The sequence below is a fragment of the Erithacus rubecula genome (genome assembly GCF_903797595.1).
Source record: "Erithacus rubecula genome assembly, chromosome: 2".
NCBI classification, from domain to species: domain Eukaryota; kingdom Metazoa; phylum Chordata; class Aves; order Passeriformes; family Muscicapidae; genus Erithacus; species Erithacus rubecula.
In genome coordinates, this window is record NC_136685.1 from 18,928,385 (window position 1) to 19,072,563 (window position 144,179).

Sequence of the window (144,179 nt, forward strand, 5' to 3'; positions counted from 1 at the left end):
CTTCAGCCTTTATCTGAGCCAAAATGCGATCTTGGACAAAGGGGTAAATAATGACCATGCAGATTTGTCAGTAACAAATGCTGTCAAGCCAAGAGGCTTTAACTCTGTGACAAGATAGACATCTTGTAGAAGGAATCAGTGAGAAAAGTAATAACTATTAAGCATTTTATTTTATTTTAAGCATTGACAGTTTTGCACTTCAGTCTCACAAGGAAGCTTGGGACATGGGATCAAGTAAATGTAAAAATGACTGGGAAAAGATACATAAGTAAAACTGGAAAAATGTACTGACCTGTGTCACACAGCTTCATTGGGGTTTGATATTGGTCATTATTTTCATTAATAACTTGGGTGATAGAACACTTAAGTATTATAGGACAAGCCGCCATGATACAGTGCAACCTGGAAATTAAAAATAATCTTGGAAAATAAGCCAAATAGCCCTAAACCAGGATAACAGATAACAAACAGAATTATGAAGTCCTGTAGGATTATTCAACTGCAGAAATACATGGAATTTGATGACTAGTTAGATAGTGCTGTTGAAAATACAGGTTTTGTTGTGGACTGCAAACTAAGCAAGTCAGCAGTGTTACACTTGGAGAAAGTCAAACAATACTGGAATTTATAAATAGAATCATTGTTTCTGAAACTCCTGACATAATTACTGTTAATGGAATCTTGTAATTAATGACACCACACTTGAGGACATAGGCATTCTTCTTGTAAGAGTCCAAAGAAGAGCAATGTGGATGACTAAAGGTCTACAATTCTCAGTATACAAGAATAGTTACAGGAATTAGGATTATTTAATTTAAAGAAAACACGACTGCAGGAAAACCTGATGGAGCTATTCAAGTAATTCTCTCTATCCAGTCTGGATAAATGAGACATCATTTGTTTAATTTTGCAAATAGGTGAATAATGTTATTACCTTACCTGTTAGTAATACCAATAAGCAGATACATCAGTGTGTGAAATTATTTTCTCCCTTTTTTTAGAAAATTGTATCTTAACAACCTGTTATGTAAACATGAACTTGTAATGCAAAGGAATAGCAACTAAAGTTATTAATATCTCAAGCTGAGAGTCTATTCATGAATGCCCATCTCTCAACCAGCCTTTGCTCAACATGTTTCAATGTCAGTAACAACTGTCCACTTCTTTATTCACACAATCAGTGGTGGTAGACTCTTCAAGCAGCTCAGTTAGAAGACTATCCTCTACCACATACATCTGGAGATGCACTGGTCTGTAAGATTAAGCCTCTTTTCTCCTCAGGGCTTTTCCACTGCATCAGTTCAATTCATGTGAAACAAATTAGGTTTCCTATTTTGTTCAGCATCTGATTTTTTGGTTTCATTGCAGGTTTATAAGTGGGCTGAGCTATAGATGGACTATTACTTTGGCAAACTGGTAGTTTTGTTGGACTTTACAGATCTGTGGACGTCTATCCATGTTTAGAGATCAATTTGGAGAGAAGAAAAAATATAATTTATTTTTATTTGTACTTAAAGTGCATTTTGGACTAGTACAGCTTCAAAGCACACAAGACATTGACACTCAGAGCTAAGATCAAGCAAGAAAATAATACATGACAACAGGAGTTAGACATGTTACTGTCACAACACATACCTAAGTGGGCATGTGTGTTTATGGTACAACATGTCTTATGGATCCTTTACTTTTTCTCATGTATCCTATATATATAACTGATCTCCATCTCCTTCTTTTTTTTTTTTTCTTTCTTTTTTTTCCTTTTTTTTAGAGTGTATGTTGCCTTTCTGCCTGTTGTACAGACATGAGCAATGCAGGGACCCAGTAACAGCCCTGCAACTTGTTGAGATTGCATGAGTGAAGCCAGAGCAGCATATTTGCATTATCAGATCTCTCAGTAGTCTTTTCCCAGTCAGCCATCCAGGCTGTACTCCTGGCTGCCATCAGCACCACCTCTAATTAATTTTATTCTGTAATCCTTTCTCATGGTCACACAGCTATGCTAGAGTCCTGTCTTTAGTGCTGGGTTGGTTTTTTTTTTTTTCATTCTGTTCTTCAGCCTCTCTTCTGCCAGCTTCCTAAGAGTTCCCATATTCCATGCTTGCTTTGCTTCACTCCATGCAGATATATGCCATAACTGTTAAGTTGCCCATATCTGCCGTAAGAGATGCCAGGAACACGATTCCTGAAGTCTTCACCTAAATAAAGGTCACAATTCAGATCATGAGCAGTTCTGTGACAGACAGTGATGAATCTGAAAATGCCTTTGATAGCATTTGTCACAGCCACTTTGGCTACAGCCATACAGATTTTACTGCTTCTGTTTGAAAACTGCAGGTGCTACTGTAGGTGCCCTCCCTTTTCCATAACCTGTTCTTCACGTGTTAGCTGAAGACTAACTGATCTGATAGCTTATGTTGAAAACTCCTTGCACTGTGAGGAGTAGCTCAGGGACTAAAGACTGCATTATCACATATTATTACATACTTCCATTTTGAAGATTCTGTACTGACAAATATTAATGGGGTTTTAAAAACTTGTAAAGCATCTAAAGTTATTTAAAATGAAGTAAAACTAATACACTAATAAATAGACACACAAATAAATACAAGACTGGTGCAAGCAGTTGGAGTCTTGGATTATGCAGAGAAAATGAGGTTTATATATTATAAAAAGTGTATTAAAGAAATCTACCAGTTGCTTGTTTCCTTAAGATGCAGATAATTAATATTTGTACATACAGGTCAAATATTATTTGAAAAATTCCTAACAAGCTTAAAACTGAAATTTCTTTTGGAACTCAAAAAAACCTGTGTAAATGCCTCGAGATGTATTGACCATAATAGTAATGCATGTGACAGATGTTGAAAATGCAAGATAAAGTTGGAAACTTAAAATATATGAAGAAAAAACTGAAATACTCCAGCAAATATCCCATTCCTATACACCGTATTACGTATCCACTTTTTCATACTATTCTTAAACCATATTTGGGCACTTGAATTTTGCTTCAAGTATTTTGTAACAATGGAAACAGCAGTCCTTAATTGCATTCTCCTGTAGACTGCTGCTTTCTCCGAGTAACATTGAGTGCATTGAAGAAGTGTCAGACACTTGAATTCCATTAAAAGTGGAGTTGAAATTAAGATGAGGGGTTAGTGTATTAATCAGTGACGACCTGTTTTCTAGAAAGTATAGCTTGATCTGTTTTATACAGCTGCTCAGGGCATGTTCAATCTCCTCTTCTTAGTGCCAGGAAGTGATTTCCAAGTTAACTAATTTAAGACTTTTATCAGAACTACTGCTTTGAGTTAAAAAGCCAGTGTGCATGGATACTAGTGTGGCACTGTCCAGTTTATTAAAAGGCAACTCATAGTTTTCCTTGTTGAGGGGTATCTGTGGCTGGCACCAGATTGAACATTAAGAGCTTCATGATCTTCAGTGCATGGATCTCTGTGATCATACTACAGCAGAATTCCACCTGGATGTGGAATTTCTTGGGAAAAGAATTTATGTAAGCATGGGGAGTTCTACTACAAAATTCTACTGGCACAGTATTTTAAAGTTTATTTTGATATTTAAACCACAAAATTCTTCTCATATAGATTAGCTTTTTCTTACAGAGCTTATCATCATGCAGGTAATAACCAGAATCAAATTCAGAAAGCTGTAATATGCCTTTACAGTAGCTTTCATTTGTGCTTTTAGAAGTTAGCAGAGTTGGCTGAGGAGTTGTATAGTTACCCATGTTCTCAGCAGAGGCTGTAGTCAGATTGCATTCACAATCTCCATTAAGACTATCCACCATCCTTCAGCAAAGTTCCAGCCTACTATTCCTAGACTGATGCATATAACAGACTATATGAAATAAAAGAAAGTAAAAAATAAAACAGATATATAAATGCTAAAAATCTGGGATCTTCTCAAAGGTTTCTGAAAACGCCAGGGGTTTAGAAAACTGAGTTAGCTGATACAAAACTGATAAGTTACCCATACAAAAGCAGGTGTTGATGAGATGACAAATGAGCATCCTAACTGCTGTTTTTCACCCCCAGTGAGCTGCATATTCCCATTAGTAATGGGAAAAGTTTTTATTACATTACATAAATGTTTAACTTGTAGGTTGTACCACATATTGATCAAACCAAAAGCGTGTTAATTTCTTATAAATGTCACTTTTTAACATCATATCTTAAATAGGCTACAGTGGGAGCATACATACAGAAAATAAGCTAGATGAAAATGCAAGACAAGGAAAATTTACATCAGTTTCCTCCTCTAAGGAAGGGTATTTATATAAAAGTAATTGTCCTATCTGCAAAGCCAGAAAAAAACCCCTAGATTACATTAAGGTTTTCTGTAACATTATTACATTTCCTAATAGCTTTCAAAAATTGCAAAACTTAATGTTTAAATACTACTAACAAGTATTTCTGTATTCACCAATAGCTTGATATTCAATGGATTATGTCAAGTCCAACTGACTTCGCATACAAATTATTCCATCACAAATTATACTTAAGCAGTAGAAAATGTAGAGAAGCTCAGAGTATCAGAGAATTCGCACTGATCATGGGCAAGACAGTTACCTATGTTCAGACAGATGGTAAGAAAGTTTTAACTGTGAAAAAATACCATCAGCAGAATTCCAGTATAAGATTACCACTGTTTTTTATCCCCCCCCCCCCATGAATTTTTGATGGCTCTAAGACACCAAAGCTTCATCTGGGTCTGTTTGCATGTAAGAGTCTTTCAGCTGTATAGTTCCTGCTGACTGAAAAGACACTACATTTTTTACTTCTAAATAAGAACAGGCATATAAACACATGGGTGGACAGACTTTCAGCATTCAGTGCTCACCTGTCTAGAAGAGGATAGACTTCTTAGATATGTGTATGTGCACTACATTTTACACTACATTTTCTTACAAGCTTTAAAGGTGTGGGGGAATAGGATTGTGAAAACCTTCACTGCTTAACCTTTGAAACAACATTTCTAGAGTAGAGACAAAATACATACATAAGCAGTGTAGAAACCTGTAATTTTGTATTGGTGATTTTGATATTGTTGTCATAGGTGGTGATTTTATTCCAAGTAACTCTCCTGAACAGGAGAACAGGCAGCAAATTGAACCACTGCAGCTCCTGCTTAGTTTGTGGTAGCTCAGTGTTGGCATGTTCCAGGGGCTATAGTTATACAGCCAACCCTGAAAAAGTTACTTCTGTTTGTTTCTTGTTTATGTGAATCCGTTTCTTCTCAAGTAGACCCAATGAAACATCAAATCCTTCCTAGATCCTTCAAACTGGACATGCCATCAACAGCTCCTGACACCAAGGCATTTAGACAGCAGCTTGCAATCTGTTAATGCTATTGCTGAGGTTTATTTACTTCTTGACTTCAGATGCAGTCATTGGAACAGATTAACTATGAGCACATTTTTAATAGGTAGAAGTCGATTTCCCTAGTGTGTGTACCAAAGATGAACCATCAAAAAAAGTGATGCTTTCCAGAATTTTAGCCTTGATTAATAAAGAAAGCATTAATTTAACAGTCAGGTTGATATGAACTGAGCTAAATCTGAAAATCACTGTTGCTCTTTCCAAAGTTATTACTAAATTGTTCAGTTTTATTTATTCTTTTCACTATGATAAACACATTCTCAAATACATGTATGTGAGTATAAAAATGATGAAAGGCAATTTTCTGTTTTCTTTTAATTTACTAGATATTACCATGACAAGAAACACCAAGAACCAAGAGAAGTGCCTTGGAAACCAACAGGGAAATATAACTTACTACCTTTTAGTGAATTCCATTGTGAACAAGAGATTTATTTTTGCAGATTGACAGACTACTTCCCATAATTCTTTTAACATGCATTTTGTATGTCATCGACAGTTTGCAGATTGACATTCTCTACAGTACCATAACTGCCAGTAGTACTTAATGCTCCATACTTAAAAAACACACTACAATTGATGTGTAATGCTGCCAAAAATTATGTAAACACGAATATTTCACCAAGAAAATTCATGTTCTATTGCTTAATTCTACAGTTTTAAGGAATGTTTGTTTGTATATCTAGAACTACTAAAGATCTGCTCCACAGTAGTTGTGGTCACTTGATATTCTTCATGCTTATACAATTTTTTAAAAGTTTGGTTAAAACAGACTTCCATTAGGGTCACATTGTACCCTGGAGTACAAATTGCATGACAAACAGGAACGTAATTCCAAGTAGACATACTTTTTGGGACAGTGGAGCATGGATTTTGTATACAAACACAAGCTGCCATTAATTTACTTTATATAATAAATGTATAAAACATTCCAGCGAACGTGCAATATGTAAATACTGTAAATAAGCATAAGTAATAAAGTGTTTGGTATTAAGTTGTTCTCAGTTTGTTTTCTGTTCATTGAATACAAGTAAACAACCTCTCTTCTGGTATCTATTATCATTTATCCACACTTAAAACTTCTTTCCACAAGGAGTTCACTAGTATAAGAATGTGTACTCACTTCAGAGTTTCATAACTTGGACATGCTGGATTTGTGAGGATGGATAGATCTGTTTCAAACCTACAGAATGCCCAGACTACAAGGCTGCTCACATTCTCTACAGCATTATAAAATGGAATATTTTTGTAGACTAACAGATGTTCTGAGGTTTTTGTTTGGGGTTTGGGTTTTATTTGGGGAGGGGCTTTTTGGTGTTTTTTCAATAATGTGCAGTCTGCTCATGATATTGCAAGGCAATGTAATCAGAAAATACCTAGTAAATCATTTTAGTATGTGGGATTTTTGAGGAGTTAGTGTTACTCCAAAAACCTTGACATGTTTCCTTTTCTTCCTCAAATCAGCTATTAATTCCAGTTGTCACAGTAAAATGACTCAAACAGGAAAAAAATTTTCATGTACAATCTATAAATCCATGTTTTGGGTTTGCATGGCCAGACTTTGGTAGTGGAGGGGTTACAGGGGTGGCTTCTGTGAGCAGCTGCCAGAAACTTCCTCCATGTCCAGCAGAGCCAATGCCAGACAGCTCCAGGATGGACGTGCCCCTGGCCAAGGCTGGGCCAATTAGAAATGTTAACACCTGTGGGGATAATACAGTTGAGAAGGGAAAAGTTACTGCACAGTTGAAATTGCAGCCAGAGAAGAGCTGGGTGAGAAGGTGAGGGACAATTCTGCAGACACCAAGGTCAGTGCAGAAGGAGGGGCAGGGGGTGCTCCAGGCACCAGAGCTGAGATTCCCCTGCAGCCCCTGGTGCAGCCCATGAACCACAGGGATGCAGAGAAACACCCACAGCCCATGGAGAACCACAGGGATGCAGAGAAACACCCACAGCCCCTGGAGGAGCCCATGCTGGAGCAGTGTGTGGCTGAGAGGAGGCTGTGACCCATGGGAGACCCGTGCTGGAGCTGGGTCCTGGCAGGGAGCTGCAGAGAGAGGAGCCCAGGCTGGAGCAGGTTTGCTGGTGGCACTTGTGACCCTGTGGGGGACCCAGGCTGGAGCAGGCTGTGCCTGAGGGATGCACCCTGTGCAAGTGACCCAGGCTGCAGCAGGCTGGGGAGGATGGATGCCTGTGGGAAGGGCTCAGATTGGGGGAGTTCATCAAAAGCTATTTCTGTAGGAGGGACCCCATGCTGGAGCAGGGGAAGGACTCCTTCCCTGAGCAGGAACAGAAACAACCTGTGAATTGACCATAACTCCCATTCCAATCTCCCTGCACTGCTGAGGGAGGAGGTAGAGCTGGGAAAGAAGAGTGTTTTTAAGGTCTTATTTTATTTATCATCCTGCTCTGAATTTGATAGCAATAATTTCAGTTAAAATCCCCAGCTTGAGTCTCTTTTGCCCATGACATTATTTGGTGAATGGCCTCTCCCAGTTACTATCTCAACACATGAACCCTTTGTTTTATTTTCTCCGCTGTCCAGTTGCAGAGGGGAACAAGAGAGAGGCTCTGGTGAATACCTGGCATCTGGCTGTAGGGCCAACCTACTACAATGAACCACAGGCACTGGCATTTATAGTTCCCATTCTATCAGTTTGAACCACAAAATGTATAACCAAAACCAAACACAACCCTCCTCACCCTGAGAACTACAGGAGCTGACATTCTGCCAACTGACACTTCAGAGCCTTCAGCACCCAAACCTTTAGAAGAAAAACTGACAGAAGAAAAAAATGACATCCTGGAATATAGCTGTATTTAGCAGGTGAGAAGTGCATATTTTTATTTGCTTTCAGTGATGACTGAAAGCTAAGTTCCATGTCTCAATGGATGGAATATATGCCTGCAGAAAACCTGTTAAAGGGATCAACTTCTACAGGATTCACTAAAGCTGTACATCTACAGTAAACGTGGGTGGAACTCTGTGCTTCACTGTGGTTCCACAGGCCTGACCACAGGTTAATACTTAACACAGGAGTTTAAAATATTGTGAACTTGATTTCTCTAGAAGGATACACAAAATGTGGCTAAACAAAAACGTTCTAGAAAATCTCCTTGTAAAAGGGCAATAGCAACTTATTTAATGATTTAATGAATTAATAGAAATAAATTAATCCCCTGGAAGTTTTCTCTAGATTTAGCAGAAGCCACCAAGCTCTGACAGAAAACACATCTATACTATAGGAAACTTCTTTTAGTCTTTAACTTTACCACTTAAAATATAACAAGCTGGGGGGCCAGGGAGGGAAAACCAGCAGTCAGTTCTGTATTTTTTATTCAAAATTACATTTTTCATGAGTGATATTTTAAATGTGTGAGCACTTAGTCATCTGTATGATACATGATTCGTGTCTTAATGCTGTGTTCACTGTTTCTCTTTGAACCCAAATAATGGTTCTGTGCAACTGTCCTTCCCAAAGGCAATCCCTGTTCTGTATTCTGGGCTTCTACAAATTTGTATAAAATACGACAGTGCTCCCTCCCCGCTTCCATAAAAAAATACTGACTATAAAAATAATTCAACCAGCTTATTCCTCCTATTAGAGGTGGCTAATTATTAAATCACTAGATTGCTGAAAACCTGTCTCAAGGCTGAAGCTTTTAAAATGTGAACTGAATTTAACATGAGTTTTGACTTAGTATCACTTTACAGGAAGATTCCTGAGCCTAGTGAAGGTAAACAACCATATCCTCTTATCTCCTTTGTTACCCCAGCAGCTCACAGATAAAGATTTAAGACCTTTCAATCTTAGCATTAATAAGTAGAAAACTATAGGCTGAATTCCTACATAGCAATGAATAAGAAAGCACTAACCATCATGTTCTCAATCTTATGAGTTATTTTACTTTCACTGGAATATTTGAAATGGTCATTCCAACAGGAAATAACATTATATTATGCTTAAATACTTCCATCTTTGAGGTCAGTGCATCAAAAAACCACGTCTAGGATGTTTTGTCCCTAACTGCCCATAACTTCTCCCCATTTACTTTGTCAAAACATTAATAAAAGGAATCGAAAATAATTTTTCCAGAGTCAGTACTTAATTGGATTTGAAATAGTGTATTACTCTTCCCTGAAAAGTGAAATAGCTATTAGCTTGCAATTCATTTTTTAGAAGTCAAAACTGATGGTAATGCAGTAATGCACAAAGATTCTGAATTTCTGTATTTAAGTATTCCTTCCACCATCTGCGTTTTCTAAGCAGGTTCTGAAGTTTTATGTCTAGTTGAAATTTTAGCACAAAACACAAACCTCATTAACACAAACATATCTATTCTACAGCAGAAGTCCCAAGAAACTTAATTCCCATTGTGAAGTCTGCAAAACACAGAGTGACACCAGGATTCCAACTTCCCTAAGAATAACAGGATCTTCTGTTGAAATCCATCTCTCTCCCAGAACGTTGAGCAGGTTACAAGTACAAAGACTAGAAGTTTGGAAGGCAGCAAGAGACAAAAAACAAGGCTAAATAAGAAAACAAATTTTATAGATCCAGTTTTACAGATAATGTGGTAATGCTAGTTCATACCAGTGCTGAGAATATTCAAAACACAAATTTCATCATGGTATCACTTATATTACTGATCTCAGTACATTTCCATGTCTAAGGCAGACAGGAAGAGTGATGCTTAGAAAAGCAGGCATAGACTTTTACAAAGCATTCAAATTTTGTCCAAAAGCAGAACTGTCTTACTGGCCTTTTATTAATTTAGTATTGTATTATAGATGGACTGTCTTTACACTCAACTATACTCTCAAAGAATACTTTTGACAGGCTGTACGTTCTCCTGAGTAAATCTGGAAATAGTCTGACCCTCATGTAGGAACTGGGATTACAGCAAATTTCTCATCCATTGTATTGCATGGACTTGAGTATTTTACTACTGTGAGATACAAAATGTAATTTCACATGTCAGCTTTTAAGACGGTATGTTTTCTCATTTAACTAAATGCTGTGTTACATGTGCTTGTGTCAGTGTGCTAGGAACTGACCAGAAGAGCAGAGGAAGACTTAGCCAGTTCTTTAGGCAGCAGATCCTGTAGTCTAGCAGGCTCCATGTGAAACGGCTTCCATCCTAAGGCTGCCTAATGATACTGGGATGACACAGCTAAGCTACACATCAGTTATTATCTCACACACTACCACTGAAAGTTGACTGACCTCATATTACATATAAAGAAGCAAAGTGTTACTTTTGCAGTGCTTGTGAGAAAGCATTGGAAGAGTTTAGAGAAAAATTTATCCTGAATTATATACTTCATAACTACATTGATGTGTGACAAAATGGTTGATCACGTAATCCAACTGAAACCCTTCTGTATTTTTTCATTAGATGACAAAACAGCTAAAATACAAAATTAAACTGAGGAAATATTGAATGTAGAGGCATAATTTTACAATTTAAATACATCAATCAAGTAAATTTTACACATTTCAGGAGAAGCTAAGTATTTTTTTTTTAAATTATATGATGAAGCATTAATGATACTTCTCCAAAAATGCTTTACAGCATCTAAGACACTGCTCGTAAACAGTCTCAAAGTCCTTTTCACTCCCCTAGAAAAGAAGAGAAGAAAAAGATTGTAAGAATAACAATACTGGCTAAGGAGCAAATACAAATTGCAGACTGGTTTCGCCACTGTCAGTAATGGCAAAAACAACAGACATTAGGAAAAATAAAAACAGTGCGAAGACTTGGTGACAGCGTTGGCGTACTCCTCTCTAATTTGAGCTCAGGAATTTCCACAAACTGTGACTTTGTAGGCAACGATCCTGCATGACTTTCCTTCATGTATGTCTTACACTCATTTTTGAGCTTTTTAAGTATTTTCTTCTTTTATGTTCACACTAACCTGTTATGTTGAGTTTCACAGTTTAATGAAGTACTGTGTGGAAAAAAACCCCAAAACAAACGCCTTTTGGTTTGAACCCGCTTCCCACTAACACCATTTGATACTCTCTACTTTCTGGGTAATGAATAACAATTCCTTATTCAGCTTTCCCCATGATATCAGGATTTTATAGAACCTTACTGCATCTTCATCTACTTCTGTTTCCAAAACCTGAAGAATATTAAGACTCATTTTTTGCTCCTGGCTGCTGTTATCCAATTTTTCTCCACCTGTGTCAATGGCTTTGTCTCTAACTTTCCTGATCACATCCTCTTTGCAAGGAGGCTGATCAAACAGGGTTTCATCCAATATTAAAAACATAGGTGCACTGCGTTATTCAACTCTCAATAACTGTTATAAGCACAATAACATTTTCCTTTCCTATCTCAGTAATTTATAGTTTTCTTAAGTCCTTAAAAAAAAAACAGTTTCCACTTCACTGTGTAACATCAGATTATGTATATCACATGCCAACTGTGGGATCTGGGAAGAGGATATACTACACACACACAATTTTTAATCAAGCCACCCAAAGAATTTCTTACACATACATAGTACGGATCTTCAATGATAAGCTGTTTCTGTGGATCGTAAGTTCCAAGTAGCTCAATTTTGGCCTTGCAGTCTTTAATTTGGTTGCTTTTCCTGTTCAAATCTCTGTAAAAAAGAAAATAAAATTTTCCCCTGAATTTTCCTTCAGAATTTTGGTGTCAGTATGAGATGTACATGATCATTTCTAGACAACACAGGCAAATAATGTGTCTGGACTCTGTCAATCCTGTGGACTTTATGCTGCTCCTTGTTTTTGTTTTTCTTGTTATGTGAGGTCTTTTTTAATTGAGAATGGAGGACAAACTGAGTTCAGAACATAAACAAGCAGTCAGGCATTTGACCCACGGCCTAAAAAAGCTTGTTAAAAAATCAAGTTGTTCCTCAAGTCAATCATTAGTACTTTCAACACTCACCCTCAGCTTGTATTGAACAAAAAACAATGGAAATAATCCAGGTATTTTTCCAGGACTACAAGTAAGATTCTCCTATCTGCTGAAAGCCACTGTTTTAGATTGGTATGCTCTAGCTCATGTGAAATCCTACCACATTCAGTTAACAGAAAATGGTAAATCAGTTTTTCTTTTGATGTACTTTAGCATTTCACTAGTTGTCACATCCTCTTCCTCCTACATGCCTCTCATTGATAAAACATTCTAGTTTTGAGATGGCATTTCCCTATTTGCTTAAAAATGGTCATCTCTTATCCCAAAGGCACTTAAAATGCACCTGTCATCATCTTCAGATTAAAGGCAGCTCAGTACTATCACCTTCACAATGAACTCCCAGAACATATTAAATTATTTTAATATTACACATCTCCATACCAAATCATTTTACTTACTCACCATTAAAAAAGTCAAAGAAACCCCTTGTGAATACTTAGTCATAACCAGATCAGTTTTAAGAAATTAAATTCCAATTATTAATTCTGATTAAAAATTAATTTCAGATACTTTAGAAATAGCAATGAGACCACAGTACCAGCTTTGCTTGAAGAAAAATCAAGAGATCCTCTATCAAGCTATTGCTTGAATTTACAGATTTTTCAATAAATTCTCTAGCGTTTTAGTATTAAAAAATGTCAGACCATCTTCTTAAAGGCTTTCTGGCATACCACTTAATGAACAGGAGAGGGTCAGATGGATGTGGTACTACAGAAAAGACATGTCCCAAATCTTCCTTTTCTGATATGACAGGCATTCCATCAACACCTGGAATCAGCTTGCCCTCCTATGACATCTTGGGTTTTAGCTTCCGTATTTTTCAGATTCTCTGCTGGTTGGTATGAAACTGTGAAACTTCATATTAGGTGTTAGTAAATTCTGTAATTCTCTAACAGAGTAGTTAGTTAGACAAAACAATCCTGTCCTAGCTAGAGAATCAAGGACACCTGTTATCCAAAAAGCATAAACAACAGCAAAGGGAATGAGGCAAGCCAGGGGGCTGAGACCTCATAGCCTGGGGCTGTGGTTGGATAACTGACCCTAAGATGTGGATGAACCAAAACTTATACAAGTGTAAAGACTCCTGACCAGGATCCATCTTGGATTCAACATGTAGCCCCAGCCAGGCTTTTGCACTGTCCAAGGGGTATCCTTTCATTAAATACCTATTTTACTCCTTTTGCTCTGCCTAGTCTCTGTTCCACGTCAGCCTTTCCAGGCATCGCCTACAGCTACAAATAAGCATTCCTAGGCAAAATGGTTGAACTCACTGCAAACTAAAGGCAAAACTTTAGCACAGCAGCAGCAATATCCCTGTTACAGTTCTGATGTTTCTTCTGCTCTAGAGGTCATGTAATATAAATAGTTAATTCAAATTTCTGTTTAAGTGAAAATAGAAGGAAGCCCTGTCACATCATTGCCTGAGACATTGCAATCAAGTCAAGTGTTATACACCCTTCATTCATGAAGACTGTAGAAGAGAGAGCTTATTCAAGACATTTCAACAAAATCATACTTATTTCAGTTAAGTAGTGCTGCTTCTAGAAGATTTTATGTTCTACTAATAGGGTCTTTACTTAGGTTTTGTTGTTGGTTTGGGCCTTTTTGAACTTGACAATAGCCCTTACAAGCACTTTGACACTTGTAGTTTATTAAATTCAGTTCTTTAATCCTCAATATGTATGTAATTGAGTAGAAATTTTGCTAGTGATATCCAGATTTTTACACTAGGCAGCTATTTAACCAGATCTTTCTAAAGTATGCTTAACTGGAGCAGAGCTAACAATAAAGCAAAATTTCAACAAGCTAACAACCTTGCTTATTTCAGAATTCCCTCTCTTTCTATTAAAAAAGTAAAAAAACCCGCACCATATTTAATTCCTTCCAAGTTGCCAGTTTGTCTTTTAACTGCCATGCAATTAGAAAAACTGATCACTTCAATCAAGACAGTAAGTACATCCTCATTCTTAATTATACAGGCATCAGCTGTATATAGCACAAAGTAACTAAATTTCCATGTCCTTAATCCTTGAGTGGCATGTATCACACAAATAAACCATTGAGTTCTGGCTCATTGAACTTATTAGAAGTGAAGAATCCATCCATTAGCACATCATTCACATACACGTAAAAAAAAAACAAAAAACCAAAGAAACCCCAACACAAGCTAAGCAGTAAAATGTGACATCTGTCTTCAAAGTGACTTATGAGACATCACTACAAGTAACCCATGTGAATTTGTTCCATTTCTTCATACAATACCTTAAATTGCTCTCATCCATACAAAGTATGTGATCAAAGGTCTGGAAATCCTCTTTGGTAATCTAGAAGTAAAAACAGGTGCTTTAGCCTACAAACTTCATTCGATTACTAAAATGGAGAAAAAAAAGTGTTCTCGAATTCTGTAGCTCTGATTTATTAAAAAAGACACAGGTGGAAAGAATAGAACTGCAACTTCATCAAATTTTACAATAATTGATAACCTTTTAAATATACTCTACTGTGATTATTTATCTATTCCTGCAAGTATTCCACCAAAAAAAACCCAAAACTAAGTCAGCTATTTAACCAACCTTTTCTATTTTTTTTTCTTTTACATTTAATGCATCAACTTAGAACACCAGTAAAAGCTACATTTCTAGTACTTTTCAACTACTAAAACTAAAGCAATTTCTAATAATGGGAACCATGCAATAAAATAGTTATAAATAAAGTAGAAAAATTACTTTCTTGATAGAACAACAAATTCCAGGTAACCTGGAATCAATTGAAATATTCCAATCTAGTAATCTGCCCCTGCACAAGAAAAGATACCAAGTAAAACTTACAGCTTAAGTATGATAGCATGAATTATATCTTAAAAAACAAATGCATCCACAGTATTTTAGACCATGTAAATTCACAAAACTTGTAGCATGGTTTGAAAAAATCTGGATCTATTGTACATCTTCTTACCATCATATCATCTGTTTTCTTTCTTGTAATTTATTGACTCCCAAACGCAAATAGCAATTAAATTCAGAAATCTGAGTTCACAGTCATGTGATAAACCACTGACTTAAATAAAAATATCATCTTGTTATAAGGTTGGCTAGAGATGTTTGCCAGTTGCCATTTTATTTCAGTTTACATTTAAGACTTAGTTTAGGGTAAAATCTTCCCAGACCATGCCCATAGTGCTGGTATAAGATATCTGAACCAGGTGTCTATAATGAGGATGAAGAAATGGAATAAAATCTTTAATATCAGAGTTCACTTCAAGACTGCCTTTCATGCATAGTCCTTTGTGAAGCATCATAACCAAGAAACTTGGGATGGTTGTTCAGAACAGTTTTTCTGGCAGGCATCCCTACCAAGGATGGGCTAGAGAAGTGAATAAGCAAGTAAACAGCCAAAAGGCAAAACACTTTATCCTGTAAGTCAGTTTTAACTTGTAAAAAATATTTATGCATTAAAAAAAAAGGTTTCGATGGCCAAACAGCCACAATTTTTTTTTTCAACAGCAAATAGATGCTGATTAAGCTCCCATAACTGGGAGTAAGACAGGCAGAAATTATCATCAGAATAAAGCCATAAATGAAACATTACACACAAAGAGAACTGAAGAGGTGACATGTCAGGAGTGCACGCGAAAAAAAAGGGTTAATGATGAAAACTAATGCATACTTGTTTATTTTCACTGTAAAAATATTTGCTGTATTCATGCAGTGCCTCTGACCTATGAAAATATTTTTGCAGTGGAAATAGCTCTGTTTTCCTGGCAAATCTAATCAGGACTTCTACAAGCTGCTTCTGATTGCTCTACACAGCTGAACACTTGCCCCTGTGAAAATATGAGGGCAGAGATTTCTTTGTTGTACAGACAAATGGAAGAATAAACTAGGAACACTTGACAGTGTGACAGTTATTACCCTATGACCAGCACTAACACAGTTGCAAATGCAGCCCTAAAACAAAGTTTACCATTTGGCTTGTGCTTTTAAGCCCTAACACAGTGTCAGATTAAAACAAAAAACAAAACATAAGAGCTTTAATTGAGCAAACTCCAGTAAACTGAAGGTACTACTCAAAAACTACAAAAACTAGTACTTTGGGGGATGAAATTGAGAACGTCAAAATTTAGATACATTTTGAGAAGTGTAGTGGAGAGTTCAAGTAGTCAACCTTGGATGAAACTACACATATAAAAATAATTTTACATTTAAAAATGCATATAAAAATTATTAAATTATTAGTGAAATATTTTCCTTTATTTACAAAAGGGAAATCTTATTTTCTCTGTCTGAAACCCACAGAGAGGTAGTAATCCTCAAATTTATCCAGTTGTGAAACAGTATTTAATACAACCTTCTTCTAATCTCAATTTCATATTTAAGGCAAATGCATGGTATGAGTCATACCAAAATCAATTTCTGCCTCAGCATGAATAAAAGTGAAAATGATTAAAACCTCTCTGGTTTGTGCATGAAGAATAAGAGCTTAGATAATTTCATACAGCAACCTACCATTAACTAAAATGATAACTTTATTTTATGTACCAATATATACATTTACTTTTATACTTCACTTTAACTTATAATATCACTGTATATGATGGCAGGTCATGACCAATCTATTATTCTCTTTTACATAAACCATTCTTGTAGTACTGAATTTAAAAAAAAAAAAAAAAAAATCTAAAGTCCTTGATTCTCATAATTACACACAAAATTACATGAGAGAAGGTGCCTTTCACTGGGAAAAGTTTTCCAAAGGACTGAAGAGGATAATTGTACAAGATACTTATGACAGTCCTTCGAAGGCAATAGAAGATAAATCCCTACTCTCTATTTCTGCAGCTTCTGCATTAAATCTTCCTTAATCTGTTCTGAAACAAGTGTCACAAAAAACCTTTGTCTCTAAAAGTGAAACAAATACACTTCCACTTGCTCTAACCTGACCACTCCAAAAAGTCCTATACTACACTATCAAGTACCTCTCTTTTCAGAAGTACCCAATATCACATCAGGTCTGCAGTTCAGAGAATCAGCCGAGACCATCTGACAGAAGTTAAGGAAAAATAAAAAGTTTGGAGTTACACTGTTGACATCAGCGCAAAATAAAGTGTTACCTGTAGTTCAGGGATTTTAAGATTTTCTTTAGAAAAGAAACTGTGTGCACTGGAATGACTTAGACAAATTTTCATCCTGCTAGTCTTTCATTTTACTGCCTTATTTTTAAATTTTCTCACCCTGTACATGTAACATTTTATGTTCTTCTGATTGAAAATATCTTCATTTGACAGAATGTATAATCAAATATCTTCATTAAAGTATCTTCATTCCTTTTCTGCCAAAGGAAGATACAAAGATTTGCTTCAAGACAGAGGATCAACTTGTTTGGGGCCCTTTGCTTAAATTTAACTGCTCATAAGCCACTCTAGTAATACCTAGAAGAATAGTTTTCAAGTTTCCAAGGCGTATCTTCTAAGAATACAAACATGTCACACTACTGTGATGACTGAATAGTTTCAATACAATTTAGCTTGTATATTGACAAATAATGATGTTTGTACACACTGATGAACAGTAAATCCAGACGTCATAACAGGAAAATATCACAGCAGATTTTTTTAGTAACAAAATTCTAATACTAAATTATTGAAAAATCTGAAATGGTGCTGTGCTTAATTCTGTTTCATATAAACAGAGATTAGCATCAGGAGAGGTCAGCAGAGGGCAATTGACTAATTGAGAGAATTTATTTTTGAAAGTCAAAAACTAAACATGTAGTCTTTGAAAAGTGAAGAAAGTAAATATGACCTCAGTGAGGTCTAGAAAAATTCTGAAGGGAACAGAAATGTAAGATAATAATAAGACTACTTGATCTTTTTGTCAATACAAAAACTAGTGGCATAAACTCAAACTAAGTGAAGGTCAAGCCCTAAAGGAATATCTTATATCCAGAGAATAGTTAGCTGAAGTAAATTATGTGCATTTATATGAGTATCTGAATGATTTAAATAGATGCAGACACATTTACTTCCAATCTCCCTGGAATGCAGTATGGAAATACATGTTCTTTTCTTAATGAAAACAGATACGAGTTTAGGTAAAACTTAGAGGATTTCACTAAGTGGTAAACCTGCCTTTGACTTAAGAGGGTTTCAAGGGTATGTTTTCCTCTGAAGATCCCACCAACTGTGCCACTAATCTTGAGTTTGAGTGCTTTCACTCTAATTTAGCATTCCAGATATTTTTAAAAGATCTGCATGAAAGCACAAAGCTTTTTGTGATGGATGAAAAGGCATTCTACTTCTTTTTGGAACTACTAAATAAATATACGATTCCTTGCTGATGGATACATCACAGATTACTAGAGTAAGTCCATTTTTAAGAAGTATTTCAAAAATGCTCAAAATATTAAACATTTGGAGGCAACAGTTTTCTATAATGCAAAAACTGGTTCAATGCTTTCCAGTTATACTTCCAATGAACCTTAACAACTAAAAACTCTTTAAGCTCGACTACAAGAGCTAAGCCACTTTGGAGTCTTTTAGAGTATTTACTACTTGATGCTTAACCATGCATTGGTCAAATTACTTGTGTGACTGCAATGGCTAGGGTATGGGTATGAATAAGGAAGAAAATACACTCTCTTCTACCTGTCGTGCTTTATGTGCAGTCTCAATGCCATGATTTCTTAGACAACTTAAAGCCCTTGAATCTGGGAAGCGCCCCACGTTCCAGTCTGAAACAGCGGCACTGTCTGTCCTCCACTGTAACAACAGAACAAATACATATACAGATTTTAAGAAAATTGAGGTACAGTACCTGCCTGGCAATATGACTCATGGTAATGCCATGCTTCTTCATGCAATTCTGTCCTCGATAGTCAGGAGGGCTTCCTATTTCATAGGCAGATGTCGCTGCACTGTCTATCCTCCACTACAGAAAAACAAATTCACATTTTTATGTTTCTTTCCTCACTGCTTATATTTCTGACTGGCTATGAGAACAGTTATTTCTTGGAACAGAACTCAATAGCTTACCTTATGGTCAAGCTTTTCATCACTTACAAGTTTTCTGAAAACTGCTTCAGCTATTGGAGAACGACAGATGTTTCCTATGAAAAGAAGAGATTCAAGTGAATTTTAGACAACTGAAAACAAAAAAACAGTAACTGTGTGGATTTCCCAGCCCAGATCACATTAAAGATTTTTATTTACTCAGACAGAATGCAAACTGTGGATGTGAGAACCCACATCCAGGGCTGGGGCAACCTCTAATATCAGTACAGACTGTGGCATGAAAGCATTGAAGGAGCCTGGGAGGACTGGGGACATGGCGGGTGGGAAGCTGGATATGAGCAGCAGAGTGCACCTGCAGCCCAGAAAGCCAATCACATCCTTGGCTGTATCACAAGCAGCATGGGCAGCAGGGTGAGAGAGGGGATTCTGCCCATCCTCAGCTCTCATGAGACCCTACCTGGACTAGTACATCCAGCTCTGGGGCACCCAGCACAAGAAAGACACAGAGCTATTGGAGTGGGCCCAAAGGAGGGCCACAAAGAATCAGAGGGCTGAGCAGCTCAGAGGGAGAACTGAGGTTGTGCAATCTGAAGAAGAAAATGATTGGAGAGTTCAGATCTTACCACAATCTTTCTATATATAAAGGGGGCTGTAGTGATAGGACAAGGGACAACAGCTTAAAACAGAAATGGAGAAGACTTGTATTGGACATAAACAAGAATTTTTTTACTTTTTTTTTACAGTCAGGGATGATGAGATATTGGAACAGATTGTCCAGACAAATTGTGGTGTTCCATCCCTGCAGATGTTCAAAGACCAGGCTGGATGGGGATTTGAGCAACCTGGTCTAGCAGAAAGTGTCCCTGCTTCTAGCAGGAGGTTGCAGCTAGATGAGATGATCTAGCTGATGGTCACCTCCCATCCACATCATTCTAGAATTCTATACTATCTACTGGTCTCTTGAATAAGACCAAAACACAGACACCATTAAAACACAGCCACCACTGTTGGGAAAATGTAGCAAAATGGCTGAACAACCTGTAGTAAAAATGTTCTTGGTCACTGAAGTCAAGTCACTACAGGTGAATCTGAGCCCTCATCAAGAGCAGCATCCAGTAACCCATTCTAACCCTCAAAAATTGAATTCAGACACACAAGCTCTAAAAATATGACAGGAAAAAAAATTTCCAAACTTTTGTTGCCCAAAATACAGAGGACTAGGAACAAAACCTAACACATGGCAAAGCTTAAGTGCTGTCAATCAGCCAACAGTTAAGATACTTATTCAAATACATAAACAATCTTCCCTTTCAATGGCCTCCAAGTGCCCTAGCCACTTGATCTGACTTTATTTTCAAAAAGAACCTATTTCGACAATGCATTACAGCCTTGTCAGAAACTAAAAATAATGGATCTATGGCATATTTGTTCTGAAACTGTAACTGCAACTGTAATAATCTATGGCAGAACTCTTAAAAATGCATGCAGAAATTCATATTTAAAAAGAATGAAATGTTTCAAAAAGAAAAGTCTATTTAACTATTACTTTAGCTTTCTACCTTTCCATCCTTCAGAAATAAATTTTCAGTAACTAGATGGATATTCATATTTGATGTCACACAGATGGCAGTAACTCATACACACAAATCTTCAGTTCCCATCAAGCATAATGTGTAACTTTGCTCATCTCTGATTTTTGAGCAGATAAGTATAAAATACCAAAAATGGCAAAACTCATCTCTGCACCCTTATATAAATCACTCTCCTACTACTGATTTAATTCTTTCCAAATCTCAAACTGTAAAAAGAAAAAAAATGCAATGAACAAAGCTAAATTTCCACCAGCAAAAAGAAATTTTCATGTGAGGCACTTAATCTCATTTTCAAACAAAACACCAAGGTAGATACTTCACTGCTAAAGACAGAAGCTGCTATGATCTGGGCATTTAATAACTTGCTGTCACATGTGAACTATAAAAAAAATCACAAAGAGGGAAGTGAAGGTATGAAACAACACAAATTGACTGTCAAAAAATTAGAGAACATCAAATCAACTAAAAGGCAAAAGGAATAGGCTAACCATTGAACAACTGATCAAAACATTGAGTTCTGATGTCAATAGAACTTCTTAGAGGAGAAAACATACTAATTCCATTGTTTGAATTAGTTTATTTAATACACAGAAATGAAATGAGTCTTGGAAGAAAAATAAAGCAGGACAATTTTGGGGCTCCCTATGTGGTTAAGTAACAAAACAAGTTAGTACTATTAATTATGAAATTGCTTAAAATATGGTAATAAAGTAGAAAAATAATCTCAGTTTTTGAGTTAAGCATTAAACAATACAGTTTCAAAACATGATAACATACAGCACAAGGCAGAAAATACCCTTCATATCAATGAACTCAATTATTTGATACTGCAAGCCTATATACAGCACTGCTCCTCTTAAAAACACATCAAGCTCCATTTAAAAAGCATCATCTATCTTAAAAAGGATATTCCAGATACTCATTTCCTGTGGTAGCATAAGACCTTCCATCAAGTTAGTATTTATTCCTGGAAGTCTCTGCTCATCTGATCACCAGTCTCTGTCTTTCCTTCAACAGGCACAGAACCCTTGCCAAGCATAGCTGTGCTTAACTAAACAAACCAATCTCTTCATGAAATTAACTGACTTTATCTAATCATTCTGGTTAAGTCAGATCTGCTCTTCTTCTAATTTGAATTTATTTTTCTTGTAGTGACAAACAAAATGACAGATTACACTACAGGAGAAGTTTTATTTTTTTATTTAAAAAACAAATTGAAGCCTGCAATAGGTACTTAGTATTTTGAAAATAACCTGAGAACTTCTACAGTCACCTTTGACTCACTCACAAGTATCAAATTTATGATTATAACCCCCTACTCGAAATTTGTCCATTCCCTCTCTTTCTCTATTATTTCAAATAGGTCATCTTTAAATCTTTTTTTCTAAACTATTACATTGTTTCCATTACACTAGCTGTTGAAGCCAGCCATTTCTTTCTGAACAAAATTTTTTCTCTATCTTAATGATCCCATGCAACTTGCATGAACAGCAACCTTCATTACTACACTCACCATTTCAGTAAAAAACAATGATTAGTATTCTTGGACCTAGTAATTCATTAACTAGCTCCCAGAATTTCAAAACAGTGGTTTTGAAATAAATCCCTCACAGTTTTTCCATTTGTTTAGCCTTCTGCTTCACATGGATTGAACTTGTTCCAAATTTTTACTATTCTAGAGCTTTCTCACTTCTTAAAATAAATGCCATAAATATAATCTTTAATGGTATTATATAAAATACAGTAATGAACAGCACCATGATCACCCTTGATTAAACATATTAACTACCACTTCTAGCAGTAACTAGAAACTTCATTTTTGAAACCAACACTTAATCCAGATTGTGACTTAAAAATAAATGTCTTCCCTGATGACACCTTCCAGATATTAGCAGGGATATTAATACTGTTAGGGAACTTCAATCAGCATTCAAATCTATTCTTGGCATCTATGAACAGAATCACAGAACTGACTTAACAGAACTCTGTTCCCCACATACTCTGCAATATTCATCCTAAATAAGTTTTAGCCATGCTACTCCTTGCAACTGCTATCATTCATCTCAGATTGACGTAAAGCCCTATCTTATCCCACTAACATATGCAAACTTAATCCTTGTTTTCCAGTCACTTTTCTCACTAATTTCTATCTATTTCAAATACAGTTTTACATCCCACATTAGTCTTTCCAGGCTTTCCTGAGGCTCCTCACAGATAAACATTATTTCCTAAATTATGGATTGACAGACATATTTGGAGAGTACATGGGGTAGCAGTATTCAAGTTCTCAAAATCTCCATCTTCTCCCTTCATTTTTTCTGCATATCATGTTCTTTAAGTTGTAGTGACATTTTCTATCATAGGAAACTAGTGTCCAAGATACCTACTGAAATTCACCAACTGAAATTGATCCTACAAACATCTCTAAATACAATGATTCAAGGACAAGAGTTCAATCATAGAATCAGAACTGGAACCATTTGTCAATCACTTGTGAGAAGTCATGCTTTGTCATTCATTTTCTATGCAGAAGGCCTCCAGTGACAGTGACCTAAGCCAACACCTAATTTTTTGAGTCCTTACTCTGGTCTCTGCACTAATCTTTGACCCACTCCCAGACAGAAATGGAAGCTGTTTCTACTGGCAGGAGAGACAACTTGGATACATTTCATGCTCAGTTCCATTGCCCATCTCTGATCCAATCATTTATTCTCTCAATCGGTTTTGTATCTTAATTGTTCCTTATTCAGCTCCCCACTTCTTTCAGAGCTTCCCCAAATGCAAACAAATGCTCTTCTCTTTTTCCTTTCTTTTTCTGTCTGCTGTTGGTAACAAAAGTTTTACTAGTCTTCATCCTCTCACATCTGAGTTACTGGAATATGCTACCCAGCATCATTTGCATCATTCATCAGGTCCCCTTCACAAGTGTTTAAAACTGACTGGTCACTTTATTCTATTCTGTACTCAAATTCCTGCCAGAACTTTATCACAAGCCCTAGTTCCTTCCATCTTGTCACATTCAGTATTCAATTACTTTTGTGAGGAACTATTCAAGGCACAGATTTTTGTTCAGATTGCCTGGTCTTTGCACTTGTGTGTGTGCATGTGACAGTGTCTCAAAAAACTTTCCTGGCAGCAAGAACAATTATCCTAAATTATTCAACTGCTGATATCTCATACTTTTCTAATAAACCTAAAGGTCTCTCAGAAAAACACAAGTTTTCAACACATAAGCACCTAGTTACAAGAATCACACACTTAACACACTTTAAGCATAGATCTTGTTTTTCAATTCCAAGATTACTTTTACAACCACGCTTTCAACTCTCTAGTACTTCTGCATAACTTTGAAGCATACATTAAATAAGACACTGTATTCTTACAGCTATATTACCAATACTCCATAGAAGAAAGGTAATTTTCCTTACATTTACCTAACATTCTCTTCTTTATAAAAAAAGACATTTTTGTCAACTTGTAAAAAATCGCCATTCCGGCAACTGTTTTTCATTACTTCAGTGTCTTACTCATCCTTTTGCTTCTCCATTCTGCAGCTGTAAATAGCATTTTGTCCCAGGTAACATAGTATTTGGCTATATATAAATGCATACAATGAATTTTGACAACTGAACCAGGAAACTCAAATCTCTGTAACTGTCATCTAACATCCTCATACCCAGTGAGTTAGCTGCCATTTCAGAAACAATTTTATGCAGTCTAGATCCCTAGGGACAACACTTGCACTCAGTGATTCACAACACACATTAATCTTTTGAAGACCTAGTCAAACTCACTTTGCTCAACAGTACACCCATCTTACAACTGGTCCTCCATCTCTGGAGGAGATCAGAAGGCCTGGTCTAAGATAGCCAGTCAGCTTGTTGTGCTATAGTGGAGAAGTCATCAGAGAGAAAGAGGCAGACTTTATATAACACAGCATCATATTAAGCCCATTTCTGGAGCTCAACTACTAATTACATGAGCTACTTAAGTGTAAAATGAGAAAAGTACATTCTGATTCACCTCTGTTTTTAATTATTTGTTTGCTTAAATGAAAAAAAAAAAATTCTGGTGCCTTTTCATATGTAATTACATATGTTGCTGGGTATTTCAATTATTTCTCAGTGATGAGGAATCCTTATCATTAATGTAGTTATGCACATTAACTAGATTGTATTTTGTTGTGTAATGACTATCTGCTTATTTCTTTACAAACAGAGAATACAATCAATAGACATTTCAGTCAAAACAATGTAGAAAAAAAATGCAATTTTTTATGAAGACATTTTTTATGAAGTCCTTTATGGAATCCACTCTCACTAGATGTGGCAAGCTTTAGAATTAATATACTGCACTAACCACCAAAGAACACTACAGTTAAATGCAGTTCTAGAAATTTGTTTAGTACTTTTCAACAATAATCTCAGCTATTATTCCTAGTAAAATTTAGGAGGAAAAAGGCATCACTCTTGAACAATAACCAAAAAAATTAAGCAAACTTAAAGCAGGAACAAGTTGCCTACAAAATTTAACTGAGAAAAGTGTGTATTTCACCGGAAAAAAACCAAGTGCTTATCATGCCAATAAAGTTTTTCACACCACATATCACTAAAGGTTTTTTAAATAACCCAGTAACACAGAAGAGGAAATTGAAAAGCTATTTACATTTGATTAAAACAATCCATCCTATTAACATTGATACTGACTGGTACTTGTCTATCCTTTCCTCAGGTCTAATAGTTTATATAAACTATTATATTATATTACACTAAAAAGAGCTTCTGCATTAGAACCTTGTTATAGTGCAAATCACCATTGTGGGCTTACAAACCCACATGTATTAATTATTTCACAAAATCATAGAATAGTTTAGGTTGGAAAAGACCCTGAAGATGGCATCTGACAGTTAACCCAGCATTGCCAAGTCTACCACAAACCATGTCCTTAAGCACCATGTCTATATGTCTGTTAAACACCTATGGAGTCTCAACTATTTCTCTGGGCAGCCCCTTCCAATGCTTGAAAACCCTTTTGTGAGGAAATTTTGCCTAATACCCAATTTAAACCTTCCCTGGTACAACTAAGGGACCTTTCTTCTCATCTTGTCTCTGTTAAATTACTTCAGGTATTGTAAAGTGGTAAGGTGTCTCCTGAACCTCCTTCTCTTCAGGCTAAACAACTCCAACTCCCATAGCCACTCCTCATCAGACTCGTGTTCCAGACCCTCCACCAGCTTTGCTGCCTTTCTCTGGACACACTCCAGCACTTCAATGCCTTTCTTGATTGATAAGCTCAGAACTGGAAACAGCACTTGAGATGCAGCCTCACCCTGAGTATAGGGGTACAATCACTGCCCTGCTCCTGCTGGCCACACCATTGCTCATACAGGCCTGGATGCCACTGGCCTGCTTGGCCACCTGAGCACACACTGGCTCGTGTTCAGCTTTGGTCAATGAGCACTCCCAGGTCATTTTCCACCAGGCAGCTTTCCAGACACTCTGTGCCCAGCCTGCAGAGGGTTGCTGTGATCCAAGGGCAAAACTCAGCATTTGGTGCTGTTGAACCTCCCATAGCTGGATTGGATCCAGCCTGTCCAGCTCCTCCTGCAAAGCCTTTCTACTCTCCAGCAGATCAACACTCCACCCAACTTGGTGCTGTCTGTGAACTGACTACAGCAGCCCTCAATCCCCTTATCCAGATTACTGATTAAGATATTAAACAGGACTGATCCCAATACTGAGCCCCCTGGGGAACCACTACTTATGACTGGCTGTCAGTTGAACGCAAATCCATTCACCGTTACTTTGGGCCCACATATCCAGTTTTTTACCCAGGAAACAGTGCACCCATCCAAGCCCTAAGTAGCCAGTTTTTCTAGGAGAATGCTGTGGGAAATGGTGTTAAAGGTTATGGTGAAGCTCAGGTAGAGAACATGCCTCTTTTTCTCATCCACTAGGCAGGTCACCTGGTCACAGAAGATCAGGTAGTTCAAGCAAGACTTGCCTTTCCTAAACCCATCCTGGCTGGGCGTGATGCCCTGGTTGTCCTGTGCCACATGATGGCACTTATGATTATCTGCTCTATGACTTTCCCTGGCACCAACATCAGGCTGGCAGGCCTGCAGTTCCCCAGGTCATTCTTTCAAACCTTCTTGTAGATGAGTGTCACATTTGTGAACCTCCATTCAGCCAGAACCTTCCCCGCTGAGACTGATGGTAAAAGATTGAAAGCAGCTCAGTGAGCACTCCCAGCAGCCCCCTCAGTACAGGAAATGTACTGGAAAGCAGCCTGCAGGAAAAGATCTGGAGGTGCTGGTTGACACCCAGATGACAGCAGTGTGTCCATGTGGCCAAGCAAGCCAGTGACATCTGAGCCTGTATCAGTAATAGTGTGGCCAGCAGGAGCAGGGCAGGGATTGCTCCCCCGTACTCAGAAATGGTGAGGCCACACTTTGAATCTTACATTCAGTTCTGGCCCCTCACTACAAGACATTGAAGTGCTGGAGTGTGTCCAGAGAAGGGCACCAAGGCTTGGGGAAGGGTCTGGAATATAAGTCCTGTGAGAAGCAGCTGAGGGAGGTGGGGTTGTGAAAATGGAGGAAAGAAGGCTCAGAGAGACTTTATCACTCTCTACAATACCTGAAACTGTAGACAGGTGAGAGCTCTTCCCAGGACACTAGTAATAGAAGAAGAAGAAATGGACTCAAGCTGCACCGGGGAGGTTGGGGTTGGACAGCAGGAGGAAATTTTTCACTGAAAGGTTGGTTAAGAATTGAAAGGAGCTGCCCAGCAGGGTGAGGGAGTCCTTGTCCCTGAAGTGGTTAAGAACTAACTGGATGTGGCACTAAGTGCTATGGTTTACTTGACAGATTGGTGTTTGGTCTAAGGTTGGACATGATGATCTTGCCAATCTTGTCTTTTCCAGCCTTAGTGAATTTGTGAATCTATTCTATGAATTTGTGATACTACTCCTCATCCGTGTTTTCCACCTCAGTGAGCTGGTACACAGACACAAACTGGTCTTAGCATCTGAGGCAAAGAAGGCATTAAACAGCTCAGCCTGTTCTTCATCCTTTGTCACTATTTCCTCCTGCATCCAACAAAGATGGAGATTCTACTTAACCTGCTTTTGCTGCTGATGTATTTACAGAAATATTTTCTTTTGTCTTTTATGGCAGTAAACACTAAGTTCTAGATGGATTTTAGACCTTCTAATTTTTCTCCCTGCATAACCACATTATATCCTTTAGTCCTCCTGAGTTGCTTGCCCCTTCTTCCAAAGGTCATAATCTCTCTTTTTTTCCTTCAGTTCCAGCCAGAACTCCCAGTTCAGCCAGGCCAGTCTTCCTAGCCACTGGCTCATCCCTCATCACATAGGGTCAGTTACTACCACTATCTTTGGAACATCATGTTTTGGAGGGAGGATTCATACTAATCAAGATGTTTTTATACAACAACATTTGTATGGACCACTAACTTCTAAGGACACAGCAACTAATAATCTCTTTATTAAAGAATGCTTCCCCTGGATTATTATTAGGGATTGATTTTACTCTAAGGTAAACATCAGAACATATTTCACAAAACTAAATTCTTATTTTGCTATTCAACTAATCTGCATGTCTCCTATTACAACAACAAGAAATGCTGATAGCAAAAAGCCTAAATATTAACTAATGGTTTTGCAATTAACTTGGCAAAATGCCAGGGATTCATAGGACATAGCTAAGATTATGTGGGCTAGGAAGCGGATAATGTTAACAGCTCACATAGATCAGAGTGGAGAGCCATCCAGCTTGTTATGCACCATATAAAGCAGAAGTTTAGAGAAAGCATGTACAAAATGGGGTATTGCTCTGTAATCTATGTAGTCAGGCTAGCTATTTGCTGGTTGTGATTATCTTGCTTACCAGTAATTGATTGTTTTAAACTCCAGAAAAGCATTCAGGTGATTTCTGATCCCCTCTACACTTGTTTTCTGTCACACTTAGTGTGACAAGATTTACAACTTAAGCATACAAAATGTCACTAAAAGGAAGTTTCCTATTTCTTCATTTTGGTAGCCTTTCAAAAAAGGTCTTAATTCTTTTCATTCATTTTCATACCAGATCAAGAATTTCATTATTAGATCCTAACAGATCAGTCTCCACCAAGTTCTTTTTCTTACTTAGTCCTACCCTTCTTTTCCTCTTTTTACAGTGCCTCTAACATTAACTTCAGTGGTTCCTGTTGTGTTTTCTCTCCCTTTCCCATGTCAGGTGCTCCCAACAGCAAGCCTGCAGGCAGGCTCCCTATTCCCATTCCACTGTTCCAGAAGCCAAGTGCTGCACAACCCATCTCGGAAAGCTGTTCAATGCCACCCCTCCGTGCTGTCCCCGAGCAGCACCTTAGGCCAGAGCAAGTTTATGCCTATTTAGGTGCTGCGCTTCGCCACACACAACCTTCGCGTTTGCTAACATTGCATTTTACTTCCTTTACTATTTCCTACTGATTCCACTAAATCACAGAATTATTAGGGTTGGAAGGGATCTTTAGACATGATCTAGCCCAATCCCCTGCCGAGGCAGGGTCATCAAGAGCAGGTTACACAGGAACGCGCCCAGGTGGGTTTGGAACGTCTCTAGACAGGGAGACTCCGCGACCTGCTCCAGTGCTCCGCCACGCTCAGCACTACGCGCTTCCTCCTTGTCCCTATCACAGAAGGGGCACAGGCGTATTCTGCTTCCCTTTCTGGCTACTGCCCCGGCCCTCCCGACACGGCAAACCCGCGGAACCGCCCGAGGCACCGCGGCGGGCCTGCGGCGCTTCCCGGGTCCCGGCCCTCGCCTCACCGCGCTCCCGCCCCTCCCTGCCGGTGCCCCGGGCCGAGGAGCGGCGGGCGCAGAGCAGGAGCGGTAGGAGCAGAGCGGGAGCGGCCGTCCCTCGCCCCGCTCACCCAGGCACACGAACAGCACCGACTTCGCCTCCCCCGCCGCCATCTTCGCTCAGAGGACCTCGCGGCTGTCGCGCCGCCCGCGCCTCGCTTTACGGCACCGGCTGTTATAGGTGGCTGAGGGAGTTGCCTGTTCCGAGGGGGGAGAAGGGAGCAGGGTGTGGAAGGTGCCCGGGCCGGCGGGAAGGGAGGGACGGGACGGCACCGGACAGTGCCGGTACCGCCGAGGAGCGGCGGGCGGGAAGGGGAGCGGGCGCTTCGCAATCGCCCCGGCCCCGCCCGCCTCACCTGCGGCAGGTGCGCGGCTCAGCGGGGCCGCCCCGGCGCCGCCCAGTGAGGCTGCGGCGGCAGCGGCGGCAGGAGGAGAGGAAGCGAGGGGGAGCGGGGCAGCCCCGGCCCGGGCAGGAGTGAGTATCCCGCGGGGCAGGAGGGCTCCTCAGCGGGAAGCGGTGAGGATGCTCGGGCCGGGGGGGCTCCTGAGTCGCGGCGGGCACGGAGCCGCCCCGCAGCCCGCGGGCGGAGCGGACGCGCTCGTACAGCGGGGCAGGGCAGCGCCGCACACCGCAGCCCCTGCTCGCCGGGGGTCGCAGCATGTGCTGCACCCTCCCCGTCACATTTTAAGAAGCGTCGAATGCGGCTTTGGCCTTTGCCAGGCTGCTGGTGTCATTGAGCACATGGGAGCTTCGCTTTCCAGGGCAGCTCGAGTGTCTGGTTTTTTGTTTGTTTTATTTAGCTGTATTTTATATCTATGTATAATACAGGTGTATATACTTACTATGTATTGTAAGATATATATGCACGTATATTTTTATATTTAGCTAATTATATAATTTTTTAAGCTTTTGTATGTATTTATTTCTGGTTTTTTCTGCTGGGCTGTCTCTTACACTGTATCTGTGTATCTGGCTGGGTTTTGTAACACCAGCAGACACAGCCCCACCACGGCAGGGTGTGGCCAGGACTGGATTCCTCTGCTGCTTTTTAAAGACTTGCTTGGCTGGTCTTCTGGTCGAAATGCAGCACTTTGGAGGTTAAATAAAAAGTGCCAGATTCTTAATTTTGTCCCAGATCTGCGACTTGCAAATAAAAGCTGAAGAGCATATATAAGATTTGCTGTGGAATGGAACAAACTGCATATTTCCTTCTATGCAGCTCAAAATGCTATGCTGCTTCTTTTGTAAATACAGTTACAGTGCAACCACATTTTTTAAAATAATCTAGTTACTTGGCTTAGCAGTGGAAGTGGTTGGTAATCAGCCAGGTGTTTTTTGTCCCGGTGCCTGCAGCATCCTGCTGCCAGCTCACAGGTGTCGGGAGTGTGAGGAGCTGGAGCCAGGCAGGGCCAGGGCTCTGCTCTCTTGTCACACATGGCCTTGCTGAGGGAGGGCAAGATGAGTCAGCTGTGGCATTCTCACATGTGGCTTTGCCGTATTATATAATGAGCAGTGCAGAGTGCCTTTAGTCCTGCTTTCTGTCATGTGAAGTCCCTTGTGGGGTCGGCACTGGAAGCAGATTTCCCCCCCTACACCCCTGTTCCTGTGTGGCTGGGGAAGGTAAGGCTCTGTATAGGAGTGAGTGCTGTGAAAGGCCGTCCTGGAGTTCCTTTAAAGCCGTGTTTGTAGCCGTGTATGTCACATGTAGGCACATGCCTAGCTGTAATTTTGAGACAATGTCTTTCATGTTTCCCTGTGTTTGGGAGGAGACTGGGGAGGATCCTGATGTTCTCCTGCATTCTTAATTGAAGGGATTGTCGAGCCTTGGAACAGGCTGCCCAAGGAGGTGGTGGAGTCACCATCCCTGAAGGCGTTCAAGGAGCAACTGGACGTGACACTTAGGGCTGTGGTCTAGCTGACAAAGTGGTGTTTGGTCAAAAGTTGGACTTGATGATCTCAGAGGTGTTTTCCAACCTAAATGATTCTGCCATTTTCAGCCCTCAGCAGTGGAAGAGAGACACAATTTTTGCCTTCTTCAGCTAATGGCAACTTTGTACCTCTGAAATGGACTGTGACAATTCACTGCTGTCTATCACATTATTTTGGAAACGCTCTTCTGAATAACAATTTAAGAACTTTGGCAGAATTAGGGCTCTTCTAATTATTGATTAATAAATATCAGGCACCTTCACTTTTTAAATGTTTATTCCTTTTAGCTTGAAGAAATTTTTCTTGTGTGGTTAATTGTAGGAATTAATTAGTTCTGGGAATTGGTGACTTCTTAGATTTGATTAACGCCCATAGTGAATTGGGACATCTATGAAGTGTGGAAATGAGAAAATCAGAATTATGGTGACAGTTTTTTTTGACAGAAGTATTAAGTATTTGCTCTGGGAAATAAGCAGAGTCTATTTTGTTTAAGTAGATAGTATTTTTTCATGGTGGTATGGAGGGCTATTGTGTAGTGCACATCTGGGTTTCATCTGTTACATTTTTATTCTCTCTGTACTACCTTGGTGAGAAGATAAACAAGATGTTTGTTTAGGATTTTTACAAAAATAGCCTTGTTTTAATTAAAGCTTTTATGTGCAAAGGGTAATATTGTAATCTGCTTGGGTCACCTTAAAGTTTATTCTTCATTATTAAAATACAATTAACAAGGCAAAATTGGGGTTCCCTTTGGGATTTTCCCCTTACCCTCCTTTCTAAATTTCACACACCAACTCCTGTATTAAGATTACATGAGACAGGTGGAACTGAATTTGTACTTCTGACTTAGCTTCAATCATGCTACTTACCTTACTTGGTAGGTGGGACCCCTTTGGTGCCAACTGTTTACACATCCAACATCTTATAATAAGTGTATGTGAAAGACTTGCTCAAAGGGTTTCAAGTGCACAGCATCCTGGGGCATGGATGTAGGGTGGGTAGGTGTGGTGGCATGTTTTGAGCCAAAGCCTGAAATTCTTTTTGTACAAATTCTTGCTAGAGTTCACACGAGTCTTGGACAACCCCCAGCACAACTCTGCCTTTTGTGCATGATTTAGAGCACATCACTGTCTCTATATTCTTGAAAATGTTGTTTTATCATTCTTTTTGCACAAATTGAGTGATTTTTTTTTTTTTTCCTTGTGCCACTTGTAGCTTTGCACTAGAAGAAGGATAAACACAACTTGGTTGTAGTACTGTGGACTTGGGGTATTAGTATTTTTAAAATTGCTGAAAGCTATAAGAATTTTTGAAGAATTCTAGCTACTGGCATTCCACTACTCTACCTTCTGTGCAGCTGAACAGATGTCTGATATACTTTTTGGAACAAATCCTCTGAGCCTCAGTCAGGTATGAACTGTCTTCATATGTTACAGTTCTGTAGAAATAGGGAACATCACTTAGTGGAAACATCTCGCTTCTACAAGGGGAGCACATTTTTCTTTAAAGTATGGTGTTCAGCTTTATCATTATGATTTTACCTCATGTATTCCAGCTTTCATCAGAAAAGGACATGAGAGGAAGTTCTGCATCTCTAATGAGAATTTTCTCCAAGATGACTTCAGTACAAAAACTGGAACCCAAGTTGTAAAATGCTTTTGATAACACAGGAGACTCTGTGTTACAGGACTTCTTTTTCCTTGACTTTTCTTAGGGAAATAGTTAATTGAATGTGAGACTGAGCTCTAATACCACATAAAGTTACAAAGTGATCAACTTTGTGTTTGAATTAGTTCTTCCTCTCCATGGAGAAAAGTTATAAAAATTATGCCACAATGAAACGTGGCATGGGGTTTTTACATGTTTTAGGATTATTTTAGCATTAAAAAAATGAATATTTCATGTGAAAAATACTGAGCTCCCATGGTCTAGAAGTGCATACATAATTGGTTGCAATATTTGAAAAGGCAGCTTGTAAATACCAGAGTTGACAAAAAAATCTTTGGTGCTTTTGAACACTATACATAACAGTAGTCACACTGATATAGCTAACAAGCATTATTACTTTTATCACATTCCATACCATATAATGTATATCAGCCTGTGGAGAGCCTAAGCTTATTTTGCATGTATTATTTTATATATGGCATTTCAAATAAATTTTGCTTTACTTTCTGAAAGGTCATCAGCTAACGTTTCAATTTCTATCTCTGTGAACCTGAATTTATAAAATACATTTGCTTAGAGAACAACAGCCTAAAAACTTGACCAGGAAGTTTAATCACTCCTTTAAAAACATCATAGCAGAAAGCCTTAAACCTACATTCAGTGCTTATCCTCAGCAAGTTTGCTGATGACATGAAGCTTACCAGTGCCGTTGGTACAACAGAAGGATGGGATGCCATCCAGAGGGACCTGGACAAGCTTGAGAAGTGATACCACAAGAACCTCATGAAGTTCAACTAGTCCAAGTGCAAGGTGTTGCACCTGGGTCAGGGCAATCACAGATACAGATATGGACTGAGAGAGGAACTCACTGAGAGCTGCACTGCTGAGAAGGACATGGAGGTTATGGCAGACAAATGCTGGACATGAGTTGGCAGTGTGCCCCTGCAGCCCAGAAAACCCAACTGCACCCTGGGCTGCCTTCAAAGCAGCACGGGCAGCAGGGCAAGGGACAGGATTCTGCTGCTCTACTCTGCTCTCATGAGAGCCCACCTAGAGTGCTGCACCAAGCTCTGGAGCTCTTAGCACAGGATAAATGTGGATCTGTTGGAGCAAATTCAGAGGAGGGCAACAGATATGATCAAAGGGATGAAATTCTCTCCTATGGAGACAGGCTGAGAAGACTGTGAAAAGTGAAAGCTGTGAAAGTTCAGTGTGGAGAAAAGACAACTTAAGGGAGAGAGGTGATGCTTAAAAGGTGGCTTTTTACACAGTCAGTACTGATAGAACAAGGGGTAGCAATTTTAAACTAAAAGAAGGGAGAATTAAATTAGATGTAAGGAATACATTCTTTACTATGAGGGTGGTGGGGCACTGGGAAATGGTTGCCCAGAGGAGCTGTAGATGCCTTGTCTGTGGAACTGTTCATGGCCACATTGGGTGGGACTTTGAGCAACCTGGTCTAGGAGAACGTGTCCCTGCCCATTACAGGGGGCTGGAACTGGGTGGTCTTTCAGGTCCCTTCCAACAGAAACCATTCAATGATTCTCTAATAAAGGCTGTGAAGAGTTACTCATCTTAGAGTACCAGCTAATGGTAGACATAGTGCACATGCAAGATGGGGTGAGGCAGCTTACCTCTCCAGGTTTAGAGCTACCACATTTACATGCCTCTGATAATTCTGGCTTCCTTTGAGTTATCTTCAGAAGTGTTTTAATTTCCATAATTCATAGTAATATATTACCCAAAAAACCCTAAAAAGACACACAAAGGAAGAAATCTGCTCATCTATCCCCATTACTTCATTTTATCAATGAAAGGCCTTCTGTGTTTGAAATGGTTTTTTTTCAATAAAGACTTGTGATTCTTTGTATTTTGGGTTGATTCCACACTGTGTATTTGCATGCCAAAGTCCAAATGTAGATGCCTGTGTTACTTCTCACTGTCTGACTTAGCTGTCTTGCAGTGACCATACAGATGCAATGCAAGTTTGCATAAAGGTTTTCTGAAGTATTAATCTTAATGGTATTTGTTATTTCTCCCTCCACACAAATTGCTGTGATTTAAATGTATAAATATATGTAACTGTGGAAATACAAGCTTCACAGATTCTATTATGATTTCTTATTATAATGTCCTCTATTAAAGAATTCTTCAAAATACTTTATCTCAGCTTTCTATATTGTTAATAATGTCTGTGAGATTCTCCTCTTTGAAATATAGAATTGGTGGACTGTTTTCCTTTTAGAGAAGGTGCTATATTCTGTGTCATTCCTTTTGTATATTTGAGTTCTTGAAGGCTGAATTTAGTTGCAGTTTCAGTATGGTCATTAGATTTTTCCTGGGCACAGGCTGTCATCAACAGCTGCCTTCAGCAGCTTATTGCAGGTAAAACAAGGAAAACCAGGCTGGTTTTAACATAGGTGAGAGTGGGTTGTTGTTTTGTTGGTTTTTTGTTTTTTTCCATTTTCAGCTATATTTTTATGCACTTTCTTACTTCCTCTCACTGGAGTGTTTGGACAGAATATATTTCCATCTGTCTTAGGTAAATACTTCCAACTCCTTGATTTCTGTATGCTGTCAGCTGCAGGTTCTGCAGACCTTTCTGGTCTGTTCTGCCTCTCTCACCATTACCATCACCAGCTTAATGCAATGCCATCCAGTAAACAACTTGTAATCCAGGGTGGGGAAGGAGGAAAGTGTAGTTACATTAATTCATAGTATAAAAACCATTAGGGTTGTGAAAGCACACATTAGAGCCTTCCAGCACAGCTCAACTGACACTGCAAGGCCATGTAGTGCTTGCTGTAGTACTTGCACCCTGCCACAGCTCATAGTGTCACTGGCAGATCACTGACTTCTCACACCAGTGTTGATGAGCAGTGAAGCATGGAAGCCGGTAAAACTTTAGGAATCACTTCAGAAAAAGTGATAAAGATTGTGATTGAAATACATGTGCATACCTCAAAATTTCACTGTACAGAGACCCTGTTTTCTACTTTTCACCTCTGCTTCCATTGCCTTACACTGATGTATGATGTGTTGTCTCCCATCTGCCTGGCTGTTCTCAAGGTGCCTACGTTAGAATTCTACAACCTTGCCCATTGGCTAACCAGTGTGTCAGGGCTGCTTTCTCATTCCCTGCTACTTCTTTCATAAACTCCTTGCCTATACCATAAGCAGGATGTTCACAGTGTACATTCTGAGCCTTTCCTTGTTCACTGTCCTTGGAATCTGGAGGAAACAGTACCTGCTTGTTGCTGTTGGTTTCAAACCAGGAGTAAGGAGCTCAGGCTCTCACAATAGTAGTCTGCTGGATTTCAATTAAAGAGGGTCATTATTGCCTTTATTTTTTAACATCTTTTAGGGTCCTTTTCAACTTACTTCGCTATTTCTTTGAACTTCACAGATCTTTTCTTGACATCTCATTACCCTGGATTCTTTGCCTTCAATCATTGGCTTCAAGTGTTGGAAATCATAAATGGAGGGAGACGCACAGAGACATGTTTAGCATAGGCTGCTGCTCGTCATCCACGTCTCTGTGTTGCATCACTTTTTCTTGGGCTGGGTAAAGTGCTTATGATGCACATCTGGCATGCTGTTCGAGGAATTCCAAGTACCAGATGAATGCCAAGGCTGGAGCTGGCTACCACAGTATCATGTTGTTACATGTTTGTGAAACCAAAATTGCATTAATCTCTAATTGCAATAGCAAATGGAAATTTCTTGTTTAGGCCATTTTCCAGTGCTGCACAGTCTTGTTTTTCAGGTTTCTCCTTTCCATTAGAATGTTGTTCTTTAACTTTTCTTGACTCTGTGAATTTTCATGTTTATGAATGTTCATATTTTGAATGTTCTCTGTTCACATAAGCCTTTTAGCATTGATGTTCCTGATGTAACCATGGGTATTTGCAAATCAGCTATGCCTTAATATATTCTTGTGCTGTTTCTGAACTTCTTAGTGAAGTGAAAGCAAAGAGTGAATTCCTGTATGAGGCTCACAGAGGTATTTGTCATTGTTTTTTCTTTTTTTTTTTGTGGCCAAAAAATACCCACAAAACCACTTTTCACCAAATACTTCAAAGCTCAAACATACATGGGCTACGTATGTGTGAAATCTGCATGTGAGTCTTTATCTACCCTTTGTCATCCATTCTTTGAAACTGTACTTTTGTTGTTTGGGTTCTTGTAATGCCACTAGGCTTTACTTCATCTGTTCATATTCAGCATAATTTTGATTGTATCAGAATTAGTTATAGCTTTTAAGTAAAAAGGCTTTATTTATTCTTTAATGCACCTTGCTCAGATAATTTCACCAAATGTTCAGCCAGCAAATTATTACTGTTAGTCAGAATGTAAATCAGAGGCTGACGCACTTGCCTCATCAGCTTACAAATTAAGCAGTTAATCAATTTTGGTGTGATATTCCCCCATGGGGTTTGTGTTGCTGACTCACATATGCTCAATATCTTCTCCTTTCAACAACAAGCAGGAGTGCAAATGAAGCTTGCTCCCAGCTGAGCATTCGCTGGTCACGGCATTCCAAATCCATCAGTCGGTGTATCCTCCTGATAGATATTATTGTCTTATTGCTCCTGGTTACCTCTTTCCTGAGCAGTGCTTGAATACAAAACAGACAATTAGATATGCATACTTAAAAGCTAATAGTGAAGACAGTGCTACAGGGTTATTACGTATGTTATTGATGGGGTAAACTGAACACGGAAATCCTGCTTATGTCTAAATATTTCATACAGTATTATTGTTAAAAAGCAGATGTGTCTACATGATTTTTTTCCAATAGACTTGTGATATTAAGTTAGTTTCTAAGGAACTAATTTTACAATTCAAATCCTAAAGCAAGCTTGAGGGAGAAGAGGATAATTTGATAGATGAACAGAAGTTGAAATAATTTTTGAGGTCACAGAAATCTTGCTTACAATTTCCTCTGTTTATAGAATGATTAAGATAAATAAAAACAAGAATTTACTCCTCTGTTATCACTATAATATTTATTTTATTTCTGTTGTATTTTGGGATAGATGCCACTATTTCATAGTGCAAATGTCCATGCCTACATGTCCTTTTTTTTTTAAAGTGAATAGCTTTAAATTGTCTGACATATTTGTGCTATTTTTGATTTGCTAAGATTTTTTTTACTAAAAAACCAATTTTCTTTGCCTTTGAACAAAGTTTTATGAAATTGATTGATCTAAAATTTAATTGTAAGAGTCAGGCCTCGGCCATACTATATATACACTACATATTGAACCATTAAACTTTGCTTTTTTAGTATTGATTGTTAACTCTGTCCTTGTATAATTCCTCAACTCTGTCAAGAAAATCAAGTGTGGCATAGCCCAAGAGGGAGAGCCAAGCTTCCCTCTTCTCTCAATAATAAAAATGCTATATTTCTTCTGCTGTGGTTCTAGCATGCACTAAATTGGGAGTCCAGCCAGGCCTTATCAAGCATCTTATTATACATAATTGAGGTCAGGGTGTGGATTTGTTTGGGATTTTATTTAAAACAAGTCATCAGTTCCTCAAGGCTTCTGCAGGCATCCTGTCAGTTCCTTAGTATCTACACGTTATGGAAGTAAACAAGGAACTCAAAGTGAGCCACTGGAGAAAGAATCATGTGGTTACCACTTCGAGTAACTGGATTGGTTTGCAGCATGGAAGTGTTTAATCAGGTGGCTTATTCATCCTGTCCATTGTTAAAACCTCTCTGTGCCATGTTTGCTTGCCAATTAATGTCACTTAAATTTTCATACCTGCTACTGTCTAAATTAAAATCTTACTTGCAGCCCTTCTCTGCAAGGTATAGCTTTGAGCTCTTTGGTTGGTAGCATGTTCAACCTCTTTCTTTTTTAATTCCCTTTTCTCCCTCTCTGTACTTCCACTGTGCTTTAGAAATGTCACCCATTTCTTAGCTTGTGAAAGTGCACAAGTCTAGCCACAAGCAAAGTAACTGCAGAATGCAGAATGCTGTTGTCAAATCCACCTGCTGTGTCTTACTCCAGACAAATAATCCTGCGTTACCTCAGTCTATGACAGGATGGGGAAAAGCAAGGGATAATGGAAGGGTGAATTCCTGTAACTGCCTAAGGAATGCAGAAGAAATAATGATGCAGGAAACAAGTGGTACAGGGAGAAAATAAAGTTTCTGATGTTGGTTTGAGGATGGGAAGTTAAGCTTTCCTGTGATTATTTTTGTACTTACAGCTAGATGAATTCTCTCCAATTTCTCCATTCCCTGGTGATAAAGGTACTCCCCCACCAAAAAAAAAAAACACCAAACCCTTTTAGAAAGATTGGAGTGGAAATGCCTAATTTTTAATTTGCTTAACTAATGCTATTTTTCTGTGCAAAATTCGTGTTTTAGAATACAGTTTTTGGAATAATAGTGCAGGAAAGTCATAGAATGGTTTTGGCTGGAAGGAAAAAGGACACCTAATCCAACCTCTGCTGCAGTAGGCAGGGACACCTTTGACTAGAGCAGGTTGCTTGGAGAACCAGTTGTGCTTTCAGAGGTGAAGGAACAGTGAAGTAGTGACATTATCACTTGTGCTGAGTCCTGAAGTTTGGCTTTGAATTGTCTTCAATTAAACAGCACTACGTGCACAGTGGCATGCACACAGTGTTTCTGGTAACCATCAAATCTTCCTGAAGCAATTCTGAATCTGAAATCTGAAAATGCTTACAAAAACTGTATTTTCCCCCCACTCTATTCTTCCTGTTTGCAGACTTTCAGGTCTGAAAACACCTAATTTTCTCAATAGATTTAGCTAGGGGATTTATCTTCTAATCTGTATGAAATATGAGCTGGTTTTTATTTTTGTTGTTGGTGGTGGTGGTTTTTTTGGGGTTTTTTTGTTTTTTTTTTTTTACTTTTTAGGAATAGTAAGAATAATTGGAGATGTTTCTCCAAATTCTGAGATTAGCCAAAGAGAAGCAAAGGGGAGGAAGGAATGTGTGGGTAAACAAGGAAGAGTTTGAGACGAGCACAGAAGTTTATTTTTTTTCCTCTAAATCTAGAAGCTGGATAATGCTTGCTTTTCCTCAGTAATGTTTTTTAACTCCCCAATGTTTTCATCTGCAGTGTACGGGTCTTATTTTCATTGTCTTGATCACTTTGCTAGAAGTCCTGCATAACTGGCACATAACTGTCCATTTTTCCACAGTTTAATCTAACTGAAAGATGGGAAAAATTAAGTACCATGAAATGTGCATTTTGGGTAGACCAGGTAGGTGAAGCTTCCCAAACTTGAGACCTCTAGACCTGAAAAGTATCTAAAGTGAAAGCCTACATATAGAAGTGTTCACCTGATTTTGCAAATGGACATGCATTGTGTATTACAATATTAGTTAGTTGCAATTTATAATATTCTAGGTTTATTCTTTGTGCCTTCTTGAGAAGAATGGTGTTGCAATATTCTTTTTGGGACTGCCTCAGTTTATCTCCATAGAGATATCAAAAAGCAGAAATCTCATTTTTCTCTTACAACATGCTGGTCATGTTTGTCCTCTAACCTTGAAAATGCAGTGTGCAGTACAAACAACAGAAGTAATGGAGACATATGCTCCACCTTAGTTTGTTAATCTACCAAAAGCAGTTGTGAGTTCACATTTTATTTGAGGTACACCAGCCTCTCCTCTTGCCATGTAGCCACTTTCCAGCCTGGGGAAGCCTTCCAGCCACAGAAGAAATGTATGTTCAAAACTCCTGAAAGCAGTTTGACAACTTTAGTACCATAACAGTCAGAGAAAATTCACATCCAAGAACCTTTCAGAATATCCTGAGCTCTTAGAGCTTCACCTTTTCCTATCCTTTCACATTCAGGGTCTTGACTATCACCTTAATTTTCTGAAAAGAGAAGGGATTATTAAGAGATAGAATTAATATTTCTACTCTGATAACTGCAGTGTGGTTTAGTGTCTGTTGCATTCTGTACATTTCCTTTTGTTCCCAGAGAAGCTGATATTTCTGCATAGCCTTCTGATGACTGATGTCAATTCAAACTCTACAAGGTTGTACCTTTACCAAAGCCAAATGTTGCTGCAAGCTCTCTCAGGGGACACTAATCCTGACATTCAGCTGGCAAAATCTCTGTTTTTCTTGGAATCACCCTTCTTGCCTGGAGAACATATTAGAGGAATATTCTTCTCTTTGAAAAAATGGAGATGTATCTTATTCTAGTCAATGGGGCCTGAACAGAAATCTGGCTGACTTGCTGCTATGTGCTCCATTTGGTCTGAGTTGAATTGCTCTCTAAGCTTCATGGATGTAACCTCAAAATATATATAGTCCTCATCTTATTCTGAGTGGGAATGTTGCCCAGAGTGAAGAGATGAATTAATGTTCAGGGAATGCCAATTAAAAAAATTGTCCACTTTTGACTGAATATTGTTTCTCTGTGCACAGTCTTTTTTGTATGTTTGTGAATTTAGGAACAGTAGAATTTTATAGAAATGCTGTCACTAGTTTTTTTCAGAGATGTGATGTGAGATTAGATCTTTGGTCTGGCAATATATTTATGTGTTAGTTGGATGGTTTGGTTCTGATAACTTTGGAAACAGTGAATGTTGTTATGTCCAGACAGAAAAACAAGAATAATTTAAGTAACTTTGAGGGATTTTTGTAGATGTAACAATCAAGACTAAACCTTTATTTCTGTAACTGCACTAAGGCTTCTTTTTGCAAATCTATAGCTGAAACATTACTATTCATACATAAAAGGGAATTTATAATGTTGCAGAATACTACCAGTTTATAATACTTGATTCTGTCTAGTCATTGTTTAGTGACAGCAATTCTGGTGATCAAATTGGAATAAACACACTTCTGTAGACTTTATGATCTTGTGAGTTTGGAGGCTAGATTATAAGATCTTGGGTGTTTGCCTCTGTATTCTGCAGCTTTATAAAGTAAGCATAATTTATGTCTAATCTGTGCTTTTTCCTCAGTTTTAATACATGAGGGGCTTATGTTAGATCACATTGGAAAGAAAATATTGATAAGACCTACAACAGGAAATAGATCTCTAAAGAAAAATTTTTGATCTGAAGCAGAATTTTGTTTCAGAACATGCCAGATGTTTAGCTCTGTAAGAGAAGTGTCCTGAACAGATGTGAAACCTTAGTGTTCATGAGTCAGCAGTTGCCTGTTCCTCTGCTGTTTAAGGACAGCAGTGTTGATGGTGGTGTGGAGAAGAGCAATTAGAGTGGTGGGTGATGGAGCAACTACCCTGAGGAGAGATTAAGAAGGCTGAGACTCCTGAAAGAGTGTAGGAGGCTGGGGGCTTGAGTGTTTGTAAAAGCAGGAAGGTATTAGATAAGTTAAATTCATTAGCTATTCACCAGAACTTGTAAAACTTGATCTATCAGGCATCACTGTAACTAGCAGATTAACTTAAAATAGAGCACATATTTCTTTAGGTAGGAGGTGAACTGCTGCTGGTGCAGGAGTTCTGATGGCAGAATATTAGCAGATTTGAAAAAGCATTAGACAAATCTGTATGTAATAAATCTATAAATAAATAGTGACAGGAACAACTAAGGATGTGTCTCAAACACCCTGGTTGTTACCAGTGTGAATTCTGAACACATGCAAGAGAAAAAGATTGCATAAAAGAACCAGCCTTGTGTGTTTTATTAAATGGTGTCTTCAGTTAAAACTGTCAGGAACAAAATGTGGATCTGATTTGCTAGTGTTTGTTTGGTTTACTTTTTACTTGTAAAGAACCACTTTTCCCATACAAATGATACTCTTTGTTTCATATGAGATATCCTAAATGACTGTAATGTATCTTTCATGTTTTACAGTGAACAACCCTATACCTTCAAACCTGAAGTCAGAAGCTAAAAAGGCAGCTAAAATACTACGAGAATTTACAGAAATAACTTCCAGAAATGGACCAGATAAAATCATACCACGTGAGTAAAGAAAACACTTTGATTCAGCTAAAACTTTCAGTGCTCCCTGTGTTCCAGTCATGCTGTCTTTACCAATTCCCTGTTTCCACTGACCACAACTTAGAGATGAATGAAAATTTCAGGCACCAAAACTTCTTTGAAATATTTTGGAAGTAAAGGGTTTCAGTGTGCTGTATTCTTGGCAGATGTTACTTACTGGAGAGATCTTTTGAATGTTTATTGTTACAAGGTACCTGCACTGGAAGGTTTCCCCCTGGGATGGATGAGCTGTCTCATCCTCAACCCTATAAATGTATGTTCTTCAGAGAGAACCTGGAATAGTAGTTTTAGCTCTTGAATATCTGTGTTGGTTACAATTAGCTAGATGAAAGTAAGTTGAAGCAAAGAAATCAGGATGATCTTCCTTTTGATACTGGTTCAGGACTCCTATTTGCTGCTATCATCTTTATTTTTGCAGTTGTTTCTCCTAGTGTTTTCCTCCACCTGGTGTTGCTGGTTGTGGTTTTGAATCCTTAACTGTTATGTTCTGTTATTGCAGAATAAGATTTGCAGGATGACGATGCATCAGTATTTGCCATAAACACTGTCTAATAATACAAAGTTGTTAGGCTGCTCTGTGTTGCTGTGATTGAAATTTGGACTCTTCCAAAAATTTGTGGAGACGTGGTTGTCAGGTACTCACTGCCTGTTTTCTGTTTATCTTGCCAAAGGTACTCACACACAAAGTGTGTGGCACTAAACAAACAAATTCTATACCAGCTGATCAGGACAGGTGAAGCAGCTGTGGGAGTGCATAGACTGTTACAAGCTAATGTGACCTGCAGCTAGGTTTGCAGTTCTTGTGGTGGAAGTGTCATTGTGAGTTCAACTCTTTGTGCAGCTTTCTTTAAGCTTTTGCTTCGATTATTTTTGTGCTCATATTTGTTGAATGTTTTGTTTCCCCCTTCTCTTAGAACTTCTCTTACAGTGTCTTGAATAAATGATTTTGCTGTTTCAGCTCATGTAATAGCTAAAGCCAAAGGCCTTGCAGTTTTGTCTGTTATCAAGGCTGGATTTTTGGTGACTGCTCGAGGTGGAAGTGGAATTGTATTAGCTCGACTTTCTAATGGAGGTAAGTGGATATTTTCCTTCATGAGAGAATTAAAAGAGAGAAAAATATATTTTTTCATTGTTCTTTTCACAACATAAAACAGGAGATGTGTGATGAGTCAGGCAAGTAGGTGACAGGTGACAATGGTGTGAAAGCTGTTTTCAAATCTTTGTACCTTTGTTTGACCAAATGTAAATGTATCAGTATCTTTGTGGAAAAGAATGAAATGTAAAAGTATATAGTATAAAATTCATTAGAAAAAATGATTATATCTGATTATTAAGAAGTTTATGATAAATTATTTGTAACAAGGAATTGTTTTGATTGTGAGGGCTTGTATTTCTTAAATCCTTTCCTGTAGCATGAAGCATTATAGTTATGATTCTATTGTAGTGGTTTTGAGCATAGTTTTAAATAGAATAATTTTTAGCATTCTTAATTGTAAAAATAAAATTAGTATTTCTTGTAATATATGTAAAAATTCGATAAATTTATCTTGTCTTACATGACAGCCTGGTCTGCTCCCTCTGCAATAGGAATTGCTGGTCTTGGTGGTGGATTTGAAATTGGAATTGAGGTATGGTTTGGCATTTGAAATACTTGTTGGTAACTTTTTTTGCAAGAAATTAAAATACATCGAAAAAGATCTAAATGTTAGTGAGATAGTAGAATCTATTTTTATGTACAAAATATTACTATGAAATCCATTTATGCAAGACAAACAAAAGAGGGATTTTTAATCCCACCAGTGAAATTATTAAAGACATTTAGATGAAAAAAAGTGACATGACACTAATTTCCTTGATTTATCACTTCTAGCAGACTGAATTTATCACTTACAGAGAGCTTCCTGTCAGTGTTCACATATAAGACAATTGAAATTAATTGAAAAAACATCCTATAATTAATGCTTTGTCAAATGCTTTACTAAAGAGCACAGGGACTCCATCTGGCAAGAAACAGTGTAAAGAATGGAAGTTGGAGTGAAATGGACTTCACTTAATGTTACTGTACTTCCCACATTTCCCACTCACACTTGTGGTTACTGACATGACCCTTCAGTTAGAAACACCAAAACTGGTGATGCCTCTTCTGAAGTAATACCAGTTCCAGCTAGCAGAAATGCTTAGGTAATGAACTCCCAACATATTCAGAGAAACCCGGAGGAGCTGAGCCCTGACAGCCTTCTGCCTCTGCTTCCCACTTCTTCTTCCTCTCAGCTCCTTCACACTTGTATGTTTTCATCTTTCCTCTGCTTCCCCACTCTAGCCTTCAGACTTTTTCTTCTCTTTGTTTAGCTTCTGTTCTGCTGATTCCCAAAGAAAATCAGAGTAGCAATACACTGCCAACAAGACCTCTTGCAATGGGCATTCAGCTCTTGAGATGAATCTATGTATAGCTGATCTGGGTGATCCATGCCAGCCCTCAGTACATCTACAGCTATCCCTGTCCTGGCAGCCAGTCAGCCAGCACTCACATATTAAGCAACAGATCAAATTTTTTATTCTCTCCTCATTTGTTCACTGTGTGATCTCAGGCATTATTGCATGCACTTTTTAGAGGATGATGTGAATACAAAATCATTAATTTTTATAAGGGATTTTCATTGGTTCTCATTACTACAGGATCTGAATGCATTTTAAAGTGTTCAGTTTGAACCCCAGAGCTTATCTTGTTGTGGGATTTGTTTGTTTTTTTCTTTTAAGCCTCTTCATGTGTTTCGATTAATCTGTGAAAATTCTATGAAAATCTTCATCCCCACCTGCTATTTTATATTATATAGACATTTCCTATTGATACTGAATCAAATAATTTCAACACAGAAACTATTTGTGAGAGAGGTTTTTCTCTGAGTAATGCTGTGCCCTTCATTTGAAATTTTAGACAGCTTAAAAAATGTTGTTTCCTTACTGCCATTATTATAACACAATCTTTTTTATTTCTTCTAGAAAATATATGTTATTCAGAAGTACCTTGTGTGACTTAGGAGCCCAGAGTCCCATTTCAGCATTCTTCTAGTCCTATATGAACTTAGATGTTTAAGAAACTAGGTGAAATTTATTCCTGTAGGAGAGATTATAGTTGATACAGTTGTAGTGATACTTATGGATGTTTTTAACAAACAAGAAGGAGATCATGCTTCAGAAGTCACAGTGACTTGGTATCACAGTGATTTCAAATCTTTAATTTAGATAAAATTCATATAAATTATTTCCTTGAAGGCTTTCTTGTTATGGATTTGCTGATCTTTGACAATGGATTCATCCTCTTAATGGGTAAGAGGAGGAAGCAGTATCCTGAAAGGCATTCTCCCTTCATCGCTGGATGATTCACAAACTGCTCCTGTAGCCACCTTTTGTTTGGGATGGGTGGAGGTTACCAGGGGCTAATAACAAAGACCTCTCTTATGCTGTGTGTAATGCTTCTAGGCAGCCTTGTTTTGCAAATAATCTGGTATTTCCTCTTGTATTCCCTGCTGTCACTGTTTGGATTTCGGGGTAAGTTGAAAGTTTTTTTCTGAACCTGGCTTTCAGTCAAGTCCATCAGATGAAAGATCAGGTGCAGTAGTCCTTGGGTATACTGCTACCTCTTCAGTTATTAGGTTTAATAGGTTCTTGAAACAACTGACTACATCTCATATTCAAGTCTTTAAAAGTTAATTAATAATTCATATACACACACAGATATATAAAACTTCTGTCATGAAAATAAAGTTTTAACAATGAAACCTGTATCCTTTTTGCTTTTTATTCTTTGGACAGGAATTTTTGTTTAGTAAGTTCTGTCTTGCCTTTATTAGTTGAATTATTGAAGGATCAAAATTATTCACATCTGAAAATGTGCCTTCATAATTGTTAGTATAAGCTATAGAAAATAAGAAATTGCCAGTTAGGAATTTTGAAGTAACATAGAGTTTCTCTTATAGCTGTGGTTTATCACATACTGCCCATATCAGCACTTTGAAAAAAATCAGTCAAATTTGATTTAAAAGGATTTTTCATTCAAAATACCTTGCAGAAAAAGAATCAACTTTATAATGAAAGCTGTTTCAAAATAATCCTTCATAAGAAAGGAGGATGATCTCGTGTTGTTCTTTCTTCTTAAAAAGTGTAGCACTTTTATATTTTATAGGTCTCAGACTTAGTGATAATACTGAATCATGAAAGAGCAGTAGAAGCTTTTGCCAAAGGAGGGAATCTTACACTTGGAGGAAATCTTACTGTGGCAATTGGACCTCTGGGGAGGTGGGTAATATGTTTTTCTAATAAGGCATACATGGAAGATAATTTTTAAAAGCCACATTGATGTGGCTTTTTAAAATATGTTACAGAACAACCTGGGTGACAGGTTATGCTGACTGGACCGTATTGTTCTTGCTGATCTCTTTTTTTCTTTTTTTTCTTCTTTCCTGATTAAGTAATTTATTGGTAGAAAGAAAGTATTCTGAGATTTGCTCTCTTTTTGCAGGAGACTTCTTGGCCAGGCTGAATGAAGAGCACAGATACCTCTGTGCCTGATAGAACTATGATTTTTAGTAACATATGGGTCTGTGCTTTCTGTCACCACAGATCTGCCCAACATTAAATAAAAACTACACTAAATAATTTCTTTTAAACCTTTAAGTGGTTAAGCCTGTTTAGTTTGAAGGATGAGGTGAAATAATCACTGAATAATTTTACTTGGAAATGAGTCTTGCAAGACTTCTCCTTCAACCTCCTGCTCAAAGCAAGGTCTGTTATGATTTCAGATCAGGTTGCTCAGTTCTTTTTTCCAGTTGAATCTTGAAAAGCCCCAATTAAGGAGGTGGCTGGGCAACCTGCTCTGCTGTTCAGCTCTCCTGCCTTACATCCAGTCAAAGTATTTCTTCTTTCTATTTACATCAATAATATTTTATTCTTCCTCCATATGCTGCTATAAAGAGCCTGGCTTCCTACTCCTGATTACCTCTCCATAGATACTTGAAGCCTGCTGTTAGGTTTGCCCCAAGTCTTCTGTTCTCCAGGCTTACCAAGCCCAGCTACCTCAGACTCTGTTTATGGAATATGTGCCTCCTTATGGCTACTTTTTTATGATGATGAAGTTTTTACTGCTGGTTTTTAATATTTTCTAACAAAATAAAAGGATTATGCTTATTGCACAGAAGAGAGAGAGAGAGAGAGATATCTGTGGATCAGGGAAGGGCAGTGAATATCATCTACCCTACAAAATCACTTAGTACACTGTCCTGTAATATCTCTGTGTCCAAGCTGAGACACTGGTGTCAGGGTGGGGAGATGAGCAAACAGGTGAAGAACCAGATCATTGGGTTAGAAGAGCAGTAATAAATGGTTCATGTTGAAGTCTGAAGCCAGATTTCTTTAGAATTCCTCAGGAGATTCTTCTAGCACCTCTCATTCTTGGTAATTTTATCAGTTACCTAGAGGAGCAGTTGCAAAATACCCTCTTTAAGATTATGGATTACTCCAAACCAGGATTTGAGCCAATGCACTTCAGGGTAGGGCTACCATTCAGAGCAATGGGCCTAGAGAGTGCAGAGGAAAGATCCAACATGAAACCCCATGAAATTAAAGATCAGGTGCAAAGTTCTGCACTCCTAGTTGGATGAACCCGCTATCAAGCTGAGCAGCTTCTCTATAGAGAAAGTGCTGGGAATCTGGTGGACAGTGGGGCTAAGCCAGCAGTTGATTCCTCACAGAAAAGGTGGTGAACAGTGTAGGGGGTTGCATCAACAGGACTGTAACCAGTAGATATGGGAAGTTATTGTTGCCTTTTACTTGACATTTCATAGACTGTGCCTAGATTATTGTGTTGAGTTTTAGCCCTGCAGAAAGTTGTTTATAAATCTGAATGTGTGCAGTGAACCACTACCTAAATGGCCAGGGAAATGCAGCATGTGAATGACAGGGCTGGGAGAGCTCAGTTTATCAAACCTGGATGAGAGAAGACTTTGTGAGGCTGCATTCCCAGCAGGGCATCACCAAGAAGACAGACCTCAGTTCTTTACAGGAGTGCATGGAAAGACAACAAGAGGTAGTAGTCATATATTGAAACAAGGAAGGTTCTGACCAGATATGAGAAAAAGTAATTTGAGATGAATAAAATCGAGTGCTGATACAGGTTGCTCAGAGTGTCTGTGGAATTATATCCTTAGAATTCTTCAAAAACTGGCTGGACAAAGTCCAGAGCAACCTTCTTTCAATTTGTTGTATCCATTTTGAGATGACTGTCTTTAAACCTAAAATATTATGTGATCCTGAGAAGGACAAATACTGTATTCTTCTAAATCTATTGAGGTTCAGTGTGGCCTTACTTGAAGTGTTTGTGCTGACCATAAAGTCTAGGAGGATTTGGAAATATTGAATAGAGTTTCAGTCACCAGTCCAAGCATAATCAGATCATTTTAAAATGTGATTAAAGTGTGGCTTAATAGTTTTCAGAGGAAGCTGTTCAGATCCAGTTATTAAAATTATTACAGAGATGCCTCTGCCCAGATGAGATGTGAGATGATATGCTGAAGTCAATAGTATGGATTTTATTTAACACTAAATGTGAGTGGGAGAGAGAGAGAGAGAAAGAAATAGAAAAAGATGAAGAGAGAAAGAGTGACAGAAAGACAGATTGAATAGAAAATATCACTTCTCTGTGGATCCAAACAGTGTCCTGTTGGTCCTCTTCTTCTGGTGTTCTCTATGGTGAGGGATCCATGAAGCTTAGAGTTCAATGGATGTGTGTTCAATGGATATGTTCTGGCTATTTGGGAGCACCCAGGTACCTCCCCTGGTTGGAAAGTTTGACACTGTCTCTTGCCACAGGCTCCAATCTGTTGCATACCTTTGCATCACATTCAGTCCTTTGGTGCAAAGGCTCAGGAATCAGTCTGAGGGTGCTTTGGGGGTCTTTGATGATTGATGATCCCTTCTCAGACATGACAGCTGCCTCTCTTGTCAGTGCATTGAATCATGTCCCATCAGACCTTCCCCAGGGGAGGGGTTGAGAGTTGTATGAGTGAGAACAGTTAGCATGATATTGTTAAAAGGTGCCATACCACCTTGCAGGATTTGCCTCATCAGCCTGAAAGCCTGGCTTGCAGCCTCCACCTCTGTCTTGTGGGATTCTCACTGCACACCCAAACTCACCTCCCCTCAAAGGGTGCAAGCCTGGCCTCAGCAAATCACCCTGGAGCCCCCTTGATTGTTTTGAGTCATAAACCATGAACAGTCCAGCCTCTCAGAGACCTAATGGGGAGCATTCATATGAGGCAGCATTTTTTCTGCTTCTGTCTGAAAATGGGGTAAAAATAAAATGAAGGATTAAAAGAAAAAGATGATTGCTGTTCATGCTAGAAAACTGTATTGAAGAATATCAACCAAAGCTTTTTCCTTCTAGAAACTTAGAGGGGGATGTTGCCCTGAGAAGCTCTGCTGCTGTCTACACATACTGCAAATCTCGAGGACTGTTTGCAGGAGTATCTCTGGAAGGAACCTGTTTAATTGAAAGGAAAGAAACAAATCGCAAGTAAGCTCTCTTAATATCTAAAAGATCCAGTGCAAGTATAGTGACAGAATTAACTAGGACACATTCATTTTGGAAAAATAGGTTTTTGTGAAAACATACAATGCCCAGTTTAGAATTTCTTGAGGGACAAATGTTTCTTCAATTTTGATATCTTGCAGTGAGTATTGAGATGATGCTAAATATTTAGGGATTATTTATCTGTGGCAGGTTGACCTTAGCTAGGCACCACATGCCAGCCCAGTTGCTTTCTCACTCCCCCTCCTCAACAGGACAAGAGAAGATAAAGGATGATGACGAACTCATAAATTGAGATAAAGGCAGTGAGATTACTTACCAATTGCTATTTCAGTCAAAAAACCTCCAACCTGATCCAGGGGAAATTAGTTTAATTTACTTTCAGTTAATAAGAGAATAGGGTAATGAGAAATAAGAACAGATACAGAAAGCAACACCTCTCCCCCACACACCTTCCATCTTACTGGGTTCCACTTCAATCACAGCTTCTCTACCTCCTCCTGTTAAGTGGTGCAGGAAAATGGCAGCTATGGTCAGTTTTCCAAATTTACAGCTTTGAAATAGTTTTCTCAGTATATGATCAGTAGGAAAAATGCAGGGCTAGGAATGGAGATAGGGAGCATTTGCACAAAGTGAATTTATTGAGAAGTTGAAATGTAATAATAATCAAATACCTGAAATCTTTATTTTTTTTGTATCAGATTTTATGGGCAGGACATTCGTGCTAGTGCCATTCTGCTTGGTGATGTGCCTTTCCCTACTCAAGCAGATGATCTTTATGAAATTCTAGCATCCTTCACTGAAGTGTATGAAAATGAAGAACAAAAAAATAATCCAGGAAAATCTGTAAGGGAACAAAGAAGGGTTTGTGCACTTCTTTTTCACATAGGCTTTCCCTTTCCTGAGCTGTTCCTAAACAGTGTTAATTCTGATATTCATGTGTCATTTTTTACTTCTCTATTGGGTGACTGAAGGCGTAGAACATGTCAGTTATTGCATGTGGAACATTTGTTCAAATATTTCCTTGCTAGGCTCTTGGGGGCAAGAATGTTGCTGGATTTGCTTTGCATCTTCCAGAATAACAAAGTATATCCTAGTTTTGTAATTGTGCATCATCAAATCTGAGGTGATAATTAGGAATGTTTGATCAAGTATTTTTGGTCAAGTTAATTGCAAATTGAATATCTTAGTTTTTCTATTTTTCTGTCATCCATTCAAACATTCACATTTATAATGTAATACTGGGACTGTAGAAAATATTTTCTTACAGATGTTGATGTTACTGATAGACTTTGAGCTTTGTTAAACCCATGGTGATTCACTTCAGTATCATGTGTATGTTACTTGTGTTTAGTATGCTCCTTGAGTTCCTACAAGTTCAATAGTAAAAGAGTAATTTTAATTTTTTTTTTAGTGTAACTTAACATACTTCTAGGCCACAATCCAAGTCCAGATGTGATGCTATGTTTTATATCAAATTGTCTACTTTAGGTAAATGACCGGCCTGCTAGACCACCATCCAGACCAGAACCGCCTAAACCTGCTGTTAGACCTACACCACCAGGTGAAAAATTTTGATAATGGCTAATTATTTCTCTTCATAGAATTAGAACTTTGAAGCTAATTAATACTTAATACTATATACTATTATAGCAGCTGCCTCTAGAAAAACTTTCTTTAAATACTCTTCCTTGGACAAACACTGAAAGCATGTTGATGAAGTGCCATGAGGGATAAAGACTAAAGGATTTGTTTGTTTTATATTAACAAACCTTTTCTCACTGACAGATTTGCTATAGAAACAGTGCTTTTATAGTTACAGAATCATGTCATAATTTAAAGGAAATATTCATGTTAATGGATACATAGAAGCCCCATAGTACAATGAAACTTTTTAGAAAAAAGAGCTGCCCTACTAGAAACTGCTGGTCCTAGTTCTAGAAGCTTCTGGTTTCTAGAAATCATAGTTTCTCTTTAGGTTGTCATTATCTTTTAATCATTAGAGGTTTAACAGTAGAGGAGAAGAGGCAGAATTTTGGCTCTTTAACATACTTTCAAAGTGCTTTCATTCAGAGTGAGGCTTTACTGTGCAGCTCTTCCTGTTAACTTAGTTCTCTGGTTAAGGATATGAGGCAAAGTCTGTATTTCTTTCTTCTGCACTGCTCCTTAGTTAACTGCAGTCATTTAATAACTGTAGAACTTGTATTAGAAGTGCAGTATATGAAATACAACAAAATATGTTAGCATGTCATATAAGTTGCTACTTTATTTTCTCTTTCAGCCAAAAAGAATACAAATAAACTTTATCCTGAACTTCCCAATGATTATGCATCTGTGGGTAAGTATTAAGCTTATACTTACTTTATTAGTACAGTGTAGAATCTGAGAAGTCCTAAATGTACTTTGAAAGATATACAAAAAATATCTTGCCATTGCTATTTTTCTTTATGATCCATGTGTTAACAAGAGATTCAGGTCTTGTATGAGCTCCTGAAAATATTTCATAAACATTAATCTTATTCCCTGGCTTAACATTCTAATGATGATATTCTTTTTTCTGAGCAGCACAAGTTTTTTTGTTTGAAAAATGCACTTGAAGTAGTAAAATATTTTTATGTTACCATCAATGAAAAGCAAAGCTGATATAACAAGCTTCTGTCCAAGTCTGTATACAATGTACAATAATTCCTGTTTTAATTTTAAAAGTGCTTCCACAGATGATACCTGATTATGCTGGCATAAACACAGATTTGCATTGCTTCTTCAGATTTTTATACTGGAATAACTCTGTGTTACACTAAAGATATTACTTGTTTGTTGTTTTATTGATTCTCTTATATTTAAAGCACTTTCAGCTCTTAATCAGGAGAATCTTACTATGCAGTATTTGCATTCCATATTGCATACATATATATGAATATGTACTTACATTTTAACATATTTAATGCTCACTTGAAAATAAAATTAAACAAAGTATCTCTTTTTTACTTCTGCAAATACAGCTAAAATTGAGCTTGATAATAGATCACAATGAAAAATCTGTTTCAGGCAAAAAAAAATTAGAGCTTTTCACTAAAATTTCATATAAATTATGTATCAATTTTTTACATTCTTTTTCATATCTTCATACATGCTCTTGATACTTGTGTTGAAGGGGCCAGTGTAGGAGTATCCTAAGCTGAGCTATCAATGTGGCTTCTGCAGATCAGAGACTTCCCAAGAATCAAGATTTGTTATTCTGTCATAGGACTTTTACAAGGAAAAGAAGGATGACTGTAACAGTCTGTACTCAATAGCTGTAATCCAAGAGAAAACTGGTCTTCTGGCCATTAAAACTAAGCTTTCCCAGTCTCACCCTGACCAACTGAGAACAGGTTTCTGAAGCTTGCACACATTTCCTGTATTGAAGGGAGTGTTCTTTTATTCAGGTGCAGGTGAAGAGGTGAAAATATTCCAGAGCCATCCGTTGAATTGCTTTCAAGATTCTTTGAAATCAAATATAGACTGAGTCTGCTACTGGGGATTTCTAGCAGTCAAAATATACAAGTTTATTGTTGAAGAATGAGAGGGGCAGTAGGATCTTGTCTAGATGATGGCATGGTGTATTTGGCTTTCTGTTGCAGATTACATTTCCATGGGTAACAGTTCAAATATTTTCTGAATCCACAGAAATACTCTATGTTTCTAAAGGCTAAAGGTGTTTTTTTATTATAGGGAGCAATCAAGTCAAGAGTCTCAGTCCCATTCACAGAGGGTGTGTTAATACTGGGGTTGAAATAGAAAGAGCCATAAGGCCATCCCTCCTGCCAGTAATCTGTTTTTGCCTATTTGTAGTCCAAATTATTTCAAAAGAGCTACCTAACAGCTATAGCACATACATGTCAGTCTTTATTGCAGGAGTAATTACTGCTGAACTGATGTTCTTCTACAGTGATCTGTAAAAGACATATTCAAAATTTTTTGTGTCTTTCTCGTTTAAAAAATATATATAGATAACCAATAAAAGAGAGAATGAATCTTATCTTTAGGAAACTATATTAGCTGGTGGCTGGTGTGGAGGTAGGTTTTGATTTTGAGCAAAAAGCAAGTATTAAGGATTTGCCTTTGGTTGGGGAAGGGGCAGCTTGGCATTGTGTTACCAGCATTTGGTTTCGCAACAGTTATACAAGTAGTAGAAAGGTTGAAATATTAACTCTTCTTATTAGTCGAAAGAAGAGCTAGATTTGTGGATGAAACATTTTTAATTATTTTCTGTGTACTTGAATTATATAGATAAGTAATGTAATATAACCTATTTCAAGTGCAAGAAGAGCAATAAATGAAAAACATGTTTTTTTCTAAACTGATAATATGATACTTGAACTCAAAAGCAAGGAAGTTGTTTTAATGTAATTGAATAATGCTTAAATAATGCATTTATTTGTAAAATGAGCTTCAGTAGTGTCTTAAATGTTTCCAGAAACTTGGAAATATCACACATTTTTTTATAGGCAGTTTAAAAATTGCACAGACCTTTTACAATTCTGGGAAATAAAACCCCAAAACAAAACCCCAAAACAAAACCACAACAAAACACTGCAATAAACTAACAGCTGATACAGTTATTGTGATTCAGTGAAGTATGAAGTTTCTACACTAGAAGACATTTTTCTGAAGACTCATTAAATAAATTTGATTTGCTTACGAGTATGAAAGTTCATGCCTTCTTTAATAGAATTAGGCATTTGCATCTTCATTTTTCTGCTTTTTCTCTCTTTGTTGTAAAATCTGCTAAAGGGCTGATTGGCCCTTCCAAGATTTAGTACCACAACCTAGCTTTTCTTTTTCTGGATGGATGATTCTTTGGACTTCTTTTCCACATCTGTAATGCAAACTACCCATGGTTCTGTAGTTACTAGTTGGACAATGTAGGCTCAGGAGTTCATTTCATTAGGACAATTTTTTTAGATACATTGGGTTCACAGTTTGTCACACAGGAATATCTAATCCTACATTTTCATTAATGTTATGACTTGTAGTTTCTTCTGCTTGGGGCTCTGCCATGGAGTTGCAAGTAACCAAAAATGTAGCTAAATGGTGACTTATCTGCCTACCCTCCTAACAGTTTGCTGAATTAGTATACAATTCAGAAAATGTTACAGTGATGTGGTTTCCCCACTGAACTGGTAGAAGCAAGAGTAGTGATCTGCTAGTAAAAGTTGGACCTGGGTTGAGGTGAATGTTGGTTAAACTGAATCAATAACAGTTTGTTCAAATCAGAAGTCAGGTATTTTTCATTTTTGCTTCAGCTCAGCTAATTAGGAAAGGACTGTTTCACATGTTTGTAAAATAATGACTTGAAATTGCCAAGATGCTGAAACAATTGGGAAACAGACTTGAGACAGGAGTGGTGATGAAAATGGAAGAAATTTCTTCCTTCCAAGCAGTGTTCTTCCACTACTCATTCACAATTATCAAATCTCACTATGGGCTTAAATTCTTACAATATTATAAGACAAAATACTCATATTAAACACAAAAGCAGCTCTTTTGATAACAATGTAAGTATTTTCTGATCATTTGGTGAAAATAATGATGCTGTCTGCATTTCTAAGGGGTTGTATGATTTTCTCAAGAAACCCGTAGGAACTTGTGGCTGTGAAGCCTGAATATTTAAAAATTTTTAGGTTTTTTAGATTGCTCTCAGAAACACTTACCTTCCACAATTATTAAACTAAACATTTTAAAATTTTATCTTGAGAAAAATACTTGCTCTCTTCTTTGGATTTTTGAATGCATTAAAATACCTGCAGCCATTGAACTTTTTAACTATTGTGCATCAAAATCAACACACCCCAATGTGACTACAGTAAAACTAAAGAAAACCCCAAAATATGAATTTTAACTAGGTTTTTTCTCAGCAGAAACCTTTCACTTTGAAAATGAAATAAAATATTAGCAGATTGTTATTTTCCCAATGGGCATATATTTATATTCTTGCATACTAAAATAAGTGCTATATCAAGCCTGCTGATGAGGATATGAGAGCAGATGAGGAAATTGTCACTGTTTTTAAGAAGCTAAAAAAACACCTTCTTGCTTCAATGATTTGAGTGATTCGTCAACCTCAATATTAAAAATTCATGCATTTCCTACATGAATTTGTCTGCAGCTTTCAGACAGTATTTGTTGTGGTTTTCTTCATTATATCAAAGAGCCCTTTCCTAAGGAGAGGAGTTGCTTTGTTTTTTGTTCCCCTCTTGTTCTCTTTGAGACACTGGTGCTGTAATCAAATCACTTTTTGGTCTTCCTTCATCTTTCTTTTGATTGCCAAAAAAATTGATAAGCTCTTTGTCAAAAGTAATTTTCTCTTTCCTCTCAAATTTTAAGTAATAATACAAATACTGAATTCTGAGCTCAGTAAGATCATTGAGATCAGTGAGATTTGGGCTGGTAAAAGCTCTAATGAATTTGCACTAAACTCCAGTCTTTATATTTTCTATTATTTATTTATTTATTTATTTAAATCCTCTTTTGTATTCTTTATGTTTAAAACAATTGCAGCAATATCAACCCATTTTGATTAGGTGGTGCATGAGGTGGTAAATTCATTTTGTGTTAGCTAAATGCATCAGAGGTGCTGCTTTGCATGGCTGCAGTTCTCCAGGAATCAGGCCTGGCCCACTTCTCTATAATTTCAGAGATGATCTCAGTGTTTCTTTAGGTAATCTATGAATGCCAGATGGTTCAGTAGATCTGTGAAAATCTGCTTCCCAAGAGAATTCCAAGACAGACTTTCATGCCTCCTGAAGTGTGTTTTGTCAAGGAAAATTGAGGGTCTGCATATGAATTTGCCTTCATTAGTACATTATGGATGTTTTTGTGCCAGTTACAAATATGTTAACTAAGCAAACATAATTTTATGGACTAAGAATTCATAGACCTCTTCTGAGGTAAAAAGCTTTAAATTTTCTTGTGCTTGTGATTTCACCTCCTGTTTCACTTATTTTACTTGTGTATCTGTTCTGCAGGTCAGTGTACATCTTACTTATTACCTTGTTACTTTGATGGCTACTACTCTCTAAGATAATGTTGATCCAGTTTGGAAAAGAAAATATAAGCTGGAACATGGACACCATTCTAGCAGTCTCTGCATTAATTAGTACCTCTACTTATGTGTGATGCAGAGCTTTTTTAACAGAGTATATTGAAAAAAATGAAAATTTTAGTTAGAACTGCTGAAAGAGAACATCACTATGTGCTTGCCATTTTAAAATAGGCTTGCTTTAGTAGGCATGTATTGAAGCAATCACTTTTATTTTTTCTATATATGTATTTCTCAACTCAGGTTTAACAAAACCAGTACTATTTGGTAACTCAGATTTAACTGGAAATCTAACATGCAACTATTTATATTCACTGTGCAGTTCCATGTTTAGAAATACCCACTGACAAAAAAAAATCTGACAACTGTGCTACAAGAGAAATGTAATTGTGCCCAAATCTCCTCCTGATGAGTGACTTTTGACTTGGGCATTTTTATTTTTAATAAGACTAAGCACCACAGCAGGAAAGTAAAAATATTTTGTGAGTTTTGAAACAAAATCAGCTATTTCTGTGGTCTCAGACTAAATTTTTCCAAGTGTAATACCTGTATTTTTGTTTTCCCTTTGTTTTTAGAAAGCGTATATGTTGAGTCTGCCTTTCTAGGATATTCTCAATATTTCATTATATGCTTCTTTCTGTCTATTCTGGATAAAGATGATGATGGTTTCATCATTCTGAAGTTTCCTTTGCCAACTTGAATTGTAGTAAAATTGAATCAAAAGCTTTTAACTTTTATTTAAGTAAGATTATAAAATGTTTTTTGTACCTGATATCTTCATAGACATGGAATGAAGGAGTCCATAACCTCTTGTTTTTAAGGTTGAAGACTGAGGTTCACATTGAGGGGAAAAATGCATTTTGCTTTTGAACTGGAAATGAAATCATCCATGAAAACATGACAAAATCTTATGTGTACATACTTTTTTAGGTGTTGTGGATATGTGCTGTGTATCTGAAATTGGATAAAAAGCCACTTTTTATTCTTCAGTTTATGAATTACTCCTTTTCCAAGAAAGGAAGAGATTTGCAGTAGGATCATGTAGAACCATAGTAAGGAAGAACCCTCATCAAGCTGCACAGTAATCTGTTCCTTCAATTCTATAATTTGATGAGGAAACTCTTATCAGATTATGAACTATACAATCAACAAGACAGCTCAGTGTGACAAATAGGTATTTGTTTTAGAAAAATTCTACAAAGTAAGACATATAATGCTTCTGCCATAATCCTTCATGTCATTGTCTACTAATTTGGTAAACTAAAGTGTGGGAGTTTTTGTTTTGTTTTAAGGGTTTTAGATGAGCTTGGTCTATTTTTGTGTTTTTCATGGCAACACTACTGACATGTTTATATTTAGTTACTAGAAAAATAAAACATCCATCTGGTGGTCCCCCACAGTATTAATTTTCTTGCTATTATGAGCTCTTTCTTAATACTAACCAAACCCAGGAAATCCCAGGAAATTATTTTTGAGACTATTTTTATCCCTGATTCACTTTTACTAGGCTCGTACTATTACTATCATGAATGTGATAAGTCAGATAATCAAGCTGCTTATGGCTTATGTTGTGGCAAGCTGAGAGGAAAATATGCAGCATTCACTGGTCATACTGAAACAAATAACTTGATGCATATAATCAGCTAACTCAAAATACAGCAAGGCACAGAGAGATTGAGGTCAGACATGCTAGAATGAAATTGGGGTCTTCCTGATGTATGTGTGTGTGCGTGGGCAGAGAGCTGTTGTGCTAGCTATGAACTAGCTACTCTGGCATGAGTAAAAGATGTTTTTCTCATTCATTTTTTCTCATTCATTTTTTAATGGTTTGGAATAAAAATTAGGAGAGTTGAGTTAAAGCAGAGAAAAAATTCATTGCTCTCAATGCATATTTTTTTGAAGTATAAAGCACCACTTAGGTGTTAATTCTGATTTACAAAATTAGAACATGAAATTGTTCACAGGAGCATATAAATGTTAACTAGTATAGATTGAAGTCTTATCTGAAGCCATTGTAACTCATGTAGATTAATGCTTTAGTATCTGGAATACTTTCTTTAAATGTTTCAAATCTGGATACTGCTGTAGATAGTATTTGCTTCTCTGTTGTTCAAGCAGTAAGACTAAAACAAGTTTAAATTGCTTTCCTGTCTATTTTCCAGAAAAGCCTTCATTTATAGTACTTGAAGCTAAACAGAAATCTTGATTACCTCAAGGAAGTAGTAGATATACAGGATTTCTCTCCAGAGTGTGGAGAAATGCCCTGTCCTTGACTGACTTGAGACAAAAGCTAACACAATTGGAAGAAATGCAGGTCTTTTTGCAGTAATAGTGGGCTGGCACTTTATAGCAGGGTTAAGAACATCTACTTTATGCTAAATGCTAAGGAAAGACTTTCTTTTCTCTGGGAAATTATTATTTTTCACCCTGATGGAGCACCCACTTTTTAATTTCCCCATAAGCAGTAAAATTAGTTGCCATGGTTCCACAAAAAGTGGTATATTCTCTGTCATGGAGGGACCTGGGATCCTGGATCTGCCTTGGCTGTGCTGGTTCAGTGTTACATCATGCAGGTCAGCCAGCTGGATATTGCTGATTGAACCAAGAAGGTCATTCACATTTTGAGGAAACACTGTTGGTCCCTGAATAAGAAATAGGAGGCCATAGGAAAACAAGCAAACAAAAAAACCCCAAAAAAACAGGCATTCATGTAAGCTTAACTAGTACAGGAAATAACTGTTCTAGAAATGGTGTAATAATGCTTTTCACTTCTACAAAAAAACAAGGTTTCAAGAAACTTCTTACCTTTTCATGGAGAATCTGGCAAGGTTTGCATTGAGACTTCTCTGGTTATATTTCATTTGGTTTGTCTTTCTCATTAACAATTTTTGCCATATTAGGTAACCTTCAAATATTCTTTTCCCAGCTGTTTTTTTCTTGAAGAAGCTCAGCTAGAAGTGACCTTTGCTCTTGTGGAAAGGAAGTGTTAATTTTTTTTATAGACATTGAGACTTGCACCCCTCTTCTCCCTTTCCTCTCAGTGGTGCATGTTTGTGTTTTTAGCAGCTCCTTTGCTATGTGGCAAGGAAGGTGTCAAAAGAAGACTAAAAATAGGAAAATAGAAAACTTATCTGTAAGGAAAAATATAATGGGAAAACTTACTCTGGTCCACAATTTTAAGTATTGGTCTCTTCCATAGAGTTTAGACTCTGTCTTCTCTAGTCCTGACATTTCTGCCTTTTATTGGTAACTGCAGAAAGGTGAAACAGTATTTGAAGTTGAGACAGCAGAGTAAGTTTGGAGATACTGTCGAGGGAAAAATCTGCCTTCACATTAGTTGCACATTGGACAAATGTGAGCCAGTGATTGAATCCCATCTGCAAGCCAAAATTTCCTCTTGCTTGAACCAAGGGATGTGATTGCTGTTAGTTTTGTCTTTTAAAGAGCATCTATGCAGCCAATAATTCACTCGAATTAAAAGCTTGTGTATGAAGAATACTGTTAATAAGATTGTTAAATTTCAACTGAAATTGTGGTAAGGTTTGCTTTTTCATTTCAAGAACTTTACCATAACTGACTGGGCTGATGTAATGAGTATTCTGCAAAGCTTGACTGTGCTTAGCTGGGAGGTGTAGTATCAGCACACCATGGGTGATAATGGATGTCCAAGATGCTTCCTCCATGTGATGGTGGATGTTGCAGGTTGCAGAGTTTTCACTGATCAGATTAGGCTTTAGTTTATAGTTCTGTGCCATTTCTAGCTCTTGCTGAAGCTATTCTGTAATGAATAGGGCTATCTGCCTTACTCCTGCTGCCAGTTTAAACTGTGGTCAAATGATTACAGGATTGTACCGTGGGATACTGCAAGTGGAAGTACAATTGCTTGAGTCACTACTTGACACAGAAGAGGAACATTGATTATCTTTTGAAATTTTAAGTTGGTGGAGCCTGTGGTGTAGGTAGAATTAATAATGGCTGTGCTGCTGCTGAAGGAACATAAAAGCAATGAGAATCAGTAATTGTGGCAAGAATAAATCCTAGCATAGATTTCAAAAGCCCCTATGTCCCTTAGTGCAGCTAAAGTTAACAAGAGTTTCTATATATATCATAGGTATTCATATAATATGAATGTTATGAAAGTGCTAGACTTTGTATTAAAACAGGAGACACTCACTTGTTCATCTTACAGAATGCAGTTTCTGAATCTTTTACAATGATTTGAAACTCTCATTTTCATCTGTATTTTTTTCTTATCAAGATTAATTATTCTTTTCCCATGCTTCCTAGTTCTCTAGCAAAAGTACTTTTCTGTCTGATTCCTTTGCATGGCAATAGTAACATCTTTAATTTGTTCTATTCTTTGAAGCTCATTCTCATTTTGCCTTGAAAACAGGCTTTCTGTTCTTGGTCTGCTATTTTCTCAACCAGTTTTAAACATTGAAGATAAGGATTGTGAACAGACCTTCAAATGAGGTCCTGTACAGTATTATTATTTAGCATGATTTTTTTAATATAATTTTTTTATTTTAACTATTTTTCTAGCCAGTGCAAAGAAGTGTTTATCCATGCAAAGCAAAAAAAAAAAAAAAAAAAAAAAAAATTTCAATCAGTGTTTCACAAAGCATTACCCTAAGAAACTGGCAGAAACTCTATAGGCTGTTGTAAAAGCTGTGATTTCTATTCAAGTGAACCAGCTTATGTGCCAGTAATACCCTTGACAGAAATTTTGAAGCTGACTGTACAGAGATTTGAGAATCTAAATGCAGAGACAGTGTATTGAGATTGAGATGCTAACTCGGTATGCACAGAGGAAATGTGGAGAACATAAAAGTGCCCCAGACCATTCCTAAATCATCAGTATGACCTGAATAAAACAGAGCTCAGTTTTTGTCACTGTACTTTGCTTTTCAGAATATGAAGGCTGTGCTTAGCATTGCATCTCAGCTTTTGCAATATGATTTCAGCATAGGTGTTATTTGCATTAATGTAGTCTTGAGCATGATAAAGCCCTTGACATTGATATGGTTTATTTGACCTTTTCACTTTGAATGAAAATCTAATTGTTTTTTGAAAAGATGAAAAAAATAACAAAAAGCAATCAGCAAAAGTACTGTTATGGAATTGACTCTTCCAAGCAGGAGATAGGGGAGTTTTTTATATCCTAAATATGAAATACATCCACAGATGCTTAACAAAAAAGGCACTTCTTTAATGCAAAAGCTGAGTGTGCTGAAACAAAGATAGAAGGCATTCCATCAGCAGATGAAGATGATGAGCCAGCATGTTCCCTAGTAGGCCAGAAACTCAAAACCAGCAAAACACGTTTCATACAGAATGAGATAAATTTGCACAGTGTCTTAAACTTTAAATATAGTCAGGTCTGTTTCAATCACCAGTTTTGTTTGCTAGACATGACACTGTTCAGTAACAACACGAGCTGGTAATATGGAATCTGCTTTCAAATTATCCATTTCTAGCTTTTATAGAAGGGGTCAAAAATACATAAGCACTTTCCTGGGTTTTGTGAGTCTCTTACAAAAATGTGTAAATATCTCATTCCATGCATACAGATTGCAGCTGATAATGAACTTTTTATCTGTTGAGCTTTGCTGCAAAATTGAGGTTCTTGTACCTTATATGGAACACCTGTGACTAGCCTTGCCTTGAATAATTTTTTCCAGCCACCATTTCTTTGTTAATGGAGAATGTAGTCTTTAAGTTATTCTGAAAATCAACTGGAGGGCTTTGTAACACTGTAAACCTGGACAAAGTGCCCAGTTAAAGTAATACATAATATGTAGCACTGCAACTGAATCAAAAGATGGGGTTTGCTGAGACAGTCCTCATGGAAGTGGAAAAGGGCTTAACATCTGGTTTTGCTTTCCTTTCAAGAACTTGGGTGTACATTTAGTACTGAAATATATTAAAAAGGGTAGTTCCTGAAATCATAGAGGCCTTCCTTAGTATTATCAATGTACCTTGAATACATTTTCCAGGTGACTGAAAAAGGTAAAACATGGTACACATTTTTAAAAAGGGTGGAAAGGAGGGCACCAGGAACTACACACCTGTCAGCTCCCCTCTGTGCCTGGGAAAGTCATGGAACAGAGATCCTCCTACAAACTCTACTAGTAGAGGGAGTAGGGAGCTGATGTGAGACAGCCAGCATGGCTTCAACAGAGGCAAGTCCTGCATGACCAATCCAGTCCACTTCTGTGATGGAGTGACTGATGGAGTGCACAAGGGAAGGGCTACAGATGCCATTTATCTGGATTTCAGGTCACTTCCAAGCCAAGCCATTCTTTGATTTTGAAATTGCCTTAAATCTACAGCTGCTATAACAAAACAGCCTTCAGTTGTTCCAGGAATAAAATAATTCTTTGCCTATAAGTGAATGTAGAATAGAATAATGCTGCTTATGTCTTCTCTCCCTCCTCAGAGTAGGTTTGTTTAACTGAGCACAAATGTGGGGCATTTAAAGTTTTATCCCAGTGACAGTGAAACTCATGTGATGCAAAAAGTCAAGCCTCACTTCCTTAGTCAAGAAGAAATGATTTGCAGGCTTCAGTATTGAATTTAAATACTTGAGCATCTTAAGAAGTTTTTATTTAGGAAGTAGAGAAATACAGATGATTTTGTTTGCTTGTCCAAAAACAAGCCATAGTTATTGATAAAGAAACAGCTAAACAAGAGATTATTTGTTCTCAGTGTGATTTGCTGAATATCATGTCTCATGACCTTTGATCAGATGAGCATTATTGGGGATTATTTGGATCAATGGTGGCATATGACATACTTCAAGTATCTGTACAGAATATATCTGATTATAGTAGATTAGTACCTGTAGATGTAAAATATCAAATCTACTGTGCATATTTAGGCCTTCATAAACATCTGTTCAGTGAGATATGAGGTTGTTGTTTTGTGCATGCAGAGGGTTTTTGAGATGAGTTTACATTTAAAGAAACAAAATTAAAAAGGCCATTAAGGAAATTAGTAGTTTAATGGGAATAGGACATTTGAGATTTCACTTGTAAGGCTTGGTTGAACAAACACTTGGTTTGTTATTTGTCCAGAAACAACTAAAATTAAATTTGTAAGTATACGTCTGTTCTGCTGTAGAAGCTGAGATAAACCCCATTTTTCTTAAGCTAAAAGCTGAGAGATGAGAGCTAAGAATATTGAAAGTGAGCACATTGGGTAGAGAAAAGAGCTCATCTTTATACTGATGTGATTCAAGAACTGAAATTTTTTTTCATGACTTAGTATTTAGGAAACAGGCTACTATTTTTCTATCTAAATGGGAGTTGCTTGAAGACTTTTTCTAAGTAACCATTAGAATGTGTAGTATTTTGTTGCCATATGAGAGTTGAAACTTAATTTCTGCAGTCACAGTGTATAATACACTACAAAATGTTCTTTACTCCATTTTCCCTAGTCCTCACTGGCTGATGTTTTGTCTTGTCACAAGAGAAGAAAGCCATGAAATCTTTTAATTTACTGACCTCTTATTCTCTGTAATTCACATGGCACTTTCTTTTATCCTTTCTCTGACTTTCCTTACTTCATTTCCTTCATAAGCTTTTAAACAGATCATTTGCCACTTTCCCAAGATGCTGCTGTTTTAGGCCTAATCAGGCTTTTGGACATAGTCAATGGTAAAACCTGAGAATGGATATTGCCCAATAAGGCCCAATAAGTGAATCTCAACATTATAATTTTTATTTCTGCTTATCGTGACATTGTAACTTGAATAACTTAGTAATTTGACTTTTGTGCATCCTAGCTGTGAACATGAACTCAACATCACCTTTGTGGATCTAAGCTGAAACTTTGGGCCAATATTACCTAAATTTGTTAGAAACCATTTACAAATGGTAAAGCCTTGAAATTCAGACACCATCAGATAATGGAATATTATTTGCATTTAACTTCTTCATCGACAAAATATTTGAAAGTATACATGTTCAGTGAACTATACATAATGACATCTTAATCTCCAAGATGCCAATTTTCAAAAACTCATATAGAATGAGATACTGCCTCTGCCATGATCTCATTATTGTATGTGGTCATAAAGGGGACATTTTGAGGTAGTGATGTTTAAATATTTAATGACTTTGGAATTTTTCATTCTTTGTTTACATTCCAGAAAGTAAATGACCCAGTCCTTTTTCATAAAAGTATTACATAATGTATGCAAGAGGTTTTTAAATTTGAGAAGATATTCAAAATGGTAGTCACAGCCATTGCAAACTATTTTCTATTGTATTTTCTATTTAAATAAAAGAATACTTATTTAAATAACAGAAAACTGATGCAGTTTTCATCATTTTCATTGCTTTCTAAAGTCATGAGTGGAAAAAATAGTTGTAAAAAGAGATTAATTTTTTATATGTGCATGTAGTAAAAAATGTAGAATTCAGTACTTTTTAAACTTGATGTCCTTACATATGATAGTATCTTTTTCTGTGTTTTCAGAGTTTAGTGAAAATTTGACTGCTATAACATAAATGAAATTGTTTCCATTGCATTGTTTCTAAGGAGACAAGTTTAGTTGCATAAAAGTATTCTTTCAGATACTGACACGACTTTGCATTTATGGAGTAAGGAATCACTGAGATGTGGTAGCTGTCTTATTTTTAGTGTAACATTCTGAAGGCATAAAAAAATAGGTTTTGACTATAAAAGCATAAGTCAAGCATATAATTGTCAAGAAAGAAAGATTTCGACCAAAGGCCAATGTTGGCAAACAAAAAGAAAAAAAGAAGGTGTGCTAGTACTGGATTACTTGGAGCTAGACATTATGAAAGTTATCTTAGCAACCAGGGGAATACAGCTTAATAACCTTCCCAGATGACTAATGGGGATAAAAAGAGAAGTGGCAAAAAAGGCAGTTTATTACCTCGCAACACACCAGACTCTGGCCTAGGTGTCAGAGGATGTGCTTCACTTAGTTATGAGCTGCTGGTCTCACCTGTATGGCCTTGCATTACTAGCCCATTCAGGTCATAGCCAGTGTCTGTCCCCTCTTACCAGGTCATACTGTTTATCTTTCAGGAGGATACTGATGCAGATACAATGGTTTTACTCAGTTCTTCTCTAAACTTGAGAGCTTTCACAGATGCAGAAGACTCTCATTGTTTTATCTCCTCTCTCTCTCTCTGTCCCAGGTATCTATCTGGTCTAGTTGCTTCTTTTTAGCCTTCCAACTCATAATATCTCTTCACAGTATTATCATCTCATCCTTCATCTTATGAAGTCCAAGGTTGATTGTATTGCTGTTACCTCATCTTCTTTCATTTTGTTTTGGAGTTCTTCATGTTCTTCACCTTCTTTAAAGCATTTTCTCTTGCTCCCAGTTCAAGCCATTGGTTCTATCTATGCTGATAAATTAGTCTTTGCTAATTTATCAGCATCAATAATGCCAGTGTGATTGGGCACTAGAACTTGGACTCTGATTTGGAGACATCTAGTTCAATAACATGGAAGGGAGCCATTCACTGATGTAAAAGTAACTGTTACTTCCAAGTCTCTGCTGACTTGCTTGTATGCTTGTATAGTCACATATTAGAAATTGCATTCCTTCATTTTGTGTGTAACCTGATAGATTAATATTCATCTTCTGTTTTCTTTGGTAGTACTTATGATCCCTGAATTCTATTGCTGGGCTATGTCTGTAATCACCTTTACAACTGTATTTTGGGTGTCTCACTGAGAAGTCTTCCTTATTCAGCCCTCTATTTTTCTGCTAAGTTTTCCCAGCTAGCTATCCTTTGGTGCTTTTAATTTGCTAGATAACATTTTCTGCAAAGAACTATTTCCATTTCTCCTTTACTCAGGTATTCTTTTGTTGACTAATTAAGAATTCAAGATAAAATTGTCAAATAGAATCTGAAACTCCTTCTTGCTGATCACTGCACAGCTCATGTGTTCTTCAACTTGAATTTCTTTAGAAGTTTTCATTTTCACTATAGGAGCAATGAGACCTATAGATGTTCTCTGAGCACTCTTTTAAAGATGCAACCTTTTCTTTCTGACTCCACTTGCATCCATGCTTTTTTCCAGTTATGATTCAATTGTTGCAACATCCTTCTCTCTGACCTTTGCAAATTCAATATTTCTTTACTGTCATCTAGATTCAGTTCTTGTTTGAAAGTTAATTTCCTGCCCTATCATTTTGTCCATCTTTTACATTCCCCCACTGGCATTCGTGTTAAGTGTGTCTTTGAGCTCAGACAGAACTAAAGCACCCTCTGACAGATCTAGCTTTCATGCCAATCTGGTTAGCATCACAGGTTTAACTTAGTGGTTCACCCACCTACTTCAAAGTTGAGCTTTAACCATTTCTCTGCCTGCCTTTAGGCATCATCATGGCTCAGTGCTGCTGCATTTCTCAAGCCAGAAATTTAGTTCTTCAGTTCCTCCTATCATGAGCCCTAACACTCCAGAAAGGAGCTTGTCCTTGTCATTAGTAGTTACCCTGATGCCTTCAGAATTTATTATACACCATTTCTTTTGCCAACCCCTTGCCTTTCATATTCTAATGTATGATATGCTGCATCCAGCATAAAATGTTTCTCTCTGGGTTTTTTAGTCCTTATCCAAATCCTACCTGAAATAAAACTCAATAGACCTTTAGGCTTATTGAGTTCAAACAGAACCAGAAGCACTCCCCTACAGATCCACCCTTCATTTCAAGCTTTATTGAAGGCATTATAAAGGAGGAAGGGACTGTAAGACCTCTAGAAACAGTGAGTGCAGAAGCTAAATATCTGTTACTTTGTGGATTCCATACTAAGATTTTTGTTCTTCCCTTAAAGCTCGCTTTGACTGTAATGCAGTAACTCACGTGGCTCAGAATAAGCCATAAGACAATTTTTTCTCTTTTCTGTCCTTCACATGTCCTGCAAGGAGCCAGTGTTACCTTTTACATTTTTAGATCTAGCTCCATCTGTTGAGGAACACAGCAAATGCTGACATACTCTTGCCATTTACTGCCTCATTTCATTTTTGATATTGCTTGTCCACCAATGAATCTTTCTCTTCAGACCCTTATTTTACTGAACTCCCATCTCAGAGTTGCTCTGTCAGTCCTAGGCTAAACTGATTTGTTTGTGTGCCAGTGCAACTCCCTACAACACACTGATCCATATGTTGACAAGAAGGCCCTGCCAGGAGGTCACATCCTCAGAGAGATGTGGGTCCCTATGAGGTGTGCTCCATGCTGGCACTCCCCTAGCTGGATACAGGCTAGTCAGTGTCTGACAGGAAATCTGCTCTGTCTGGCCTGACCATCAGGTGATGCTGACAGTGTGAGTTGCTTTAGTATTGTATTGGGTTTTGATTACAGCTGTTCTAGTCCAAACTCCCTACAATTACAAATTTTCATGTTCCTTTAATACTTTCAGGTAGCTATTTGAAAAGTCTCTTTGAAGTGTTTCACCAAATTGCAGAATGTCTGAGGTTAAAAAAGGCTTCTAGATATCATCTGGTCCAATTCCCTTGCTCAAGCAGGACCAGGTCTGTGTAGCTTCTGTATACCTCCAAATGAAACTCCATCACATCTTTGGGAAACCTACCTAGTCACTGTTAGAATAAAAAAGTGTTTCCTGATGTTCAGTCAGCATCTCCTGTATTTCAGTATGTGCCCATGCTGCTGGACATCACTGGCTATTTTTACTGTCTGTTTCTGCCTATTTTTACTGTGCCTTCAGATATCTATAGATGCTGATAAACCTTTTATTCCCTAGGCTGTCTCAGCCTTTCCACATAGGAGAGTTGCTCCAATGGCAGCTTCTACATGGCTGGATTGTCTCCTGCATGTCCATGGTTCTCTTGTACTGAGAAGCTCAGACTGGACTGCAGTCCAGGTGTGGCCATGCCAGTGCTGAGTAAAGGAGATCACCTCCTTTTCCTGTTGTCAGTACTTTGCCTAGTGCATCCTAGGATACAGTTTGCCTTTTTGGCACAGACTCATGTATAGCCCTTGAATTAAGCTAATGGTTGTTTTCCTCTTTAACATGTTTGGTTGGAGCCTGATAATAGTCTTCCTTTTTAATATGATCATTTGAGGCAAACATCCTTCAGGCATTTTAGTGTAACCAATAAATGTATACACACAGTATTTACACTCACAGTGGTATCTTAGCAGATGGTGTTGTCCAGACCATTTTCTAAGGCTGGCATTAAAATTTCCTGTCAAGTGAAGAAATGTTAATAGCACCAACTATAATTTTTTACTATGATTTGGAATGGACCCAGTAGTTGACCTAGTTCTTTGGATTCTTTCCTGAACTCTGATTATAAACTCTATACTAACCTTTTCCAAGCAAAAGCCCATCATGGGTAAAGAACCAATATTTGTCTGTTCACTGTCAGTTATATCTTTCATACTAAACCTATGAGCAATTCCTGATCCTTTCAGTGCCTCTGAACAGTGTACTAAACCTTTCTGACACTTGATATGTTTGTTTTCAAAAGTGCAGATTTTTGCATCTGCTTGATCTGTTTGTTGTTTTCCATCATTTGGTCTGTTTGTTGGTTTTATCTTACTTCTGCACAAACAGGGTCTTGGCGTTGCTTAGTTTTCTAAGTCTTCATTTAAGCAATGAGAATTCTATTAAGCTTGAACAGCTGATCCCAACTGTAAAGGGATATCCCACAGTCATGCTCAGTATATAAACCTGGGGAAAAGCTGTCTGGGGGGTCCCTGCTTAGGAACAGGCTGAGCATCATCTGGTTGGTGGTGAGCAATTGCTGTTCAATTGCATCGCCTGCTTTCTTGGGTTTTATTTCTCTCTCTTCTTGTTATTTTCCTTTTAATTAATTTTAATTTTAAAACATTATTTTATTTAAATTATTTTAATGTTCTGATCTCAACCCATGAGTCCATGAGAGTTTTTTACTTTAACCCTCCAGTTCTCTTTCACATCCCACTGAGGGGCTGGAGAGTGTGGTGTGAGTGGCACTTAGTTGCCATTTGGCATCAAACCATTACATCAGTATTACATCAGATGACCCACAAAATCATGCTAGCTCTCAAATTACTGACAATTAGTGAAATTTGCAAAGTGGATGTTTAGCAATCTCACCACCAACCTCAAGTACATGAAACTTATTTTGGTTTTATTTCTGTGGCCATGGCCAAAAGAAGCACATCTTCTGCAAGATATTCAGTATCAAACATATGATGGCATCTATGCAAGTAAAATTAAATTTGGGGCCCACAGCTGAACAGTGTTTCAACTATTTTGTGTTCCACCTTAGATCTGGGTTTTGAAAGTGTCAGAAGCTCGAGCCAAAATGGTTACAAATGGTTTTTCTTCTCTAAAAACCAATCTTAGAAACAGCCTATGGCTTTACTAATATTTTATAAGCTCTCATTGGAATGTGAAGCTAGTGACTACTATATCTGCTAGTAAATTAAAAAATGTGGAGGCCTGGGCCCAAGTATTGTAACTCATTTATTTATGTGGTTGGGTTGTTAGAAAGTGCCCTGGCATTATTCTCACCTTGCACTTTCCCAAATAGTTCCAAGATGTGGTTTGGTTGTCACTCCAGTATAGGAACCGGTGGGCAGTTTGCATGTGCCTCATCTCTCTGGTCAGTGTTTACTGGTATGTGTGTGGCCATTGTGTGCCAGCTGGCCTTGGAGTCAATGACTGGCACTCTTAACTGAGTCACAGAAATGTAGACAGTGTTGTTCTGGAGCAACTTTTTAAAAAATAGCTTTATTGCTCTTTCATTCACTCTGGGACTGTATTGTAACACACCCAAGAGGCCATAAATTCACTCTAGTTTATACCCCACCAAGTTTTCTATCCATAGCAGTGGTCCTTCACAAAATCTTCAAATCACTATGGTATGTAAAGATAAATAAAATGGAAGGATATTGTGGTCAAGGAAGTTTGTCATCAAGCACATGCCATACCTGTGTATGCTGGAGCATTGAATATATATGCTGACTACTTTGGTTGGTTTGTCTTCAACCAAAATGTCTATATCTCTGTTTTGACCACTGTGTTTGTGGAAGTGTGTATTCAAATAGCAATAACAAATAAAGATTTTCCACAGTGTAGTTTGTTTTTCTTGCAGTGTGCATACTCATGAATCTCAATTTTAGTATCATATGCTATATGTAGCACTGTAGCACCATCTTGTGTGAGCTGCAACTGTTGTTTCTGTATATGCATTCAGCAATCTTCATGTGGAATATAGCAATTGTATTTAAAATCCTTCTATATAAAACTGAAAATGGGCAATGAGAGTAAAAAGGAGATCCTCCTTATAATCTGTGTGGTAGATTTCGTAATGGTGCACTCATTTAAGGTACCTCATTGTTGGGATATTCCATATAAATATGAAGCATGGGATGCTGAACTCTGGAGGCAAAAAAAATATGCATTTTGTCTGCATTGTGCTACAAAACTACAGAATTAAAGCTGGGAAATTGGAATCTTTATGAGAAATAAAATGAAACTAAACTATAGTATGGGAAAAGGCTGCTAGGGAAAATTAAGTAGAAATGCCTTTGAAAGAGCTGACAGAAGTAAAGATGAAAAATGCTTTTAAATGACTGCAAGGAGCAAATGATCTTGGGCCACAGTATTTTCTGACTATTCTTCTATTAATGCTAGGAGTAAAAAGTTGATGTTTTATTTCTATGGGTTTTTCTATGATTTCCTTAATCAAAATATCTAGCTTCAAACCATACTGTGCATGAGAGCATATATCATGTATCATATCATATCAATCATCCCAGATGCATCAAAAGCTTGAATTCTTGGTGGAAAATCATGTAATTGCTGAATATTCAGTCTGTCAGAGTTTCAGATGTGACAGTTAAAGAGCTATTTAGAAAAGCTGCAATGTTGCCTTTTTCATAACAGTAACTAATAGAGATATGGACCTGATAAATTTGGTTTTATTTTCACAGTAAAAGAAATAGTGTTGTATACAACCATAGGTCATGATTATAGATATCAGGAGAGAGGTATTGTGTGATCAAGAAAGATGGCATTTGACTTCTCTGCAATCAAATCTCCATCAGCTCATGGACAAATAATTTTCTGTTAGTCTTTGGTGATTGTTAAAATTGCATATCATGAAGAAAAAGCACTAACCTGTAGAATGAACATATATATATTGACAGGTGCTGGGGGAAAAAACTCTGTGCTCTTTATGTATACATTTGTGGTCTATTATTCTTTGTTCTCTTTGGCTACACTTTGTGTTTGTGAGCCTTAGGGAATTTTTTTTCCCTTTTTATTTTGAAATTATAAAAGCAACCAAAAGAAAAAAATCTGTGGGTATCAGTTGCTTAAGACAGACTCTAAAAGCAACGTAAAAAAGTTGTTTCAATGCTTCTCTCACCACACTTTGTAGCTCTTTGCTTGCAATGTATATAGACTAGTGAGAGGTTTGGATTCAGTTTTGACAGCAGCAGTTTTGACAGCAAGAAGGTGCAGCTAAAAGCCTTTAATCTAGCATGCCTGAGCATTTATGCAGCCATCCTGTCCATATTAGCAATACATCCTGAAATCTCTCCACCTGACTGTGTAAACATTATTTCCTCTTAACTAATCTTCCAGTTTTCACTCTTAGATTCACTCATGTGATTTAACTGTTTTCTAAATCTACATTAACCTAAAGCAACTACTTCCTATAGTTCAGACAGTTAAAGGAAATGAGAAAAAATATAATTATTGTTAAATTTAAGATACTAGGATCAGAAGTTCAGTGTTAATAAACATTGGCTAAATAATAAATATTAGCTAAATTTTTTCTACAGAAATGGAGGATGGATAATAGTATCCAAGATTTTGATAGATTCAAAACTTTTTTAGAAGTCTCATGGCATGATTCCAGCCCCAGCTGAGGACTGAAAGAGTTATGTAAGAGACTGGTGTAAAGAGAATAAAATTCATTTGTATATGTGGTCATAATACCACTATACAAACCAAGTCACTTCCAGGATATCAAACTATAATCAGTTCTTTCCACTGGCACATTTTATGTGTACTGTTTAACATCTGAGATATGCCAAAATCCCAGGCACTCCAAAACCTATGGAACAAGAAGGGAAGTGCTATGGATATTTTGTATTTTGCCATCCTATACCCTGATTTTTGACTAAAAAAATCAAATTTTCTCCTGTGAATTTTGCAGTTTCTACGAAGAAGCTGTCACAGAGAACACAAACCAAAACTCAGACCTGAGCAGTGGCTCTGATAGCAATCATTTAGGAAACATTAGTGCTTTCTTCAACACACAACTTTTGTTCCCACTGTCTCAGAGCATATGAGACATACAGAAAAATGGCTGACCTTTACTTTGTATAGAGTATTATTTTATTAAATAGACTGTGCTGATAGGCTATAATTCAAATTTCAATCTCCTAAGATTATAGTGGAAGTGGAGGGGATTTTTCATCATTGGTTTATATGCTCATTTAGATTATTTTAGGGGCTCTTTTCACTCTTTTCTACTGTCATTTAAGAATATTCTATTTAAGAACTAGTGTGTGTGGGCACTAGTAATTTCATTTTAATAACTTCCTTTTTGTTTAATTTCTTTAATTTCAGATAACTCTCAGAGTGATCCAGTAGAAGTGACTGCACTTTATTCATTTGAAGGACAACAGCCAGGTGACTTGACTTTCAAAGCTGGAGACAGAATCACAGTGACAACTAAAACAAATTCCCAGTTTGATTGGTGGGAAGGAAGTATAGGAGGAAAAACTGGCATCTTTCCAGCCAATTATGTTGCCATAAGTAACAACTAAATTTGTACAGAATAAAATGTTGAGGTAGTAATATATTTACACTGAAAAATATATTTTAACTTCTCAGATTTTATTAAAATGAGATTTTTGATCAATACTATCCTAACCAAAACATATTAAATGCTTTGTATGACCATAACTATCCCTTGAATTTATTTCTTAAGTAAAGAGTAGATGATAGTCAATTTATGAGTGTTTTATTTTTGAGGAAGTTGCCCCATAAAAAGTAATCCAACTTGTGTATAGTTTCAATTCTGTCTTGCTGTATAGATTAATTTTTTACACGAGGGAAAAATTTGGAATGGTTTGGAATGAGATATGCTGAAAAAAAATGTTGATTTCTATTAAATTGTAATTTATGGTCTCTTTCCTTAATAAATGCTCTTAAATTTGCTTCAAACCATGTCTGAGTCAGAGTTGTTTATTTAGTAAATACAGGTGGTTTTTCACAGGTGTGGTAGATAAAAGTGCCTTCATACTTGGTTTTAAAATCACTCTAGATATTGCAGGGTTTTAGTAACTACTTTATGTCTGGTCTGTAACTGTTCTCATTGTTAGGCCTACAAAGATCTTTTTTAAAACAACTCTGTGGCAGTTAAACAGTTCAGCTTCTCTGATAGCTTGTCTTATACTGCCCTCACCTTAGGAGAATTTAAGCACTTCTGGAAATTTGTTTAGTAAAATGCATGAATAGTCTCTCATAGAACATATAGGCTTATCCTTGATTCCTGTAGGAACTTGTTCCACAGATCTCTCTATCCACAAGATAGAGACATTTCTGTTTCACAAGTGAGCTTGAATTCTTCCTGCTTCTTCCCATTCAAAACTTTTTGAATGTTTAATCTTTAAGGAAAGAGCAACATAAACTAAACTACAGAGTAAATAGAATGTATTTATAATAGTAAAATAGGGAAGATGTTTCTGTAGGGTAAATATGGAAGTAATGGATAGCAGTATCATACTCAGATTTCAATTTCATTTTGAGTATATTTGTAAATCAACTTTATTTTACAGATACAGATGCTGCCTTTAAAGTTGTTTTGACAAATCAGAAGAGGACAGAATGAGACTTGCAGTTTTTTTGAACCAGTTTACTTCCCTTCTCAATGCTGAATATGATGAATTTGCCTCTTATATGGAGTTAATGGCAATATGATTATTATGCTCCATCAGTCTCATCTTTTCCCCACTTGAAAATATATTAAATCCTTGTTTCTTCTATGAGGACCAGAAATTTAGTATGTGTGATCTTTCCAGCAGCCAAGTTATAGGTGATCTGTTATGATCCACTAATCTGTCAGGTAATCTTTAGCTTTAAGTTATCCCATCAGAATGATAAGGCTAAGCTTATTGTAGATGAAGACTTAGCATTAGGAAGTCATTCAGTTCTACTCATTGGCAAATGTTTCTGTATTTCTTTCCAACTGGGCCAAAATATGTTTTGATAAATAAACTCAAAATGAGAGAGAAGAGACTGAATCCATAGTCAAATGCATTTACAACCTTTCAGTGAAAATCCTTCATATGCTTTGCCTCATAATTTAGACAGAAATCTGTCTTCAAATAGATACCACTGCCATCTGTTTATCCATACTGTTTGCACGTGTTTTTTGTAAATATTTTCCAGCTAGTGGGAAGGGTTATGCAACCTCATATATCTGCAGTGGAAATGCTAATATGTGCCTTTAGAAGGATTGTTGTAGCATCTGCCAATATGAGCTGAGAAAGCAGGTTCTGTGCTTACCTGTGTTTGCTTCCTAAGCCAGAAAACACCAAATGTGCTACTATCAGGACTCATGAACAGGATTTATAATAGTGTGATAGTCCCAGAAGCTAGATAGTGTCAGATATTCACAAAGAATAAATCCTGCATCTATGATATCCTGTTTCTGCACTTTAGTTATACAGTATAAGCTGAGGCATCCACTAGCAGAATCCTGCTGTAATACTTCATCAGTCATTTCCAGAATGCTGGATGCTTTTCCAGCCAGTGTACTTGCCTTTGTGTAGAGTTGTTAAAGCTTCTTAACTCATCTCAAGTGTCTTCTTCCATGAAACTGTCAGAATTCATGAACTTGCAAAGTAAAATCTTTTTATTGTTTATGTAAATTCAGTTTCCTGGATTGTCAAAGCTCAGTTTGGAGAAAAATGAGGATTGTCTAATCTCAGTGTTCATGATAGTGTGTAGAGACTGCAGGATATCACTGATTAATTACTAAATCTAAGCTGCATTTTGATGAGGAAATATTAGATGGAAAGGATATAACTGGAATGTGTCTTACTTCATTTAAATGTAATACAGGGAAGAGAAGAATCAGCAAATTAGCCTAATGCAGGAAAAGTCATTGGTTGTCAAAAACAAACCATGAAGCAGTACAGAACTCTGCTGCCTGATTCCAAACATCGTTGACACAGGCTGGATCAGTTCACATCAGTGAGCTTAGGCTAATTCCAAAAGTGCTTTGGCAGTAAAACCACTTAACAGTAAAAGGCAGTCTGCACATTTCAGTAAACTAAGAGCTCTGTAAGGAATAGCAGTTGTATCTCAGGCTCCCTGCAGTAGGTCTAGGAAAAGAAACCTAGAGATACACAGTCACCCATGGGACACATGTTCTGGTAGGAGAGGATTTCCATCAATGAAAATCCATGTATGTGTTCCTTTGCTAGAGGATGCCTGACCAGATCCAGAAGAAAGATAGCAAAGAAGATGGTGCCTCTGGCAAATGTCCAAATGCTTCTTGAGCTCTGTCAGGCTTGGTGCTGTGACCACTGCCCTGGGGAGTCTCTTCCAGTGCCCAAACACCCTCTGGGTGAAGAACCTTTTCCTGATATCCAACCAAACCTCCCCTGACACAGCTTCAGGCCATTCCCTCAGGTTCTATGAGTGCTCACCACACAGAAGAGATCAGAGTCTGCCCCTCCTCTTCCCCTCATGAGGAGGTCATAGACTTCAGTGAGGGCTCCCCTAAGTCTGCTGGTTTCCAGGCTGAACAGATGACCCACTGCAGTTCTTTCCAACCTGACCCAGTCCATGATTCTGTGATTCCTAACATATCTTATGTAATTTTGTCCCTTTATATCTGTGTGTGATACTTTAAATACATGACCAAAACCATAATTAGACAGTGTTCAGATTCTATTCCTTATGATATATTTTTTAAAAATCTATTCCTTTAGCAATATTTTAACTTTAACTCATGATTTTAAAAGTTACTTTGGTAATACGTATAATTGGAAAACTTTTCAGCTCTGTATGTTTTGTTTTTTTCTTTCAGGCTATTGCAGACCAGAAAATATTTCTGTTATGTGCAGGTGTAAAGTTCATGACTAATATCTCCAGGTCTTCAGCAACAAGTAAACATGTAATCCCACTCTCCCTTCTCATATCAGGCCAAACACTGCTGTTTATTGAACCTTTCACAAAAACTTCTCAGGCTGGTCTTTCTTGATTAAGTGTTCTGTTCTGTATGCACACACACAGACTGAATGATTCTTTTGGAACTGTGCTAAATTTTGAAGCCAGATTTTTACAGATCAAATCACATTGTAGAGACTTAAATCCATTCTGCATATATTTCTGTCAATTCTATACATAGCCTAGGATCATAAGAAAGACAAAAAAGTTGTTCATGTTTGCAATTTATCTTTAAAAGAATTATCTGATCTAAGAAGAGCTAAGTGTCACTTGTTCATATTGATTTATTAAGAGTACTTAGATGCAGAGAACTTTTTAAATTTATGCCTTCCTTGTGTATTACCTAAAAACATAGACACAGCATCCTACCTATATGCATCCATTTCTGAAAAACTTGGCCAGAACATTTTGAAATCAAATTAGTTTTTATTGGGAATCTAAATTTATCCAACACTTCAGTCTAAAAGTTCATGGGAAACCATTTGACTTTTTAATTGGTTCTTGCTCTTAATTTAATTAGAAATACTATAAAGAAAACCACTTGGGCTTTTCCCATGCCCATAACTAATGTAAGAAAAATAAATATAAAGGAATGGTAAGCTTCGTTCTTTGGAAAAGATTTTTAGTTAATTTCATCTAATATTAAGTGCAAGTAGTTCCTTAAATGTCAGGAGTGTATAAACTAATGCATGCTAATCCTTGTGCTAGATTAATATCCACATATTTTATATCTGCTTTCCATTCTGTAATTCTTTACCTTCATCTGGTTTTTGACAGTAAAAAGAAAAATTCAGATAATTGCAGACTGCAGAGGAATTCTACTGTCTGCATTGCTAAGATGAGTCTTTGCATCTGCCTTTATAAATCTTATAGGTAGCATCACTTTGGAGTTCTTTTCAACATTTCTTGAGCCTTTTACCAGAGAAGGTTCACATTCCATTTGACATTCTGAAAGAGACAAATACTCCTAACATGCTTATATGGCTATTTCTAGCCTTTGGCTTGAGAGTTTGTTTTATACAGGAGCGTCTCTTACAAGCAGGGAGAGCATCTCTTACAAGCAGGGAGAGCAGCCTGGGCAGAGCCTGGAGGAGCTGAATGCTGCAGGAAGATCTGCCTCGCTGAAGACTGAGGAGCTGCTGTGCTTGTCCAGCCTGAGGACATTGCCTGTAGTGACAATGGGAGCCTGAAGGGCTCTGTTCTACCTATATGAAGTGTTTCCATAGTCTACTTGTATACAATTTACTCCATTAACAAAAGCAATAACATAGTTAAAGTAATTTTACGGTTTAAGATGTTTTGAAGCAAAAAGTTTCTTCTCCTTCCTTCTTTTCCACCTGTGCATCTTTCTCCAGTCTCGTGCTTCTCCTGTGCTATGTGTGGCCAATTAGTATCTGACCTGCTGAATGCCTGACCCTAAGTCTGACAGTGTCCAAGGCAATTAAACCTATAGCCCTACTGTGGCCTCCCTCTAAGCATCTGAGTAATGCTAACCAGTGTACCACACTCTTAGTCTGGGAGGGGGGGAAAAAAAGAGTAGCAACCTGGCTTTAGCAGCCTAAATTCTCACATTGTTCCTGTAAATGAAATTGTTCCTCTGTCAAACCAGATATATGATCTCACAACAAACATTATTAGCCTTTAGATTTTCTGAACATTCTGTTTTCACAATATCACAGTGCCTTTTCTGCTTTCAGACATTTTATTTTTATTTTCCAAATGCAAATGCTAATCAAATCCTTTTCCCCAAGAGTTTTAAATCTTTTTAGATTCTAATTTCATGCCAACTAAATGTGAGTTTATGCCTCACAATGAATTTAGATGATGGTCTTGAGAGAAATAAATAAAGCACCTGGATGTAAAAGTATTGTCCCACATTGACAGCTCCAGCTGCTTGGGAGACATTTTTCATGACTAAAATATCAAGTCACTTAAATAGGTGCCATTCTGTAATACTTTATCAACTGCAGAAATTTGGGTCAAAATGAACTATTTTGAAGCAAAAGTGATGTCATTAAAATATTTTGGTCTAATTTGTCTCAAACATTCTGTGGATCTCATTTTTTGTAGAAACTAGATCTCTCCATTACCTTCTAAAACCTGTCTCAGGCTATTACTTGCTCTCAGCCTTGTACTCCCTTTAGTGTGTCTTGTATTTTAATTTTCTCAATTTCCTTCTGTCATATCTGATGTCAAAATTAAGGCCACAGTTAAGACAGAAATTCAAAACATCAGTCTCTTACTGTAATTGGTTTCGTGTCAGCCATCAGATTCTTACAAATGTGAACCAGGACAAGCTGGTTTAAGATTTTGCAGCTGAAGATTGTATTTGGTATGTTTTGGATCACTCCTTCTGCATATCTGATTTCATGCTTTTCAGACTAACCCCCTATTTCCTTTTGGGAGTGCTGAAAATGTTTGGGCCTGTTCCAGCTGATTTTACATTAGTGGGATGTTTTGGTAGCTTGAGGTATACTAAATGTTACATGGTGCTACATTTACTTGAAATCTACATTGCTCTCCTGACTTTACTAGAAGCCATACTGCTGATCAAATTGCAGGGTAAAATAGAGATTTTTGATGTATTTTTGAGCATCTGAAAACAATGCAATCAGTATTTTCTCTGTGGCAATCACACTCTCAAACAATACATTCTCTTAATGTAGGTTTCCAGTAGCTCACATTCTTACCAGAAAGGATCCTTGCTTTGCATCAGTCCAAGTTAAGAATTTTTTTGCTATGTGCCATCTATGTGTTTTTCTGATCAATTACTTCTGTCCTTTAAAAGCCATCTCACATATTTAAAGCTGTTACAGCCTAAGCTCTGAGGCAGCCCTGAGCTTGGCTGTGTCCTGTGCAGAGTGGCAGCATCTTTTCCTAGAGATCCCTTAGGATCTGGTCATGATTATGGCAGCCAAAGGAAATAGTTTCTTTTTCAAGATTCCTAGTCACAATTACTCTTTTGATTGCATAAAAAAAAGGAATGCACTACATAAAAAGTAAAATTCTACCACTACCTCCTCGTTTTACCTTCTTAAGGTTTGGAACATTACCTTAGCTTAAATTGGAGTATCTCATGACACAAAGAATTTCCTCTTGTAGCAGGGCTTTACCTTCTGATGCACAGAAACACTCTTCCATAGTGTAGCATTCCCTGCACAGATGATAAATGCTAAAAACCAAACGTGGAATCATAGAATCATAGAATCATAGAATCATAGAATCATAGAATCATAGAATCATAGAATAGTTGGGTTGGAAGGAACCTTAAAGAGCCTCTAGTTCCAAAACCCTGCCATAGGCAGGGATTCTGTCCACCAGAACAGGTTGCTCAAAGCTATCCAATCTGTCTTTGAACACTTTCAGGGATGGAGCAGCCAAACTCCTCTGGGCAACCCTTTCCAGTGCCTCACCACCCTCACAGTGGAGAATTTGTTGCTGATACCTAATTTAACCCTACTCTCCTTCAGCTTAAAGCCATTCTCCTTTTTTCTCACTGCATGCCCTTGTAAAAAAGCTCTTCTCCAGTTCTTTTGCAGCCCTCTTGAGGTATTGGAAGGTTCTCTAAGATCTCCCTGGAGCCTTCTCCAGGTTGAGCAACCCCAACTGTGTCAAAAACTAGGAGAGAGAATCCCTAGGAGAGATTCTCCGGCCCTGATCATTTTACTGGCCCTCCTTTGGACTTTATCCAGCAGGTCCATGTCTTCCATATGTTAGAGCCCCAGAGCTGGATACAGACTTCCAGGGGGAGTCTCAAGAGCAGAGTAAAGGGATTGAACCATCTCTCAAAAATGTTGGCCATGCTGCTTTATGCAATTCAGGATGCCTTTGTGTCCCTGGGCTGCAAATGACATTGCTTGGTCACACTGAGCTTTTTATCCCCCAAATCCTCTACCCCACAGCTGCTCTCAATCCATTCTTTGCCCAGCCTGTCCTTGTGCTTGGGATCTCCCTGATCCAGGTGCAGGATCTTGCACTTGGCCTTGAAGTGGAGGAAAAGCATATTCAGGAGCAACCAACACATCATTCAAAGAGCATTTTTATTTCTGAACATATGCCTAGATTTATGCCATTGACTTCCAGTTACCTTTTAATAAATGCTTAGGAGTCCTCCCAGGCTGGATGTCTGTTTTTCCAAAGTAGTCACTTAAAAGAGGTAGGTTGCATGAAATGCCTTCTAGAGTGCTTTCTGGAGTCTGCAGCACAGAAGATTAACTTGTATAGTGAGACTGCCATCCTAATGTCATTTTGCAGTGAATCCCTCAGGATAAAACTCTGTTTATAAATCCTTTATACTTGCATTGTAAAAATAAGTACAATTTTTTCTCCATGACTGCTAAATTAAGGAAGGAGACACAATTTCATATCCTATTAACCAATGTTTGCAAACTGGAATGTGAACTGAAGCTATGGATCACTGCCACTGGGAATGAAAAAATGAAAAATCTAAGAAAAGGAAAGATATAATTAACAGCAATATAAGTTCATATCAACTTTGGTAATAGGAATTAATATGGGATATTAATCTTATTTGATAATTTTGGCACACTCTAGCTATCTGCTTATTTCTTCATTGCCTTTTTAGGTACTAAAACAAATGCTGGTTAAAATATGTATCTGTCTAACTTTTTATTCAGGGTTAGATTAATTTAACACCCTTCAAGTTATTCTTCTTTGATCAGTTTTGAAATATTTCTGGCAAAACAAAGAGCTGGAAAGAGAACTTCCTGAACTGACGAAAATACACATCTTGTGAAAAATTGTTATTTATTAAAGCTTGTTAAATCATATATTGCTAAATGGGTTATCTTAATTTAAAAATATTACTTGCTGATGATACCTGACAACAGTGTACATTCCAAGCCTAAGAAACTCAGGTAATCTGAAATATATTTATTTTTTCATGTTATAATATAAAAAAAAATTATATTTATACACTTCTCCTGAGGATGATGTTAGAATAAAAAGACTAATTCATTTATATTTAAAAATGCCAATTTTCTTAAACATGAAGAGTTTGCTCTTAACAACTGAGCTCCAAAATCCAAATGAACAAATTGTTTAGCATGTAACTCAGCAGTTCCACGTTAATAGATCCTGGCTGACAGTATGAAACTTGGACATTATTGATTACAGTTCCAATGAGATGTATTAGCTTTAATAAAGCCTACAAGCAACATGTGCAGGCAAGCCAGATTCAAAACCGAAACATTATCTAAACAGAGTTGATTTCAAATGTTTCAAATGTAAATAACCCACCGGGTGGTCCTTGAGACTGTCAGCAGTCATTATTTTCTGTAGCATAAACAGGGCTGTCAGCTGGGATTTCTGTCACAGAGGTAAAAAAGTCATTCTTCCCTTGCAAATCCCAGGCTGTTTTTAAAGCAAGTCATGCACCTCCAAGATAGATAGAGAGTTCCTTTCTGGATTTTAGTGAAAGTGACTTACAAGCTGCTGTGAAAACTGGAATAGGTGTCTGAACTGTGTAGTCTATGAGGTAAGTAAAGGTTAATGGAGTCAGCAGAGTAATAAGCCTTGAATTTCTCAAATGTCTTAATAAATGCAAAATTTCCATAGATTCTGCAGGTTGCAAAAGCTAAACCAAAAATCATAGATGCTAATAGATGACAAACATGTAGCCTTGGATGGGAAAATTGTATGTTAGTATGTTGTACTGCTTCAATTAAACAGAAACATGATCAGTTTGAGTGATCTAAAGTTTTAGGTGATCACAAGGATTATATAATGGCTTTAAGATTTAAGTCAACTAATCTGATGCAGATATTTCAGAAGAGTGTTAGTGCACTGTCTGCCTCTACTTAGTTCAATGGCAGCTAAGCAATTAAAACATCTTAAAAAATCTGGTCTGACATGTCTTAGCACAAAATTAGTCATGTAGTAGTATCTTCTGTATCAACAGTCACACCTTTATCTGATAGCCTCTGAAATCCACAAGAGCACTGCCATTGGCTTCAATGGAAAAATTATTTTGGACCCTGCAACACATCAGAATTCATTTCCAAAATTGTTGAAGATTTTTCCAACTGATTTCATGGAAGACATTAAAATTTCCGGGTCCTTCTCAAGATAATTTTCACACTTCCTCCTGGAAACAGTTCATCAGGGGTCCGTGTCTGCTTTCTGTAATGGTGCTCTGCACTGCTCAAAACCTAGAGAACTTCACTCTCTACTGAACCACAAGGATCTTTTCTTATTATGAATGTATTTTCATTGTGCCTGGGAAACTGAACATAGATTCTACCTTCCATGATAAAACCATTCTTTGCAACCCTTATTTATACTTGCTTACATGGTGCAGTAAGTAGAATCAACAGAAAGCATGAACAATGTGGTTAATCCCTCCTGATGCCTTGGTTTCTCAATATATATATTACATCCCTTAGTAATTTTTGGAAGAAGGAAATTCTTCCTTTGGAGTGTTGCTTGAAACCTAAAAATCTAAGGAAGCAATGCATGATAAATGAAAGCTTTTGAAAGCAACCAGGATTCCATGGCGAATCTGAACTCTCATCCTTTTCTAGAAGGAATATAATAACATTTTGATCTGAATTAATGAACTGAATCCCATAGTTGAACTTTGTTGCTTTTAGATGACTTGGCAAGATAAACTCAGATATATTTTACACAGAAAAAAATATCCCTTCATCTCAGAACCTATGACCAGTCATGCAAAATTTCTTCAAGTCCCTTGTCAGCGATACATGCAGAGAAGGGTTAAAATATCAAGAAATATTTATTCCTCTCTCCTACCTAAATCTTTATTCTTTGCTTGTATGTCCTTCAAAGTCTGTGTGTAGTGTTGTCTATGTGCTTGTCGGATTGCCTGGCTACAGTTTTTCTTTTTCCTTTCTCCTTTCTTTCAGAGCACTCCCCATGTTCTCTCAAAGGCCATCAAGTATTCACTTCAGCCTTCCCCAGGGATTTTGTATGGTCCTCTTGAGCCTTGTGTTCTTATCTTGGAAAAACACCTGTATAACATGGCTGGCATCCTGAAAAACAGCACCTTCCCTTTAAAATCCTACTTTTACTTGACTCTCTAAAGTTGTCTGTAGCTGTCTTTATCTTTTTCTCACTACAGAAACTTCCAATTTGCATAATTGTGTAAAATACTGTGAGCATCCCACTAGTTTCTACTGCTAAGAGGAATTTGATGACCAACTCCCTCTGAGATCAATGCATTATATAAATATAAAATATTATGGGAATATTACATATTTTTCTTTTGGGCCAGAATTAACTTTATTTGAAATGATGGTATATTTTAAACAGTTTTTTAGTTCAGCAGGTGAAGCCAGCAGATACTGTCGAGTACCTGAGCTAGGTGTGTCTTCATCCCACACATGCTGCAGGAGGTGCAAAACTTTTCCCCTGTGACATTTTATAAGCATCACCCCAAACAGCTATCACATACCATGTGACATAAATTAAATGATGACAACAGGGGACTGTCTTCTTGCATAAGTATTGAGAAGTGTATGGAGGCCAGTGTCCCATTTTCTGGGTGCTGATAGGGGAATGGGCTCTACTTGATATGTGATATCCTCTGCTTCTTTAAATCACAGCTGTGGATTTTGTTTTTGCCAAAATAATTTTTTCAACAGAATGGAATTTTCCAAAAAACACTCCCTTCTGCAAGAATTGTCCACTTTAAAAATCTTTGAAGTAGAAACTGTTCGGATTGACAAAAAAAATTTCTTAAAGTGTTTTTCAGGTGTTCCAACTCCCTGAGACTTTTCTTCTACTGTTGCCTATAGTTTTTCACCCTGCAATATATCTGTAATTTTCATACATATTTCCCTTAGGTTTGTGTTTGTGCATTACATGTCCTTTCACAGAAAACAAACTTAACTACTGAAATAAAAAGGGATAAAAACCCCTGTAGTATAATTGTGCATCAGAGATGCCATAAGATGTAAGTGGGTGTTCTATATTTATTGTACTTCCCTTTTTTCTTCACGTGGCATTATTTTTCTTACACTAATTATACATGGGTCTATTAATTGTCCATAGTAAAGAAAATGCACTGACATGCCAGATTTGAATGTTAAAGGAAAACATATGAAAGCCACCTGGAACTGTGGTTTTAGAGAAGGAAGATTCTTCCAAATCCTGTTCTTCAGTATCTTTTTATAAATGCTCATTGCGTGTTTGAGATTAATGCCAAAAGGCTTTACTGTATCAGTCAGTAATAAAATGGAGGGACTGGGTAATCTGGGGGTAGATTCTGTGGGCAGGTTCAGTGAGTGCCTCTTCACGTGTGTGTATCCATATGTGGTCTTTGGTGAAGAAGTAATGCCAGAGTGAACCTCTTTGATTGGATTATATTGTGTCTTGCCCTTTCCATCATTATTACATTATTAGCAGACGTTTATTTTCATAACTGTGCTTTTACTACAGCTGTAAAAAAAAAAAAAAAAAAAAAAAAAAAAAAAAAAAAAAAAAAAAAAAAACCTTCTTTGAAGTTCAAGATTATATTATGCTGGGAATATTACTTAGAAATTGGCTAAAATACAGCAATGGAGGGAGGGGGCTGAGCATGGGAATTTTAAGGCTGAGTGGAGCAAAAGTCATAGAAGCTCTGAAGCCCTGGTCTCGTGACCTTTAATAACATAACTTTGCTACTCTTCCACTCCACAAACAGCACTGCTGATTTACTTGCATGAATAAGACTTAAAGGATCAAAAATATAACTTGACACTGTTGGACTTATAGGCATAGTTTGGTTTAGTCTACTGTAAGATCTAATTTTGCTCTAATTCAGAAGAGAAAAATTAGAAGAGCAAACTCCCTACATAGTCTGGAGAGAGGTAAGTGCTTCCAGGGGGGCCACTTGGGCAGTGTCAGTAAAATGGCTAAAGCAGACAGCACAGATAACATGCTTCTGAAATATAACCGTACCATGTGGTTCTTGGAAAGAGAGACAGAGACTTGGTGCATGTTAAGATTAGCCAAAGAAAGATAAACTTATGGTGGAGTTCTTGCTACTTTCATTTGGAATGTTAATAGCTCAAATTAAACAGTGTGGAGTACTCCAAATACCAGAGCAATGAAAAAGTTTACAGCAATGATATCAACATTTGGAGGGTCCATATTTTTTCAAGGTCTGTTCACTTCCCATGACTTTTAACATGTTTGTACATTGCCAAATATAACTCAGGGTACAGATATGATGTAGGCCTGATTTAACTTGAGTGCCTGGGTATAATTCCTTCACCAGTGCTACCCCATGAAACCAAAACAGAACCAAACCAAATGATGTTGCTTTCTATTATAAAAGTATATTTTATCCCTATATATGAAACAAACTTCCAGATTTGTGTACTTAGAAGGAGGCCAAGGAATAAACCAGCAGAGAAAATCCTTCCTATGAGTAAGAATAAAGTGATTTTGTAATGTCAGTGCAGAAATGTGAGTAACCTCTGCTAAAATTATGCCTTCTCTAGGCAAACAGAGGTAAGTTTGTTCTCAAAGTCTGAAAACCTTGTATTTTATACTCTGAAATTCAGATGTTTTATGCAACTTTCACATTAGACATGGCATCAAGCACCATCTCATTAAAAAGGAAGATGAAGTTTTGGTCTCTTATTTTTACAAACAAAAGTTATCAAGGACCAGGCTGTGAAAATGGCAAAGCAACAGAGAGAGAAGAAGGAAGCTGGGCATTTGTGTCCATCCAGGCCCCCAGTCTGCAGCTGGGTGGATGCAGTTTCTTGGTTGAGCCACTTACTTTTCCCCACGTGCAAGAGAAGGAGCACCCTGTGTTCAAAACACTGCAAGGACTAATAAATTGAAGGAATTGAACATGTTTGAGGGATAGAAGCCTGTTTCTAAACCACTCCTGTTAGAATCTCTGTGTTGGTGCCTTGGCAGCCTGCTCAATACTGCTTATGAGCAGTGGGTTGGGCCAGTCCCTTACTAAAGGCACAGGCTGAGCTCCCTGTGGTCTCCATGGTGTTAAAGAAAGCCAAAACAAATCATCTGTAATATTGGTGTGTGCCCTCTCAATAATGGAAGCTGTATCCTAAAGACTTGCTGTCTTGGATGAACCCCAGCTGTCCTGGGGATCTACCACTCCAAAAGCAAACCTTTGACCCCTTTATATTTTCACAATTATACATATGTTATCAAAAAGCAGTAAGAATGTGGGAAAGGAGGGGAGAAAAGGTTAAAAATAAGCATCCTTACTGTGGGAATATGGTGGGGGAAGAGTGGTAAATGCAGAAGCTCTGCCTCTCATCAGAGCATCATTCCTTGCACAGGAATTCTGTGTAAGGTTCTGTTGCCTTCATGCCATTTTTTGTCAGAAAGATGCTCTTGCCCAAGCACCTGCCTGACTTACAGTAAAGAAATCAGACAGCAAATGGGTCTCTCTTAGAGGCATTAGTAATGGCCAGTTTGTGCTCAAAGCCAACAGGAGACCAGTCCAGGCAAATGCACTTTCTTGTTTGGCAAGTTTGGGTGCTGCCTGTTTGCTGGTGAGAGTACACAGATGCTACATATCCTATCTGATTTGAAACATCTGTGGAAAGAGGTATCACATGAATGATAAATACAGAATTGATGTTCTTGTTGCCAATAGAAAAAAAAAAAAAAAAAAAAAGGCAAGAAATAGGGCTCATTTTTGCAGCTTTTCTGTTGCTGTCCTTTAGAAAATACTAAAATGAAAACAAGCCAAAAAGGAACCTACATTAAAATACCTTATATGCTAAAAAGGCTTTATCCAATTGCTCTTGAAATCAATAGGAATTAACTTTAGAGAGCTTTATATTGAATGTCTAAGGACATTCTTCTTTTGAGAAATTAGCTGCCTCATTGAACATACTTGAAGAGTTTAGGATAAACTAAAGGGCATTTGAATTACAGATCTTCTGGCTAATGTGTTAGCAGCCACAGCCCCAAAAAAACCCATTGATATCATCAAGACATCATGGGCTCTCTATTAGCTCAAGAGTATCTGTGTTTACCATCCTCTTATATTTGGGGGCTTTTTTTTCTAAAACTTTGTATGTTGCAAATGAAATTAATGTCATTGGGACAGTATGAGAAGCTGACCAAGGCTTCTTCATAAGAATTTGTGAGACATAAAAGACATTATTGCCCAGATAGTTTCTCATGCACAAAGAGCAGGAAGAGTCAAAGCCCAAGTCTTGTCAGACACAGAGAAAGGAGTAAGGGATAGGTCACTTCTGTGATCTTGTGATTCCAGATAGATAAAGTGTGTTTTAATAACATCTAACAAGTTAACATGGTCCCATCAGTTTGCTTCAATAAAGAGGAACTGCAGTGGCACTGCTAGACAACCCTGGAATGTGTCAGAAAATAAGAGGCTAGACAAGTTAAGGCATGAACTTGGGAAGAAGCAGTAGAACAGAGGGTGAAAAAATGTTTGTATCAGAAGACTGGTACCACCAATTAATTAATCAAAATGTTTTGTGGCTTGTGTGTCAGCCTCATCTTATTTTGGGAGCAGCTTTAGTGACTTTGGAGGAAAACAGGAGAACTGAACTATCCATTTGCTCCCATAAACTAAGGATTAATGGAAGAGATGTCATTGTTCCTTTGAGTTCCAAATTATATTAAATATCTTTTTATCTCTCCTTATGCTCTTCCTATAAAGCCGAAAGCCCAAAATTGGCACAGCACTGTTATTGGCAACGCCCCCAAACAAAGGGCTGCACAGAAACCTGTGGTGTTGTGTGAAGCCAGAAATATGGTTAAAACTTGAAAGCACTCTCAAGAGAAGTGCTGTCACAGGCAAAGCTGTTTGCAATTTCTGATAGCCAACCTTTCCCTCCTGAGGATTGTTGAGAGCTGGGCAGGGTGAGCCTGCAGCAGGAATGGCAGCAGCAGGAAACATTCAGCAGTGAGCAGCAATGGACCATGCAAAACTCAACAAAGCTGTTCTTCTTTTGTCCTCTGCACTCCTATCCCCACCAGAAGTGTAAAAACACCTATTACTTTTCATTCACTGTCCTGGAATGTTTGTTTTCCCCTTGCTTTTGGGCATAAACTCAGCAGAATCAAAGAAAAATACAATTTTTCGCTCAATACAAAATCAAGCATGCAGGCAAAAAAGGGACAAAGATGCTCCTTGATACTTTAGCTCTTAGATATTTGAGTGCACATCACTACTGTGGTACAGGGGCTGCACTGAGCTACCCAGATTTTTTTGCAAAGAAGCACAGAGTACCTGGATATCTCAGGCGATTCTATAACCACAGAAATTGAACATAAGGCATTTATTTACATGACCTGATGTTCCTTTCTGCAAGTTTGTGTGATGTTCAAATGCTAACATTAGTATGAGTTCTACAGATTTTAATATGCTTCTACATTTTTATGTTTATCTGATCATTAAGTGAGCATCTGTACTTCATATTATGGAATAAAATTAACTAAGGAAATAATATACAGGGAGAGTATTCATCAAAGAAGTACATTTTGAGTATAGTTTGGCTGACATTCAAAAATGCAGAACTCTGGTGGCTCAGTCCATTTCAGTGGGATTTTGCTCTCATATGGGCTAAACTTTGTCAGTGGCAGCAACCAAGCAGTAGCTAACTTGGCTCTTGATAGATGGAGGTTCTGCTTAGCCAGTTGGGCTAATAAACTGTTTTGAAAGAAGTTTTTATCCACTTTTGCATTGAAAAGAAGCCTTATAATAATTGAAACTGAAAGTCGGAATTAGAAAATAATCTAACACAGAGAAAAGTAACTAAAGTATTTAATTTGCTGCCAATAAAGTCAAAAGAGCTGAGCTGATAATAGAAGAGCCTAGAGTAAATGTTACTTGATAGAAGCAGTGGCAGTCTAAAATTCACAGGCTCATGTTCAACAGGTGAAAGATCTATAGATATATTCCATTTTTATTGAGAAATACATATAAGATGTTAAAGTCACATATTCAAAACAATAAAAACTTTATATTAATTACAAATACAACAGATGAAATATCAATTTTCAAAACAATAAATTATTTCTTATTTTCCCATTTCTCTTCTTACTTTTTAAATAGCAATCCCCATAGACTTTAAAAAAAGAAGGACAAAAACAATTTAGGAGAGTGCACAAGGAGTCAAAGAAAGGAAATTGCTAGAAAAAACTGACCTTAAACCAGATTTTCAGAATGATAAGCTGATGAAGTTAAGGGATGAGATGGCCAAGAACACTGAAGATAGATCAGAAAAAGTCCTCAGCCTTTGTTTTAAGCACTTTTAACATTTCCTCTGCCATTATGTCATTGACCTAAGGAAATTAGGAAATTCCTAATTTCTGTAATCAGGGGTTTCAGAGAAGAACAGTGTCATACATACTTGGTAATCATTGCAAGGAGAGAAGATAACTAACCAGATTACTTTTCACAGCATTTTCTTTGCAGATCTAGGAACTACCAGGTTCACTGCTGAAAGATTTGGGGTGAAATCTTGGCCAATGGGAATTTTGCCATCAGCTTCAAAAGATTCAAATTTCATCCTAGATCTTATTTGTTTAGCAAGAAAGTGCTTATTTTTCTATTCTTTTTTTGTGCACAAACTGTCAGCCTTGCATGAAACAAACCATCCTGATTTCCAGAGTGCTTTTCAAAAGCCGAGTGATTGCCAAAATTGCAAATCCAATTTGTTCACAGACTGACCAGTGTGTGATCATTCCAATTATATTTGGCACATGTCAAGTGGAAGAATCAAACCTCCCTCTTTTTGGATCACTTATAAACACTTCAAAAAATAAACTCCCAATATAATTAGCTGCTGAAATGCTTGGCAAGCTGCCCTTAAAAAATTCCTGTCAGAAAACACACCCCCTTGATTCTTCCTGGGCACGTTCTTCAATAAGAGACCCAGGTCTTGTCCCCTGCACTGGCACTGATTAGTGTAATCCTCCTGACTGCCTGTGGGTACCCCCAAAAACTAGTTTTCCCACAGCTGAGGTCCAGGAGCAGTGTTACATGAGAGCTGGATGATGTGGCAAGATCTCCCCCCTCAAGCTCCCATTAAGCACAAGATGCTGCTAAGCCCATGTGCAAGCTGAAGTGTGCAGCAGAGTGCACTGGCGCCCTTAGCCTTCAAAAACTCTGCTACTGATACATCTTGAGGCTTTTTAGCAAAGCATCAGTGAAAATGCATTATCCTGTCAAGCTGTCGAAAACTCTGTGTAGGAGTTTCCAGGACAAATCTGCCTTAAATCTTAAAAACAGTTTGCATAATCCTGCCAAAAAAACAAAGGAAGATTCTGTGAGCCAGTTACCCGTTTTTGTTGCTATCTTGAAGCACAAGAAAGAGCTTTTTCTCTTATTTCTTTATGTTTTTTGGTTTTTATTTAGGTTTTTTTTGTCTTCCTTTCCAATGATTGTCATGAGAATCACTTCAAAACACTCAGAAACTGAGAAAAATAAAAATTCAGTGTTAAAGAGGGAAAGCAGAACAGCAGGTAAATGTATCATGGCACTGAAGCTCATTCAGCAAAACTACATTTTTGAGAATGGTTTGGCAAGAACAAAAACATGCATTTGGACTTTTCAAAGTCATAAACTTTACTCAGAACACTGGGGACCTCCCAGTGCCTCATCCTTAAAACATGTTACTTCTGAAGACAACTCTACCTCTGCTCCCTGCTGTTTTGAGCAAAGTTTGTGAGTACCCACTTTGTGTGGGAAGACTATCAACTAAAATATTAAATCAGCCCCATCTCACAACAATGTCTGTAAAAGAAAAAAATACTTCTCAGCTCCATGGATACCCACTTGAAGCAACACCTCATTTTTTGCTGATGAAGTGTTTCCTGCTGATTGCTTTCCTTTTTGCCCCTCTTCCATCTCAGTCCAGTTCTCACGTAGGACACGAGCAAAGCCGTGTTTCACTCGAGTCCAAATGGTTTGGCTCTGGCTCAGCCCCCTACCCAGGAATAGCTTAGCACAAAAGTTGCCAGATAAGCTTTGCAGAATCCATATTTGGTAAGTATTGTTGCATTTCTTCCATATCTCTACTTCTGTTTTTCTTCAAAAATGTTCAGAAATCATGAATACTGACAAATGGTTCAGTCGATGCCGGAGTTATGTTTTTCTTTCATTAAATATAGCTCGGAAGTTTATTATTCTCTAGTCAAAAGCTACCACAGTCAATGTGATGAGTGTATTTATAATGGTTTCTACCAGACTTCTAGCTCCATGTGCCAGTTCTTTCAGTGTTCTGGGATCATCTGATCCCTCTGGCTGGACTGTTTTGAGCTATTTAAAACTGTCTACCATCTTGTAGTCAATAATGTTCATATCCATAGATCAGTTCTTACTGTTTTCTACCATAACTTCCCACTGAAAGATGATGAGCCACTTCATTTTGAGAGTGGAATTTATGTTCACATGCACCATATCATAAGGTTGTGTGAGACTGCTGCCAAAGGACATCACTTTTGGGAGAAAAATAGTTGTACTTGGAAGGATATGCAAGAAGCTTTAACACAAATATTATGAAAACAGCATTCAAACAGGTAAACTTGATAACATACTGGGTCTTCCTTACCCTCTTTTTGGTTAAGGAAAACAATTACATCTAAGAGAACAGATTAAAAACATACCATTATCACCTTCTAGATGATTTTGATTTGTGTTGTGTTTCTGCTTTTTAAGGCATTGCAGCAATCCCCAGTTTTATGTATGGTGTTGGGACTTTCTGCCTCTTCTTTATAAATGTGTATTTCTGGATGTCTATAAATTGGCCACTCAAGATCGTTCCAGACAGATACTTGGCTTCCAGACCCTAAGTGCAGAGAAGAATGGTTTTCTTTTCTTCCTGTACTGACAAAAGTAGATGTGATAGTGTGTAAGCCACACCAGTGGAATGCAGTAAGTAAACAAATATTTAAAGAACATTTTAGCAGACTCAGCCAGTTTATTTGCCTAGCTCTAACTCAAATGACCTCTGTTTAAAGCACAGTTCAGGCAGTCAACTGCACCCCAAGTGCTTGCATCCTGCCCCTCAACAAGAATAAGGAATGTGAATAAAGAGTGTGCTAGCATTCGAGAGCATGCAGGAACAATGGGCACAAAGAAGTTCCAAAGCATCAAGACTGCATTTGCAATCTTGCATCACATGCCTGAGCCCCACTTATTTCTGGTGAGGCTTTGCTCACAGCTTCTGAGACACAGCTTACACTGCCCCCAAAACACGAGACTGTGGGCACAGAGACCCAGACCCCCAAACCAGGAGAAAAGCTATGGTAATGATCCACTGCTGTTCCTTTCTTGGGTAATTTTTATATCTGGAAGGAAATGCAGGCCACAAAGAGAAGGTGATAGACCCAATATTGCCAAAAAATTTCCCCACAGTTCCCTCCCCTTAGAGGGAACTCTCTCCAAGGTTGCATTCCATGCCATGAAACACTCATTGCTGTTCCTCAGCTGCTGGGAATATCTTTCCTCCAAGCCCCTCCTGGGGTCAGTGCTATGAATATCACCTCCAGCACAGCAAGCTGAGGCAGGCAGCAGCCACGGATGGCATTTGTCTTGGAAAATGTTTCCTTATGTGAACATCAGCTTTCGCAATCTGATTCATAGCCTGAATAAAGGTTACAAGTTTTCAGGCTGGTATGCACCACATTCAGCAGAAGATTGTAGCCTTAACAGCTCTTTTATTTAATCTGAAGAGAGTCAAGTTACAAGGAACATAACAAGTCTTTAGAATACTGCTTACACTTGAATTTCCCCCTCCCAGCTTCTCCCCATTCCATGTTCCTTTCCAGCAGATAGAAGAAGTCCAGTTTTTAGCGAGGTAACGACGAAAATAAATATTTATGTATCAGTTGTTACTCCAGGGCCACATGAAATTGGTTGCTCTAATCAGCAAAAGAAGGAAAATACTGTCTGCTATCAATGAGTGAGTTAATCAGGAGTCTCAAAGGAAAAGTTTGTTGTAGAGGAGTGAAAACATTCAACCTCTGTCCTTTCCTCCCTGTAGCTTCAACACTGAACCAAAGTACTCCAGCTTTGCTTGGGCTTGTGTCTAAAGCATCCAAGACCCCTCACAATGGCCTCACAAGGAAATTAACACATCTAGAGGACAGTTTTAGTGGTCTCACACCATCTCAAGCCATTAAATTGTTAATTCAGTTGATAGCCTGAAATTAAGGAGAATTAGTTGAGACCATGGTTTAATATAAGTAAATGTGTGAAAAAGACTGAAAAGTCTCTTTAGTGCAGGCATAGTAAATAAAAGGCATCAGCTTCTTAAAATTTATAGTGTTTGCACCACAAGGAAGATTTTCTGATGTGATGAACAAACAAATGGTCAGTGTTTGTGTCAAAAGTGCATAGCTCACCCTGAAAAAATGCTACTGAAGTTTGATTGAGTTTTTTGCCCTCTGAGAAACTCTTATTTTTAAAATATAACCAAAGTTTTTCATTTTCTTATATATCTTGGTTTGTATTTCTCTCATATTTTGCATAGATCCTTTTCATTGTTGTGTAGTGAAAAAAGAAAAGATTTGGTTATTAACTCAGGTGCCCTGTCTCTGTGGGTTGCACAGGTTACACTGAGTTTAAAAAATGGCAATGAAGTCATTGTAGCTAACACTGTTGATCAAAAGGGTCACAAATATGCTTTTCCTCTTAATTAAAAAAAAAAAATGTAAGGGTGTGTCTTAGATTAAGGTCTGTTTTTAATGACTTTACTTTATTCTCTAACAACAAGACAAATGTGTAAGGAGAGGTCCAGGTTCCTTCTGAGTCCTCTTTGCAATGCCTCAATGATGCAGTGAGATGTTGATGATCCTGACACCACCTGAAAAGGCTGCACCCGTTTCTTTTTCTCCAAGGTGCATAAGGCTGTGGTGACTCTGGTGACCATGAGAGGTTTTTAGATCTCTTCAGACACTGATGCCTGTCCTTGGCCTTGGTAGAGATGGTTCCAAATGGATTCCACCTGACATGACTATCGGATGGATCTAAACAGCAAACAAATTTTCAGAAGGTCAGCACAAGGCAAGAAGCAGATTTTACCCCACTGTACCACAGCTGAAACATTTCACAGCTTTAGTGACCACCAGTACAGTGTGGCAGCCTCTGAGAGCCAGTTTCTCAGTTGGGCTTCTGCTGCTGCTAAGAATGTAAGTTATTTATGAGGAGAAGGTCATGTACCCACACTTCAAGCTGTAAAGCAAGCCAGGAAACTCTCACAGTTTTGTCTAACTGTGCCAGAAACTAAAGAAGTCTAACACATAGGAGAAATCACATTTCATTGTGCCTGAGAGAAAAGGAGCATCAGTTGATGGTTGTATCTGAAAAAATTTGCATTTAATGCCCTTAAGATAAATATGAAATATCATTAGGCTTTTTTGGCAGGATGATTAGGGATTTTGTTTGTTTGTTTGCTTCAGCTTTTTTTTTTTTTTTTTTTTTTTTTTTTTTTTTTTTTTGTTGTTGGTTTTTTGGTGGTGGTGGTGGTTTTTTTGTATGTGTGTATTGTTACAGCCCTATCAGACTGGAGATATGGGAAAGACAAAACCTGTAGGAAAATATGTTGCATTTTGTGATGCAAAATGATGCTATCAGAACACAACTGATCACAGCTGCATTCAACAAAATGAACACATACTCACTAATTTACATAAAGATCAGGTTAGCACTGGGAGAATATTTTTCATCAAATTTGAGCATTGAACCCTATTCCCCTTTAGAAACTGAACTTTAAAACTCAGAATTCCACTTGGTTTATATACAATAGAAAAACTTAAATTTAAGCTTTCTCTTCCACAAATGCCTTTCTTTTTATTCCACTAGGACTAATGATCTCTGTCCTCTTCAAAATCCTTTACCACTCTACTCCTTTTTTTTCAAAGTGTCTCACTCATTAAAAAAAATTAAATTAAACTCAGAGCAGTTGTTCTGTTCTCAGCCTTTCTGAGTCTGTTCTTGACCTTCCTTAACTTCACATTTGCTTTCACTACCTCAGACACAAAGAAGGATTATTTATCCCATATGCTACCTTTGTTTCACCTCTGCAGACACAGCCAGGATCTTCATATCTTTTTAGAAGAAGTGCATTATTTTAATAGAAAAAAAAGAAATATTTTCACAGAATAATGGAATCATAGAACAGCCCCAGCTAGGTAAGACCTTGAAAGTTCATCTGGTTGCATCATTCATGAACAAGGGAGCCTATATCTTAGTTCTTATAACACCTTAAGATTATAAAATAGTGAAAATAATGAGAATAATCTTGTAAATAGAACTGCTATTGAGTAGACAAAGTGATATTTGATGTTCAAATCTGTCCTTTGGAGGCTTTCTGTTAATGATGATCAAAGATCTGGTTGCATAGTGCACTAAATGAACCATGAGTCGCCATCCCTTTATGAAGGAACATTTGTCTTGTATTTCTAAACTTGTTTCATGCACCACAAAAATCTTTGATCAAGTTGTTATGCTGGGGCTTGATGTCCTGTACTTGGTATTGCCTGTGCTTCCATGTGTGCTCAGTCAGAAATCCCTAATGCTACTTTTTCTATTGCTGATCATCAGGATTCTTGAAGATGACAGAAAATAGAAGTGTATATGTTTAAAACTTTATCAGTATCATTTTTTTCTTTGTGACTTTTTATTTTTCACAATCTTTCTCTGTGATATTCACCTCCTTAAGAAAATTGTACTGATTTTGTTTATCTAGTAATTTCCTAATCAATCTGTCTTCATTCTGTTTTTCACATTGAACTCTAAATATTTTGCCTCTATTTTAGAAATTAGGAATTATGTCTACATGCATAATTAATAACTTGGTTTAGTGGCTGACCTCTAAAATTTAGGTTAATGAAAATTTATGGCTAGCCTAATAAAATTACCAATATTTTCATTTTTTTTTAAAGAGCACTTTTGATCAAACCAGGCATTAATCCAACTCAAGGCAATTTAATTTGTTTCAAACTAGGTTTTATCACAATGGCATTTTTTCGGTGGCAATCAAATTTTAATTCATCAGAATGCATCAACCTGGTGTTCTGGGTGACTGGAGCAGCAATGTATGAGTAAGATGTGCCTTCCTGAGAGTGCAGATTTGTGCTGCCATCAGAGGTGGTTTCCTGAGGCCAGTGTCTGGAGCTGAGAGCAGCCAGGGGCAGGACTGACAGCCAGCTTCACCTTTGTCTGTTGGGACAACAGAAGCAGAACCTTCTGCCAAAAGGCATTTTCCACCTGCTATGAAGGTGGCAAGTCTGCCTAGGACTCAGGTGGGATGAATAAAGTTACAAGGTTAGGTCACTCAGTCCCATGCTCTGAGAATCACCTTAGTGGTTAGTAGCATATTACAGACCCTAGGAGGGAACAGAGAATCTGTATGAGAGAGGCTAGAGATCAAGTATTTTTCATGGAAAATGTCAGTGGTGTAATAGCTTCAAGTTGAACAGAGGTTTGTGACTGTAATAAGGCTTCCCTATATTTTATCTGCTTCTGCTGTTATGGTGGCAAACATTTTTCCTCAAAAATCAAACAGAAAAGACATCCTTGTGACTGTTGACTTGTTATAAACAGTACAAACTATTGGCAGGATTTTCAAAAGCATTCTTTGTGGGTCTATCCATGACTTTGGAGGAAAAAAATGTTTCTATCTCTGCTCCCCATTGACTTCAGTGAAGCTGCTTAAAAATCCCTTACTATTTTCAGGTCACTGTCATTGTTCCATGGATCTGAAAGTAAACTTATCTCCCGTTGTCTTACTCGACTGAGACCATTCTAACCGTGTTTTGAATCAGTAATTTTGCCATCTTTTCCACATATAAAATGATTCTGTTTTCTCTTTAGTTTCCCCATAAATCTTAAGATACTGTCAAAATGCAATGTGATTTATATTCATTGTGCTTCATGTATGTCTCCCAAAGGTGCCAAAACAATAAACCCCGGTTAATAGATAAGTTATTGCTGATAACTCAACCAAGAAATATATGACAACTGTGATAGCATGGTTTCTTCTTAGCAATTATTTGTATTCTCTCAGAGATGGAAACTGTTGCAGAGCCTGGGAGCACAAAGCCTCTAATCCAGCTGTTAGGAAGGGAAGATGGATTCACTAAACTGCTGGGCCACAGAGATTGCTTATCTCTTTGTCATTACACTGGGGCAAAGGCAATTATTTCTGTTGAGTCTGGGCATGGGTTTCTCTCTGAAGGAACCACAGATTGAGAGCATTTGATTTCTCCAGGGAGAAACATAATTTATCCTATTCACAAGCAAATAAGAAGGTTAGTAATTAACACAAGAAAAGCCTATATGAAACAGATGGCAGAAAGGTGAGGAGCTGGAGCCTCAAGTGACCACCAAACAGCAGGACAAGAGCACATGGGCTGGATCTGCAGCTTGGTGCCCTTTCCAGCCCCATCCAAGGTCAGGAAAAGGCTGTGCACTAGGAAGCTGCAGAGCCAGTCTGGTGGAGCTGGGGTGAGAGCCACTCTGGGTGAGGCTGTCAGAGAGCAGGAGGGCAGCAGAAGGGGGGACAGCACATGGACCTGTGGTGTAAGCACTGCTCCAGGCTGGGCAGCACCACCAGCTCTGCCTTGCGTGCACTGAAACCAGGGGTGTCCTGTGAAGATGTGTGACAAAATTCAAAACACAGCAGGGCTGTTTTATTAGCAGTAAGTTTGCAACAGCACAAACAGCTTCCTTGTCATAAGCATGTGCAATAAATGCTTTCCAGCAAAGCAGAGTAACCACAGATCCAAAAACCTCAAGGAATGAAAGGCACTGGGATGCCTCCCAGCAGCGTAGTGTTACAGACAATATCCAAAAAAACACATCTGAGTTCAAAAATAAAGCAAATAAACAAGTAAGCATGTCACACTCCACCACTCCTCAGTACACAATTCCTTGCTGAGGAATGAACAGTCAGCAGAGATGGTTGAGGTTGCCACACCAGAAATGCAGGTCAAAGTTCACCACCTTTATTTTGTAAACCAAGGCACCAGTTTACACATCATCTCAGCTGAGCTCCTTTGACAACCAGAGGAAAGGCTGATAAACAACATATCCAAGGCATATTCTGGAGGAGATTCTTCCACAGCTGAGAACCACTGGAATACTCTGACATTCCCCAACAAATTGAGAATGGGAATAGATAGAACGGGTCTAGTGCTCTCATACAGAGCCTGCTCTTGGGCCTTAGACTACAAGGTCCTTTTGTGCCCCTCTCTCTATTTAACTCACAGACTCCACAGCTGGAACAGCCTTGGGTACAGGTACCAGGGTTTGGAGGTGCTGGTCACTCAATTACAGTGACAGTGTAAAGTTCCATGATTCCACTATGGTCCATGCTGCTGCTCAGTCCACCAAACATGGATTTGTTTGTCTTTACAGCCCAGCTGGCTTCTTAACAAAGCAATCCTGAGTTTGAATGAATCCTGACATGAGAACTAAATCTCCAGAGTATTTTGATGTGCAGAACAGTATGATTCTTTTGATATTTGTTTGTTTTTGCATTCATTTCTGTAATCCCAGGCAGGTTTGGTGGAAGAAAGGGAGGAACCTTTAGTAGAGTTGCTTTAGTTTGAAACATACTGTGCCCTGCTCCTCTCTCATCAGCCTGTTTCAGGAAGGCAGTGACAGCCCCAGTGGTGCCCATCCCCTGATGCTCCTGCACTCCATGCCAAGCACAGATGCACCCTGTCCCTCCAAGGCAGCAGCTGCTTCCCCCATGGTTAATGCCTAGAAATACCAACAGCAGGAGCTTGAAAAGTAAATTGATTTAAAAGTAGCTTTCCTGACTCTTAAAAGTGGGATTGAAAGAGGAGGAATGCTGCTTATGAAGTAATTGATGTTTATTCAATTACAGTTGTCAAATAGGAAAAACAAAATCAACAAGAATCTTGTTTCTTAACAAATAATACTGTAACTCAGTTCACAACTTAAGATACTTTAAAATGTGACCAAGAACACATGCCTGCACCCCCCCCTATATTTACTACGTATTGAGTACACAAATTTCCCCTGGGAAATGGGGCTTTGTGGAGGGCTGAGCACGAACTGTATATTCAGATGAAGACCTGCAAGACCTGAGCTACATTTAAGTAGCTCAGAATGTTTCACTGAAAATATAAAGTTGTGCTTCAGCACTTATTTATTTGTTTCCACAAGTCATGACTATTGCATTTCTCAGTCCCTGTGAAGATGGAAATGTCTGTCTGCAGACTTCAGCAATGACCAATGCAGCTGGAAGAGATGGTTTAGAGCTCAAACTCCCAGCTGCAGTTTGAAGGAGACAGGGAGATGATGTTTCCAGGCAATGCAATTCTCGAATGCAGTCCCTAGATGTCACTGAACACCATGGCTGGTTTAAATATAACCCAGGACATTTTATAGCAGGCAAGTTCTTCTCATGCTAGAGACACGGTGTCTTTCTGCTAGCTAGAAGATTATGACTTTCAAAATGATCTTTACACGTTCAGTCCTTCAATTTCAATGGTGAAATTATTCTGTACTGAAAATTAGGAAACTTGGAGGATAATAATGAGCTGCTCAGGCACCAGTGCTAGGTTTGCTCCTGAGCTCCATCAGCCCTGCCAGGTCATTGGTGTCCCCTTTGGAGGTGACTTAGGGCTCATCCAGCAGCCTCTCCACTGATAGAAAAACTCCTGTTCCTTTAGTCCTTCTGAAAATTCCTCTGTTTCTCTTTCTTGTACAAAATTATTTTCCCACAGAAACTCATCTATAGCTCATGCCCTTCTTTGCTTTCTCAAAGGCTCTTGGTCCTGCAGGAGTCCCTAGGGCTGGGCACAGGGTGGGGCAGCAGCCAGGGCCACCAGCCATGGCCCAGCCCAGCAGCTGTGCTCAGTCTTAAATCTAGTCTGAGTTTTGTCTAAGTTTCTTGTGGTGGTGACTGTGGGAGTTGGTCTGTTCTTACCTTCTGAAACCAGTTCTGGTGGGATCACCACAACTCTTCATCCCATGGCTGCCTGATGAGTGTCACCATTACAATGCAGCATTCCCTACACAGGCTGGCTGGGAGAGCTGGGGTTGTTCAGCCTGGAGAAGGGAAGGCTCTGGGAAGACCTCAGAGCAGCCTTCAGTACCTAGAGAGGGTCTCCAAAAGAGCAGAGCACTGCCCCTCACAGCAGGACTTCAGCCAAGACACTGCCTTTGCCAAACAGAAGGCCTGTGGACAGATTTTCAAAGGCAGATGTGACAGGTCATGTTTTTGATCATCTGCTTTATAGTGCAATACTATAAGCTATGCTATATAAAAACTGGCATCATCTACATAGTGGTGTTTAGTGTATCCTTGGACTCCCAAAACAGCCCTAAAATGAGATCTTTTTTTTGGAGTGGACTGTGTGGTCAAGTGACTTTTTCCTCATAAAAATGAAAAATACTTGCATACATCTAATACCCTCCCAAATGGAAAAGAGGTTCAATTTAAAATGGAAAGCGAGAACAAACTGCATTTAAAGTAAGAAAGAAAATAAACAAGAACAAAAAAGGTCTCTCAGGGTTTGTGCTTTCTGTAAACCAGAAACCTGCTCCACCAGCAAATCCAGGCAGGTGTTGCTGTTGCTCCTACAGGTTTCCTCTTACTCAAACTTACTTCTCTGCCAGAAAAACATCTGAGTCTCAAGACTTATTTTCAAAGTTAGGAAATCTGAGATCTTTCTGCAGAATACATTAAATCATAGCTGAACTGATTCTTGACTGCTTCAGTGGTCTGTTCAGTCTACTGGAGTGGTGCAAGTTTGGCTCCCTTTTAACTTGTCTTCCTTATCCCTCACTAGTAATTCAGCTGCCTCTGCTTGTGCTTATTTAGCACCCCTGGAGCAAAGCTTTTAGTTCTTTTCTGACAAGTTTGAGTCTAGGTAGACAAAATTAGAGCAATTCAGTATAGTTCTTGTATGATTTATGTTTCAAATGGAAATAATACAGTAGAATACAGAAGCAACAATACAGAAGCAGGCATGGGGTGAACCATAGCAAATCAAAGCTACTAACTTCCATAGGTGTGGAATTACTGTCAACATCAGCAGTGCAAGAGTATACACAAAACATGGCTCTGCTCAACAGCTTTTGTGCCATCATTACCTTTGGACACTGAAATTATTAAAAGTAATGACTTTTTGGGCTGTAATAGAACTAAGAACTCAATCACAAAAGTGACCCAGCTGCTCTAAGAGCTCCGTAAACAGAGGATAAAATGCCAGTTTCACCCAATAACCTTTGAAGCCTCCAAGGTCTCAGCTGCATATTCTGCTGCTGGTAACATGGGCAGGTCACCCACTTGCCCCTGGGGCAACACTCAGGAGGTGTCTAATGAGCAACAGGGAAAGTCTGAGGGTATTTCTAGGGAGTCCTGATGTGGCAGGTCTCCTGGCATCACAGGAGAAGGACAGTGTTTAAAATACAAAGAGCAGATAATTAAGACTGTAATTTTTGACTGAGTGAGGAAGGCTATGGAAACGTCACTAATGCATTGGAGATGACAATGTTGCAGTTACTGAGAGATAGTGGGAACCTGAATTAAAAACTTGTCTGGTGGGATGGACAGAAGAGATCTACCTTAACAGATGCAGACAGAACCACAAGAATTCAGGGACAAGCTCAGTATGAATATATGGATCCAAAGTAGTAGAAGAAAACTGGTGTAATGGGCCTGGTGGATAGGGAAGATGAACTCCCAGCCACTGAGGGAGAAGATGGTGGAATGCACATCCAGGGGAGTGTGTGGGTTGGGCTGTACTGATTTTACATCCATATATTCCCAGGAGACATGAAAAGACCTGAGTTTTGAGTTTGGGCAGGCATGAAAGGCTCCAGAGCAAAGAAGGAAAATTCTCAAGTCTCCAAAACACTTATGTGTGTCCAACACACAACACACACATTTAGGTTAATGAGGGAGATTACTGGAAATTATTTGTGTGTGCAGTTTAAAAATGGAATTTTGTGAGGAGCCTGAGGTGCACTCGCCAACTGGTGATTGTTGCCAGCTCCTGGAGAGGGGTTTGAAAAGATATTTGCAGTTGTCACTCTGGCATGGTTTCATCCAGCTCTGCCAACAGCTAGTCACAGTCCCTGGAACACAGGTGGAGGGTTTCTTCTCCTCCCCAGAACTCCTCAGTCTTCTACTTACTAAAAAACCCCTGTGTTTATTTTGAAACATGAACAAGTTCACACCTTGCTCTTTTGTTCTGTCTTGTATTGTTGATCTCCAGCACATAATTCAGGATGAAATGATTCAAGTGTTTTATCCCAAAAGTTTTCCTGGTCATACATAATATACTGATTAAAAATGTATGCAGTCAGTTATTGTATAGTTATTTGATAAAAAGGAAGCATAAAAGGAAGAAAAAAAAAATCCACAGAATTAAGTGTTATTTTAATAGGGTGTTATAAGAACAGAAAACCTTGTCTCACCTAGGCAGCTTTATGGTTTTTAGTATCTAGAGATAAGAATAACCACATGATCACAGCTATGAAGTCACTACTGGACACACTTTTCACTGTCTTGGACACCAATATAAAACTATCTTAGTCTATGTAATGTAAGTGAAAATTATAAGGTAAATGAGTATAAAGTGGGGTAAATGATACTCTTGACTCTGCAGCAAACAGACTGGTTTTCTGGCTGTTTGCTCACAGAAAGCCCTGTCATTTCTGCCTGTGACTTTTGGAGTTCCTGCGGCATCTCATTTCCCATTAAGCTAACAAAAGCTGTGATGGCAGAGGGTGCTTGCAGTGCTTGCCCATACAAGCCAAAGTACTGCTCATGTTTCCTTATTTTAGCACCAACATTGTTTCCTACCTTACCTCATAGTAAACACTTCACTTAAGGATGCTCAGAGTGAGGTGAAATACCACATACCTTGTGCTGTGGTGTGTGTGAAAACCCACCAAAGACAATCAGGTACTGTTAGACAAGAGTAGTGTTTCAGGGAGAAATTTCAACATCACCTGAATAAAGGAAGAAGCACAACTCTGTGTTGTTACACATTCTGGCACTGCCTCCCTTCTACCCTTCAACAACAAATTCAATGAGTGTTTTTCAAAACGCAATTTCCAAATTTTGGTGGCTTTGGGAATAATGCAACCTGTGAACTAAGCATCCAACCCTGGGGACCTGCACCACCTGAAAATTGCTTGTGTAAATCCTGAAGACAAATTCCAGGTCCTCAACTGAGGCAGAAACAACCAGCTCTACAAATAGGGCAATGTGTAGCAGTCCAGAAAATGCAGAACAGGGTCTTTAGCAGCTCACAGGCTGAGACAGTGGTGTCTTGCTATTGCAGGAGAAGCAAACTCCTGTTTGAACAAGAGATTCACCTCCAAAGAATACAGTGTACATTAAGGCCCCATCTAGAATTTTGACTGTTTCACTTGGAGATATGCCTTCCATGGAGATGGCTGAGAGAAAAGCAATGAGAATGATGAAAAGTCTGGAAGCTTCTGCCCTGTGAAAAATAGAAAATAGAATACTTGAGATTAGAAGATGCGAAAATTCATTGTAAAGAAGAAATGTCATCATTAGGTCAAAGGAGGTGATTCTGCCTCTCAGTTCTGCTCTTGTGAGGCCCCATCTGGAGCACTGCATCCAGCTCTGGGGTCCCCAGCACAGAAGATGTAAAAACAATGTGGACCTGTCAGAGAAAGACCAGAGGAGGTTCTCCAAGATGGTCACAGGGCTGGAACAACTCTCCTGTTCAGACAGGCTGAGATACTTGGGGTTGTTTGGCCTGGAGAAGAGAAGACTCTGGGAAGACCTTTGAGCACCTTCCAGTACCAAAAGGGTGCTGGGGAGAGGATACAAGAGAGCTGGAGAGGGACTTTTCAAAAGGGCATGTAATGAATGGCTTCAATGAGAAAGAAGAAGGGTTTAGAATAGATATTGGAGAGAATTTTAATTCTATAATGTGTTGAAGAAGCAGCAAGAAAAAAATTACGTTTACCATTAGAAATTTCTTTCTTTAATCATCACAGCAGTGAATTGTGTGGAGGTTTGTGAAGCCTGCATGATTAGAGGTGGCTCAATAGAAATATCCACGGGGAGGGGTGGATACACTAGATGACCTTCTCCAGTCCCTTTCAAATTCAGTAATTATGATTCTGCAATTTAATGATGTCAAATAAATGTAAATTTAAAATGTTTTCACATCTCACTGCAAATCTCATAATAACTTGACACCACCTCTATATTTAAAGAGAGAAATATTTCAATTCAAAGGAAATTGATCTTAACTACAGTTTGCTTCTATTTATAGTGGCTGCTTTTCTTTTCATCCATATTACTAAAGCTTTATTAAATCATCACTTTCAAACTGTGCAAAAACTAGAGTGTTGTATGTAGTTCATCATTTAAAAAACAATCAAAACCCAACCAAGCCCCCACACCTTATCCCCTACAACTGTTACCTTTCCTCTTTTTCACCACCAGGCCCTGCCAGTGCTGCAGCTTCACTGCACTTGAGGCACTGCACTTAAAGCTGGACTGTAAATCCTCAAATCTGACGTGCCTTTTATAGGCAAAGTCAGCCATGCCACATTGAGACTGCAGATGATCTGGGATCAAAGACACAACTGTGCAGTGCCTTTACACCTGATTGCTACACTGACACATTAGATTTGTCTTTCAGTCCCAAATTCACCATGCAAAGGGCAACATCATAATAAAAATTTCATTAAGCAGCTTTATTTTTTCCATATAACGAACTTCAAAGGAAAAGTGAATTTGTGGGAAAAATGTATGATATAAGGGAAAAAAAGACAACTCCAAATTAAAGGATACTATGGAGAACTGAGGCATTCCTTTGCAGAAGTATTAAATGCCCACAGCTGAAAACCACTGCACAGCCTTGAAAATCAGGCCAGTGCTATTTAACCAAGATGAGCCATTTTCCACATAAGATTTCCAAAATGATTAATTTTGATCAGCATGAATCTGTAACAAACTTAGCAAGGAGTAACTAGGTGCAGAGTTTGGCCTCAAATATTTCTTTTGCAGTAATTTCTTCTGCTTTTTGTGGAGAGGTTATTTCTCCCTTTGTGATATTAATGTTGGCAAGAATCTCTGAGTCCCTAATTTCTAATGAGATTGAAGATGGCACAGATTAATTTGAAAGGAAACCACCTTGAAGCACTGCCAAGAATGATTGAATTTTTCTTTTTGGCTTTGGGGAGCTGGTTTTAGTTTCCTATTAGTATATTCATGGGGTGAGGCATGCTAAGAATTGCTCAGTTCCCATCCAAATCTCCAGAGGAAAACAGCTCAAGTCTTTATGACCTTATGGGTAGAACATTCACTCCGATTACATGCAATCACCTGAATTCATGTAATGGAAGACTGCAAATAATTAGATGACAAAGAATTTGAAACTTGCTTAGAGCCTGCAACACTTTTTTTCCATACCATGCTTCAGCTAGAATGGCTATAGGATATATATTGTGCCCTGCAGATTTTATTTTGGTTTTTTTTTTTTTTTTTAAACTTATGCCAGGCAGAAAATTCCCACTGACATACCCTTGATCAGTAACATAAATGCAAGCTTTTTTGCCTTTCTTTCTTTCTTTTTTTAAGGGGTTTATTTTTTTTGCTTTGCAAGCAAATGGAATGGTGTGTTCTTCCCCATAATTACTGGTGTCTTTGTTCCATACCATTTCATGCCTGTCAAACAACAAAGAGTCTGCCTTGCAGGCAATAAAAGGAAAAAAGAAAACCATACTAAGAAAAAAAACAGTATTAGAAGAAAATAAAATACAGGCAATATGCTTCCAGATCATCCTCTAGCTAGTGAATAAAGGGCCATACAGTAACCTAAATCCTGTCTTTCTGATCAGAACTGGATTCAAGAAAAAAAATTGTCTTCCATTTAGCTGTTTCATATTTCAACAGTTTCAAATAAGACAGATATATAGATATGGAAACAAAGGGTTTTTTTACATTCACACACTCTAATTTTATTGCCTGCATGTATAGGAAGCTCAGAGAGTACCCATCTAAGGTTCATAACTATTGAAATTACACCAAAAGTGGCATTTAGACTTCTAATCTTCATCTGCTAAAATATACACATGGTACAAAATCCCAGTTTAAATTTGAAGTGCAACAAAGGTGGAAAACCCTGTGGCCTTGGGGCCTGATTTCAGCCCATAATTTCATTTTGCAAGGCATGTAAGTACATGATTTTTTTTTTCATGTAATTATTTGAATAACACTTGTGTTTACTGTTCAGCCTAAAACTGCTTTTGGTAAGCCTTGTCAGCAAGAACTAGTTTCTCCACCCTGAATATATACTATTCAAGACATGTTCTGGTTCTAGCATTCAGAAGTCCCAACACCAAAAATTTTAACAAGGAGCTTTCCTGTCACCCAGCAAGTATCTGTAAAATATCTGGTCAGTAGATACAAGAGAAGAAACCTAGACCCAAGAGAGGAGTTAGAGACACATCTTGTTGCAGAACTTCTTTTCCATTCTGCACCAGCCAGTGCAAGAGCTTTCCACAGTGAAATCATTATGACTTGTTTGCATTTAAAGCTGGAACTTTAGAGGCAAATGTTCTTTAAAACATATTAGATATGATGCATACATTATAACCTGAGCATAATAAGTACATTTTATGTCATTTAATGTTCTTGCTGAGCTCTTCTCCTCTACTGTAATTATTTTGACCAAGAATGAATTGTGTTAATTCCCCTGGTTTTATATATTGCAGGCTGTAGGTTATGCATTCTAATACTGGGGAGAGGTCTCTGATAATCCAGACATGATCTGCTGATACTGGATTACTTTTGGCCTAACTGTACTTAGCAAATCTGATATTCAATCAGTAGCTTTTTCCTCACCATTGTTCTGACATGTGCAATAAGTTTTCTGCCATGCAATTCATGTGTCTGGTATGAGATAAGAAATTCATTTTACATAAGTTAGTTCTGATCTGATGGAAGTTTCTACTACCCAGACAGTCAGGTAAGCTTGAGTTTTGTTGAAAAGTTTCATTTTGGACTTCTGCCAGCCTCAAAGTTTCAAAAGTCAAGCCATCCACCAAAAAAAGTTCTATTTAACTAGTGGGCTTTTATTGATCAGGAGGTTGTGGCAGTTTTTTTTGTTTCTTTTCTGTTGGTTTTTGAATGTGTTTTGGTCATATTTTCTGGGGTTTTTCTCTGAAGGCCTGAGTCTTAAAAAATTTTGGGTTTTAATAAGTGTTGGGTTGGTTTGGTTTTTTTTTTTTTCATAATCCTATGACTTCCATAGCTGAGGTTTAAGAAAGCTATCATATATCAAGAAAACAAAAATAAAATTGTTGGAGTTGTTTCCTCTTTAACTGTATGTATGAATAGGGAGATAGGCTTGCCATTGATACTGACTTCACAGTCCTTCTAAAGCCATATTCCAACTTGTCACCATACTTTATTTCCAAATGAATTATTTAGTATGGTCAATCACCTGTAAAAGCCATATTTATTATGGGGGCAATTTGTAGCCCAACCTTGTATTCCTGGGAGTGAACAGAAAAAAGGGTAATTTATAAATTTTTCTTTACTCCTATGTTTTTTCACCCACAAAACACAGTATGGGTTTCTGGGTCTGAGTTAGCCATCTATGAGCATGTCAGTCTAAATTTTGGACTCTTCTGTTCTCCTTGCGCAGTTCACATTGACATTAAAATTCTGAACCTTAAATATACTTCACACTTTCTGATTTTAGTTCTGAAAGCTCTTAAAAATTATTTTGTGAGTTGTATTGATACTTTTCCACATAGACAGGAATTTACTTGAATGGGAATCATATTTTATAGGTGACTACTCAAACTAAAATTAAGGATGAAAGATAGAAAAATATACTGTCATCTTCATGTGGATTGCATCCAGTGCAGATGTTCCTATGTCAATTATTTTAAGACAGCTCCATCAGAAACTGTCCTGCTCCTGGGTTTTGTTGAGTTTTATGGGGAGGGGGTGCCTCTCTTGCATTCAGAGGAGGGAGGAATGTGTTGGCTCTGGGGTGGTGTGAAGAGAAGAGATCCCTCTTCCCTGGTAGTACTGGGCCACCAAAACCTCAGAGCTGCATAGTCCTGTAATCATGTGAAAGGAATTCAGATGCTGTTATCATGGTGGCCAGCTTCCAGTCATCTGCCAGCCTCAGAAAAAGGGATTCATGCTTTCATGATAATTAAACTGTCTCATTGCTAAAAATGATGACCTCAAAGATAAAAAAGGGAGTATAACATATACCACCTTTAACCAGAGCAAAGAACTCTGTAGAAGAACTGATCTCAAGGTCATTGCTGCTTTATCTAACCAGCACATCTAAACAAACTGTACTGTTCACCTCTATTTACCTATTTCAGACTGTGAGTTTGAACATGCCTGAGCTCTGCAGCTAAGAGGCAAAGTGGGGTGGCTTCCTCTCTCCAACAGAGACAGTGATGGAGGAGATAATTTATTTCTGCACAAGGGCATCCCAAGTGTTTGATCATCTGTTATGTCCAGAACAAATGAATGCTCAAGGTCATCTAGGAGGTAGATGAGCCTAATTCTGCAATATTCTTCCTGAGAAGGCATGACAAGAAATGCATAAAGAATTGAAAGTTGAGCAGTGACATGGTTAAATTCTCTGTTTCATTCTTTTCTAATAGTGCCAAATAAGCACTTGTGTCTTTGCAACCAAAGCTAAGGACTGGGCTGATGTCTCAGGAGAATAATCCACAACAGCTCCAAAACTTCATTTTTCCGAGCAGCAGCTCATTTAGAATCCATCACTATGCATGTACAGTTGTGAATACTTCTTCCCATGTGAATTCCTTTGCATTTAATGACATTGAATTTCATCTGTGATTTTGCTGTTTAGCATTGTGAACTCCTTCAGCAGCATTTTACATTCAATTTTAATTTTGAACCCACTGGATAGTTTCTTATCCACTGCAAAGCTTCACCTTTCTAACAATGCTGTTATTCTAGGCTGATTCTAAACATGTTGAACAGTACAAAATCTGCTGACTTTCAGAGACTTCTCATGACAGTTCCAAAAGCATTTCTTCTTATCCTTTGTTCAAAACCTGATTTTTCTTCAAGGCCAGTAAGAACCTAATATGTCAGAGAGTCAATTAAGATAAATAACATCAAGATATTTTGAAAGTTAAGATCAGTTCATCTCTTATGCCAAGTAGATTTAAATTTTCAAGCAATACCCAACACCTGAATTCCCCCAAACCTTGGTTTCCCAGGTGCTTCACACCTCTGTCCTTCCCAGGTCCCTGCCCTGGATGTCCTGCCTGGCAGACTTTCTCCACCTTATGCTCCCCAGAGAGTCTCTTACTGCAGAATCTTTCCCTCCCCCTCAAAGTGAGACAGGGAACTGCTTCAAATAATGTTAAGATCACTTTGTGCTGGAAATGCAAGCCCCACAGCCCTTGGCCACTGCAGCCTGTTCAGGTGCAGTCACACTGCAGTCCTCACTGCTGGCACCCTCCTGGCCTTCAGTGAGGTCTGAATTCTTTTCAGTCCCTCCCCTGGGAGATCAGCATTTTTTTGCAGAACATTTACTCCTTGGTGCTGTTGTAGTTGCAGCAGTTACAGTGCACATGTCTTGAGAGGTGTTGTCACAGCAGTTTAAATGAGAGGCTGGGAAAACCAATTAAACCAGGAGCAACTTTTCCATTTACAATAAGAACCTTAATTTTAGTGCTTTTGGTTCTTTATTTTTGCTAACATAAAACAAATTCTGCTTTATAAATATTCTGGTTTAATATTTATAAAGTCTATAATTATTCCTTGTAAAAGTGTGATTTTTCTTCTGAGCTTCATTTTCAGATGAAGTGTTATTAACAGTAATTGGCATAATTCATCAATTTGCAATTTTGAAAAAGAAAGGTTTTGTCTTTTCCTCTTTTCTCAATGCAGATCAATACAGAGTTTTACTACTTATGTTTCCCTAAACACTCTTTGACTGTACTTCTCTTTGGATTTTAAGTCCAAAAAGGATCATTATGATGCCCCTACATAACATGGACCATTTTTTCTGTGCTAATAGTTTTGGTCAGCCCATAGCAACCTGATCTCAGGTAAGATCTGGTTCAAAATGGCCCACAGAAGATAAGTGAGGGGTTGCACAAAGGATTTCAAATTCTGTTACCAACCTAATATTACAAATACCAAAGAGAGGATATTGACAAAAATCTTACCCAGACTGCATGTTGATTTTATTCTCTTGTGATTAGTATTTGTGATCAAATTTTTTAATTTCTATAATGAACATTTCAAGATTAGGTCTGTTAAAAATTTGAACAAAACTCCCAGAAACACTTTAAAGCTTAATCTGTAAAGATCAAGAAATGCTTATGCAAACCCATGTGTTTTAGCAAGGCTTTCAGAGCTTAGACCCTCCCTGTGCAAGGTATGTCCATTAATGCTGAGCTTTAAGGATGTGCAGATTTCACCTTCATTACAGAGTTTGAAAATAGAAAAGGCTTGAAATGTGATTTTAAGGATCTCCTAAGTAGAAAGTTGCATTTAGATGCTCTCAGTTAGCTTAATAGCATTCTGCACTGACTAGGCATGAAGATGCTCTGACCCATTTCTGCTGGTTCCTATTTTAAGTTTTAAAATTTTAAAATTTATAGATGCCTCTGCATGGGTTTTATGTTACTGTAAAGAGCCCCTTTCACAACACTACTTCTCTAATTCCTCAGAGTTTCATTTTGTCCTTTCTCAAATATCTTCATAAAAATACTGTTAAGAAAAAACAATTGCCCTCTGATGGCTAAGTTCACTATAAAATCTGAACTGAAACCATATTTTTGCAACTACAATTTGAAAAATGAGACTCATCTGTTCATAATGGTACTGCTGATAGGACTTTCACTATTGCAGTGTAGAAAAGCTGTTATGGGGTAATACATATAAAATACTCTTCAGATAAATAAAAGATTAACTTCTCTATGTGGGACTGTAGAATACAGATAAATGAAGTAATAAGAATGAACTGAACCTGAAGCACATTTTTGTTTCTCCAACTTGCCTGATATAAAGAAAATACTACAGATCAAAAGAAAGGGGAATCAATAGGATTAGTTTCAAGAACACTGCAGTGTGTTTCTGATAATCCTCTCATATAAATTGTTACTTTTTCAACCCTTTTCAACCAGGCTTTACCTCCCATTTTGTGCCATTAGCCATGCTGATCCAGTGCTGCTTGCCTTACAGGAGTAGTCTACATATCCCTTTTAAATGATGCCTCAATGGATTATCTGAACAATTTCCAATTGAAGGCAGTGAGTAACCACTGAGTGCTGAGGTAATACAATTTCAATGAATCAGTTCCATCTGAAATGTCAGATAATGGTCAAACTAGATAATGGAAATGGAATCCAGCCATATCCCTTTGTGAAATGGCAGTTTAATGTGAAATAAAAGCCATTCATCCTTTCCACTCCCTAAATCACATCAGTTGAAACAAAGCAGAAATTGCCAATGCTGAAATTGGGGTGAAGGCATAGATTTGGGGGAGTAGATAGGTGACAGCAAGGTGGGAGCTATGATATCTTATCTTTAAAGGGAATATGGATTGGTTCTCTCACTGGAGAGTGTGGGGACTGTTGAGCAGTCTGGAAAGTATTGGTCCCCTATTTATTTAGCAGTTTAATGGTTTTAACTGCCAATGAATAAAAGTTTCAATTTCTGCCCTCTCTTTTTTTTGCTAGGAATGGTGGACAAATAAACAAACAGATGTGGTCAAACCCACATCTCTGACCTCCAGAGGGAATGCCCTAAGTATCTGGTTATTGGGTGAAAAACAGAGCTGAAGATGCTTTCTTTTCTTTCCAGTGAGGAGCACAAACTGCACAGGAGAGGGGAGAGAGCTAGCAGAAGTCTCTCTAACCTGGGGCTGTGGTTGGGACACAGCTTGGGAATTGTGGGTGTTGATGTGAGCCATGTCAGGTGCAGGAAAATATTAATGCTCTCATCTTTGAGGGAAGCACCCAGGTCATAAACTGCAACCTAAAGTGAGGTTATGACAGAAAAAATTGAGCCACCAAATGATAATAATAAGAGGACACATCACCCCTCTTCTTCATCCAAGTATTTGCCCAGTGCCTAATTCTCTTGGTGTGTGGCCTGCCAAAGAAATTATATAGGAGAATATCTGCACTGGGAGATGGTCCAAAGATAGATGTGGAGATGGGACAGTTCAGGGCACCTGCAGAACTGAAGAAGAGAAATGGGTGTTCTGGAGGATGTGGGGTCATCTTGGGTGTCTTCAGGAACAGGAGCTTTTGAATAGAGGGGAAAGATGGGCAAGGAAGGGAGACTTGTGATTCACATCTTTCCATTTAGGTATCTGAAAGCTGCCTAAGTGCTAGTTTGGCTCCCAACCCAAGCTCTGCTCTGAATAGCAATCAGGTCTGAAAGCCTAACACTTTAGAGCAGGACCTGAGATGATAAGAAATGAGGTCTGTGGAGTCTGGAAGCCAGACCAACATTTCAGGGCAGAAGATGGTGTTGGGGTGCAGTGATGAAGGCTTTGATGGTGCTCAGATGAGCAGGCACAAAGAATATGAGAGAGGCTGCATGTTGAGGCTGTGGTTTTCAAGCTGAGAATTCATTTTGGCAGCAAAGATAACTAGGAAGAAACACACTTTTCAAAGTTTTCAATGAGATTGGGAAAACAGGAACAATATTTTGTAAAGTTTTTGCAAAATTTTTGTGAAGAAAGGTGATGACTAACGTTAAAATGAATATGCATGCAGACATCTTCCTGGGTGGAAGGGAAAGGTTCAGTCTTGCAAACTGATCTTGCCTTGAAAACAACAGGATGACTCAGATAATTCCCTGGCTAATGAGACAAAGTTGTCAAGGGAGGAGTGAAGGGGGCTCTGTGATCAGGATAAACTCAGACCTATTAGGATAACCTTCTGCCCTCAACATATCTCTAAGCACAGAACCCTATTTTGACAACTCACTGCATGATTACCAACCTGGCAATGAGTTCACTTGCATCTTACAGCCCATTGAAAGGGCTGGGATCCACACACCCAGCAGTGCATCAGCAGCTTCTGGAGCCCAAGGGGTCCCTTCAGTGCCACCAGCACTGACCTGAAGTGCCTCTGGTACACCATTTTATGGGTCACACATAAACAAGTGCAGGAAAGATTAAACTAATCAGTAGATAACTAGGAGTAGGCATTTGATGATTCCTTTAGGTTCCTTCAAACTCAGTACAGAGGATTCTGTGATTGCTTTAAATAGAGCTGTGCTAAAAATTCATACATGAGTTAGCTTAGAAAAGTAAACCAGACATTTCAATATGCACCAAAGGAAATTGCTCCCCCTTACAGCTCCTTGGGTAAGATTTCAGTGGGATAGAGGGGGTTTCTGCTGCTGAAGTCACTGGTGGCTGGAAGGTTGCTACAGAAATCCCACTCAGTCACTTTTTGTTTAAAAAACAGTGTTTTGAAGGTTAATGCTGTGTCAGATCCTCCAGTTTGAGTCAAACAGGTGCATGACTGGAGTCAGTCTTAAAATCAGGATAAAAAATTGGCTGTAGAGTGAGATGAATGGAGGTAGAACTTGCCTCTACATCAGAGCTTTGTGAACTTTACTCTCTAACACTTGGGTATTCTTAGCAAACTAATTGTCGTTTGCTCAGAAAGCAGGAAGTTCAGAAAATGAGAAGCACTAATCACAAGGAATTGATTTTAATGCATCTAAAAATAAAAGGCACAGTACTTCTTTCAGATACAGCTGCAGAGAAACTGATTCATTGCCCTTAATATAAAATTGAAATTCTGAATTAATTCTAGAGGGAAAATGTAGCTAAGGAGCTAAGGCAGCATCACCACCTCTGCTTCAGTACTCCAAGGTGATGACTTTCCTGTAGCACTGATGTGCTGCAACAAGCTATGCTGAGTTTTGTAGATGGATTTTGTATGTATATATGTATTCCTCTTACTGAGGAACTCAACTATTCAAGCTGCTCTCAGTTTATTACACTTTCCCTTTCTGACAGAGGAGAGTTGTTAAGTCCATTGCATCCCTGTCAAATGTCATGACATACAATTACATACTAATTTTGAGCAAAAGGTTTTTAGAAACCTGTTTAGCTCCACCAGCTGATGAAACAATGAATGGTCTTATTGATGTCAACATTGTGTGATTTTCTTCTCCCTCTGAAATCTTCCCTAACATTATTCTCATTTCTCACTCAGAACAGTCAAGAAACACCTTGTACAAAAAATACATGAAAATTCTCAAGATACCAGGTTAGTAATTAAAACCTTAATGGATTACAGATTTAAGATAATCTGAGTAAATTCTCACAATATGACACAGCTATATGATTATTTCCTTTATCCCTTGTCTTGGGGAGATATTTATTTACCCACCTTTGGGGTATAAAATAGAAAATAGATTTATAGGAAAATCTAGGTTAGAGTGGACCTCTGGAAGTCAGCTGGACCCATCCTCTGCTCAAGCAAGTCTAGCTCCAAAGTTAAATCTGGTTGCTCATGGTCTTGTGCAGTTGAGTTTTGGAAGCTTATGGGAGTCTGGGAGTCATTCAACCCCTTTTCATCTCCCAGCATCTTCAGGAGAATCTCTGAATCCCTGAAGCCTAACTTGAGAAAATCTGAAAAACTGAAGATATTAGAAAAGAATGGAGTATTGACACTGAAGGTCATATAATGAAATCCATGAATTTGGATTCTATCAACAATTAAATCTGAAAATATAACTCAGGACAGCCAACATGGATTCACATGGATTCACAGAAGGCAAATCTAGTGAAAGGATCTTATTTATTTATTTATTTATTTATTTATTTATTTATTTATTTATTTTGTAAAGGAGGTTGTTATAGAGAAAACAACTAATTTTTGCAATATAATTTTCTTTTACAGAATAGTATTTTTACACATTTTTTACTTCAGCATAGTACTTTAATCAAAATGTTTGCATTACAGAACACACATCATGTAAACAAAAGACATTTTGTCTGCAGTGGCAGATCTCAGAAAATTAATTGTTGATGAATATGTGTTTAATAGTCAATTGCTAACAGGTTATCAGTTCTTTATTTAAAGTTATTTATAGGACTGAGATGATATTAAATTGCTGCTGGTATATTTGCAAGTTAAAAAAAAATTGGCAAGGTAGTAAATATTATGAATGAATTGCTGGTGTATAGGAATTGAAACTAATGAGTTGAGTATTTCAAGTTCCACAAAATGCATTTCAATTCAGTTAAGTGCAAGGTAACACAAGGATACCTACAGTTTGGAAGACTAGCTCAGAAAGTATTGTTTCAGAGAATGTTCAGATTGTCATCTCAGATATGAAATGATCAAGGCAAGATACAACCCTACCTCACTCACAGTAAAGCCTCTCAGCATCTGAGCCTTGTGATCAGCTCAGTGCAGGGACTGCAGGTATCTGTGGGGGTTACCTCTCCTCTTTTTATTTCTTTCATATTTCATTTCCTGTTCCTCAGAGGCTATGAGAATGGAAATATGCTACCTTATTCTTAGAGCCCTCTCTCTCTCTTTATCTCTCTCTCTATATATTTATATTTATTTATATGTTCAATGAGTCATAATGATCTCTCACATTGAATAGTCTCTTCTGGCTTTAAGCTGCACAAAAACAAAGGCTAAAAGGTTGTGTCACCTTACATATGTTACTCCCCTACCCCTGCAGGAAGATGGGACATTTCATCAATATTACAGTTTTGGATTCAGCACAATTTTTTTGGCCCTCCACAGAGTATTTCCCTTGTGTCCATCAGTGTGAAGACCACTCTGACTACAGCAGAATGTGACACCCTCTACTAGCAGTGTATCCAGACATCAAAGACAGCCTGTTCTTGCTGGAGACTGAAGTGTCTCCCTCTGTCCTTTCTGCCTCCAGCTTTTCCATGAGACAACCAGGATGCTGAAACCATGGTACTCCTCACAATCCCTCCTTCTCCCCATTCCTCCCAAATAATTTCCTGTGTTTTGGAAGACTCTGGCACTAAATCAGGGCCCTCTTGCACCCACTGGCCTCTCTGAAGAAAGGCAAAGCCCTGGTGCTGTAGCAAACAAAGAGAGGCAAAGTCTGATGGAGAGATTCAACAATAATTCAGCTGAAACAACCCCCATGTGTCTTCCTGGAGAAACATCCACCCTTTTGGTCCCTCTAGGGTAGAAAGTTTTAATTTTTCTTTTACTTCAAGAGTCAGTCCTAAGTATTTATTAACTCAAAGCCAAGTACAAATCAAATGTTTTAGTCCAGGAGTCAAAGCAAAACTGAGAGTTTGCCAATACTACAATGATAGAAAAAGCAATCCCAAAGTCTCCAAAATAGCTCTGGGCCCCTCTGAGGGTCTGTTCACTCCAGAGTATTGATACACGCTGGATTTATATTTGCCCCTTGTGTCCTGCCTGAGATAGCCACAAAAAACTAACCAGGGATTTATGCTGGATTAAAACCAGGATCCTTTCTCTGCTTTACTGGACATTGAAATTGAACAGAGGGCAATACCTGTAAATCTGTGCATGCTAAGCAAATGCAGAAGTTACGTGAGAGGTAGAAATTCAGCAGGATTGCATTTACTAAGAGAGATTAGAAGCCTTAGGATTTATTTTCTGAATTGACCACAGTGTAATTTTCATGTCCCCTAAGAGAATAAAATTAAAATAAAAATCTCTAATTTTTCCTAGTAAATACTTTTTCATTGAGCATTATCTATTACAAAAGTGAAATAAACTTCTGAAAGAAGCAGAATGGAAACTTTCAGAGTACAGTCTTGGGGAACTAAAGTCAATGCTGACATTTAATTTTGCATCATTTTCAAACCAGTCCAATTAAAGACCAAATCCTGTGCCTTCAAGTGTGGGCTAATTGTGGATGTTTAAATAGAAACACTGGGCTTGTCTATTTTAAGTGTTACTGTGTCCTAAAAAAATATCTATTTATCTATCCATAAATATAAATATAAAATAAATCCTTGAATGCTTTGGGATGAGCACTGCAAAATGGACATGGCAAAGATTATTGAAATACACAAAATTTGTGACTTAATGACCTTTTTGAGGAAGTGCTTCAACTTTCATACATCTAAACCCCTGTGGTTTGTCACACATGTATCTGATAACAAATAACTTCAGGGTCTGCTTCAACTTCTATGTTAAACCCCAAACCCAGGTGAAGTTCTGATATGAGTGAAGTCCTGATCACTTTAGACACCTTGAAAAAAGCACATCAAATTTCAATACAAAAATTCTTTCTTTTTACTATTTTGATTGCTACAAATTGTTATTGTGATTTGTGATATATTTGTGATATGCTATCTGTGATTTGAAGCACCTTCAGCTATTTCCATTGGTTTTTATAAGATACTTCTTCAGCATCCAAGAAAAGTGTATTATAGTAAATGATATTCTGAGTTCTTGTAACCACAGTTTCATGATTTTTCTGCTCTCTTTCCCCTTGGCTTCACCCTGATCACTGTTGCTACAAAAGGAATATTAGATCTGAAAATGTGTTTAAATGGGATTTGGATAATTCACTGCCAAAAGTTTGGCTGTCCTATGCTGATGATTATTTCATACTTTGACCCCTTCATCCAGAGCCATTATTCATATTTAGGGAAACATTTCAAGCCAAGCAGCTGTTCATGTTTGCTATGTAGGAAAAGGAAGACCTTCACTTTCTTTAACCAGTCTACTGGTTATTCTTTTACTAGAGAGAGTTGTCTGAGAAAACACAGGTATATTTTTTTAACTTCTATTTTATACAAAGCAAGTTTAATGTCCTCTCCACAAATCAGTTTTGATTTATTCTAAGCATGCACAGAATGAGATGAATGTCTTCCACCTCAGTACCACAAGTTTAAATAAGCCATAAATCATTTTTTGTTGCAGTTTGGATACACAATAGGTCAAACTTTCTTAATGTTTGTGTCAGTCTGTCATAAAAGCACTAAAAAATCTTGAACTTTTATACCCACTCCCTCCATCCAAAAATCTATATTTACTCAATAACCTTTTGTTCTTCTATTAGTTGCTCACCCTTATGAGACAAAACACATGCAACATTTATTTTTAGCTTTTCCTTTGGCAGTTCATAGTTTAGATCTCAAATGTTTAAATCATGATGTCCATAGAAAACCTTAAGCAGTGCAATAGTCAATCTACTGGATTTTTGGATGTGAGCAATGAAAATATAATTAACATTTTTATAGTATTTGTCAGAGTAAAGTAATATTGATGCCTTTGTCCATTGAAATACAAATATATTCTTTCCAGAGTGCTCTTGCCTTTTAATTTTTAGGAGATTCATTGAGTTAGGGAGCTGTGAAATAAGAATAAATGCCTGAGGTTACTACTGTTTACTTTGTCAACAAACTGCTTTAACTGCATACAATTTCACCTCCAAAATAGTCCTGATTAACTGCTAGAGATGGTGAGCTATTTTTTTTACAAAAAATGTTTTCTTTTGAACACTATCAGTGTAATTAATACAAACATTGCTTTGCTCCAGGGCTCTACACTTCATGTACCCCTAAACCACAAAATCTGTTTTTGACCTCAGCTGCATTTCTGTTAGATGAAGAATTGTGAACTTGGCCCTTAAGGCAGATTTTTAGGACAAGGTAGTGTCAGACAACACAATAATTCTGGCAATGTCTCTCTTTTGATAAAAAAGTCATAATTGTTTCAGCAAAAACAAAAAAATCCAGATTTATTTCATGAACAGCATATAACAGACCAGCTCCCAACACACTTGAGAAATTTGAGGTTGGGAAGTCTCTGCCAGCCTCACATGTGGGAGACACAAGGAGGAAACTACGATGTTGATAGGTAATAAACTTCCCTTATTTCTTCCTCTGGAAGAAAGCTGTGGTTAATTATCTCAGAACTATGGATGGCCCACATAACTAGGAAACAAGTCCTGAGGCCTATGCCTATGGAGATGGGGATTTTTTTCTTCTTCTGATTGAAAAAGTTCCACTGCATGAATTTAAAAACAGATTTTTTTGTGGCAAGTGCTGCACACTTTTTAACAATCAAAATCCTTTTCTTTTGTTGATAAGTTGTAATTTTGAAGTCATGGGCCTCTCCTCCCCCCATTCTGGGACTTCTTGTACCATGATGCTTTCAGATCTTGCCTTCTGTCAATGTCAGCATCACAATCCAGTCTTACAGTTTTCCAAGAAAACTGTATTATTGTGAATTATAATTTTACATTTAAATGAAAATAGTATAATATAATTTTTTTACCTTTTGTCAAAATCGAATATTTTATAAGATATTTTTCTGTATTAAAACTTATTCTACAGTCTGTTTTAAAGCTATGCTTGAGTCTCTCTGAAGTAATGACAGGCCATCAAGCACACAGAGAAATCTTATCCAGGATAAAGTCTATCCTTAATATGAAGATTTTTCTAACATATATTCCCAGAATCAAAGAACAAATAAAGAAATTACACAGATAGTATACATAAGCGAATGAGATAAGGTGCTTTTTTTTTAATAAATGCCATCAATTTGCTAGTATCTGTCACTTATTCATATGTAGGATAAAGAAAAAGTAGCAAAATAATTTATCATGTCATTTTATTACACTGAATTATAAAACATCCTGTGCAAATTTTGGAATACCAACTAACATTGCATAATACCTTAATTACTTTTCAGAGAACATGATACATTTGAATTCAATAAGCAAAAATCATTTTGGTCCCATGCAAGGCCACAAAAGATCTAAAATATTGATTTCAGGGCAACTCAGACAGATTTATTCAATCTGGCCCTCAGGAATGTATCTGTCATTGTTAGGGCAATAGCAGGGCCATGGTGTTGATTGTGTAAGATCTCTGGGTGAAACCATCTCAGAGGTACATCTAATATTCATCCTGTTCTGGTGGCTCTTCAAATGCACCAGATACTTTCCAAAACCAGAAAGGAATAACTTCTGTTGCTGGACAGCTTCTTGCTGCAGGTCACTGAAATAGGGCAGAGCTAAGGGGAGGAGAGGGAAAAACAGGAAACCTGACTGAGAAACAGAGTTTTGTGTCTTGTGGGTCCATCTGTGTCCCAGGAAGGCAAAGCATGCTCCACACTACTGCAAGAAATTACCCAAGCAGAGCCCAGAGTTGCTTATGTGAGATCCAAGGGCATAAATTAACTTGTGGATGATTTCTCATTAGGAATAAAATCCATAAAACCTGTTGAAATCTCTAGTACAATCCCTGTCCTTGGAAATAATCAGTACTTGACTGCATGTGGCCCTGAGTGATATGGTCTAGTATCAAAGGGGGATCTGACCTTGAGTACTGCAAGGATTGGACCAGATATCTGAAGTGATAGCTGTGCATGTTGGATCATTGTGTGATTCTGTGGAAGAGGCAGGATGGCTTTATGCACTCAGATCTCAACACCAGGTCAGCAGGCACGTGTCAGTGCATCACCTGCTGCAGCTCTGGTGCCTCCAGCAGCAAAGGGGGTGCACTCTGCTCCCCCCTGGGCAGCACATGGCACAGGGATGCAGGGGGGCCAGGAGCATTCCAGCTGTGATGCAGGAGAGCAGGGCACAGCCACCCAGCTGAGGATCCTCACAGGCATCACCCCAGGGACAGCTCTGCTCTGTGCTGACACAGCACAGACTGGACAGCTCTGCTGGTCTCAGCTCAGCCAGGAAAAGGAAACAGAGGCAGGGTACTGATAATACTGATTAACAAAGGGAAAATTAATGGCTGAATCTGCTCTGCTTCCAGGCAAGCCCTAGAGTTACTTGGAAGCACAGATATGCAAAATAAAAGTTATAAAGAGAAGGATTCTAGGAAGGATACAATATTTTCTTTTATTTCCACTCCAGTCAAAAAAACATATCAATTTTGAACAGTTTGTTGGACTTCAGGCTAAGTGATGCATCTAGAAAATCTGCACATTACTGATCCTGTGAGATACAGACAGTCTGAGTTCATCTTTGAATGAGTGCCCAGTTGCATGCATGACTTTGAGGTATAAGGGAAAAAAAATTAGGCAATTTTCTTCAAACCAGTTTCCTCACTGGGAAAATATTCCTTTAGGTCATAGAGTACTTATTTACTCAGTCAATACTATGACAGTGAGATTTACAACTATGTCATTAATAAGATTGATTGACAAAGAACTTCCTCAAAACTCTTTCAACTCCAGACAAACACGATTTATCAACAAAAGCATACAGTCATAGATTTGCAGCCAAACACATGTTTGGAGCAGGGGTGGGTAGGGAAAGGGGGAAGAGCACATGAAAAACAACACCTGATTTTTTTCCCCCCTGATGCTCAGTGTTTGAGGCTGACTCATTTGTTTTGAAGAGTTGCTTTCCTGTTTCATTGGTTGCTGAGGATTCTTTTGATCTCTTAGAGGATGAACTGGAAAGGGACTCCTACTTTGGAGAACTTGCACAATTCTTTACACTCAAATGGGCTTATGATAAACACATTATTTTACCTTAGTGAATGAGCTAGGTGATAGTTTCTCCTTGGATTTGGTTAAGGATCATCTTAATAATTTTCCCTGTTATCTGAATTCATCCACTCCACAACTATCTTGCAGGAATTGAGAGGGAGGGAAAGGAGACCTTGGTGGAGATTAGTGCAGTTGCCTCAGTGCTTCTTTTATTGAAGCTATTTTGTATTTAATGAGTCTCTTCTGTTTGTGCCTTATAATAGCTGTAGGATTTTTTATTTATTGGTATCAATTACACTTGGTCTTCTTTTTTAATAAAGCAATTTTCCATTGTAAAATGACCTTGTGTCCAAGGAGAAAGTTTTTTGGGTCCCAGTTCATTTAGAGAATTTATTCTTGGGTAAAGAAAGCCTAAGAAACGCATTTCTTCTCTCATTTCAAATACAAGATTTTTACATTTTTTAAACTTCATTATTCTGATTTATTTTTTAATTTTATGTCATATTTAGGTGTCTTGTGCACTGTGCTTCTGTCACATAATTCTGACACAAATTATAAATAAACATAGAATGCAATTTACATTTTCTGTCTACCTTTAATATTAGATTCTTTAGCAATTATCTGCAGCTGCTGAATCTACTAGTTTCTTTTACTCTGCAGGTTTATGCTGAATCTTCAAGTATTTCCTTACTAGCCCAATTCCAGCAGATGAACATTTAAAAAAGCCATTCCCTCTAAAGGCAGCACCTGGATTTCCCATATAGTCAGTGCAGAGAAGGAGTTACTTAGATCCCCACTGGGAGTTCTTGTGTGCCTTTCTTTTGTGCCTCACATGAAGAAAAAGAAGATTTTGGAGAGGGGTAATATTTTTTATGGGACCAACTGCACCAGAATTCAGAAGCCCAAGCTTCTTTTTTGATCACTTGTACAGGGAGCTTGGCTTTTAACTTTGGAGAATTACCTCATTAAGGAAGTGCAGTTTAAATGCAGTCTGAATTTAACAGCCAAGCCTTGGCTGATGGCTGCAGTAAAAACCTTGAAAACCTCTTCTGAACATGCACAGGAACTATAAAAGAAAGGCACTAAGGGCTTTTTAAAAAAATCCCAAGGTTGTGTCAGCCTCCTGATTTTGAGGGTCTGTCTCCTGCTGTTTGAACATCTGGATTTGACAATGACACAAAAACTGCTCAGCCAGGTGATTTTGTCTTGCTGTCTGCCTGGGATCTTTTCCCTCAGCTTTGCTTCTAGAAAAGCCTGCCCTGACTGCTGCAGGACCCTCAAGGGACAGGGGCTTCTTCATACCCTGCAGAGGCTGTGCCACCACCCAAAGGCATCCTCTGCAGCTCTGCAGGCAGCTGGGCCATGCTGATGAACACCTGGATAGGGCAGTCAGAGCTGCAGGACCTGCAGCTCGTCCCTGGCTCTGGAATGGCAGTGCAGGAGTTTGGGAGAGAAGCTGCTCCAGGGCTGCAGCCCCACACCCACCCAGCAGTGCTGGGGACAGGGCTCAGATCCTCTCCTGAGCCATGGAGACAGGTGAAGGCAGTCACAGGCATGTGGTTGGTGTGTAAAGCAGGAGGGTGAAGCAGGAGCACAGACAAGGAGGAGAGGGATACAGGAGGATAAAGTCATTGCCCTGCAGTGATAGAGCTGGCCTTTGCTGGCATGAGGGGGTTTGTGCCCCCTCCCACAGCTGTGTGCTACACTCAGAGTGGCACCTACTCCATACAGTGGCTATGTAGTGCATTCACATTCAGGAACAATTATCCAAACAAAAATTTACCTTGAGGAACAATTATCTGTCCATGTTTGAAGCCCTCCAGCTATCCATTGGGATGCACCAGCCCCAAAGAGCCATGGAATAAGTAGTGAAGCTATACTGGGGTAGGGTGGAAAACAGAGGTGAGAAGGGGAAAAAGAAATGTCCAGAGTGATGTATCTAAAGATTGGATAGAGATGAGGAGTGGGACACAGATCTTCTACTGGTGTTTAATGGTAATGTTCTCTGAAAAATAAAACAGAATAATTAAGCTGAGCTGCCCTACCTCTGCCTCCTCCTGTCTTCTCCTCTTTTCTGCTGCACACATATTTAGGCACTGAGAAAATTAACTGCACCACAGAGGTGATACTGAGCTAATAACTGCACCAACACTAATACATGTAAGAAAATCAGATGGAAGTCACCAGCATAACTGCAGAGGCTCAGGTGAGCTCCTGTGGTGTTATTTTGCAGAGAGACACCCACACCTATTAATTAGAGTTTGTACAAGTGAATAGCTGCAGATTTATCAGACTTGGCTGCTGACTGATGGGCTGGAAAAGGGCTGGTGTGGCCAGGGCACCTCACTCTCCTGGGCAGAGCTGCCTGCTCCCAGCACCCACACTGCAGCCAGTGGCAATGTTGTGGGAAATCCACTAGATGTAGATACAGCTTTAGAGTGTCACTGATACAGGAAAACTGGAATCTGTGTTCTAGGGAAAATTACCTTTCAATGCCATCAGAGGGGGCAGGTGTTTCTAAACAGAAATGAAAAACCTTTTCAAGATTACACTGCTCTTAGGTTTCATAATAACAAGAAGTGTGTTGGCTGAGGATCTTCTAATAATGTCTTGTATATTCAATCTGTTTTTTTGAAAAAGCCTCCTTTGCTCTGTTGCATTATGGCTTAGTGCCACAAAACCCCACATTATCCCCTTAAGGCTTCCCTCATTTGCCCTCCAAAGCCCCTGTCCCCTTTGCAGCAGGGTCCCTGAGATTTGTCATCTCACCAGGGCAGTGCTGCAGGAAGCCTTAGTGTACTCTTGGGGATAGCGAAATATTGAGAAATAAATGGCAGGTAAATAATGCTTCAGTCCTAAGGTAATGAGGCTCTTTTGTGGAATGCAGATGAGGAATTCAAAAAGGAACAGAAAGAAGGCTAATGCAAATTTCTAAATGTTTGAATCATCTAAATGGTGCATGAGAAACACTGCTTGGTTTTCCTCTGTACTGAGCCACATTGCAGAGCATCAGCAAATGTAAATCCATCACAGCAAGGTCCAGGAGCATGGTGCAGGAAAACTCCCTGCAGAAAGAGCACCCTGCTTGCAGTGGGACAGGTAAAAGGAATGAAAGGCTACTGCCAGGGGGTTGTTGGAGACAGGTCCACTTTCTGTCAGAAAGGTACTCACTGCTCATATTGTCCATTCATTTTCCAATGTGATACAAAGTTAGGATAGCAAGTTTACCCTGCAGCACTTTCCCAGTGTTGAAGAGTAGCAGAAAAAAAATGTCTGAGAGGAATAAAAAAAATAAAAACATTAGCCAACTGATAATCTACTTATAGATAAGAGAGCAGCAAAGAGGAAAAGCTGCCTGCAGGCTAATGATGCTTGCAAAGAATTGAACACTCAGGAAGGCTCAAAATGAAGAAAATTGGTAATTTTCAAAGACAAACATGAGATGCAATGGATAACATCAGATCAACAAAACAAAATGAAATTTAAAAAGAATGAGATAAATAACAATTGAAGGACATTTTGAGTTTCCTTATCTATGCCAGCACCTGGTGCCAAGGGCAGTCCCACCCTGATCCTCAATACAGGCATCACAGTATCCCCACCAACAGCTCACAAGGCCAGGAGGCAGCTGTGAGCAGTGGCCCTCCAACTATCCAGTGTTTGGATGGGACTGGTGAATTGTTAATGTGCTTCCAGCTGGGGTTTTGGTATAGGCCAGATAAAAATTTTCCCAAATCCATTTTGAGAAAGGGCTGGGAGAAGCTCTGTGGGAAGCCCAGCTCCCAGCAGACAGGATGGCTGTGATGGCATCAGGCTGCTCCCTCTGCTCTCTCCTCCAGCCAAAGCTGGGATTTGCACCCAGCAATGCCTCCACAAGCCAGCACTGCTCTGCAGGTGTTGCAAACTAACCACCACCCTCCTACCACAGGAAAAAATGGAGCTGACAAAACCATCACACTTTTTTTCAGGCACTTTGAGCTGAAAAACCCCAACTCTCCAGAGTACAGGAATGATGGCACAGGGACCCAAGATGAGGTGCTGAGGAGATGCAGGTCAAACACTGTACAGTGCTTGAGCTGTTTCCCAATCTCCAGGCCAATGGTCACTTTCCAAACCTATTCTAATTTTCTGGGTAGAGCCCTAAATTCCAATGAGGAATTATATGGTTGCTCTGTAAATTCCCTGCTGGAAATAAAGCAACACACGTGGATAAACAGTGCTCTATGCCACAGACTACACAGCAAGGCAAAAAGCCAGGATTTGGGCATAATAGGAAAAGTCTCTCTGGCATGGGCTGGGGTGGAGCTCCAGCAACACTGGGCAATGCACAAGCAGCTGCCTGGCAGCAACTCAAGTCAAAGTACGGAAACCAGCCCTCATACCCCAGGGCCAGGCTCTGCATTGCACAGGCTGGAGACTCTCTGAGACACACGAGCCACAAAAGACAGCTGGCTTTTCCTCAATCAATTACTTTGGCAACAGGTACTTTTTCCCAAAACAAAATTCCCTGCAACAAAATAATAATAATAATATTTTTCTTATTTTGTGAAAGTGTTGCGATGCCCAATTGTTTTTCACCCAATATTTTGACATAGTGTTACCACAATAGCTATTAAAATGTTTACTTGCTAAAATCTCAGTCTCTGATAAATCAGTGGAAAAGACATTGAGACACTATGACAATATCTTCACAAGAAAGCACAAAGAATAATACACACAATAAATGTAAGAGAAATCAGAGAATTTAATTTGTTTTTATATGTTTAGAATACTGATCCTAACAATGTTTTTCAGCCAGCTTTTCTCAGATGTGCTTTCAAGACTTATCCACATGCTCAGTGTTTGCTGCAGCCTTCAAAGATTGTAATCTCATTCAAGCAGAGATTCATCTCCTCCCATGTTTGCAAAGCACTTGCACAACTCTGAGTGTCATCGGAGTTAGAAGCAACAGACCCATCAACACAAAGATCAAGCAGAAGATAAAAAGGAAAAAAAAGTCTTCACATGACATTTGAGTGAAAACATGCTTCCAGAAAGGAAAGACAGTATAATCCAAGATTCCCACAGTGATCCATTTGGTGTCCTGGGGACACTAAGCTGATGGGGAGAAGCACACAAGCACTGTGCCCAGGTCTGTCTGTGTGTGCTCTGTGGGTTCCCTTGCTCAGTGGGGCACACAGCCCCAGGAGGGCTGGGCAAACCCCCATGGACTGCACAAATTATTGACATTGCATTGACCCCCCCACTGCTGGGGCTTTTTCATTCCTCTGCCTCTGCTAAGCTGTTTACTGCCTCAATATCATGTATTGCTCACTGGAAAAAACACAAGCAAAAGGAAAGAGATTGCCTGCTGTAATGTACTTACTGAAGGAGGTTTGACTGTGTGTGAACTGTGTGTGAACTGTGTGGCTAAGGAAAGGACATTCACACACACACAAGCTGCATCTGGGACATTTGTGAAGCTGTCAGTACCTTTTCTGAAATATTTCAGGGATTCCAAAGTGAAAAATGTTAAAACACGGGAAACAAGGAGCATTTATATGGCTTAGTGCAGTGTCATGTATAAAGAACTAGCCAAGAAGTCCTAAGCTACATAAATGCCATACTTGGATTAATATAACCTCTGTCTCACAGGGGTTAAAAGGCAGTTTAGGCATCTTGGTACACTGCTGGGCAGACATAAAGTACTGTTTAAAAGGGGAAGGATTGGATGAAGAAAGCTATGCAATTTACTCGAGGTCAGAAAAGTACTCGTGGTGGAGACAATCCTCCAATATCACCCCAGTGAGCCATGGACTCACACACTCCATCTCCCCTGTGTGCCTAAGTAAAAAGCAGAGGGAGGAGAGGGGTCAGCAAAGCACCCAGCAGAGGGGAAGAGTACATTAATACCTGCTCTGGAAATTAAACACTGGCTACTGGACAACAATGCTTACAATTTTGTGACAGTCTCCTCAAGTCTCTGAACACCTTCACAGACATCATCCCCACCCTGACCTTTTAAACCTTATGGTAACCAGGCAGGAGAGCTCAGTTCTTTACTTCATGTTGTTAATGAGATCAAGAACATACAGATCCCTCCTACCCCTCTTGATCATTTGTCAGATATATCTATGTCTTATCCTTTACTCAGAGCAGAAAGCATCCAAATGTCATTAAACCTGCCCTTACTGTCCAGGGACAACTGTTTAATAGAGCAGGTCACAAGGGCAAAGGGAGCTTTTAGACATTGGCAAGCAAACAACTGAAACAGCACCAACTGGCAGGAGACAAATTTGAACTTGTGGTATAAATGCACAGAACAGGATCCAGTTATTGGGCTACTGAGACCAAGAGGACAAATGCAAGAGATAAAATTAATGCTTTCAGCAGAAATTATGGAGCAAAAGACCAGAGGTCCTTTGGCTGGGGCCACCAGGGCAGGAGTTTTGCAGCTGGTGGGTGCAGTGCTCCCCAACCCCTGACTCATGGCAGGGACCCAGGGCTAAAAAAACTCATTGAGGTGAGACTACAAACAGCTTCCAGCTTGCTCTCTCTGCCATGCCACGGCCTTCTCACCCAAGGAGTTGCATTGCTTCATGCAAAGCTATTTGAATGTGTATTCATATTCCCTAGTTCAGTAAGCTGACAGGAACAACCTGTCTTTGGGCTGAGGGCTATTTATTTTTTTGAAATTTCACAGTGCTGTTCTGAGTGTGGCTGCCTTTCAAAAGTACAAACTCTTGAGTGCAAAGGACTGGATTATATCCACTGCAACCTGTCATTGCTAAGTGCAGATGACCTCTTTCACTCACCCTGATTTCAAAACACATATCCTGTTAAGAAGTATTAAATATTTTTTGGGCATACAGTGTGTAACAGATATGGTATATAGATTTAAAAAAAACAAACAAAATAAACAAACACTCATTGAGCTTTTCCTGGAGAGGGTTAACATTTGATCAGTCTATCACATGTCAGTTATTCAAAACAAACTCAATGAATGTGTGCCAAGGTGGAACAAAAATTACTTGATGCAGGGGCCTCACTGAGTCATGACTGAAATCTGTGGCAGTCACAGTGAGGAGGAGATGCCATTTCAGCCTCCTTTTCTTGCAGGACATGGACAGACAGATGGAAATTCACAGGCTTCCCACAAGCACTGGGACTTTCCCTTCCCACCTTCCTACAGTCTCTGCTTCTTCCTCCCTGACATGTAACCCTCATTATTATTCTTCACTCTCCATTTTCCCCCTTCCCTGCCTGATCTCTGCCTCCATGCTGTGCTCTCCTGCTGAGCCCCTGCTTCCATGGTCCCTGCTGTGTGCAGCAGAAGGAGAACAATGGGTGGGAGAACCCTACAAGCAGAGAGGAGTGACTGTGGACTGACTGCTAAGGAAGATGGAAAAGATCATCAGGTCTTGCAAGGTGTCTCTTTCACTTTAAGGAGAACTTAGGATCAAATAAAGACAGGACCTCCTAGGATCCTGTTTCCAGGTGAGACTCCTCATGCATGTTGAAGATGCTGTTTTGTCAAGCTGTTCAATACCCTGAATGATGCCAAGACAGACTTCAGTTGTGGGGAGTGGGAACCAGGAGGCTGACACTGCTCTCCATTTGTCACTGAGATGGTGGGAATGGCCACTACTGAAAAAACATCACCAGAACAAAGCCCCCAGAACTGTGGCTCACCTTGCTCAGAAGTGTAGAGAACATACTGGTGAATATAAAGAAAAAATAAATAAGATTTTAAATTGGAGTCATCATTCTCCTGCCAAAATGTTTATCTGATATATATTGCTTAATGTGTGTGCATTTTCCTTTGGAGGAATGTAGCCATATCCTTCTTAAAATTTTCCTGCATAAAGTGAAGGCATAATATGCAATACAGCAGGTTGAAGACATATAAGAGATTTACATCTGCTTATGTAGATGGTGTTTAACCACCTTTATTAAAACAATTAACTGTTGCATTGCAATTATCCTTAACACCAAATAAAAGTTATTCTGTACCTCTTTACCAATGTATTTTTAAGCCACTCAGTGTTTAATACAAGTTTGTAACCTGCAGGCTCAAGTCTTGTGGAGACTCACATACATGAATTATTAATGAACTAAGGAACAGTGGCTATTAACATAAGTAAAACTACTTGAAAAAGAAAAGTAGTTCACACTTCAATTTTGTACAGGAATTGACCTTAATTTGCTCTTCAGATCTAGACTGCCTTATTAGGAAGCTTTCTTGTCTGTTTTTTAATTCATTTTATATAGGTAGGAAACAGATAAAAAAGGTCTCCAAGCCCTATAAATCTCATAAGTTAGACTGAACTTTCATGACAGCTGTAAGACTGTGGACAGCATCTTAAACCAAAGGGTTCCCCTGCCTCCCCCACTTAAACATTTAATACTTTGTGTGACTGTGAGCAGGAAGACAAGATGACTCAAATGCCATTAATGTTTACAAGACAGGTCTGTGAAGCCTTAAATCAGTGAGGCTCAGCTGACATCCTGTGCATTTGCATTTGTAGTGAAAAAGCAAATCCCTGATAATTCCTTGATTTTTCTTAAACAGAGAGAAAGCAGAGAATATTTTAAAAAGCAGTGAAACAGAGCTCGGCTGTCACATTCACAAAGTGCCATACATTCATCTTGCTGTTAAGAGCTGTAAGAAAAAAAATCTTGTAAGAGCAAAGCTTTCCCTGCTGACAATATAAACAATGAAATATAAACTGGACTACCTGTCATTTCAGGAACATATCACTGATTTTTCAGGGTGTTCAGACATTTTATTCCAGAAAATAAATAAAAACTCACCAATTTCTCTGGATTCAAGTTATAGTAGAAGTAATGGTAAAGAGTGGCAGCCTAAGGTCCCTTTTACTTACCACATGCTAGAAAAATTTAGAAAAAGGCTAGCTCTTACAAAGTTAAAAATTTGCCAGTTGCAGTTGTGACTTTCGCATTTTAAAGTAAAAAATAAGCCAAAATAATTTTGATGCTTTTTTGCTTTGCTTCGAGTCATCTACCATCCTCCTACCATGTGAGGTGGCTGTAGCACTGCAGAGCAACTCACTGCAGTCATAGGTTGCAGCATGAAGACTCACTCCCTGCTCTCAGAGCTAGCAGTTAATTAGCAGCCAGTTTATCAACCTTACCACAGGCTGTGAGCCCTCTGAATTTTTCATTATCTCCTCCCCTTAAGAGCACAAAACCCATAATTTTTCCCACGCAAGCAACAGACCATGGGATTCAAGGGAATAAAAGTAAATTTTGGACTTTGATCGATGCCTTTGATGCAGTTTAAGAAATTTCACAGACTGAGATCCTGTACTTCCAATACAAAATTTCCTTCGTTTCAGACTAAGGGGAAGAGCATTCCTCACCATTCCCTCTATCTGTTGCCCCTCAGCTGAGGAGACATTTTCAATTCAGAGGGTGCAGAATGGCCCAGCTATCCACAGCTCTGGCCATGTGTGATTTTCCATCTTGACTGGGTTGCATGGGTGAAGCAGTGTCTGTATCATTTCCTTCAGATTCAGAAAACCAAATTATTTTTTCTCTCTGTTGTCTCAGGAAGCACTTGTAAGCATTGCAGGACACAGGAATGCAGCCTGGCTTTCTTCTGTACCTTATCAAAATGTCCTGGGCTCTGGACAGCTCTGACAACAGCTCCACTGCCTGGCTGTGTGTCTGTCTGCCTCAGCAGGATGGATGAGGGGGCAGGTCTCCCCCTGCACACTGTTTCATGTCAACATCTTCATTTTCTGGAAGCAGCATTTCCTCCAGGTTCAGCAGGCCTTACTGACCACTAACACCCAGTAAACTCTGCTAAACATCCCTTTCGTTGCTTCATTATAAAGTTTTGATTAAGGCTTTAGGAAAACAAATTTGGAAAGACACTTGAAAGAAAAACTAAACAATTTACACAGAGATAGTCTCTCTTAACATATTCCAAGGTAGCTAAGCCAAACCACTGTTCCTTAGATGCTGATGGATCTGGATAAACAAGTAAGCAGATTTCCAGGATCTTGCACTGCCTTTTCAGTTCTTCAGGACATTTTTTTCTTCCATAGTATACACCTGGCTTGATTCAAAGTGAAGACATCTCTGAGATGTCTCAATATTCAATACTTAATAACATTTCAGATTCAAAATTTTTTTCCTTTAATTCACATGGCCTGAGAATAATTATGCATGCAAGGTTAATCAGAGTTTTGTGCTTGTGTTCTGCACAGCCTGCAGTACTGTCTCAGGTTTTAGTACAGGTTTACAGTCTTTTTTTCAGTACTGTTAGGAGGATATACAATTTACCTAGCCTAGTCATTTCTCATTCAAGTTAACCAGCATCATTTTAAGCTTTTCTGGGATCATACCAAAACCCAGCCTCTGGAGCCTGCATCCCAAAGGAAAGGTGTCCATGGGTGTCCTGATTCAAGCACAAAATCACTTAACACGATGGATTGACTTTTACATCAGCTGAAAGGCATTTTATGGTGTGCTTTAAACTCATCCTAAACACCCAGTTCAGCTCCTTGGGAACACATTGCTGGAGCCAGATTGCTCTGATGGGTAAGGAAGTGCAGAGCCTGCAGCCAGGACTCACAGGTACCTTGCTCTCAGCTCACTCTCTGCCTTCCTAGTGCAAAGCTGACCTCTGGAAGATTCCCTCTCCCTTTGTGCTGAGCTCCCTTGGACTTCAGTCAGCGCAGCTCACAAGGAACAAGTGGGGCAGCCTTGCAAAGCACAGACCTTGAATAAATCAGCTGCAAGGAGACAAACAAATCCTGACTGACTCCTTGCATCTCCTGAGAAAGCCGTGTGTCCTGGCACCGTGTGTCTCTCAGCTGCAGAGGGATTAGTGCCGTGTTTACCTGCTCTTTCCCAGGCTGAGCAAACGTTTGATCTTGCTAATGTGTACACGAGTTTTTAACAGTTGCCATAGCACAACAGGAACCCTCCCTTCTCTCCTGTTGTTTGTAACCTTCGAGGACTAACCAGCCAAGCTTTCTGACAGCATCATGTTAAATTAACGTAAATTAACTTCCAGGGCAAAAAGGGCTGCTTTCAAAGGTCCAGTCACTGCAGACTTGGATACTCCTCCATCAACAAGCATCAGATGCCTTTTAGAGGAGGAAAGAGTTTTTCTTCTCCAGAAGACAGGGAGCTGGTTGGCTTTGGGAATCTTTATGGAGAAAGAGTCAGAAAGGTGGTACTGCTGTGCCTACACCTGGACTGGAGAAACAGGGAAACACTTCCCTCTCCCATGGGAATCCATTGGGGTACTGTCGACTGTTATTCCCTGCATGGTATTTAATACTTGTCTCCAGGTAGAGACTAATGTTCCATTGTGTCCCTGGGCACTTTGTGTGAAGAGATATTTCACCACAATGAGAGCAAGGTGCTGCCAGGAACATGCAGTGGGGGTTGTAGAACAAAGTTGGGAAAGTTTCCTGGCATATCACAGGTAAAATAAGGGTGGACCTACAGCACCAACTATCACTGAATATGTCACAGCAGGCAAATGTCACTACACAAATCTGGATTCATATTCTTATAGCTGGTTCAGTAAGACTGCTCTGGCTTAAAACTGAAACTGATCATATTATCTGTTTTCTAGAGTGCTTGATTAAATTAGTTTCTTTTCTTATTTGTGAGACATTCACAAAGGACTCCTGTTTCCTCCCAGGCTGACTTTTGTCTAGGTGCCAGCTAAGTCACACACACTAACCTGTTTGTGAATGGTTGATTTTGACTGGCAAACAAAGCTGCCTGGCCTGTCTCCAAAGCACTGCTTGGAGCCCTCTCACACAGGTCTCCTGTGACAATGAGCAAACAGCTCAAACAGGTTCATGTGCACCCTCACAAGGGCCACTATCCCATTTTGGGATGCAGAGGGAACTTGCCACTTGGCCCTTCTGGTGCTACATGGGCTGTGCCAGTGTGGCCATTGTGAAAGTACAGCTTGTACTTGCCAAAAGGTTCTTCAGCTCATTCTAAAATTAACTACAAATGCAAAATTTGTCTGCCTTTTCCAGCTTTGTCTTTTGCCAGCCTAAGTTTTTTCTTTAAACTGAAGGATCATATCCTCTCAGAGAAAACTGCCAAGAAACAGTTCTGATATAGACAGGGTTAGAAAACTCTTTACTTACAGAAATTTGAAACTTGGCTGGGTTTAATGAAGTGACATGTCAAAACAAGAAATATTAAAAGAGCACAAGGTTTGATAGTAGAAAAAAGTTTTTAGTTAGAAAATATCAGAAAGCTCTTGTAGAGAAAGGACTCCTCTTGAACTCTATCAAAGTCTGTGTGTGAGGTCTGTGCATGACTATGAATTTTAATTTATGGACTAAGGGGAGAAGATTGGTAGAGGATCTTGGAAACCCCAGCTATTGATCAGAAAGAAGAAAAAAAAAAGGTGAAAGGGAGAGTAGAGAAAAAGCAAAACTGGGAGAAAGAATGATTCTTGTAAAAGTCATCTGATAGAAGGTATGGTTAATGAGTTTCCATGTAGGAAACTAAGAGATACCAGTGAGAAACAACTGAGAAATTGATGTACAAGAAGTTCATGAAGTCCAGAAAATAAAATCCAGAAACTGGAGCTACTGTGCAGAATGTAAAAAAAAATACTGTAGAGAAAACTAAAACACAATCAAATAGTAATTAAGATTTGATCTCTGAGATTAATAATAATAAGAAAAGAGAAATAAACATCAGACTGCTGTAATCTCTTCAGTAGAGGTGATGGCAAAGAAAAAAATTCCTTAAAGTTGCTAGAAAATATATTAACAATATAGGAAGATAAATACTACAAATTACAATGTTAGGTTTTTAGACCCAGATATCAATTAGACATGAAAATCAGATATCTAGTTTGATAGCCATGACATTTGTTTGGAATTGAGAAAGACATTCCCAAACAAAAAAATATTTTGTATCTGGTTTTGTTAAAACACAATGCTACCATGAAAGTGGTGGTTGCAAAAGTTAGTCTTGCCTCATATGGGGTAAAATAAACTAGAAGGATCAACAAAAACAGCCTATATGAAGGAAAAGCTGCAGGAAGAACTAATGAGTGAAGGCACAAGTGCTGAGGAGTTCAGAAAATGAATGAGACTTGGGTGTTGGACATTAAAAAAGTGCTACTCAAATCTTCATACAGAGAAAAAGAGGAAATTTTAAAGAAGGGTTCCAAAATTGTTTAGGTATATAGCCACATAAAAATTGGGAATATGTAAAAACCTAAATACCAGGAAAAAAGAGCTTTTGCAAAATTCAGGGTTACACACACACCTATTCTAAAAGCTGAATCTGTATTTCTATACAGCTATTCTGCAGTGCCTATCCCTGTATTATAAAAAATCTTTCACCCTTTCATCCCATAGATGGCAACTCTTGGACAGAGTTCACATCCACTTCCAGAGATGATGCTGGGGCACACCTTTGTTTTCAGCTTGCCCCAGCTCTCTTTAACAAAATGTGTTAATGTGTCCTTCTCCAGCCAAATGGAAGGAGGGCAACCAGAAGAGGGGCAGAACTCGACCTAGCCATGAGCTCAGGTGGGACTAACTGGAACCATCCACATTCCCTTTTAAGTCCTTTCTCACCTTTGATCTGTTGCTGCCTTCTGGCTTTGCTATGTAATAAGGATCCTACTGTCTTTAAATATTACAGGTTTCTGCTGCTCTTTCAACACTGCCCTGAAATTACTGAGCAGAAATACCACAGTACCAATTTACACAAATGGTGGAAGCACAAGTTATCTCCCCCATTTTCTTTCATTTTCACTCATTGTTCAATAATACATATATACTCAATATTTCAAATTACTTTCAAGTTCTATGACTAATAGGGTGTGGAGCTGTAATTTACTTACATGAATGTTTCATTATTTCCTTTCCAGAGAATTTGGAGAAGGTATCACAAAACCTCAATCCTTAGCATTGTAACAGGAATCCAGTGACTGAGCTGGAAATTTAACTCTAATTTAACATGTAAATTCTGTCCATCTGCAAAAGGGAAAAAATTATATTGCAACTTCATCATTATCTTCCATTTTCCAGGAGTGCTTCTGATGCATTTGGAAAAGGTCCCAGTGCAAAGAAGAGAAAAATAGGGCATGTGAAACATCAATTATTAAAATACAATATTCATTACAACAGATGTAGTCACTAGGAATGGCTAATGTGCTCAGAGACACATGTTGGTCTTGATTTACAGATATTAACTGATGTACTGATATTTAGACAGAATAAGTACTGGGTATATAAGGAGAGGTATTAAAAAGCACCCACTTAGACTCAATAAAAAAGAAAAAGAAATGTTATATATTAATATTTTATTCTCTGCCATTAGGGCTGTAAGGTGAACAACCATCCCTTAGGTTTTACGCAAAAAAGCCCTTTCATTTCCGTATTGTAGCATCTTAAAATTTACAAATTTTCTGATATTTTGTTTCCCTCCTAATCCTTGCTTACTCCCAAGAGTGCCCTCCCCTGCTTCCAAAGCTACCGGGGCTCTTGCTCTCTCAGAAACACCATCTGGAACTCTTTGCTGACTTGTGCCTGCCCACAGCAGCTTTAGCCCAGCTCTCTCTCTGGGCCAGAGCACTCAGTGAAAGGCTGTGGCTGCCAGAATTTATTTTATGTACACCTGCAAACCTCTGCATGCACACTCCCAATTTACAGCCATCCTTCACCAGCCAGTGCAAAAGCTCCCTGAGTGCCCAGCCCTTAGCCAGGGACAAACACGCTGGTGGCAGCAGCCCACACTATGTCTTATCTCATGGAATTCCATAGAGACCAGTCACAGGTCAGCATGTGAATGGCAGCTCCCCAGAACTGCTGCAATGGAAGGCAAACCTGGAGACCTGGGATATACAGCCCAGTTCCCAGGAGAGATTGCCCAACGAGGGATTGCCAGTGTTGTTTTTTAAGAACAGGTTGGACAAAAAAGCAACAGAACTGGCAGAGCCAGAGAGAAATAAGCCTGCCTTTGGGCAGGGGCAGGCATTTAAAGACATGGTACATTCTCTGCTTCCTATCCCCTGCCTAGGTACACTGATTTTTGGCATATTTGTTAAGCCTTCTCTTTGTGCCCACATTCATTTGGATGATGAACCAGCAGAGAGGTGCTCGAACAGGAATCAGGATGAGCAGGGCATGTTTTTATTTCAGTGCTGCCTCACGGTTTGACCTTGAGCTTGTAAGATCCTGCTGGGCTCGCCAAGACCGTGCATCTGCAAACAAAGCTCAGGGTAATTCATCTGCGTCACAGAGCTGAGATTTGGGATGATAATCACTGTGGAAAGAAATCTTTCTTTTCTTCTTTTTCTTTCACTAAAAGATTAATCACGTAGAGCAAGAAGAAAATACATTCTAACTTATGTGAAGAATTACTACAGCAGGATTTGAGGAACAGTCACAGAAATGTATGCTTGCACTGAAAAAATCAAACTGGGCTTTGCAGTGCCTTGCATATTTTCTAATAGACACACCAATACATTGCCTATATGTTTTATTTGTGTTGAAGTAACCTCCAAAAAACAAGCATGAAATTGTGGGAAGACTCATGAGAAGTAGTGAACAATCACCATTTCAATTAAGTTCACCTGCAGCTGCAGCTAAAATGTCTGAAAAGCAAATTTTCTGGACTGAGGTCCTGGCCTCACTCTCCTGCCCAGTGCTGCTATCTTTCCCAAGTGAAGCCTCATTTTTTCCAGGTGATGCCCAAGAGAGCACAAGTGATTTCAACACCTCCTTAGTCTGAATTCCTGAGTATTTAGTATATGCAGAGAACCTGGGTAATGCAGTAGCATTTTAAAGTGGTTGACTTTTCCCTGTATTTATCTTTATAAGGACTAAAATTCCTTTGAAAGTAATACAATTCCCCATGGCCATTCATGGATGATAACTGTGGATCTGTTCTAGGCAGTCCCAAAGTGGGATTAAAAAGTATACTTATACTGTAATATCATGTTATAAAGTTGGAACTTGAAATGATTATTTTTGCATAGCCAGATTATATTTGTGTGAACATATACTACAATCAGCATCCTCTCCCACCTTGTACTGTGTCACTGTTCATTTCCCAAAGAGATATTAAGTGGGAATGAAAATCATGACAAGCACTGTGACTGCTGTTCATCCCCAAATCCATTATTTAAATGAGTTACCTCTTCTGCTGATCAGTAGCTCCAGCACCTGGTGTTAGGGACAGAATTATCTGTTTTATCAGCTGCATTTTGTTACTCCAACCACATCAGAATTCATGCTACAAAAAGACATGAGATAAAAGCAAAGGGTGAATGTGGAATACAGAACTGACACAAGCCTTCTGCATTTTCAAATGGTATAGAAATCTAAAATCTGTAAAATGTTTATTTTCATCAAGATTTAAACAATATGAAGCTGTTTGGGTTATATCTTGGGTTTCACTCTTCATGAGGCCCATATGGTTGTACACCCCACTTCTTTTATGCCCCCTTTATTCCAGTAAAAATTTACTTTAATGAAAGAGATTGTTTTCCTTTAAAGTGCACTGTCATTTGTGTGTTTTTAAAATGGCAGATACATTTTTTGGGCCCAAAATCAGAGTTGATAAGACATTAAAGCCCTGTGCACAACATCATTGAAGTCTTGTCCGTAATTGAACTTTTTTGTTGCAGATTAATCTTCAGCCATGCTATTTGAAGATGGAAGGACTCTCTGTGTGAAACCTTGACAATGGAAAACTTAGTCATTGTGTCATGGGTCCTCTCAAGGAATAAAGCACACAAATATTATAAAGTCCCTACAGTTGCACTGAATCATTTGTTTCTCCTTGGTTAAAGGGCAGAATAACAACAAAATCTGGGCAATAATGATTATTAACCAGTTACTTTCCACCTTATCTTCAGTAAATTTGCAGGTTTAAGAAATCAGCTGTTTTCATTTCAAATTTCTCAATGCACAATATCTGAACTCCAAAAGCATCCAGATTTCAAATTTTTCATCTTGTTAGACATTTGTATCAGTGTTCTAGGCTCTGTTTTTTATCTCTAAGTCCTGGTGATTATTCTAGCATAATTACTGAATCTTGGTTTAGTTTTGGTATTTATAATGTATTTGTTATGTGCAAATATGAGGTCCTCTCTGGTTCTTTTTTGCTTCTCTCTTTCCTTCATTCCTAAATCAGAAATCAAGATAAATATCCTTCTGAAATAGAAATAGATACAAATCTGAATTAATTCAGGTGTCAAATTTATGGAGTAGAATTATAAGCCAGAAGATGTGTGATTTTCAGGTAATTTCTCTTCCCTGAAATGCTTCTGTCTCATTTAAAACATTAATTTAAAGCCTGAGGGGCCAGCCCATCACGCACTCAATACACTGGGCTGAAAATGAAATTCTTTACTAACAAGGTACGACAGACCCTTGCTGCCAGAAAACAATACATTGCTGATGTCTGCATGTTTTGTAGCTTTAATCCAACAGCACATTGCTCTGCAGGCAGATACTCCTATTTAAAGGAGGCAACTCAGGGGGGAATGCAATATTATTAAATATACATAGGAACAAAGAAACATCCTGACTGTGTTTTTTCCAAGCACTTGTGCATAGGTATAACACTGTGATTGATGTTTCTATATGCATGCACTAATAGCCAAGCAGATGTTCAAATTCACAAGAGCCATTGGAGAACATCCAGTTCCCCTCCATTCACCTGGATGTCATAAAGCAGTTGAATGATGGCTGATCCTGGGCTAGCTCTTAAGCTAAAGCAAGTTGGCTTATTCTTGGTAATGGCATTCTCAGTAATAGCAGGAGGAGTTCTATTAAAAAGTATTTGGCCAAACAGAGCAGATTTTCAGCCATGTGTAAATCTCTATTAAAATCCTCTTTTAGAGCATCATCAGTACCTAGTAAAAGGTGTAGACCTACTTTCCACAACTGAAGGAAACACATACCTGCTTTGTATCCACAAAAAGTGGGGTTTTCAGTGTTCTCTCATCTTACTGTATTGTCACTCAGCTGAAGAGAGTTTTTACTGTTTCCTCTGTAAGCAAACTCCCTGGTGAGACTTGAGCCCACTTCTGACACCTTCCATAACAAAGACTTTTCAGTCTATGCATCCTTTCTTTAGCTTTCAAAGAGCAAAGCCTTTTTGATAGCAGTTTTCTGGGAAAGTAGGTAAGATTTATGGAGTGACCCACAGTGTGAATGTATCTGTAGATAATCACATGAAGGAGAAGAGAGACTTTCTTATCCCAAGCCACTCTCCTTGATGCACTCCTGAAGTGCACAGGCACAGCCTTCACTGCTGCCCTTCTTTTCAGGCACGGTGCATTTTGTGTTTGTACATCTGCCAGGATGCCCTGCTCTGCCCCTGCAGCAGCCACAGGAGGTGGGTGCAGGGGAGGCAGCCTCAGGCATGCATCTGCAGTTACTGCAGGCTACAAAATCCTCCAGGTCGTGGTACTGTGGGAGAGATCCCCTGCTGCCAGAGTGTACATATGGCTCACACATCTCAAAAGATGAGTAAAATAAACCTTCTTTGATGGACAGTTTTATTCAGCTTCCTTCATCAAAGACTAAAGATATAGTACAAAAACGCAAGTTCTATCAAAGCAACAAGCTGAAAATAAGCTTGCTTTAATGAGATGGATGTAGTTTGATTATGCTCAGTCATAATTTTCTGAACTTGATCCTAATTTCCCTTCATGTATCTAGTTCCTAGTATATAAAATCATATTTGCTTCCCTGTGTTGAACCCTGCTGTCAGCTTTCCAGGTTGCTTTGTAATTTACTGTGATCCTCCTGTGGGTGAATCACCCTTCATGCTGGTGTCTTCTGCCAGAAATATTTTTTGTGTCTTGGTGCACTTTACTGAACTGTGCTCTTCCAGAAAGTGACTAATGACCCCACTAAAACTCAGAAGTAGTTTATGACCAGTAGAAAGTTTTCTGTGATAGAGAAATAACTTTAAGGTCTGTGACAGCTTTGGAGGGCTCTAGCAAATACAGTTTAAGAACCAAAACATTTGGGGAAAAACATAACACAAATATTGTATCTCTTCAGTATCACTTGTACTCCCTGGGTATTTCTGGGAATAAAGCCAGCCAAAAGTAGCACATACACCTGCCACAGCTGAAAGCAAAGAGCCAAGTGACTCCAGCTGGGACTGACTCAAGAGCTGTAGCTCTTATCAAATAGCCTGTGAATAAAAGACTGGCTTCCATCAGTTCAAAAACCACTAGAAGACTTTGTGTAGGACTCGCACTGCTAAAGAAAACTCTGCTTTTCCCTTTTTACTTTTTGCTGTAAAAGTTTCATGCTCTTGATGACCCTTTGGTGCACAATTCTCCCAGGCAAGGAGTGGCTGAGAGGCACAGCTCCTGCTTGGCATTGCAGGTTAAATTCCCAAAGCAGGAGTCCCCGGGCCAGAATGACCATGGTGGCTGTGAGATTCATGTCCATCAACCAATTCACAGAGGGTGAAGACCATTGCTCCCAGTGGGTCTGTGATGATGTAGTGCAGTCTGTTCTCTGGAGAAGAGCCTTCAGCCTGGAATGGTGGAGCAAGGAAGGGTTTTAACACAGCAGTGGGTCTTACTCGTTCTGATGGGTAGAGATGCTGAAGCACAGGGCAAAGCTTTAGAGGGGATGTGGTGATACTGGCTGCAGGAGTCAAGAAACTCAGTCCTAGGCCTGCTGGCATGGAAAAGGAGGTTTTCTCTGCAGACATAAAATTCTTTAATACTGCAGAAAGCTGCACAGCCCGGGGTCTGGTATTCAGTCCACTTCAGTCCTCTTTTCTGTTGAATCTCTGGCACTACTCTTGCTGGAAGATTCCTATTATTGTGAAATACCCCTGAGACAATAAAGGACATGGAAACTCCAGAGAAGCTGGAGAAATATAATCAGATATATCATAGGACAGCTCTATTTTTCTAAAGCTAAGTTTATTTTAGGGCATTTTTTTGCATTTTGGTGAGGTAAGACAAAATTTCTACAAATTTTATCTACTGCCTCTGCCACTGGACATTGAACATGACACTCTTTGTAGTTACCAATAACTCACTTTGCATGGAAAAAGCCATGCTTGTGGCTCCTGTGGGTTGATGGAAGTAGGCTGATCCCACATGCTGAGGAGCTCTCGTGGCACTGAGCCTCTCCATGCTCCAGCTTTCACACCAGCAGGCAAACAGTCAGCACTCACTTCAGAGGCATCTGGAGAGCTGTTTGAAAGTCTTCTTCAAACAACAGTAAATTATTTTGTGCTATTGTGCTTTAAGCTCTCAAGGAGCTTTTTAAATGCTCAGAATATGCTTTTTTGAAATGTATATAAATATAAATATAAATATAAAATGTAATCAGACAATCTTCATATAGAGAGGTGTGTTATATATAGAGCCATGCCAAAATGTTGATTCATAAGGCTTTTTAATGGCTTTTATTTACAGTCAGAAGATAAACTATAGAATAGACATTATTGTGAGAAGACTTTCTACAGCATTGTAACTAGCCAAATAATTTTAAAGGTTGCCTGCTTGAATTTATATTAGCACAGGATGA

General features: G+C 38.3%; 3 protein-coding genes across 6 annotated transcripts in view; 2 read left to right on the top strand and 1 right to left on the bottom strand.

Annotated features, from left to right (window-relative positions):
- The window catches only part of ALKAL2 (ALK and LTK ligand 2), a 13,357-nt gene extending 6,957 nt beyond the window's left edge, over positions 1-6,400 (top strand). The window contains exon 6 of the mRNA XM_079325727.1: positions 1,769-6,400. The gene's annotated coding sequence lies outside the window, so the exon portion shown is untranslated. The remainder of the gene's footprint in view (positions 1-1,768) is intronic.
- Positions 6,401-9,925: 3,525 nt separating this feature from the next.
- Positions 9,926-30,027, bottom strand: ACP1 (acid phosphatase 1). 2 transcript variants are annotated; one of them, XM_079325736.1, is made up of 6 exons: positions 29,883-30,027; positions 19,378-19,451; positions 19,160-19,273; positions 14,610-14,671; positions 11,904-12,009; positions 9,926-11,017 (listed from the first exon to the last, which is right to left on the bottom strand). In XM_079325736.1, the coding sequence occupies exons 1-6, from the start codon at positions 29,923-29,925 to the stop codon at positions 10,940-10,942; spliced, it is 477 nt and encodes a 158-aa protein (XP_079181862.1). In that variant the 5' UTR covers positions 29,926-30,027; the 3' UTR covers positions 9,926-10,939. The 2 variants fall into 2 exon arrangements, with proteins under 2 accessions (XP_079181862.1, XP_079181863.1); XM_079325737.1 differs by lacking the exon at positions 19,160-19,273 and adding an exon at positions 18,991-19,104 and having other exon boundaries at positions 29,883-29,989.
- Positions 30,028-30,136: 109 nt separating this feature from the next.
- On the top strand, positions 30,137-75,230 carry SH3YL1 (SH3 and SYLF domain containing 1). Of its 3 annotated transcripts, none has more exons than XM_079325676.1 (10): positions 30,137-30,286; positions 43,232-43,342; positions 44,340-44,453; positions 44,945-45,009; positions 47,565-47,677; positions 50,820-50,948; positions 51,665-51,827; positions 52,455-52,527; positions 53,245-53,301; positions 74,634-75,119. In XM_079325676.1, coding segments are annotated over exons 1-10 (1,026 nt in total). In that variant the 5' UTR covers positions 30,137-30,285; the 3' UTR covers positions 74,834-75,119. The 3 variants fall into 3 exon arrangements, with proteins under 3 accessions (XP_079181802.1, XP_079181803.1, XP_079181804.1); XM_079325677.1 differs by having other exon boundaries at positions 30,138-30,286; positions 51,665-51,809; positions 74,634-75,230; XM_079325678.1 differs by lacking the exons at positions 30,137-30,286; positions 43,232-43,342; positions 44,340-44,453 and adding an exon at positions 44,524-44,554 and having other exon boundaries at positions 74,634-75,163.
- Positions 75,231-144,179: the final 68,949 nt, after the last annotated feature.

Excerpts from the sequence above, each read along its gene's own strand:
- ACP1 (XM_079325736.1), bottom strand. The coding sequence starts at position 29,925 with ATGGCGGCGGGGGAGGCGAAGTCGGTGCTGTTCGTGTGCCTGG. Across the intron at positions 19,452-29,882 it reads GGTGCTGTTCGTGTGCCTGG|GAAACATCTGTCGTTCTCCA; the intron begins GTGAGCGGGGCG and ends TTCTTTTCATAG. Across the intron at positions 14,672-19,159 it reads TGAGTCATATTGCCAGGCAG|ATTACCAAAGAGGATTTCCA; the intron begins GTACTGTACCTC and ends TTTTACTTCTAG.
- SH3YL1 (XM_079325676.1), top strand. Across the intron at positions 47,678-50,819 it reads GCAATTGGACCTCTGGGGAG|AAACTTAGAGGGGGATGTTG; the intron begins GTGGGTAATATG and ends TTTTCCTTCTAG. Across the intron at positions 53,302-74,633 it reads CAATGATTATGCATCTGTGG|ATAACTCTCAGAGTGATCCA; the intron begins GTAAGTATTAAG and ends CTTTAATTTCAG.